Raw genomic sequence first — 132,947 nt, 5'->3', positions numbered from 1 at the left:
AACATCCAATCACCGAGCTTAAACCATAGCTGAGGATCTTTGTTAATCAGTTCAGTGGGTGTGTATTGCAATGGTGCTCGAAATGTCCCATATAGGCCTACGTCTGTTTCCTGTTATTATTATTTTTGAAATTCACTTCCTGACGGATGGCAAAAAAGCCTGAGATTATAGAATTAAACAAATAAAGAAAAACAAGGATAATTGTGTGTTATTGTTGAGTACTCTAAATAACAGTGTGTTATTTAGAAAAGAATAAAAAATTAGAATGAAAAAAATCTTAAAAAATTACAGATTTCAGTATTGGTTCTGAGCCCCATTTATTTCCCTCACGGACGGCAAAAAAAGTCAGACATTATACGATTTAAAATAAAAACAATAATCGTGGCTTGATATTGAGTAAGAACATGTTTTTATGAACCCCACAACTTCCGGTCTTCCAAGACCCAAACGGACAAAAAGAAGTGTTGCAGGGACGAAACACACTACCAATAGAAATACATTGCTTGTTCTGTGTGACACGAAAAAAAGGGGAAAATCGTGTTGGTGAACACGAGTAAATAGATTAAATGTCGTGACTATAACACGAAATACCGTGAGACTGAGTTGAACATGTTGGGGCATATCTGATTTGCAAATAAAATACCCTCAGCCAAAATGCTCTCTTTCAGTTCTTCACAAGCGGAGTATATTAAAGAACCATTTTACTTTAATGGTAATGACTTTTAACACTTACGCTAAGTATACAGGCTTTTTTCTTGTGCAGCTGCAGATAAACTGACAGACTGAGTTAAACATATCTAGTCCATCTGCGGGCGTCTTTAGACCAGGGTGATGAAAGCTTGAGAAAATAGAATATTGCTGCTTTAAACACGCTGCCTTTTCAATGCTCTGATTTTTTGTAGATAAATGTAACATTCACGTGACCAAACTGACAATTTCACAACTTGAATTCTTAAAATTCACTTATTTTCAGATACTGGTTACTAATATTGGTAAAATAGTCATATGTGGCAAATAGTCGTGCAGTAATGAGCATAATCAACAACAATTAGCATTTCAGTAAATTAGCATATTCGTAAACATAATAGGTCAGTGAATGTAATTATCTGAAGTTTCTATGTGACGGCAGTTGCTAAAAAGTGACAAAATTAGGCTACAAAATGTCATGTCAAACATTAACAGCCTTTAGCTTAGCCACGGTTACGTCAATTCATGTTGGTCTATTTAGCTTTTTACTTTGGCAAATTGCATTTATGCTAAGAAAATCATAAGGGGTGTCGATATGTGGGGATTGTCCTGTTGAACAAAGCTTGTAAATATCATAAATCGTTTTGTATCATTTACCAGAGTTCTTATATTCCAAAATCCAATGGAAACATCCTGTTGCTTTTTATCGAGGGACGCTAACTTCCGTGTCGGTCTACAAAAATACATCATTACTGCACCACTCCATACAAACCAAGCTACGAGATTATGTTCATTTAATCCAATTTAGTTCTGGAAATGGTGCAAGCTGATCACACACAAATCACAGTATGCTGACCATATTGCCCCTCAGTACAGACACTGCTCACAGTAAATGTAAGACACAGATGCAGACATGCATAATTCATGAGTGCTGAGCAACTGTTCACATTGCGATGCAAGTGTGCTATGTTGATGGTATTTATGGCATATTGTACCATGAATAATGACAAAAAAACACACATATGTATACACACACACACACACTCATTTGCATGTTTGCTGATGCTTGCACGGCTACAGGCACACGCTGAACAAACTGGAGTCTGCTGGCAGTACAAACGGATGTCTTCTTGGCAGCTTATAACCCGTATCAAACTGCCTGCTTGGCTTGCACCGAGCAAGTAATTACATATACACTGGATTATTGTATGCATTAATATAAATGTACGCTGCAGTTCTCTCTTGGCTGTCGGTTTTATTCAGTGTTAATGAGAAGTTATTACTATGCTGTTCTTTACATCTAGAAGTGATTTAGTGTACTGCATGTATTGATCAGTGCACGGAGGAGGATACTGTATCCATCGGTATTCTCTGTTGGGCAGAGCTCGTTTACAGAGACCTTGGCTCCTGTACTTGGTAAACGTATTGACCAGTAACTAGTATATGTTCCAATAAACCATGCTCATGAATATTGATCGACATCCCATAAAATGTTGAGTGGGCTGCCGGGATCCTTGGGTGGATGCACGGATGGATCAAATTATTTTTCTGTATTTTCATTAATGTTTCAGTCTGTTGTGTTTCTAAATGAAGAAAACTGTAGCAAATCATTATCATTATGGTTAATCATATTTTTTCTATATTTTGAGGACCTTGAAGCTGACTCCAAAGCAATTGTGTTAAACTATTAAAGCTCATAATCTCACACAAAATAATAAGAGAAACAAAGGGATAAGTAAGTAAAGACATATCAGACTATTGCATGATTCCACCTCTTGCGATGACTAATAAAGGGATAATTATTAAAGAAAATACAGTTTAGTATTCATATTGATGAATGGTTTGCATGCATTTATTCACTAAATAGTATACACTTTGTTAAATGAGCACCTGAGCTAGTTTGATTTTAGAAATATGAGGGCTTTGAACTCTTAAAGAAACATGTCAAAGCACTTCTCATCAGACTGTAATGGATTTGAATCAACTTGTATCACATACTTGTGAGTTGACCTGAGGTGTCACACTGGAGCTCAAACTTTGACATTAATGAGCAAGAAATTGAATTGAGACTCGGTCCTCACGAGGTAAGTGACTCAATCAAGGCTCGTTGGATCTCATATCTGTTGCTTTTGTGATATAGCGCTTTGGGGACATCCATCAATCATCGAGCTACTTTCATTTACACAATTTTGCTAGTGTTGCATTTCTTTTCAGCATGATCAACTAATGTAATGAGCTCAATGCAGGAAGGGGGCGGGGGGGCTGATGTGTTGCTGATGGGGCAATGTAGTACATGACGATGGCTAGGGGCCCACTGTGTGGTAAACAGGCCTCTATATCAATCAGCTGAGGAGGACTCTGGAGCCCCCTCCAACCCACACACAGCCTCCAATTAAACAATTAGAGGACAGGCTGTAGTAATTGGAAACATGGCTGTTCCTGTTGCACAAGGGCCTCCACTCCATCAACAGCCCCTTGGCCACACTACTCCATGGCACTCAGCACGCCCTTGAGTTGAACTCTAACATCCCCATTGCACTCTGTCTCACTGCCCCCCCCCCCCCCCCTTCTCTCTCTTTGTGAGTCTGCTTGTCTCTCTGTCTGCGTCTCTGCTTCTGTTTCTGATCTAATTGCAGCAGTCCATATGGATGCTGGGAAAACTGCAGTGTCTGCAAACCTGGCTGTATTTCCTGTGGCGGCGGTGTCCTTTATTATGGCACGAGCTGCTGTAATGCAAGAGTAAGGATTCAGGATTGTATGTGTGTATTCTGCATACAACTGGGTGTCATTTATTGCATAAATGTTACTATTTACAATCTATCATGACAAATGCCACCATGAGGTCGAATCGAAACGGCACAATTAATGTATAAAGTAAAAACTGAGACATTTCTTACAGAATGTATTGTATTACGTTGAAAATGACCCGAAGAAACAAGACATAAGGAAAATGACTCCCCGTAAGCAGTTGCTGTAAATCTGGATAGTTACCCCACCTTGAAGCTCAGTTTGAAAGCTGCTCCCCTCAAATGCGGCCCTTTCTCTCAGTGTCACTGGGAAGAAAATTACAAAGCACTGTGTCTTGGAGGAATGCCGGGCATGTTGTAGCCAGTCACCCAGGTCAGCCTCCTGACAGCAGGCCCATTTTTATGGTTTAGCTGACTGCTGCTTTTGATGGTGTAATGGTGACAATGATCTCATTCTCTGCCTGCTCTCAAGGAGCCCTGTGCTCAGCCTTCCTCTCAGCGGCTGGCAGTCAGGAGGGAGAGGTGGGGGTGCACATTTCATTAGCCTTCAATTCATATTGAATTTATTAATCCCACGCTGGTTCTGCAGGGTGGGAGGCTGCTTAAGAAGGGGGAAAATGTCTCCGATATAGACACCTTTTCCTCCATCTGCTTGCAATGTGTGTGCAAAAGTATATGAAAGAAAGGAGGCAGGGGGGTGGAAGGGAGGATTGGAACCAAGAAAGCGGGAAGGCAGAGGGGGAATAACAACGACAGTCTAACAACAAGGGCTTGTGAAAAGACTGCAGCGGGAAAAAGTGTGTCAGATCATTTACCAGCGGGGATGCACGACTTCGCCTCTTTAAAGGCAGCAGCCCATGCAGAAAGGCTCTTGTCTAGTCAGCACTGCAACAAAGGCACAGCGATGGCTTTATTTACGCGCCTGGAATGTTCCTGTGTGCAGGGGGGCAGCACCAGAACAACTCAACCTCAGCTCCATCAAGGGAGGGAACATGGCGCTAACCTCAGCCAGACCTCACCCCAGATAGAGAAGCAAAGAACTGTAGCAAGAACTGAGCTGACAAGCACGTCACACCATTTAACTACAGAGGTGTCTCAACAAAGAGCAGCTCCCTGCCTAACTGCCTCTGAATAACACTGTTTGACGCTGTTCTGAAGAGACTCATGTTGTACCACAGTGGTCCTGTTACAAAACAGGCACTGACGTTCCTTGTGAAGACAGTTTACAAGCATTCGTTTAGTGATATAATGCCTTGTTGGCAACCAGGAGAACAGACTTTTTTTTTTGGGTTGGAGTGCTTTTGGTTCACAATCTGCTTTGGCTGACCCTTCACTCAGCAAGCCTTTATACACTCCACCCGGCTGCTCAGATGGAGGCTGAGGGCACGGAGCCAGCAACACCCCCACCCCCCCTGCATCCTCAGCACTCTGCAGCCCTCTCAGGCTAATGACCAGCGCTGCTCCCACTCTGTCATACGGACAACTCGCAACCTGCCATCGCAGCGCCTGGCCTTAATGTGGCAGGTTCCCATTCAAGTTGAAGTGGTTTGACAGATTAAGATCAGAACCTGCTGATATGGGTGTTCGTTTAGAAACTTTTTAATGACTTTCATAAGACCTTTTCTTTCTGCACACATAGCACCTGTCAGTCAGACATCAGTCACTTACTTGATCTGACAGGGATCAGATGGAACTATAGGCCTCCAGCTCACACCTGCACACATGTTAGGGTCAGGAATAAGGGGAGAAATCACATGCAGATTCTTCTTTGTTTTGCATGTCTAGAGTTTAAAATTGAAATGTTGAGAATAGAGAGGGACTTTTTAATTAATGTTTGTAGCTAAAATTGATCTTGAAATGCCAGGTTTTTTCTCAACATTTCAACTTTATTCTGAAAATGTTTACTTTGTGCTCAGCATTTTGACTTTATGCAGGAAAAAGAACATCTTCATATTCTTCTGTAGTTTTCTAGACAGTCTTCTTTGATATTATGTTTTGCCTCAAGGGGTTCGAGCAATAAAAAAGCCATTGTATTCTGAAGGTATCATCAACATGTTTAATTATGTTGTAAATCTTTAAAGAAAAAACAGCAACATTTTGCTATTGTGGCTTTTATGGAAAATTATCTATCTGTACAAAAATAATAACTGTTTGCTGTGACATAAAGCCAAAAGATATTGCAGCAATAGCGCAGCACTGATAATTTCTCTAATATCTATTCCTCACTTGTGAAAGGAAATGTTTTCACTAAAACTTCAATAAAACAATATTTAATATGTTGAACTTGAGCCAACTGAGAGCAAATGAAATGCTGTGTATGATATTCCCTGTAGTCCTTGGTTCACAGGTCAAGTTTTATGTTTACTACCTGTCTTATTAGCCAAATGCATAATTATTTCTTATGTTGCAGTACAAGTTAAAGTACTCTACCCATTCCCAGATGCAACTTCTTCAGCAGACTAAAAGATTCTGCTTTTATTTTCAAGTTTTATTTATTCAGTTTCCTTCTTTAAATACGACACTGCCAATTGCACATTAAAAGTTTTTATTTATTAATTAAATGTTATCCTTTTATAAAAGGGCTAATTGCAAGTGAATATGAACTATAAAGAGTAAGTACTTGAATCTAATGCTTTTTTATACTTAATATCAGCCTTATTGCTCTTAAAACATATCAAGCACAACCTTGGCTCTCAAGATATTTTTATTTCACATTTTAATAACTTCAGTCAGGGCCAAGTGTCATTATGTGAGTAAATGAATGCAACAAGGGCTTGTTCTCATTATTTTTCTAAAGCTCTCCTCAATCCATCTTGGCAAACTCGTTCTGTGTGTGCTCAATAAGAAGAGTGAATAAATATGTGTGTGTGAGGGCAGGAGAGAGGTGAAAGCAAAGAGCTGTAATGTGTGTGTGTTAACACAGGGGCTGGGAGGAGGGATACTTTATTTAAACATGGCACGCGACGCTTGTTGACCCTCTTCATAATTATTCCTTCTTTGCAGAGGGCAGGAATGGGATATTACCACTTAGCCTCAGTAAACACAAGTTGCGCTGTTGAACTGTGGACCTCGGAGTCACGCTCCTAGTTGCTGGATGCCTCAGCTGTGTCTGCCGGAGAGGAGAAAAGCCTTTCCTGTCTGGGTGGTCAATTTTATTGATTCTTTTGCAGAAAAGCTTTCAAAAAGCCACGTGATTCTTGTGATCTTTCAGTAGCAGCACTGTACTTCCTGTGTTTAAGGTCATAGGACACACATGCATTCATACACACACACACACACACACACACACACACACACACACACACACACACACACACACGCAAAAACCTTCACATTACTTGAAAGTGTATTCTAACTGGATGAGATGTATTTCATGGTCTGCTATTTGAGTATGTTAATTGAATGCTAAGTTAATCATGGAAGCACCTTCTATGATTATCATTTATTTATTATAGACATTATAAGCATGCAAATATTCAATGTTCATTTATTGTGAGTCTGCAACAAAGTGTTGCACACTATTGCATTTGCAGTTCAGTAACGCTAAACTAAACTCACTCTAAACACTAAATTGACTCAAACTAGTTAATTACATTTCTTTCACCTTATTTAAAGAAAACAACACATTATAGTGACATTATATAACAGGCCTGTAATGTAATATACCTTTCTATAAGTTTAATCACTTCCCTTAAATACCTAATGATCACTTATGGTAAACCATAATCACATTAAGATGCATTACAGTGATTATAATGCATTTTAAAGATGATTATGAGGCATTCTACAGTGATTGTATTATTCATTCATCCAGCCATCCATCCATCCATCCATCTTCTCCCGCTTATCCGTGGTCGGGTCGCGGAGGTAGCAGTTCCAGCAGAGAGCCCCAAACTTTCCTTTCCCTGGCCACATCAACCAGCTCTGACTGGGGGATCCCAAGGCGCTTCCAGGCCAGCGAAGAGATATAATCCCTCCACCTGGTCCTAGGTCTACACCTCGGTCTCCTCCCAGCTTTACGTGCCTGGAACACCTCGAGGCGCGCAGGTGGCATCCTTACCTTTTGACGCTATTATGTATTATAAAAAATATAATTTGTTTACAAAAGGGAATCATAAAACACTAAAATCATTGCAAAATAAAGTCAGTGAGTGACCAACAATAATGAATATCATGACACTTGACATTATGTCCTTACAAAATACTTTTAATTACGTGATCATTATTACTACAGTGTAAGGGTGTTTATAGTCATAATACACTGTAATAAGCAGATTATGATGCAATATTGGGGTCATAGAAAATGTTACCTTATGTTCTTTAGTCTTATCTGACTACAGGCACTCCTAAATGAGCCCATGTTCTGTTTCTGAATCTCAGATTTATTATTCCCTTCCCCATGCTGGATTTAGTCACACAACAGTGGGACGGGGCTTTCTGGCAAACGCTCCTCCAGCAGAATGGCAGGGACCACATAGCATGGCAAATCAAATGTCAAAAAAGCAGTTGGCTTACTCCAAACTATCTCACACTTTCATTCTCCCAATATTATTGAGTGCTGCTGGGAGAGAATATACATGACACAATGTCTCTGTGGGACTTAGATTAGAGGGAGCTGGAGATAAGTGAGAGAAAACCATCAGCAGATATGATAGCAATCTGGGATCCACGTTAGTTGCACTGCTGTGACAACTGTGCTCATCGGCTGAGCTATTAGATGTTTTCTCTGTTAAACAATCTTACTCAGATGGTATCATGCCACAACTGTTGTTGTTTTTTTTTTGTATCAAGGAGTGTAGAGCGTGGGATGTACTGAATGTGAGATTATTATTCATTCCTATGGGGAGATTTAAGATTGAGAAAGCTGCTTGATCCTTGGGGAAGAGATGGAAGACACAAAGCTTAAGTTGCAGTGCATGGAGACGACACAATACACGCACAAAACTCCTGTGATACATTGTGTTGGTAATTAGTTCAAAGTGCTTTATTATTAGCTTAGCTCTGCCTGATCATATCATTGCTAGCTCTATCTTTTCACCATTGGTGGAATATAATTAAGAATATTAACTCAAGTAAGTATCCTTTTGAGGTATCCAAACTATACTTGACTATTTTCATTCTCTGCCATTTTATACATCTCCTCTACGTCTGAGGGAAATATTGTACTTTTGACTTCACTATATTAATTTTGACACTTGTAGCTTGTTATTTTTACATAAATATGTTGTGTTAATATGAACGGGTATATGTATAAATGTATTTGCTGGTTATAAAAACAGAATGCTATTATTATAAGTGCCACTCTGCACATCAGAAAGGAGAAGTACATTTGTAGATAATGCTTCTGTATTTCTACTTGTAGGTAACATTTTAACTTCAAACTTTTACTTTAATGTAGTCTTTTTCGACCGTGGTATGACTACTCATCCTTAAGGAAAGGATCTGAGTACTTTCTCCACCACTGCTATTCACTGAACCGGCACTGTACGTTGACATTTGAAGAAATATTGAACTTTCCTTCAATTGTTCACATCATTTTTATCCTCTGCAAGTCAATTTGGTGAAGAATTCGTCCAATAAATACTTGGGACAAACCGATCTCCTTGCTGTATTATCACTCTTCATCCTGCCACATCTTCATGAATCCTACATTGTTTCTGAAGTAGTCAGCTGCTTGCTGCCCCAGGACACGCTGTCATCGCCACTTTTATTACTTTTTTATTTTTATCAGCTCTCAATTTCATTATTTCAAGCATGACATGTAACTTATGATTCTATATCTCTCAGGAAAATAGCTGTCACACATGTAGGTACAGATTAGATTTATTGACTCACAATCTCACTGTATATAAACCTTAATAAAATATCAAAAATAAAATATCAAAAAAGAGAAAGGGACATTTTGTAATCCTGGGATTACATGGCTAAATCAGTGGTCTTACTAGAAGAAACTACTACATACAAGTTTTATTTAAAGGGAGAATAATTATGCATTAGTGAATCCCAGGATAACAGAATTAATTATGGGCTAGCTGGTCAACCAGTTGCCCTTCATTTCTAAAAAGAAACTACCATGACTAAAGAGAGCTTACATTGTATTTTCATTAGGAGGCAATGCACAATGATTGGACAAGGACCTGCTAAAAACTCATTAAACCTACAGCGCTCACACTCTTTTATTAGAGGAAGTAATATTCTGGCTGAGAGTGTGCCCTGGGGTAAAAATGGAAAGTTATGGTGGCTGATTTTAGTTAAAATTCCTGGGTTGCCTGAATAATTGATTGTGCAAAGCAGAATATCTGAACCACAAAATGAAATAAATTAAAAAGATAAAGATGGAAAAAATGTACACTATAAATTGGAATAATAGTTTATCCACAGTTTAAGGATTTTATTCTTTGTTGAAACTAGCTATAAATATCAGCTCCAAAAGATCTAATAATCATAGCATGCACAGAATACTGAGGAAAACTACTGTCCTTGGTGGTAACGCAAATTCAACTGGAGAGTGCCTCCAGAGAGTTAGCCTTAAGCTTAATGCTTGAACAAACACTGATTTAAATGTTTTATTTCTCTTAGAATTTGCAGCTGTCATTATAGCATTTTTGGTTGTATTATATCAGATGGACAGCTCTCAATTGCCTCACGTTTTTCAATGTTTGGTCTTTTGGGGGATTTGTCCTTGTCCGCTGCAAGTCTAAGGATGTGTATTATGCTGTACAGATTTTAAAGCCCCCTAAAGCAAATGTTTAGTTTCTGATATTGTGCTATAAGTAAAATTCTGATTGGTTATCAAGTTAACTAAGCTCATTTCAGAGAATGTGTTTAATGAGATACAGCCGTCTAATTTCAGGTATAATTTATTTAGAAGTTAATGCTGGGTGCAGTCATAAGATGTTTTTCTGTAAATGTGTTGCCTCCCAAGGCAATAGCAAGAAAATAAATACATAAAAACAATTCAAATCGATTTCCATTTAAACCATGAAGAATATACTACTGAGAAATACTCTGTGCGTTACTCTGAAAATACAAGTCTCTAATCTAAAACTAAATATAAATAAAAAGGGGGATGAGCGTTTGTATTTGTTTTATCCTGGGTATTTGTATAATTCATACACTTGCCCTTTTATTTTTATTTACCTATGAATGCGTTCTAGTGCACACATTTATAGCATCAATACATATTTAATTAATTGATGTGTTGAACTTTATTGGCCTCTTGTTTCAATTGCTTCTTAAATTGTCTTCTTTAATATGTATTTATGTTGTTTCTGCACCAGATAAATGTTTCCCTCAACTGTCATAATTATATCACTCAAGCTACAATCTGCAAAATTGAGGTCAAATGTATGTATTTGATGAAAGAAAACAAAACAAAGAGGCAATCATTGCATCTCGGTTGCACATTTCAAAAGCAAGTGCAACATCACATGCGCTAGGTGGTGCACTGTGTAAGTGAGCAAGTTTATGGTTTGATCATTTGAAACAAAATCGGTTGCTCAGTAGCGCCACTTGCGCTGGCCTGGCGGCAATACCTATCAGTCTTGTGTTATTACAGCCCTCATGACCACGACAGTGTGAAGTTAACATACTGAAACAAGGAACCCCTGATCTGGACTGTCAAAATAAAACGCTTACATGTTGAAGCATCCTTTCATCACATAAGATGCATCAATACCTCAAATATAGTATTACGCATTGAAATACACCTTACAAATTCAACTTTCCTGAATATTATTTCATAGTATTAGGCATAAAATGGAGAACAAAGATGGTATATTTTTACTTTACCGGAAACGTTGTCTACTTTGTGATGTGTGTTGTTCTGTCTCTGGTTAACTTGACAAAGCTTTGACCACGAATGAGCCAATAGGCTGTGGAAGGCAGAGTTGTCCCTGTGGCCGCCATTAAAGAAAGGAATCCATGAATTCAAATGGAAACCAACAGGAACCGAGGCTGAAATAATGACCAAAATAATCGCTAAAATATAGGCCGATGGCAGATTTCGAGAGGCTTCCACAGGATGCATTTCGTTTTTAGACTCATTTTTGCGATGGAGGAATAAGACAGGACGTATTTTTTTTTTTTTTAAGCACAGACCGTTTTAGGGCTAAGGGGGAGGGGGAGAGTTGCTTCTTTGCTCTCCTTTTCTTTTTGTTTTATGAACATTTTTCGCTTCCCCTAATGAGTTTTTACAGTGTGCTTTTGGGATGTCGACATAAAGCCCTCACGGTCTCTTTTATTCGCTTTTAGCTCCGGCAGTGGAACTGCAATAGGAAGGTTGTTGAATTAACTATCCTCCAGCCAAATGTTACAACAAATATTTCTCGTTGATTAGACCTGCACATCTTCTGAAAACAAAAAATAGCAAATTGTTTTCTATTTCCCGGGAAGTGAAATGATGGAGAGTTGGACCTCGCAGTGAAGAAGGATGAGTTCTTGTTATGTACCAAACGGGGCCAGCTTGGAGGATTGCCATTCCAATCTATTCTGTCTGGTAAGAGATTTAAAACTAAAGGAAAGCAGCCATTTTTAACTAGCTGAACAGGGGCTAAGCTAACATTAGCCACACAGGCATCAGTTGATAGGAGCTTAGCTAGGCTTACGGCCCTGTCGAGCTGACATCATTTCAGGGCAACAAGGTATCCCGGTTCGCTAATGTGCTCTTGTTTGAACACTTTGTCACTTAACCCGCTTGTAACCTCCTGTCTATTGGTGTCTCCTCCTGTCACATTTCCATTTCTCCACTTGCAAAGCAAACATTCAAGGTTAACGCCACTGGCTTGTTAATCTTCATTTACTACATTTCTCAGGACAGACACAACAACATATCGCATGTGAGCACGGAAATACATGTTATGCATTTCACTGTCAAAAGCACGGGTGTGTGCCTCAACTTAGTCATTTGTTGTTGCACTTTCTACAACCCCTTGCTCATTATTAACTTGCTATCTCGTTGTCATTACATTTCCACTTTGTTTTTATCAAGTAGTGACCCGTAAAGTAAACACCTTTGGCTTTGCAGCGTTAAGTTGTATCGCTGAGGCTGGGGAACCGCTGAGCATTTACTGTGAAATACTATATGTTTATGCATAACACTGACAACTCCTGGAGTGTCAGTGCACAACTCGCACACCTTGTTTATAAAAGCATGCCCCTTATGTTATGCACAGAAAGCCTTTTTGCAACAAGCATGCAACCAGATTTATTGTGGTGACAGTTATTGTGTTTAAACGTTAATTATTTATGTAATATGTCATCAGCGTGTTTGTCAGAGGCTTAATCTCCTTGGACTTCATTTTCTAGTATTCACACCAACTAGGGCACGGGCCCCAGGGTGATTATATAATCTTTGGCATGCATTCCAGGGCATTACAAACATGAAGGTAACTACATGTCTACACTTTCCTCTACTATAACTACAGTTTAAATTAAGAAAATGTATAAAAGCAACTACCCTTTATCTATCTTATTCATCATACCATGTTGTCATTTGTGGCCAGATCAAGTTTCCCTAAATAATTGTGGTTTTGCTCCTGGAGTTTACACATATTCTTTAAATCCCATGTGGGAGGGTTATTTAGTGCAGTGAAAATCTACTGTGTAGTTCACTATCTTTACTTGCTTATGGAAAGGTGTTGCTGTTGTGTGTAGTTCCTCTTCCTGGCTGGAAAATAATAGTCTGAATGTGTTTGTTGTTGCAGTTAATAGGCTTGTCAGCAAGCTTAACTACTCTTTGACTTGTAGGTGAGCTCAAGAGTGTAATACTACCTCAATGAGCTCCTCTAAACAATCTGCTTGAACAGTTGAAGATGTGTTTTGTCATATGCATGAATGTAACCCTTAAAAAAAGTAGTGTTTTGTTAAAGATTAAATGACTCCTAACCACTTTGTGGTGCAGGGCCAGAAATTAGAGACTGCAAAGTGCATCGATCCTAGATTGATTTGTTAATTTATGCAAAAATAAGTTATTAAAAGAGGATTGCGGGTAGAAATGCATCTATATCAATGCAGCCTTCGAAAGTAGAATAATAACAACGTAGTGAAATACTGCACTGCTTTTTACACAAATTGACACCGTTTGAAAGCTGTCCGCCCACTAAAGGTAACATTTCATTGCAGATAATCCCCACTCTCTCAATACTACTTAGTTGGGTCGATTGTGTGTGCTGAACTCGTAATTACAATGTTTACAACAGCACTTGAAGGCAGCGTTGGATACAGTGGACAGGCGAGGCAGAGGCTGGTGCTGTGCCTGTCTGGCTGACATTTTCCTGCACACTGAGACTAAGCATAACACCACTGCTGCTATGAGTCACTCGCTGAACAGACTCCACTTTGTGGTTTTATGGTGAAAGAATGCCAATACATTGTGGTACTTTTTTCCCTCTTCATTTTTCATTGGATAGTCTCCTCTTTTATTTTAAAGAGGCTGTTTGAAATGAACTTTTCTGCATTTCTATGCATGCTCATATGTAAGCTCTTCATGACACTTGTATTTTGAGCTTCCATGCATTTCAGCACCATTCAACCCTTTTTAAATTAACTCTTGGAAACATTTCGTTTTGTGGAAGCATCCAATACAGTAAATCGCCAAAAGCCTTGTATAAAGTTACTGAAATGAAACTGATCTAATTTGCATTCATTTCAACCAGAAATGCAAACACACATGTGTTGGTTTCACTTTTGCTCCCCGACAGGGTTAACTGAGGGAGAGAGGTGACGGACAGGAAAAGAGACTTGGTGGAGGAGCATCTGTAACATGATTTGAGCAGCTTCACCTGTTGCTTGTCTCATGTCTTGAAAGGCAGTAAGGCAGCTGTTTGAACACAGTGTTTCCCACTGAGTCCCTGAGTGGCCGCAGGGAAGGTGAGCAGCTGGCTATATCAGGGGTCGTAACCATCGAAGTGCATGTCACCTCAGGAAAACTTTCTTCCTTTATCCCGTGCATTTGGCCTTTAGATTCTCTGCTGATGCAGCTGTGTGGTTTTTGTTTTTTGCAAGGAATCAAAAGCTTCTTGAACACTAAGACACAGGCAGGGGGGAAAATGTGTAGATTCATGGTAACGTATCAAGTGTTTGAGGCACCACCTTGTACCGTGCACCAATGTATTTTAAAATGATAGAGCAATTGCAGAAGGCACATTTATCCTTGATAGAGAAGCAGTGTGCCTCTTGGATATTGTTGATGAGGACTTACATGTCCAGTCTTTGACATGGGGCAAATGTAATGTTTATACAGTGTAACAATGTACAACATTTTCTTTATGCTATTTAAATGCAGTGGTCAGTTTTATTTCTGAATGTTATAGATTAGCAGTACATCTTTTCAACTAGAGTGGTTACTTGAAGTAGGCTTTATGAAGTCCTAAAAGGGTTTACAGCATTCAAGTAAAAATCAATGAATGTTATTTGTTGTTAGGATGAAGTGGTAAAATAGGTATTGTGTTGCTACAGTTAATTCAAGATGGATGTTTCTTTCAATGCTTGCAATCAGTCAGTCTCAGTTTCCTGTTTCAAACTCAGTGTTGCTACTTGGCAGTAAAACACAGACTGTCCAGGTGATAATGTGTAAATAGTTACAAAAATAAACGTAGATTGTTTCCACAATGACATTTGGTTTTGTTCTGTTTGTAGAATCCTGCATTACATACACACATTTACAGTTTGTATCACCAGTTATTTCCAATATGAATCTGAAGTGCATATATTTGGCTTGTTTCCTGTGTAAACATAACAGATTTAGCTAGAAGTCTCGAATGAAGAGACGCGCTTCTACAAACATTTCTAAACTTTTTCTCTCAATTAAACTAGACACTTGTTATTAAAATGAAGTCATTCAGCTTTAAAGCGGCTTCAGATCTTCACTTTCTCGCTTTTCTCAAGCATGTGGTTATACTCTATACTTAGTAAGACTATCAACGGACCTACACCCCACAAAAGCTTGTGTAGTCACTTTATAGAGTTTCAGTTTCTCACCACATCCACACTGCATTATGCTCAGCGTCTCACTGTTGAAAAGACTGGAGGTAAAACTGGTTAGCCTTTTTGCTCTCTAGCAACAAAGCAGTGCAGAAGGGAAAAGAGAACTCTAACATATCCACGTTGCACACATTGTCATTTGAAGCACCTTCTTTCTTTCAGATAAAAATGAAAATTGCATAAAAAAAAGCTTGGAAATGGCCAAGTATTGCTCTAATTGAGTGTTTAACACATGATATCAATTTCAACACTGAAGCCCTTGAAAATAAAACTGTTCACATTTCTGTGGTGTGTGAGATGCCACTGCAGTGATCTTTTTTTGCAGTGTAATGATTACAGACGGTAATAAATGAAGCGCCTGTTAATGATAAGATATTGAAAGCAGGGATTTCATTTATAGACTCAAGATAATAAACTCAATACATTCAATAAGGCATTTATCACAGAGTATAATGCTTGTTGAAATCCTTTTATAACAGAGTTGCTGTAGTGAAGGTTTTTTTTGTGCAATTTATTCTAAAGGAGGATTAATAATGTATCGCTCATTAACAGCACAGTAGCCGTATTAATCAGTGTGATAGCGGTGACTGCTGCTACAGTGGTTACGTCTCATAAACCAGATCAAAGTCTGTGTGCCCACAGGATGTGGTCAGCTGGTTCAAGTTGCCCCATGTGTACAGTTGTAGGACAGTACCTGTAGTCAATAACAAGAAGCATGTCAGTGTTTCAAAAACCACCAGTCTGACTGTTAATGAAACTGTTTAGCCTTCTTTTGATCACATGCACACACAATTGCAAGGTTTCCTTATGACTCTGTGTTCCGTTTTGTAAATGATCTGTGCACCAATTACACCTATTTGTCAGCTGAGAGACAATAACTTACAGTAATCCTCACATTTTCATTAGATCGACTAATCAATTAACGGACTAATTGTTTCAGAACAGATTGTAACTGCTTGATTGCTGTACTCACATTTTATTTGCCAGGAGATTGGATAGAGAGCAGTTTACGTTACCCTATAAATCTTTGCTCTTGTAAATGTAACGCTCACATGGAAGATGATACTGTAGGAAATGTTAAGCTTGAGGCCTTTTAACCCTTTCTATCTGAAAGGGTATATAATATGACTGAATGATGCAGATACAACTCAATGCACTCTACCTCCACAGTAAAAGAAATGTCAAGCAATTATGTTGCAACTGTGTCCACTTTACCACTGCATTAAATCTTCCCTCTAAGAGCCATCGCAATGCTCATCTCTTTTGTATTACATGGTCCTTGGTTACAGCTTAAACATAAAAAAAATAAAAGATAAATAAAATTATTTGAGGCACAGCAATGAAGTAATGAAATGGGTAGAAAAGAATAAAAAGTTTTACCGTAACACCAATTTTCATAAGAGTGATGTAATTCAAAGCAACGTAAAAGTACCTTGTCACCCGTTTGATGCCTTTCTGTCTGTCTGTGTGCAGAACATAGTCAAAACATGCTGTGTGCCATCTATGTGGAGGAGAGAGCCAATCTGTAGGATCTTGGCTTCGGAACTGAAGGGTCGCCGGTTCAAGTCCCAATTAGACCAAGTATAGGGTGTGGACTGGGAGTTCACCTCCTGGTCACTGTCGAGGTGTCTAGTGCAACGCACTAAACCCCCAAATGCTGCTGAACTAAGGCAGCCCCTTCTTTCTTGACACCTCTCTCACTGATAGATGTTTATAGATCCTGTTTGTGCATGTGTGTATTTCGGGCCTATGATGTACTGTAAATAACATCAGAGTGAGAATGGAGTTTCCCCTCAGGGATTAATGCCTTCATCTTAATAATATAGGTAGGACACTAAGGAACTTTTTACACCGCGACACACACCATAACATTGGGGCCTACCCATGATCAGTAACATGACTGGGTGGGGGGGGGGGGGGGGTTTACTTGTTAATTCCCTTTACTGTACTGCTTAGGATCTGGTTTCCCAGTTAACCCTCCCACTGCATTGTGTGCACAGATGTTTCCTAGCAAGCTGCAGGTGTAACATAGTGCTTCTCATACTCCAGCAGGAAGAAGCAGCCTAACTGCTGTAGCTCTGTCGCTACACACACACACACACTCTCTCTCTCTCTCTCTCTCTCTCTCTCTCTCTCTCTCTCTCTCTCTCTCTCCCCCCCCCCCCCCCCCACTGTCGGGGCTTATACTCAGCAGCTTCTGAGTTCTTTAGAATTGTTTTTATTGGAGGTCATCATGTTTTGATCATGCATCCCGACAACTGCCGCATTAAATTATGATGACAACCTGGGCTGTTGTATGCGTGCCAGCCATTTTCCCCTTGAGTTAGCGGTGGAGAACAAATCAAACACATGCTTTCTGTTTTATTTATGAGGCACAAAGTGTATACTTAATATATAATTGTGGAATAACCTGCCAGTATGCTGCTGTAGTGTATTACTTACAGGAGTAAAAAATGTAGTCAAACATATTTTTTACCCTCAGGTTTTTTAATTATTTGTTGTCCTGTGTGCTTCTTACTTTTTATTGTATGTTGGAGCAGAGCTATATCACAACAATTAGATTATATTTTCTTTGATCCAGAGAAGGAAATGATTTAGTTAAGTCAGCAGCAGGTTAACAAGGCATTGCACTTGAGTCACAAATACACTTTAACCTGCTTCTTTTAACAAAATATCTTTCCAATTTGTGATCAATAAAGTTCATTTAATTCAATATTCCTAATGCTCACTAACCTGTTGTTTTGATCCAGCTCTGCTCCAGCTGGCGCCATACAATGTTCTGTTTTGACAGACCCCCAACAGCCCACCCCCAGCATCACAACTAACACCACAAATCTCCCAGCTTATCCCTAGCCAGGAGAAAGACCACCGCTTCGCTTTGCCATAACCACGGGTAATCACTTGTTCAGGCTCAGCGCCTCTGCACTCGAGTTAAGATATCCTCTGAATTGTAATGGATTAATTGGTTGAATATACAGAGGGACAGCTTGCCAACTCAGCCTGAACGGAATAGGACTAAAAGGCATGAAAATGAGCAGTCCCATGTTCGCACTGATTACTTAAAATGTCTACAAGGATAGATAGAGGACCAAGATTGCTGGGGGAAATAGGATTGTATGCTTAAGGGCTGCGTGTGTGTTTTGTGTTAGCTAGTGTGTGTATGTGTGCAATGTGCATGTGTTATAAGGTAGACACTGGTAGTCTGTCGGCGCTTGGATGATTAGCAGCAGCAGCAGTGCTAGCTAGCAGTGGAGCGTACTGTTCCTAACACTTAATAACCCCGCCAGTGATTTACTGCCTATGAGGCTTTTTCCTGTGTGTTTTGTTCCCTCTATAAAAGCCAGACAGCGTTTATAGAAAGGCAAAGCACCCCCACAAGCACTCGCCAATAATGAGGATTAAGGTGGTGAGACCACAATTACCAGCATTAGTTTTTCCTGTGTTTCGGACATGTTGTCCGAGGGGATATTGAAAGTACCTGAAGCACAAGTTCACAGTTCTTTGCGGAAAGAATCAAAGGTCCCAATTTGTTAATAGCAATTTCACTTTTATTAAAACAGAATGCTGACCTGCTTTCTGCTCAATTTTCTTGTAATTCACTCTGGATATTTTCATGTTTAAGTTTATATCCCCATATATTGAAAGCAAGTGGAGGAAAAATACATTCAACATTTCTCTTATACTTTTCCAAAGAAAATGCTGCTCTGTTTTCTGTAAATGTACTGTAGATCTCTCCATCTTTCATTCCTCACCTATATCAGTTTCCCCCCTGGTTTTGACAGCCCGGGTGTTTATTATCAGAAGTAGTTGGTGGGTGAACTGCCATGTAAAAGAGGACTTATACCCACTCTTTACGCTGCACTCGGCACACGTTTACTCAGAGATGCTGACTGGATCCTGAAGCATCGAGTCCGCACACTGACAATCTCTTTCTCTCCCTTTTTGTTGCAGGCTGACTTGACAGGGATCAAATGGAAGAGGTTTGTGTGGCAGGGTCCCACCTCAGCTCCCATCCTCTCTCCAGTCACGGAGGAGGACCCCATCCTGTGCAGCTTCAGCCGCTGCCTGAAGGCAGACATACTGAGCGTATGGCGGCGCAGTCAGCGACCGGGGCGGAGGGAGCTCTGGCTCTTCTGGTGGGGGGACGACCCAAACTTCGCCGATCTCATCCACCATGAGCTTGCAGGTGAGGGCCTCTTGGAATACACATGAGGGCATACCATTAAGAAATAACAATGTATGTTTTATTAAACTGTGCAGGTACATGCTCATTATGCTGCTCGTTCACTACATGGAGGTCAGAGGTCAGGGTCAGATGCTGAGCAACACCCATGGTGCTTGTAGGGATTCATTGATTGAGTTCAGGGAGGTGGTTGTTGTTGTGAAGGAGAAAGTCATTTGCCCTGCTGTTGCATGACAGTTTGACAAATAGTCAGTTAATTTGTTTTTGTAGTTTTGGCAAATTGTATGATTTAAAGAGAGCGAGAAAGGGCTGACATTCTATGTCCAAGTCTCTGCTCTGGGAAGTAGATTAATCTATGAATTTCCCTTCCCCTACCAATATATATTTTGTTGGATTCATTCAAGGTTATAAAGCTAAAAGAGTGATGGCTGTAAAAGATGACGGGAAATGTAGAAGGCTTGCAGCTTTTGTAAAAGAAGCACTTGAACATCGATCACCCTGTCAAGATATGTTATTGGTTGTAAAATGAAAAATGATACAGATGCCACTGCTTGATTGTCAGGTATATAAAGGGGAGGTACGTTGTGAGTGAAAGGGAAGTGTTCAAATACAGTGGGGCAAAAAAGTATTTAGTCAGCCACCAATTGTGCAAGTTCTCCCATGCACTTAAAAAGATGAGAGGCCTGTAATTTTCATCCTAGGTATACCTCAACTATGAGAGACAAAATGAGAACAAAAATCGAGAAAATCACATTGTCTGATTTTTAAAGAATTTATTTGCAAATTATTGTGGAAAATAAGTATTTGGTCAATAACAAAAGTTCATCTCAATACTTTGTTATATACCCTTTGTTGGCAATGACAGAGGTCAAACGTTTTCTGTAAGTCTTCACAAGGTTTTCACACACTGTTGCTGGTATTTTGGCCCATTCCTCCATGCAGATCTCCTCTAGAGCAGTGATGTTTTGGGGCTGTCGCTGGGCAACACAGACTTTCAACTCCCTCCAAAGATTTTCTATGGGGTTGAGATCTGGAGACTGGCTAGGCCACTCCAGGACCTTGAAATGCTTCTTACGAAGTCACTCCTTCGTTGCCCGGGCGGTGTGTTTGGGATCATTGTCATGCTGAAAGACCCAGCCACGTTTCATCTTCAATGCCCTTGCTGATGGAAGGAGGTTGCCGCTCAAAATCTCACGATACATGGCCCCATTCATTCTTTCCTTTACACGGATCAGTCGTCCTGGTCCCTTTGCAGAAAAACAGCCCCAAAGCATGATGTTTCCACCCTCATGTTTCACAGTAGGTATGGTGTTCTTTGGATGCAACTCAGCATTCTTTCTCCTCCAAACACGTCTAGTTGAGTTTTTACCAAAAAGTTATATTTTGGTTTCATCTGACCATATGACATTCTCCCAATCCTCTTCTGGATCATCTAAATGCTCTCTAGCAGACTTCAGACGGGCCTGGACATGTACTGGCTTAAGCAGGGGGACACGTCTGGTACTGCAGGATTTGAGTCCCTGGCGGCGTAGTGTGTTACTGATGGTAACCTTTGTTACTTTGGTCCCAGCTCTCTGCAGGTCATTGACTAGGTCCCCCCATGTGGTTCTGGGATTTTTGCTCACCGTTCTTGTGATCATTTTGAGATCTTGCGTGGAGCCCCAGATCGAGGGAGATTATCAGTGGTCTTGTATGTCTTCCATTTTCTAATAATTGCTCCCACAGTTGATTTCTTCACACCAAGCTGCTTACCTATTGCAGATTCAGTCTTCCCAGCCTGGTGGTGGTCTACAATTTTGTTTCTGGTGTCCTTTGACAGCTCTTTGGTCTTGGCCATAGTGGAGTTTGGAGTGTGACTGTTTGAGGTTGTTGACAGGTGTCTTTTATACTGATAACGACTTCAAACAGGTGCCATTAATACAGTTAACAAGTGGAGGACAGTGGAGGCTCTTAAAGAAGAAGTTACAGGTCTGTGAGAGCCAGAAATCTTGTTTGTTTGTAGGTGACCAAATACTTATTTTACCGAGGAATTTACCAGTTAATTCATTAAAAATCCTACAATGTGATTTCCTGGATTCTTTCTCTCATAGTTGAAGTGTACCTAGGATGAACATTACAGGCCTCTCTCATCTTTTGAAGTGGGAGAACTTGCACAATTGGTGGCTGACTAAATACTTTTTTGCCCCACTGTATGTGTAATCTGATGGCTCCCTAATGCCCCCCTTAACACAATTCTAGGACAAGCCAGCAAGGCTGGTGGTGCGAACACCTGTAGGGCAACTCCTTCTCACTGTAGACGCTGGGCATCACGCTGTCTAATTATATCATGTGTGTTTGAGAGATGGTTATCATCATTAAGGGCCTGTGTCCACATGGCGACTACTTTTGGCAGAATGACAAAGATATCTCAACAACCTATTACCGCTTTTCACGAAAAACTAGCATTGGATATTATGTGTTTGTGCTACTATATATTAGCTTTTTCACCATAAGCACCAACCGGAAGATGCTTGCTCTCACACTGAATGAACTTCACCACTCAGGTTAACAGCCGTAGAGCGTGGAAGATGATTTGAATACAGAAATACAAATTACAACACTCACCAACAGTAACATCCAGTGTCTGCCTGGTCAATTTGCTCACACCGATGAGCTGTTGTTGTGGTAGTTTTTTTATGATATACACAATCAAAAAAGAGGTTCTCCAATTTCTACGGCAACGTCACTGCTGCTTATTTGTTTTTTTGTTTGGGGCATCTGCCCGAAACGGCAGTGTGCCCAGAAAAGAGATGCTGGGTGCAGCACCTTTTCTTGAGGCGGCCACATGCACTCTTTTCTCATTGAAATCAATAAAAAAATGATACAGCCTCTCGGAAAAAGGTGCTATGTGGACACAGGCCTTGTAACCATTGCCCTAATCACATTGCGCGATTACACAAAGGATGAAGAAAAAGTTATAGGAAGCTGAGCTCAATCCCAAACACAGCATGCAGGAGCAGGCACGCAGAAACAAGGAAAATGCATTCACCCCCTACTTTCTTATTTTCCATCTTCATTAACGAGGAAGTTGGGAGAAGGCCATCTTTATTCATCATCTCTACCATGTAGATTGAACTCTGGATTCTGAGCCAAACACAGCCGGTGTGGGACCCTCCTTCATTATGGAACATTAGGCGCTTTCAAGTACTTTCCCCAGGAATAGTTCCCGGAACTTTTATTTCCTGGAACTATCTAGTAAATCGCATTCACACCGGAATAAGTCCCTGAGGGAGCCGCTGACGTCACTTCTTCTTCTGCTTTGGGTTTACTGGCAGGCCGCAAACAACTTCACGGTGTATACTGCCACCCGAAGTCCCCGGAGTTGGGGACTGGCTTCAAGAGTAAATCGCCAGAAGCGCAGACACCGCCTCATCACTCCACCGCTCCCATGTTTTCTTTTGTGTTGCCATAAGTTAGTCTCTCTCCGTTGGTGCGCTGAGCTAATGCTAATAATGCTAATGCGAGCAAATAAAATGGCGGCTTCACAAAAATCTTTCAGAGATTTACCGGGCGTGGTTTGCAATTCGTCCAGCCAATAGAAATTGGAACCTTTTTTCCCCAAGAAAGTCCCTGCTCTCTAGCAGGGACTAAAAAGGGGTGAAAACAGTGTGCGAAATACGGGGGGGTCCGGGGGAGCTCGACCCCCCCGTTTAACACCTGAGCCCCCCTGAAAGCCTCAACAGCAACATTTAGGGGGGGTCTGAAATTATAATATGTATTTGTCACTTGCAATGGTCACTAAAATGTTTTTAAGCCTACTATGTCCAGTATTCATAATTCAAAACATTTATTCACAAATAACTTCTATTTTGGCTGTCAAAAGCAGAGCCAGCCGCGTGACACGGGTAAGCTGCGTGACGCGGACACAAATTATGCAAATTAGCCATGCGCGGCAAAGAGGAGAGAAAGACGTTACATTAGAGGACTCAAATGTCTAAGAGAAAGCTAAACCAAAGTGTTTCACTCGCGCACTTTGGGTTCACATCCAAAAAAGTGACACCACGAGATGACCAAGAGACACCCAGAGATGATGCTGATGATGCAGCAGCTAGCACAGCACTCGCTACCAGAACCGTTAGCGAGTCGGGGGCTCCTGTCCCGCCCAGTCACTCCCCAGAAGGAGGTGAAGTTGAGGCAGAGCGCTCAGAAGACGCAGCAGTTGCGGAGGTAGCTGCTACTGCTGCTAGTGACTTTCCGCCGGGTGGTTGGACAACGAAGCAGGTGGGCGAATGGAAAGACCGCAACCCTTGGCTTGACATTAAGGCTGGAAAGTTAGGATGCTTAGTGTGTAGGAAAGCAAAAACGTTGCTACTCTCAGAAAAGGGACCGGGTTTACACCTCTCGGAAGAATGGATCAATGGTGATGTTACTAGCCCTGATGCAAAACAGCTACGAAAGAAGATATACAAACACAGGGACAGCCAGGCCCACACAAGGTCAGTGGAAATAGTACAGATGAAAGACAAAGAAACCCTCCCAAACTGTTTCATTGATGTACAGTCCGATTTACTCAAGAAAACAACAGTCTCGTTTAGAACAGCTTACACCGTTGCAAAGGAAAGGCTATCTTATAAAAAGCTCAACCCCCTCATGACAATGCAGGAGCTGAATGGAGCCGAAGTTGGGAATATCCACAAATCTGACCATGCATGCGCAGAAATAATAAGTCACATTGCAAAGGAAATGCGCCGCAAGTTCGTCTCTAATGTGAAAGAAATGGATTCAAAGGTATCAATCACAATTGATGAAAGTACCGTTCACGGTCGTCCCTATCTAATCATTTACGTAAGATGTGATGTCAGTGGTAAGGGGGATGTAGATAATGTTTTCCTGGATATAGTGGAACTCACAGATGGGTCGATGCTGAATCAATTTATAACTCGATAATGGCGAGTCTATATAAAGCTGGAATGGATGATGACTTTTTGAAGACGCACCTAATAAGCATAGCCACCGATGGGGCTGCAGTGCTCACGGGAAAAGCCAGTGGGCTTGTCGTCAGACTCAAAAACAATTTTCCGAACGTGCAGTCTGTACACTGCCTGGCGCACAGACTAGAACTGTCAGTCAAAGATGCTCTTAAAGATGTGGGTGGCACTAATCACTTTGAGATATTTATTTCACATTTATACTCACTCTACAATCAGTCAACCAGGAATTCCAGATTGCTGAAAGAAGCAGCGGCCGAGCTCAACATGGAAATACTGAAAATAGGTCAAATTTTCACCATCAGATGGGTTGCCAGCAGCTTTAAAACAGTAAAAGCTGTATGGAAAGATTTCCCCGCACTAGCACTCCATTTTAAAACATCCAGTGAGAACGCATCACGTAATGATCTTGAGAGGCAAAAATACAAGGGACTTCTCAAGCACCTAACCAACTCAGGATTCGTGGAAGATTTGGCTGTCATGAAAGACATCCTGCGTGAACTCCACAGCATGTCTCTCAAGCTGCAGAGAAGAGAAATGACACTTGTGGACTCAAGTGTCCACATCAAACAAACCATCAATGTTTTGACCGCCATGAAGACGACCGGGGGGAGATCAACGAAGAAGGCTGAACAGGGCGTCTCATCGGGCTTTTTTAAGGACGTAGAGCTGACAGAAGGCAGGGGGAAAATAAACAAGCCTCGTTTTTATGAATCGGTGGTTGCTACTCTAACCAAGCGCTTACCGGAGTCAAGCTTGGTCCAGACGCTCAAAGCTCTTGATAAGCGCTTTTGGCCAGGAGAGCGGGAAGACTTGACTTTGTATGGCGAACAAGAAGTACACCGTCTGGCTAAATCGCTCGGAGAACCAGCCGGGGACGCCGTGGGGCAGTTTAGAGACTGGAAATTGCAGGGCACTCCACCGGGCAAAACACTGGAACGGCTATGCATAGCAAGTCGCACTTACCTCCCCACGTCTGCTGAGTGCGAGAGAGGCTTTTCCGCTGTGAATAACACCGACAACCAGAGCCGCAACAGGTTGCGTGAGGAGAGCCTGTCTTCGCTTCTGTTTGTGGACCTAAACGGACCCCCTTTGGACAAATTCGACCCAGTGCCGTTCGTGAAAAGCTGGATTAAAGCAGGACATCGTCTCTCTTCTTCTTGGAAACCAGGACGGCAACGAGAAGAAGTCGAGCCAAGGCATCTTTGGTCTATTCTCACTTAAGGTAAAATACTATTTTTTCGATCTTTGCTGTGCATAAGATGAGCGTGTGCCTATGTCCTGTGTGGATTCCGGGGTTAAGAAGAAAAGCATAATTAGCCTTGGCGTTCAAGTTGGTGTGTGTCTGTGTGTGTGTGTGTGGGTGTGTGCAGGCCTGCCCCTCCCTACACGCAGATCACGCAGACTGTGTGTGTGGGTGTGGGTGGGTGTGTGCAGGCCTGCCCCTCCCTACACGCAGATCACGCAGACTGTGTGTGTGTGTGTGTGTGTGTGTGTGTGTGTGTGTGTGTGTGTGTGTGTGTGTGTGTGTGTGTGTGTGTGTGTGTGTGTGTGTGTGTGTGTGTGTGTGTGTGTGTGTGTGTGTGTGTGTGTGTGTGTGTGTGTGTGTGTGTGTGTGTGTGTGTGTGTGTGTGTGTGTGTGTGTGTGTGTGTGTGTGTGTGTGTGTGTGTGTGTGTGTGTGTGTGTGTGTGTGTGTGTGTGTGTGTGTGTGTGTGTGTGTGTGTGTGACCAGCTCTGCTCCCATTTCTTCGCATAGAATCGAAAACAGATGGTTCTTTAACGGTCGCGTATTCATTCATATGAACGTTAGAATATATAATTATTTGACAGCGCCCCGGTTGAGAAACGCTGCTACTACTGATTGTCTTGGATTGCATCCATGAAATATTGTATAGGCCTACTGCATATTGAGAAATCTTCGACCGGTATATTGCGCAATAAACGGGAGATGGGGACCCCCCGATTATTGACGGGTATTTCGCACACTGGGTGAAAAGGTTAGGAAAAAAAAGTTCTAGTTCCAGATGTTTTTGGTGTGAACGCGAAATCCTAGGAACTATCGGAACTATTCCTGGGAAAAGTACTCCGGTGTGAAAGCGCCTATTTTGCCTGAATTGGACCCAGAATGGGAGCTTAAGACTACGATAAGCAGCTCTTTTCGGCCTGGCAGGTTCTGGTAAGCATGTGATGCTCAGGATTGTGTTTCAGGAGATAGAAATTATATAATTGAATATTGACCAGAAAATGTGCACTGTTTTCCCTCCAGGTATTTTAAAATGAATTAATGAATCATGTTATGGCAGGAGTCTTGGCAAGTTTGTTTTCGGATTTGATGTTCTTTGAGTTTTTTACATCTAGAGCACATCTACATTAGAGTATGATGTTGACAATCTCCCAGGCATAAAGAGCCGATGAGATTTTTCACATTCCCATCTTGCCATTTCTATAGTGTTTGGCACCCTGACTTAACAGCGTCTCGGTGTGAATGGTTCCCAGATGGGCGGTGTAATCCATGTTTCCTGTTATGGAAGCTGCTGCTCCATATCTTTTGAGGAAGACGTTTTCCTCCTGCTTCTTTAGCCTTAAGCTGCTGTGGGGCTCTGTGGGTGAAATAAAGCAGAGCAGCCACTCAAGATGGATCTCAAGTCAGCCGGAGGGTTTCTCTTCCTCCTTCAACCTCCTATCTGCAAGTGCTGATCAGTGTTCAGGAGGCCATGTCTTTCGCCTGATAACACAGCTCAGACGGAGATGGAGGAAGATCAAGACCTTTTTGTCTTGATAGCTTTACTCCTATATTTGCAACTGTACCACTGGATGCAATTTGCCTCTTCTAGAGGCTTTTAAGAAGCACATAAACTCTGTCAAACTGCTCAATCAACCTTGTGTCTAGCAATTTCTAAAACCTTATCAATTCGTCAATCCAGCAATCAAATCTGATTATGCAGAGGTGAACAGGAGCCAAGGTTGGAACATCTCTTACTACCCCCCTCTTTTTTTCACAGAAGTAGGATTGACAGTGTTTTGCGTTTGTGGACTCTCCTGGCTGCCTGTTGCTTGAAGAGGTGCAAATCAACAAATACCAGCTGGCGCTTGCACAGCTGGACCAGCCCAACTCAAATACTATTGCCTTTCAAAATGTTTCTACTAGTTCATTGGATTGTGTGCCTTTTAGTCCCAGCCTAACTTGGGAATTTGCATTGCTATTTCTTTTTTGACTCTTTTTAGCAAGTCAATGTTGGCGGTAAACATGAAAATCCGGTCTTTTCCTTTCATTTTGGCCAGCTGAACTGGCGCTTACTCATCCCCCTCCTTCCACCCTCATTAGATTAGCGGCCTGTGAAAGTCTTTTAATTTTGAGCAAGTGCCATTTCTGTATACCAGTGTGCCAGTAATCCCTTCTCTCCAGGGACATGAGGGGAGAAGGAGCGAGCTACAGAGATGAGAGTGGTGAAGGGCGGAAAACTTGAGGGATCTTTTAATGTCTGACACTTAATCACCATTGAAGGAAGGGTAAGGGTATCCACCAAGCCCCTTCTCTTCACTGTTGGACAACTCGCCTCGCTCATACGAACACAACGAGAAAAACTAATTCTAATCTTCCCCTGGCTATGCACTGAATTTATTCCCAACAAGTGAGCGCCATTGCTGAATCAAACGGCTTGACAACCCCTCCCACTGGTTGAGTAAAGGCATGTATTCTTATGCAAATGCTCTATTCATCGCCATCTCCACTCAAAAGCTGGTGGAATCTCCTGACCAGGGGCATCAAAAGCAACAGATAAATGGCTGACTTTTCCTCCCCTTAGAGACCCACTGATCTATTTTGCATAGAAATGAGGAATGGATGTCTGTCTGGGAGGGTAATTGCTCCGTGGTACATTTCTTACTAGTCTGTCCCGCTCCCTTTCCCACCCTTCATCCCCCTCTTGTACGAATCCCACTGGGGTTTCTCTGCTGGCAGTCTGGCACCACTTGGGTCTCCCTCTTGAGTCTTTCCTACTCAACTGTTCCCTCAGCTGCATGTGACTGTAGAGTGTTGGCCTTCACGTTGCAGTCGTTCCTTACCTTTCTGATTTAAGTTGAAAGGGAGAAAAACAGATGTAGGAAAGTTGTCTGCATTGACCAATGCTTTAAATTTGAGTTTTGCGCTTGCTTGTGAAAACGAAAATCATCTACTCATGGCCATTTCTCTCCTTGAATAGCAAGGCTTGAATTATTTACCTGCTGTCTAGCACAGGTTATCAGCAAGCCACTTTGGTCTTAGTTCTGGGTGTTGGGTCGGATCTCAGTCAGAAAAAGAGGAAGTAAAATGGTGTGAGAGAGAAGGAAAGGACTGAATTTAAGATCTCATCCCCTCTACCAGTTAATGAACATAGTTGTTGGGATCCATTCGTGGATAGAGGGCAGAAAAGCTGAGTATAGCAGCTCTCTGTGAGCTTGTTTTCCACAATAATAATGTGACAACTGTTTTACTGGTATGCAGTAACTCTTGGAATTGTTCTAGCTTGGTCAAGTTCTTGTCCTTGTCTTAGCCCCCTCCTTTGTGCCTGTTTGAATCAAAGGTGCAACAAAAACAACACTGCTTTGCACCTCGGGGCAGTATATCCAGTTCCAAAGGGCATATTTCAGTAGCCTGCGAGGCCCGTGTTGACTCCTTTTGCTCTCTATGAAAAGCTTAAAACTTCAAAATGATTGAGCTGCCCTCACATCTGTGGGAGAAACTCAGTTTGAAGCACTAGCGGCACATTATAGATGTTTGTTGACAACCCATTTCCACTGCATTCAAATACCTAAACATCAGTTTAAATGATTTCCGATTTTTGTCGGAGTGTGCTGTAGTGTTGTTGTCTATCCAATGGTACGTGATGGGACATTATATCGATTACCCTTTCAATATTTGATGGGTAATGGGGCACGTTTTCTTTGTTAAATAGTTCGGATTTCAAAAACGACAGTTGTGTTGTTTCAATAAATTAGGTTTATTTAATTTGTCACGAAGCCTCTCTTTCTTTCGTTTCCTGGTGCTCGTTTCCATCGGCCTATAAGTATCTGTTAGTATTCTGTCTGTTAGTAATACAAGCATCTGTTCATCTTTTGGAATGTATAAATATTGACAATATGAAGATGCTGGGTAATATTTGTCTAATAAAGAGCCTCATACTTACAACACAATGTCAAGCCATCAGTTATGTGTTTGCGTGACTCTGCACTTGCAATCCTATTTTAAAGGAGACCTAGCATGCTATATTTAAATGATATAGTGTATGACCATACCTATATAAGGTATATTTATACATTTTATTTTTCAAAATACCAAACAGATCATTTTTTAGCCTTGCCTCGTTTCGCTCATTTTCGCTTTATTCCAAGCCTGTCTTTGAAAATTCTGAGCAGCAGCTGACCACGCCCCCCTGCAGAAGAGGGGGGCATGAGCCGGCGAGAGTCACGTTACCATGTTTGCTGTGATTACGAGTGTGGAATAAACATGTCATCTCAGAGCAATGCATGTGTTCAAGCAAATTATCAATTTGATCCAGAAACTGACCCTGAAGCAGCGGAGGTTTTGGTGGAGGTGCAAACATCTCGGTTGCAGCAGGACGTTGAATGGTTAGTTGACAACATACTTGTCAACCCTCCCGATTTCATTGCCCTCTCCCGGTTTCCTCCCGGGGTCATATTTCTCCCGCATTTCTCCCGATCTCTGACAAAATCTGATTTACACACGACTGTTTCCACTCGGACTTTAATACAGCTACACCATTGTTTGGTTTCCATGGTAACACGTCTCCTTAGTAGCGCGCGCAACTCAAAGTCTGAGAGGGTGAGGCAGATATTCACAGAAAACAGAACAAGAATCGACAACTACTCTACTCTCTGCTCACTCCTTTCCTGTAAAATACAGGTCCAGCCCACACATATGCTCCATCAAGGACGGTGCTACAGGCCGCAAGGCATCTAACAGCTCCGGCGATCCACTAGCACCCCCCCCCCCCCAATTTTGCATTTTGAAATGCTCCCGATTTCTGAGGTCTAAAGGTTGGCAAGTATGGTTGACCAGCTGTTGTCCCTATTTATTTTACTCTGTTTTTTACGATGCTTGCTACTTATTCCGTTCATATTTTGGCTAATTAGTAATAATGCAATGTGTACAGTTTGTAACTTAGAGTTTGACCCAGCAATAAGTCTCTGAAATGCGGGGAAAAGTTGTGTGGATAGAGGCAGAGCGCAATGACAGGCAGGCAGAAAGAAGCAGGCTGCGATACCACCCCCCCCCCCCACAGAGCGCACCCAGAGGACAGGCTGCGTCACCTCACTTTGTAACCCAGGAAAGGAGCAGGAATCCTGGGTACGTGAGTGTTAAAAGTGCATTAAACTGTTTTAATCCGACAGCCGCTGATGTGCACGGAAGTCTGTCCGTTTCGTTAACATTTGAATAGCCAAATGGACGGAAATCCGTCCTACAGTATATGCGAATCAGAGGTTTGGCAATGCACGTGGCCGTGGCTCATTCCCCAGATAGGTGGAGAGTTGACCAATAAGCGGAGCACCTCTTTGTGACGTAGAAAAGTGTTGAAATCTGGATCCGTTTTTTTCAGATCCGTTGCAGCCCCTTTTTTAGAGATTTGGCTAAGGATGAAAATAGAGAGGGTTGTGTTTTCTGACACTTGGTGAGTTCCCTGGAACACCAGGGACACATATTCATGTATAAAAGACGTACAAAGGTGCATTTTGCATGATAGGTCCCCTTTAAAGATTGTACTAGCGTATTTGCTCTCATGGAAAGTGACTGGAGCGATGACACACACAAAATGAATGCGATACAGATTCAGTCCCACAGTGAAGTCAGGCCTATTGTATACACAGCAGTCCAGTGAATGCCTGTGGCAAGGATTCAGAAAGGAGAAATGCCACTCACTTTTTAGTATTTCCAACTGTTATTGACTTGGACAGCAGTGGAGAGTCAAACTGAATTTTGAAATCTCCACGCTTGAGCTGTAAACATGGACAAAGCGAGTTCCAAAGCTTTAAAGTGAACAGTGAAGTGTCTGGACCATGAACTCCTGGCTGTGGCTAAACTAATTATAAAACTGACTTAGAGTACTTAATTTGGAAAGGAAGCATTGCTTTCTGGAATGCTATTAAAACATCCTCTTATTACTGTAAAAATACAATTTGTAACCTCAATATGCAAATTGGCAGATTCTTAATTCCCATACCATTTGATCACTTCCACAACGTTGGAAGTACTTTGTTATTTGAGTGTGGATGTGGTCACAGAGAGGCCATGGATGTGTATCAAAGATAATTAGTCAGTGGTTAACCTTGGCTCGGGATGTGTGTTTTTTTCTCTTTTTTGTATCCCTCAAAGATGGTTCTGAACTTCAGTGTACAACACACAAAATGATGAATAGATAAACCCAGACCAGCGATTAAAAGAAAAAGTAAGGGAGGCTGATGGCTTTTGTGCTTGGGGATCAATTTTCCAGGGCTAATCTCCTGCCTGTGAACTACCCTCCGCTTTCCTCTCTTCCTCCTGCTCCATCTCCCTCTGATAGATCTACATTGACTGGCATAGCGCAGGGACTCGACCATCCGTGCAGCTCTGGCCCATGGGTGCAGCAGTCTCCCTCTCCCTGCTCTCTATCCATCTCTGTTTTCCCCTCTCTGCTCAAGAAATATTCATTAATTAGTAATGGAGCTTTTACAGTGAACCGCTGGTTCCTTCTCTCGTTCCTTCCAGATAAGGAGGAGGAAGAGGAGGAGGAGGAAGTGGAGGAGAAAACCTTCTGGCCAGGCTTGGTAGAATCCCCCTGAGCACAGTCGATCACAAGGCATTAATCTTGCTGTTTAATGACCGGCTGCTGCTCTAATTGCTTATACACAGATGAGCAACTGGGATTGGGGCTTTAAAATGTACCCTAAATTAAACTCCTTAACTTTATGGACCCCAGAAACACCCATGTGCTATTTTGTGATATTAAGTTTTGTTTTGGGATAAGCAGATGCTGCATCGTAACCATAGACTGTATATATAAATGGAAGTAGTGTCCGTGACTTCACCCATAGGTTTCTGCAGAGTAGCTGAGAAGCCCTTAGTAGGCGGAGTCGGCCGCTGCCGTCTGACAGTGAAGTCAGATTTTAACTCCCGCCTCCTCCAGCCTGATCCAAATAAGGGCAAAGAGGCGGAGCCGAGGCGGCATAAGATAAGACCGATATTTAAATGAAGAATACTCCACCAGGCACCAACACAACAAACACGTCCGAGTTCAAGTTGTGTTCCCCGGATCAGCCTCGCAGCTGAGCCCCTGTAGCATCCTGGAGCTAACAGAGCTAACGGAGCTAGCAGAGGGACAGAAAGCTAGAAGCAGCAGTCACCGCAGAGACCTGTCCATTAAAGTGACCACGCCCTAATTTATGCAAAAACGTTACGACCTAATATAACTAAAAGGGGTGCGTTATAAAAATAATTCACTCCCCAATCCATTGTCATGAAGGTGGAATCTAACTATATGCAGAATGATTTTTATTGCATCCAGGGGTAGAAACATGTTTATTTCTGCTGTAAAGTTGGGCATTTTAACATGGGGGTCTGCTTCTATCGGCCAATAGATGAAGTGCAGTTTGTTGCACTTCTTTATGGGCTTCCCAGCTCTGCCCCAGAGTTTGCCGCTTGATCGTAACCCAATGTTCTACGATGTGCGCTTTTGTGTCACAAGGTGTTTCCCTGCTAAAGGTAAATGTGAGGATCTTAATGGGGCCCCTGTGCACCCGCTTAAAAGCCCCTCTAAAGGTCAGCTCATGTGGGTCTGCTACACAGGAGGCAGAGACGTGTCCCAGCCATCAGCCCAGCTCATAAATCTCCGTCTAAATGATGCCACTCATCTTTCGCCCTGTGCACTGACCAGCACTCACCATGTCCCAAGACCCATCACATGTGCAACCACAGGTCTGTCCACAAGCTTGAATTTTGGGTCACAGACTTAAAAAGTAATTTGTTTGAACTGTTCATTATAACAAGCATTAACCATATTCAACACAGAATGAGTTAAGTGCACAAGGTCAACTTTAAAAGCCCTCCAAAAGCACACTGACTAAAAACAGTTTAATGTCAATGTTAATGCACTCTTTCACTAAAGCTGAAACTATTAGCAGATTGATGAACTGCTTCTATAGTTGATCGTTACTATACAGCTGAAAACACTTAAAGAGATCATGTCTGTCAGGGTCAAATTGATGACTCTATGCAGATGATTCTTAATTCTCTCTTAATTTCTCATAGCATCTAATTGACTTTCTTACATTTATTACCTGAATTTAAAGAAGTAAAACGGACTGCTTGGAAATGCGTAGAAGACATTTGTTTTGCCTCTGTGTCCGTCTGAAGAGGGGAGTGATGCATCAGGCGTTTCATGATATACGTGAGGTCGTTAGGAACACTTGATGTAAAACAGACGCCTGTTTCAGAGCCGCTCGGCACTTAAGAGAGAGACTGAGGAGGAGGAACGAGTGACAGGGAGGAGGAGGAGGAGGAGGCCGGGGCAGATGTGGTCTTGGCCGAACAAAGCAGATGGAATCACCATGGCAGTTAATGTAAAAGTAGTGTAGTGAGATTTCTACAGAAGAGCCATGATCCACGGAGCACTGAAGTAGGTCTGAGGGTTTAAAAGCCAGCTGGGGTGCCTCTTGCCGTAGATTTGAGTGCTGCTGCTCTCCTAATTTCCCCTGTCTTGTAAACGTTATCACTCAAACTGATCGGTCTCTCCAGCCAGCAGTTTGGCCTAAATCCTATTTTTCTTTATTTTTTTCACGTCCTTTCTCTTAATCTTCCGTCAATACCTCAGTTGTCCCGCTTTCTTTTCTTGTGGACGTTTCGCCCTCTTGCCTCTCAGGATGGCCACAACAGCTGCCAAATCACTCAAAGCAGACTTGGGGAAAAGTGTTCTTGATCCCGGGCATGCAAAGTCTCCTGCATCCACATTTACTAGAAAGTGAAATGCTTTTAGAATGTTGTTGATTGATTTCTATTTTGCTGTTGCTGTTCATTTTCAATGGGGAAATGACTGTTTTCCTTCCTCTTGCCTGCCTTTACCCTGCTCTTTACTGTGTTCCTGATCATATCTCTCAATGTGTGTGCACCTGATGAATTAGTTTGTTGCTTTCCAAATCATAGGGCACGTAGCCCTCTTGATTTGGCAGCTAGCCTGAGGTTGTTTTCCCTTGGTTGGCTTTAATGATTGTCTAGTAAAGCTGTGGCATTTGAAAGTGGATGTGAGCCTCCTTTGGAAATTAGAATTGACACTAGGGCTTGGCAAAATTGAGAAAAATGACGATGATGAAATACCTCAACATCGATATTGCTAAGATGTTATAGAGTTGACAATTGGTGCTTTAACAACATATTAAGACAATAAAATCTTTAATAAGTTATTATCTATTATACTAAATGCGTAAAGGCAAATAATGGAACAGCTAGAACAGTCTGGTAAATTCATGATATGATAATCTAATGTCCATTCTCATATCACAATATTTATATAATATCCATTTATTGATTTATTGACACTACATTTTTCCAGCAGATGTTTACAATTCAATACATAGCTGTCTGAACTTGGTACAATCATAAAAAAGCTATCTGCATTCATGGTGTTTCTTGTTTTAAGGAGGGAAATCAATGTCATTTCCTATTTTGATAGCCTCTGAATCATCTATCTGTTATCTTACTTATTACAACAGCAGGCGAAGGATTCACTTAATAATTAAATACATCTTGATTAACTTGCTTCTGGGCTGCCCTGGTGCCAGCTGACATGAAGGGTGGGTCACACCCGGTATTTATTCCGTCTGTGCTCAGGCGGAGACGGCACACTCGGGGAGATGTTTGCCGGAGACTTGACTGAAAGGAGCTTAAGTGCTGTATGATGTGAGCAGTGGCTGTTAATAAGATTAGAGCAGCATTCAGGCCAGCGCAGAATGGGATTCAGAAAGCATCTCTGATATGGGTGTAACGGTACATTTATTCACCCTGAACAGCTTGGTACAGGACACTCAGTACGGCGTGTGACTCGTTTCGCTTCGATGCGCCATATGAACAAAATAATGACAGTCCTGCGAGCCCAACAGTTTAATTACAGGCCTTCTCTTTGCAGGTGTGGAAACAGAAACTCAAGCGTGCAAGTTCTACCAGTGTTTGCAGTGTGTGTCACTTTCTGGGCTTTTCTTAAGCATTGATATACAGGCTGGGATAACCTGAGAAGCATTCCAAGTCACACCCTGGTTGAAAGCATCATGGTGTTCCAGTAGATTAAAGCATTACTGGACAAAGGATTCCAGTAACCTTTTGGTTTTCTTGAAGTAGTTACAACGAGCATGTTGTCTAACAGCAACACAGAGTGTAACTATTATCTGAAAGAGGTTAATTAGCTTCAGATACAGGTTCTTTCTCCATTGTGTTTAAGCAGCAAATCGCTAAAACATCAGCAATGGTAGTGGAAGACTCGCATTCAATTTGTTATTAATTCAGTTTAGAATATTAAATATATCGGTGTAGTGTAACTAAAAGTGAACAGATACAGAGACACACACACAAAAAACTATTGCTTTCTGGCCATCATTTTTACAGTAAATGAAAATAAATTAAATCTTGGTTTTCCCCACTGTACCGAAATCAAAACCAGGTCGCTATTGAACTGTGACACTGCGTACCCTAACACTCCTTAACTCTGGTGTCAAAACTCAATGAGCGGAGCAGCAGAACGCACCTGAAAGTGAAACTACTGAAAGCAGGCAGCAGCAGGTTTCTACTTAATCTCTCTCTCAGTGGAAACACTCCTGTTTGCTTTTTCATTGCCTTTTACAGCCTTTTTATGATACGATTCCCAGATGTCACTTTAGATATGACGTACTGCTTTGCATTGCAGGAAATGTGCAATTTTCTGTATCAAGGTGTTCACCTAGCAGGCCCTTGAATGTGGCTTGTCATGCTTAGAATGACCTTGTAAGAAATAAGAATATTCTTACTGCACAAGATGTTATTCACACCCGTTTGTCAGATCGGAAACAGAAGTGCTCACAGCCACACTTAGTAGAACGTTTTTTCAGAGAAGAATTGCAAAGTGTTACATAATGTGATACACATGAATGAATTAATTGAGTTTGTATTTCTGAGATTGTCGCTGTGAAACTTTACTTAGAGTTGATGTCATCCACATAAACAGCGTATCAAATACTCTTGAACTACATATGTGGAGGAAAATGTATGACTCATTTTTCAGCTCAATGTAAAACTGGGGGTTTAAATATTAATCAATATTAATTCAAGGCTTGATATTGGTAATACAGTGTAATGGAATAATATCTTTGCTAAAACAGTTCATGCTTAATCTAGTAACATTGATGAATATCCCCATTAGTGATTTTGTAAGGCTCCTTTGCCAGTAGCAACATTCTTACTGTGATTGTCCACTTGAGTTTTTCTCTCTGGAGTGACATTGTTTGCCCTGGAGAGATCTTACCATTTTTTTTTTTTTTTTTAAAGGACCTCAAAACTCTTAAAGCTTTCTGCTCCTCTAACTTTTTTCCATCTGCTTTTTGTCCCCAGGCGAGGATGTTGGGTTGTGGGAGAACGGGCTTTCCTACGAGTGTCGCACGCTGCTGTTCAAAGCCATCCACAACCTGCTGGAGCGCTGCCTCATGAATCGCAGCTTCGTTCGGATCGGGAAGTGGTTTGTCAAACCCTACGAGAAGGACGAGAAGCCCATCAATAAAAGGTACGTTAGCACCACTTGTTCTGCTGAGTTGTTGTCCAGGCTGTCTCTTCTCTATGGCTCTGCACCTGCACTGTGGACATGGGTATTTCTTCTTTTTGCCATTTGTAGGCCTGTTATCTCTCTTGTTTTTATCTGGAGGTCAGTCAGTGTTTAGGTTATTGAACCCACTCATCCAGGGTCAGGAGTTTTGTTCCCACTTAATACAAATATGTGTTAATATGGATCCTGTGGATGGAGTCAGATATAAATAGCACTTATATTGTACCAGGGATTTCCTGCTCATGTTTTATTTCGCTCTGATCTCAACTGAAGTATCTGATGGTACTGAGCAATCTTTATTCTATCACATTTGTCTTCTTTCTTTCACAGCACATTCAGCCTAGACTAAGGGTGCACAATTATTAATGACAGCTGAATAGCCTGCATGGTTTTCAGCTGCTAGGTTGGATCTCTACAGAGATTCTTTATATAAACCAGAACTAAATAAAAAGTTCAACATGAGATGTAGCTCAATGTTGCTAAAAATATATTTGCAGCATGTTTTTACACCTTCAGCCCTACAGCATACATCACCTTTTTATCAGTTCAGTTGAAACCGCTGGCTGCTGTTTATTGATTTAGTGAGCTCCACAGGTAACCTGCGGGTCACTTGCTTGCAGGTTGCTTTGCATTTAGATTTTTAAAGGACAACGATTGGGCACTTTTAAGCCTCAATAGATAATATTGATGTATCAAAAAACTGTCTGGATTGGCCACAGTCTTGACTTTGCGGATCAGCTCACAACTGTCCTGCATTGTACTCTACACTACAGTTGTGATATGAGTTTTAAAGTAATAAAAAGGTGCTATTGTGCTGGCTCTGTCTGTCTCCTATCCCTCTGTTTACTCAAAGAGTGTTTGTGTACAACTGAGACATCCTCCCCTCCTCTGTGTATCTGCTGAGCTGGATTTTCTTGCCATGGTTGTCTGGGTTTATTGATAAGTGACGGAAAGGCCGTTAGTGAGGCATTATTTACCTTGGGTCCCAACTCTTCCTACCTCACCCTGTCTCCACATTTAACACATGTGTAACCCCCTGAGGAGGCAGACAGCAGCACATACCTTGGGAAGCAACAACTAAAGGCGGTTTTAAATGCATTTGATAGCTTTCATAATCTGGACTGTATTACGTGTGTACATGTGTCAGTGTTATTGTTTTGGAGTTGTTTTGGTGTTGTTGCCAGATTTCCCGATCAGGTGACCATGGGGTGAATGCGGTGACATAATCTGGTGTGAGCCACGTGTCTGTTTGCAGGCCAGTTGCTCAGAACTTGGCTACCTGCTGTCAGCTTGTTTTTGCCATCGACCCATGTGGGGGCTCAGATCAATTCCATTATTTGTAGACACAAAACGGACTTAAAACAGAAGACTTACAATGGTTATTACTAATATATCTTGAATTGCAGAGAGTTTATGTATTATAAAGAAAAATTACAAGCTAATACAATCTGAGTTGTCAGCTTTATTGCAGCCTTTTTCACGGCCTTGTGTCTGCAGACAGACTCTCATCTGTCAGGACGAGTGTGATAGATTTCCACTTAACTTGCAGAATAATAGACCAAAAGGTTAGACAAACTAATACTGAAGAACAAGCGGCTTGTTTTGAGCTCTTTACCCAGTACGCTGATCACACAGGGCCCCAGTCAACGAGGAGAAAAACAACACAATGGTCTTTTCCTCTGCTCCGGAATTCACAGGCCACCCTCTGTCTGTGTGTCTGGTTCTCTTTCTACTCTCTCTCCTCACCCTCCCCTTCCCTCCATCCCCTTCTGCTGTCACGGAGCAGACTGGGCAGGTTATAAATAGTGGTGCAGCCACCCTGAATCTTAGTTGTCGTCAAGGATGTTTTCCCTCTCCCTTTGGTGTGCTCTGGCCACGCTGGGATTTCGGCAAACAAAGCACGACAAAACTGTGGCGGAAATTTACAAGAACCCTTTTGTGTTTTATTTAGTTATATGTCGCTGCCGCGCTGGTCTGACACTGAAACATTTCCTGAACTGTTATTGATGTAGGGTTGTGGTATTGGTAATTATTAGATTGCGAAAGTAATGTTGACTTCCGTTTCTTACGGCAAAGTGTTCTCGTTCTTACATGTAATCCAGAGCTCATATACCGTTTCATTAATATTTTATTTAAACCTTAAAATGCTCATGTTATCCTACCAGTACTGCTATAAAAACAGTGCGTTCAGTCGAGAGACATCATCCACAATAATATTATACGGTATCATTCCTCAGATTAAGAAATGTTTAAACACATACTGTATTTTTTCACATTTTCTTCTCTTTATTTGGGACTCCCATACAAACAAACAACTGCTAATTAGACAACACTTAAATAAATACAGAAGCCTTCCAGGGAGTTCCCACTGTTATTGTCTTGTGAAAACCCTGCTACATTCTGGTCTGCCCTTCTTGGTAGTTTACTTCCTCCCTTAGCAAACACACTTAAACAGTGTTTGCTATCACCTTATCTTTCTCCTCTAAGCACCTTGTTTACCCTCAAGGAGAAGTAGGTCAGGCCCTAGTTAGTATTGCCTCTTCTTCTGCAATCACACATGGATTTGCAGCAAATACACTTTAAATGTGACATACATTTCTCAGAAAATAGTTTTCTATAATGACATTGTTATTATAGACCACAATCTGTAGGGTCATATGAGGACGAGTTTACTCAGAGTAAATGTTAATCCTGTCACCAGGACGAGTGACGTTCATAAATATGTCTCATTAAGTGAAAGATATTGTATATCCTAAAGTTCACTAATATGGCCGGGGGCATTGTTTACATGCTGGAGGAAGACTTCAACTTCAGAAAGGTTACTTAGGGACATAGTCTTTATCCATTCAATTACTGTCTTCTTGAATCATGAACTTGATTAATATTTCAGGATTTCGGACAAAACAAGACATAATGACATCACCTTCTGCTCAGATAATTGTAATATATATTGGTGACTATCAATTAGTCCTAATAATGAACCCACAATAACTGGAATTCATTACAAAAATAAACATAAGCTGCAGTCCTAATGGATTACATAAATAGTTGCTGAAACATTTTTGGTTAGCAGTTCAACAATAATTCACAATCAAGCACTGCTCGTCATTGTCAGTCAGACTTTTCGACAGCTAGAAATAATACATTCCAAAATATCTTTGTGTGTGGGCCGATAAGATCAAATGTGCTTGTGGGAAACCCTTGCTGCCCCTCGGACGATCAGACGACTGCTGTGCAGCATCCAGTCTCCAGCTGGTGGAGGATGTGGCCAGCTGACAGTGTTCATAACCTCAGCCTGTGTTAAAATGCTTACATCATCTCTCTCTCCCTCCTCCTTCCTCAATTCGCCCTGATGTGTGTGGTTAGCAGAATGAAGCACACTGAATCCTCCAGATCTTTGATAATAATAACCTCTAATAGTGCGGCCTCAAATTGCTCCTATTTAGACATCAATGAGTTAATTCAGGTGTTAGCCATATGTCTTCCCATTTTTGAGTCTAAAAGGCAACAAAATGTCAAGAAAAGAATAATAATTCAGAGCATTTGAACTCTTTAATATATGTTAATTATTAAATCAGTGTGATTGTGCATTGATTAGTGTAAGCCTTTGTTTTCAATGCGAAGGCAGCAGTGTGTGTTGATACAGCTGATAGCAGTTCTCTTTGTTTGGAGTACAGGCGGCTCCAAGTTGTTTCGGTGAACCTTGTGCTGCTAGGTAGACTGGCTTCAGAGAGAAAAGGGAGAGCACACAAGGGAAGGAGAGAGAGAGGGAGGGGGCGAGGGAACAAGCAAGGGAGAGCTCCTCTTGGTTGTCATGGCAGCAGGGAAATGTGGCAGCAGGGAAATGCACCATGGGATCGTGTGTTTCCAAGGTGAAGCGGGATGCTCGTGCTCTATTGGTCAGTATAAGGCAGACCAACATGTTATCTTGCTCCTAATTGGCTGCATTACTACATTCAGAGCAATATTAAATCACGCCTGCTTTTGATGTTTTTTCAATTTGATCAAGGTGTAATTTATTTGTATCCCCTTGATTTGTGCTGCGCATAAAAGACCCTACAATGTAGTCCAACTGCGCTGTAATCAAGAGTGTTGGATTACTACTCCACTTAAATATGTGCCGCCGGTTGTGCATTTTAGTTGTCTGACTGAAAGCATCATTAACTAATCAAGCTGTTGTGAAATGAGGCCAGTGTGCAGCATATAATGTAACAAGAGCAAAAGAATGTGAATAAATGCAAACCACAGTTACACAATAAGAAGTATGCCTGCATAAACACATGCAACTGTCTGCATTTTTCTGCGTGACTGCGTTCTTCTATTGTTCTAGCCCAACGTTGGGATGTGAATGTGTGAGTCCTGCTGCTCTGTTGCAGGCAGCAGCACAGAGCAGCACTCTGTTAAGTAGGACAGTGCAGGATAAAGGGCCACTGCCTCCAGTCTGGGGCTAAAGCGCTAAATGTATCCCCTCCCTGCTCCCAGCACAACACGACGCAGACAGGGAGACGGCCACACAAACATGCTTGTCAACAATGTACATGTGAGCCGGTGCACACAGAGGGCAGGCGGTGACTTGGCACACAATGGAGATATCAGCTGAAGAAATGCAGCCAGAGAAATGTGCATGGATAACATGTAGTGTGCATGCAGACTAATACTGCTGATGGATGTGCAGAAAGACTCAGCACCTGTCTTAAGTACCCCCCCCCACCCCTTGGTCTTCCCCATACTTCATCAGTGTCTCTAGCTGCAGAAACCCCAGGGAGAGCGGGGTGAGGAACCATGTGACCCGGCGCTCCGGATATATCATGTTGCTGGAGAGATCCTGTCCCGAAGATAAATATGGCTCTTAAAGGAAAATACCAGTGTTTTTCATTGGTATGGGTCATTTCCTTAATTACTGCGCAATTATACATTATTAATGGTCCATTTCCCATTACATCACTTCACAATTTAAAGCAAAGCCTTTTCGCTTCAGTTTCCTTAAAGAGAGATCAGCCAATATACTTCATCTAACCAAATATTTTTCGTCATTGACTGAATTATTGGAAAAATCTTTAGACCAGACCACTGAAGGCGATCTACTCTAGAATTAATAACTTAACAGTGTTGTAGAGCTACTGGAAGCTCCTCCCCTCGCCCCCCCCCCCCCCCCCCCCTCTCTGAGGTGCAGCTGTGCCATTGCTGCAGAAGGAGTGCATGCTGTGGGATTTCCTCCCGGTGAAGGGAGTGCTTGCAGGATAAAAAACTCACACGTTCTTCTCAACACTTTCCCGGGAGAAATGTTCCAGACTTTAAAAACGTTGGCTTTAGTGGTCTCCACTGTCTCTACGGTCAAAAATAATAACCTGCCTGGTGTGTGGAGGGAAAGGGCAGGTTGAGTTTTCTTTGTTTCTCTCTATACCTTTTTATCAGTGATAATTCAAGCTTATTATGTATTAAAATCATTCAAAGTGTCACCTGACCTGGCAGAACTCCTACAACCTTATAGATCCTCATGGACACTGAGGTCTGCTGACAGATTCCTCCTTGTGGTCCCGAGGACAGGTTGAAACAGCTGGGAGACGGGGCCTCTGCAGTAGCAGCTCCCAGGCTGTGGAACGATTTGCCCCCCCGATCAGACTTGCTCCAACTTTGCCTGTATTTAAATCTAGTTTAAAGACCCACTTATTCTCCCGTGCTTTTGCAGACCACGTATAACACTTGTCAGTCTGCGCTTTTAAATTGTTTTTTTTTTCTCTCCTGTTTTAGATTCTTTAGATTTACATTGTGTCACACTGTTGACAAGGGTGACACCCATTTTTATCATGGCTAACAAAGTATTGCATTTCAAAGTGGATGAGACCTATGATCTACTGTAGCCAATGTGACATTACACTCTTCAAAATACTGTGTAAAAACCAAATTATCTGAAAACTCATAGCAACTTATTAGAATGTTTTCCCACCAATTTTCTGCTCCTTGATTCCAGCCTTTTTGTCTTCTTTTAATGCCGGCCAGAAGCCCTTAAAGAACAAAGCGTTTAGCTCTCATTTCTAAAGTGAGCTGTCTTTTTGTGTATGACACTGAGGAAACCCAAACTGTGTCAGCAGCAATTCAAGGGTGGCAGCAGGGACACATCTCAGTGTTCACAGAGAGAATCCTGTGTCCTTACGTTTCCCCTGCTCGCCCCCTTCTCCCCACACCCACTGTAGCCTGCATTCCTCCCATTCCTCCCCTCTCTCTGTGTGACCGGAGGCTACGGCAGCGTTGGGGCCAAGGGAAGGTCTGAAGAAGTCGTCATAGTTAATCTGTCAGCCCTCCCTCTCAGTCCTTTTCTAAGTAACTGTGATTGCTATGCTTCTGTCTTTAATCCAGAGGTTCAGGCAGATGGCCACGTTTACAGCTAATCCCTAATATGGTGTTGGACCTTTCACCTCAGCGCTGTAGACTACACGGAGGCTGCATTGTATTTACAGGAAGCTCACCACAGGCTATAGCACACTCCAGAGAAACCTTGAAATAAGTAACGCTTACGATGGGGGAGTGAGGATATGCTGGCAAGTTTGATTTGATTCAGTTGAAACTCACTGTAATGCAATTATCAGACACAGGACTATTAATACCTGAATGTTGATTGATTCATTTTCAGTGTTATAAAAGTGGATGAGATTAGCTGCCAATTTCAACATCTAAGACATTTGTTTTAAGTGGAGTGGGGTAGAAAGCATTTCAACATCTAGCCTGAGTCATATTTAGTTTTTTTTAAACTTATCAGCTGAGTTGAGGTCAGTTTTATTATTAAAACTAGTTTTTGGTATGATGTAAACACCACTTGCCTGTAAATCTGCTGTCACATCATTTGTATAACCCAGTATTATTTGAAATTGAAAAAATTCAACTGATTTTGTATCAATAAGCAAACTTCTACTGCTACGCTTCGAGCATAAGAACAACTTATTTCTCCACCAAGAGCAGAACACACTTTGATTAGTCGCCTTTTCTCGGATTATACTGAAGTCAACACACATTACTGTTTATCTTGGGAAAAAATGACACGTTTTATCCACATAATACTGTTGGAAAGGGAACATAGTATCTCTTAATGTGGCGTACTCTTTACTTTTGAGTGTCACAGTAAAGCAAATAAATTATTGGTAATTTTTAGTCATTCTAAATATAAAGTAAATGTTCACATCCACCTTGAGCTTGATTGAAGTGTAAGAGTCACCAGCATTTATTCTGATGCTCTTCAAGTTGGTTAATTTGTTCAAAAGAAGCGTTTAACCTTTCTTTGTGTCTCTGGGATTCGTTCACACGTTTGGTTTCGGCCTTCAGTTCCATTTCTGTGTCGCAGCTGGTGGTCAAACCACAGCAACTACAGTTTAACATGATTCCCAGAAAGCATTTCAGCTCAATTGAATGAAACCGGGCAGAAGCACGTCTGTCCTTTGTGGTTTTACTGCAGAAGCCGCACTTTAATCCAGGATGAGGCTGCCTAATTGGCCATGGCTCCGGGTAATGAACCTTTTATTATCACAACTGCACAACTCATTACTAAGGGCATGGTGACCTAATGACTCAATGTGAGCATTGCTTCAAATTCAATCTCTTTTACATATTCCCATTGTGTACTTTTTCTCAGACAGGGTACAGAAAGCTTTATTCCACATAGGTTGTTCGCAATTATGTCATATAGTGCTGCAACAGACTACAATTATTCTTATTGATTAATCTGCTGAATATTTTCATAGTTAATCATAATGTCATAACATAACAAAATATTCATCCAAGTTTAGTAAAGTCAGTCCAAATATACAGTCACTTAATAATACTTAAATGAATGTCAGGTGAAACAGAGAAAAGCAGAACTATCTGTATTTGAAAGGCTGAATAATGGCATTTTTGTATTTGTGGATTACAGACTGCTCACGTGTTGTGTGATTTGAATACAGTGCACCTTGCCGTTAAATACATATGACACTGCAGTAATATATACAGTGAACCAATAGATGTGGCATTGCAATCACAAACTAATTACGTGAATACGGTAATGAGCACAATTGCTTTTTCTCAGAAAAGCAGAGGTATCTGGCTTATTGAAACAGTTGCCTTTAAAGCAAGGTGTATTAAAGGAACCCTTTGGTGTTTGTGGGTTTCTCTGGTACTATATCACACACGGCAAGGGAGCTGGAAACAGAGTTGTTGTCAGGGTTACATCAGGGTTATGTCAGTATTATCTGTAGCTGGCACCAGCTGTATCTGTGTGTGTGTGATAGACCTGCAGTGGATCGGATTTCTCCTCTTTTTATGCTCCTGTCGTTCTATCTCTTTCCATTTCGCTCTCCCTTCCAAGTTTAATCCGACATATATATAAAGAGGCTCACCCCCACTCCATTTGTGGCAGAGGCAAATCAATTCTGTGTGTGTGTGTGTGTGTGTGTGTGTGTGTGTGTGTGTGTGTGTGTGTGTGTGTGTGTGTGTGTGTGTGTGTGTGTGTGTGTGTGTGTGTGTGTGTGTGTGTGTGTGTGTGTGTGTGTGTGTGTGTGTGTGTGTGTGTGTGTGTGTGTGTGTGTGTGTGTGTGTGTGTGTGTGTGTGTGTGTGTGTGTGTGTGTGTGTGTGTGTGTGTGTGTGTGTGTGTGTGTGTGTGTGTGTGTGTGTGTGTGTGTGTGTGTGGTGTTTCCTCCAGCACCTAGTCTCCTGTGTGATAAAGCCACAGCCGGTGTGTCTCGCAGGGCTCTGTGTGTTTATGCGTTAGTGTTTGTTTGTGTGTGCTTGTGTTCTCTGGCAGCAGACAGTGCTGTTGTTTCCCAGTGGTAAGGTGGCGAGACAGTAGGGGAGATTATATCACCCTGGAAATGCGTCCTCTAATTCACTGCTGTTTACCGCCTTATTCTTTTTTCATCTCCATGCTTATTTGCCCTTTCTCTCACTCTGCAACACTCACATTTCCAGCTCATTACTTAAGTAACTCATTATTTGTATTACTTAAAAATTGCCATTTTTCTTTTCAGCAATAATAAGATACGATGAGATAAACATGTATTGATTCTCGGAGGAAGATTCAGCCGCAATGACAATGAAACAGAGGATAGATCAGACTAGAGTTCAAACAAGGAGAAATAAACAAAAGGAAAGAATGTGAGTAACAGTTTATAATAAAATAACAACATTAGAATTAGGCGAAACTGTCTAAATAAATCAAGATGAATACTTAAATGTCTGGAGAGGATTTTTGCCAGAACTCCAAAGATTTTTCCAACAACAGAAAAATAATAATAATACAAATATTCAATTCATTATCTCATTTATTTAAAAAATACCAGATAATACGCTTTTCAGCCTCACATTTTTTTTAATCTATAATTTTTATGATTTAAACAATTATGCAAACTCTCTAGTACCACTGCTACAGAAAAGGGTTTGATAACTAACCCTGGTTTCTTCTCTTTAGTCAGAACATTCATCCCTGTTTCATGGTGTCTGATTGTCGTTTAAAGCTTTATTTCCAATAACATTGTTTGGTAATATGGTGCCATAAACTGTGACCATGCCAGCATGTCCTGTCAGTGCAGCAGCACGAGCTGTGAACACATGTTGACCTGCTCCGGATGGTAAGAACAAGCTGCTGCAGATGGCAGATATCCACGGCTCCACAGAGCAGAGGTGACTGTGTGCACTGATGCAGACTGGTCAGAGATAGAGGGCTGACTCCCCAGCTGTAGGGACACTTGCTGCTGCTGCTGCTGCTGTTGTTGTTGTTGTTGTTGTTGTGCTGAGGAAGTGTACTGCAGCTAAACGGAAGCTTGGTTCTTAGAGCGCTGCCAGCCGAGCCCAACAAACATCCGAGGAATGTTTCAGCCTCCTTCCCTTTTCTATCCTCTCTATCTCCATATCTTATTCCACGCAACCGCCCTTTTCACCTCAGGCGCCGTGGTTTCCGTTTCACTTTTGATTCACCTTAAATCAAGTTTCAAATTTCCTTTGCATGTTTGTGAGTAATGAGTATGCATTTATCCGATGCATTTAAAGAAAATCATGACTCGTCTCCTGCAGCTCATGGTCAGTTAGGTCATATTTCACAGTCAAGACACAATCAGATTTTTCTTTTGCCACAAGATGAATTAAAAACGGCAGTAAAAAAATACTGTGATTGTCAGGAATGACTGGTTGACAATCCCCGAGAGGCTTGTAAAAAACATTCACCTTGAAGCACACAAACAACACAGCAAACCCTTGACAAAGTCATGTGAATAAAACAGAACATATTGTAAAGCAAGGAAACAAAGTTGACAGGAGAAATAAAAACTCAGTAAAATGCCACTAATGCATACACATTTGGCAGGAATATCACACTGATATATCGCAGCTCGGAGAGTAGCTGAATGAGTTGGGATGTTGTTGCTCAACTGCTTTTGCTGTAACAACAAGCTCCAAATGTATCTGCTGGCAGGCCTCAGTGCAGGTAACTCGCATCAGATAATGAGATGTTCCCTGACTCATTGTTGTATTCAGAAAGGACACTCCTGTTTATGTATATCATTACAGCTGTCTACTGTTTGGCAAATATGTGTTGTGTATCAGAAAAGACATGCTGGAATTATGATACTCATAATGTGATATTGGGACACCCCTATTTTGGATAGCTACACATTAAACTCAGCCACAAGTTCACAACGTTTACTTCTGAAATGTATATCTTGTATACGATATTTAATTACCAACTGATATCTCTCCGTCTCTCTCATTCTGCATATAGCCTTTCATATTCAACCATTATTTAGATTTTAAAGTGACCAAAAGTCCCTAGTTGAAATTCCTAAAAAAACTCCTAACTGGGATATTTTCTCTGACAGTCGGGCTAACAGGTGTGCAGCATATGAGAGGCCCCGCCTTAAATGGAGCGCGATTTCTGCCAACGATTTGGAAATTGGTCCGTGCGCAAAGCATTGTGGGGATTTTAAGACCGCGGAGTCCACACATGTGCAGCCTCGACATTTCTAGCCACGAAGTACGCCGGCCTCGGTAGAATTCCAAGTATGCTGGACATTGGAACAGTCCTTCGGCGGCACTCGATGACGTAGTATGCTTGAAATAGTGGCTCTGGAGCAGCCTTCCTCGACATTGAGAAACACTCTCTAATTCTCAAAATCAAAATCTTAAATCGCAGCATTCATACAAATATTACAGAAATGCATAAATCAATCTCCAAATAATTGATAAATTGTTCCTCATTTATCAAAAGTAAAACGTTCTTTAGTTCCTGCTCTTCTATTGGGATTATTCACGGCTTTTCTCTGTTTTACATCACTTCAGACGTTTAGAAAATGTAGAAATTGGGATGGGAATTTCTTTGACACTTTGCTATACTCTCTATTATCAGCACATCATAATCATAATTAAAAATAGTGTTAGAGTTTGAGGATAAATAGTGGAAAAATGTGAGGAAACTAAAAAGCTGTCTCCATCTTGGGGGTGCTGTTCAGATGGTGCTCTACGTTTAGTATAAGCTCTCAGATAAAGTTAAATATTAAAAGTCGTGTTTTGTATGAAGGCAATAAACAAGCTGTAATGCACATCCTTTTCTGTAAACAAGTGTTATCTCCAAACGTTGGGATGATTTTAAAGGCTGAGGATCTGTTAGTGTGCTACACAGCAGAGCCTCCATGTGACACTGATGGAGGCTGTCAGTCCCACGCCGCTCGCTCCGCCAGTCCCCGCCGCCACACCGGCCCCTGCTGGCCTTTGGCACCTCATTTCCATGGCATGCCAGCTGAAGGCAAATATGCCAACCTACTCTGCTTTGTATGTGGGCCCCAAATCCTCCACCGGATTATCTGACTGTCTCCTCGCAGAGCCAAAGGCCACCGGCCATTTGCACAGGAGAGGCGGAGCAGGGAGTGCTCTCTGTGGACGATCACGGTGGTGTGCGTGCGGGCGGGCGAGCGTACGCTGAGTGTGTGTCGCCGAGGGGAGGGAAAAAGGAGAGCAGATCACAGAGCAGTTTGCCAGTTAATAGATGAAGAGCAGACGAGAGGGGAGTGGGAGGAAAGGTGGAGACGGCGAGAGAGAAGATGATTAAAAGATCTTGTGGCTTTTTGTCAGGCTACAGCCGTAACCCTCCCTCCTTCATTTTCTCTTGACTGAGAGGAAGAACAACATGTGATCCCACACACCTCCTTATGATAACTGGTTCTTTTGAAGGCTATTGGATGCAACTTAGACGAGATGAGGAATATGTATTCTATTTAAAGAGGAATGTCTGCGTCCCATGCATTGAGCTGCTGACAGTTGGTGTTTTATTGGCACAGTTTTCTGTGGCGCTCCACACTGGCCTTGGGTTTTTCGCCTAAGAGCAAGCACTTTCTCACTGCAGGGGAGATGACATTCTAAATTCCCAGAGAATCTGAGTCTTGAGGCAGGTTTGACATACTTTACCAGACACAATGTGTCCTGGAGAAGGGCCCCCGTGGGCTCCCTCACAGGGTTCCTGGAGACCCTTAGGCAAAGTAGAAAATAGTTTTCAAGTGAAATCTTAATTTCATCATGATTTAATTTGGGGTTAAGGCAGACAGGGAAAGTTAAAGGGATGCTCCTGACCATTTTAAATAAATAATGTCACTGCATTTGGCCAAGACTGAGTGCTGACTGAAGCTTCATTTAAATATTAACTTGCAGAAGCATTGAAAGTTTATTGGACAGAAAGATACTGGGACTCTACTATTGATCATTTATATTCTAACTTTGCTTTAATGTTTGGTGTTTGCTGCTACCTTTATCTAACGGCTTTAATTACTAGTTATTTTGCAGATTCAGTCAACAATACATGTAATAAATATTCCAGATATTATTCTATAACTAAGGGCGTGTGGCTACCGAGGGGGAAATTCTCACGCTACCCAGTGTTTAAAGTAATATATAAAATAATTTTAAAAAGCTACTTGTTTTCCAGCATAAACATTGAAGCAGCAAAAACCCATTAATGCATCATCATTTGTTGGTCGAAACAAGATGTTCTCTCATTTGATCCTTATCTCATAAGCTCCAAAAGGCTTGATTGTATGAGTGCTCTTTAATACTTGTGATTTGTTCCTACCCGAGAGATAAGAGAAAATAAAAAAACATTAGTGAATCCTTGACATCAATAAGTGCTACAAATCTGTGGATGCCTTTTTTTAAAAAAAAGAGGAAATTTGTCCTTATATCGCATACTGCAAGAGGCTGAGGAAAAAATGCTTAATCAGTGTTTTGTTTCCCCGTGCCTACACATTGCGTGCTCACCTAATCTGCTACCTCACACACGCTTTCCCACCTCACTTAGCAGCTGTTGTTTGCCTGTTTGTGTGTGGCTGTGGTGGGGGTGTGTGTGTCCTTGTGTTTGCCTCACCAGCAGGCCGTGGATGTTTGCAGAAGAATTGAGTTTGGCACAATGCTGCGTGTTTGTCCCATGTGGACGGGCCGGAGAACAGGGCGGTGTGCAGACCGATCAACAGGCTCGTGCTGCAGTTAGTCACAGCGCAGGCTTCTCTTAATCCTCCTCCCTTTGTGTGTCAGTGAGAGGTGCAGTGGTGTGGAAACGTGTCATGTGCTGTTGTTGTTTGGTTGATGTTTCATCGCTTACTGTTGACATTTGAACCACCACTCTGTTGGCAACCACTCTGCAACATAGTGTATAGATGCTCAGTTGCTACATCGTTTATAAAAAGCACAGCATTTAATGACTGGCATAAAGGATCATCTCTATGTGGAAATATGAAATACTTCATTTACAACTTTCTTTCTATGCCTCAACTGAACATTTTGACGTTAATACAAGTCATCTGTGATTTTGAAACCATTGTAGTGCATTGAGATACTTTAAGAGAGATTTCATTAGGGCTGTCGGAGTCATATCATGCTTCAGGATTGTTTTCAATTCATTGCAATGTATTGCGATTCTGTAAGCAAGGCGTTATTAGATCTAACTTTAGGGAAACTGTCATAAGTATAAATAAATAAAATAAATATATAAAGTACAAGAACACTTCACCAAATGCATACATTTTCTTTGTTATGCAATCAGAGCAGTGGGCTATGTTACATCCAACATTGTAGCAAACTTTGTTCTCCAATCCAAATACACATTTGCCCATAACAGCAAAGAATGAAACAATAATTACATTAAAAAGGGCTTATAGAAGTTTTAAGATAAAAAGCATATACAAGTAAAGTAAATACAAATTGGAAACAGATTTGAATTGATAAAGTGTCACCCAACTTGATATTGTGATAATCAAGGTCAGGGCTGCACACTTTAGGACAAATGTCTAATTGTAATCATTTGAACTCGCATCACAATTGAGATATGCTTCCCGATATCAGAAGGAATGATCATTCTTGAGACAATATTCACATTATCTTTGAAAGAATATATTGAAATGAGGATCTGTGCAAAACAAAGTGTAATAACCCTGTAGAATACTCTTGTAAGCAGCACCACAATACTTAATTCATAATGATATTTTCACATAATTTGTCTCCACAAATGTTGTTTACTGTAAACTGAACATGCACTAGTCTATAAACTATATTGTGATTTCCAAACCGTTTTGAATAATGGTGCAGCCCTACTCAAGTGTAGTGATATTTCCCTACACTGCTAATTTATCAAATGGAACATGTTGTCCTCTATCATTTAGCATGTGACAGTTTTAATGTCAACAGCTGGCATGTCTGCTAATCTGTTAAGCAATCAGCTGACACACACACACACACACACACACACACACAGTATCATACCAGATTTGAATCAATTCTTAACAAATGTAATTGTAGTGTGTGTGTGTGTGTGTGTGTGTGTGTGTGTGTGTGTGTTCTGCGTGCACTTCTGCGTGCTGAGCCACAGATGGCAGCGCTCCACCTCACGGTTCCAAGTGCCCTGTGTGAATGTGTGGTGTCAGGTTTTCTTTGCGTGTGAGAGGAGAACGGTAGACTGCAGTTCTGTTGATGTCTGCACAATGCAACAACATAGTTTGTCTCCCTCTGTTGTCCTCTGTGCCTCACTTGCTTTTTCCTTCCCTTCCCTTGACGTTCTTTCAACCATTCCGCCCCTTTTCCCTCCATTAATACAACGTCTTTATAGCTTGATCATCTTATACGTTCTTTGAATGCTAAGACATAGCTTGACATCTCATCATTCTCACCCCCAAAAAAGGGTTCATCCTTTTGAATTGAGCCTTAAATAACAACACGTCTTTCTAACAGAAAATACCAAATTCACACTGCTTTCCTTAAGGTTGAGCAACATTTTCTTTTAAACGTGTGACAGAATTGTACTTAACCTTGTTTTCATCAAATTTCTATCGCTTTTTTTTATTGCATTAGGGAAGCCTAAAGACTGAATATATTCTCAGACTGCTCGACTATGTATTTCTCTTAAAATTCCTGTGTTCTGAAACTTAAAGGTCCCATGTCATGCTTTTCCGGTTATTACCCGTCCCCTTGTGTGTTATCAAGGTTTTTATGCATGTAAACGGTCTGCAGTGTCAAAACCCTTAAAGTACACCCTGTAGCGAGTAAAACTCTAACACAGAAAATACCTCCCCAAAACGCCTCGTTGGAGATACGTCACTGTCCATTGAATCTTCCGGGTACCGCATGATGTCATGCGTTACCCGGAACCAAATGGACCAATCCGTGGAGCCGTTACGTTACATCCGCGGAGCGTTACGTTAAGCCCCCGCTGATTGGTCCAAATTGACCAATCCACGGACTTCCTCACACACACACTTTGTGCATGCAGCTCTGCTGATCTCTCCTCCCTGGCTGCAGGCTGATAACAGACAGTTGGGATCGCGGCAAAATTCTCTCTGCAGACCCATTCTCACAGCCTTTATCAACCTTTTTCTTACTCAATATCAAGCCACACTTATTGTTTTTACTTCGGCTGTGACTTTGTGTGTGCTCAGGGTGAGTTTGGCTGTGTTTCGCTGTCGCTAAACAAGGAAACCACACCTCCACGGAGCTCAGCGCGATTCACAACGTCCCGACCAATCAGAGCACACTGTGCTCACAAGGAGGGTGGGGGCTGGAGCTATTGGAGCTACAACGAGCCGTTGAGGGCAGAGAGTGAAATTCAATACACATAGTTTACAGAGATGCTGTATGAGAAACCAAAGTGATTTTGGAAAATTGCACAATATAAATCTATTCTAGTAGACCTCAACAATGGAATTATGATCAGTGGAAATGGCCATGACATGGGACCTTTAAATGACTATTTGTTGACTGGAAAGTAAACTTAATAAGGTAAGATTTTAAACGAAATCCTCAATCAGTACTACATTGGTTCACAGCTGATATTTCTCAGGTGCCCATAATGTTTTTCATTCCAGTCTAAATGTCCTTCAAACTATGAAAGCTTGATATAATATTTGCGGCACTAATGTAATACATTTAGAGGATTCGATTATTCTGCGAATTGGCTCATCTGAGAACTCAACTACAGGTTTAAAGAAGGCAGACATCTGATAAACGGTAGTTGCTCCACCACTTAATCCAACCCGTAACCTTCTGGTGTTAAATATGGGGCCAGATTTCTTTGCAGGATTACGTTAAGTTATTGGGTGCAATCCTTTCCTAATTCATATCTAATGTTGACTTGGTAGGGATGGGGTGAACCAGAGTTCCTTTTCTGTGGGATACAGTACATCAGGCTGGGCGTTCAGACCAATAAAAGAGACAGCTTGGTGGGGGTTTGTACCTGAGTTGGAAAGCCTATCGGATGCCAAAAATACTGCAGATCAGTTTGAAGGGTTTTGCAACTCTGGAAAGTTATCAGGGCCGGTTAAAAATCTACCAGGAATGGGATCTTGCAGAGCCTTGCATGATGTTGTCTTGCTAAAGTCGAGTCGGGTCCAACTTGTAATCGCCTCATACACGACTGCATTAGAAACACAGAGTACCAGTGTAAAACGTGACTATTACAAAAAAAAAAATAGGGATGTCCCGATCACCTTTTTTTGCTCCCGATCATTTGATTTTGACAATCTGCCGATACCGATTTTTCCCGATCCGATCTTTATGCAATGCATTAAAGGTCCCATGTAATGGCCATTTCCACTGATCATAATTCCATTGTTGAGGTATACTAAAATAGAAAAATACTGTGCAATTTTCCAAACTCACATTGGTTTCGCATACAGCATCTCTGTAAAGTATGTGTATTCAGCAGTATTCACTTTCTCCACTAAACGGCTCGCTGCAGCTCCCCCCCCTCCCTGTGAGCCCAGTGTGCTCTGATTGGTCGGTACGAATCGCGCTGAGCTCCGTGGAGGTGTGATATCCTTGTTTAGCGATACACAGCCAAACTCAACCTGAACACACACAAAGTCACAGCCGAAATCAAAACAATAAGTGTGGCTTAATATTGAGTAAGAAAAAGGTTTATAGGTTGATAAACGCTGTGAGAATGGGTCTGCAGAGAGAATTTCGCCGCGATCCCAACTGTCTTATCAGCCTGCAGCCAGGGAGGAGAGATCAGCAGAGCTGCATGCACTAAGTGTGTGTGTTTGGATTGGTCAATTTGGACCAATCAGCGGGGGCTTAACGTAACGGCTCCGTGGACGTAACGGCTCCACGGATTGGCCCATTTAGTTCCGGGTACGTGCTTACGAAAGCACGTACCCGGAAGAATCAAATGGATGATGACGTTTCACCAACGAGGCGTTTTGGGCAGGTATTTTCTGTGTTAGTTTTACTCACGACAGGGTGTACTTTAAGGGTTTTGACTCTGCATACCGTTTACATGCAGAAAAACCTTCATAACACACAAGGGGACGGGTAATAATCGGAAAAGCATGACATGGGACCTTTAAGAGAAAAAAAGGTAACAGATAATGGCTGGTCATCCAACGCGATGAATTCAGCTATCTTGGCTGTTATTTTTTTGGCCTTTTCACTGTTCTGGGGCAGTTTCTCTTTCCTTTTAAAAGTCTTTGAAAGTGTCGGTTATTTCAGTGCCGTTACCTGAGTGGCCGCTGTGTACTCGTCGTGTTGTTTGTGTTTGTTTCTCAGGTGGCGTATTAGATTGGTCGTGTTGAACGTAGCTCTGTTCTTTCCACTACGCGGAACCTCCACCTTGCAAACTTTGCATCTGGCTGTTACACTGCCTTCGCTTTCAATTTTATAATACTTCCAAACTCCTGACATTTTCTCTGTCCCGAGTCACCAGCTGAACGTAGCCTCTTGTTAGCTTACTGCTACTATTAGACACTGCGCCCTGCCCACTCTGTTGCCAGATTTGAGAGAAATAAGCAACCAGGTCTATGAAAACAAGCCCAAAAGAAGCAACACATACATGATGTTGTGTAATTTTAAACCAAAACTAAGGCCTCAGGATGACTTTAAGACGTGAACATGGTCATTTTTGTTTTGTAACATTAAATAAAAAAATAAAAACATATTTTTATAAAATAAATTCCCGATTCCCCAATGTTTTCCTTCCGATCTTTTTAAAATCACGTGCTCGGGTCCGATCCCCGATCACCTGATCGGATCGGGACATCTCTAATAAAAAAGCTATCAGGCTAATTGTTTGCTAGTTAAACTACTTAATGAATCTTTTAATATGAATTCATCAATGATTTGACATTTACTCAGCTCTGCATAACTGTGATCTTAAGTCACATTTAAAAAGTGCTATTTTCATCAATCTGTAGTGAAAATAATGCTCTATGAAGTGACTGTTATCAAATTCTCATTTTTTGAAGTTGGCATAGTCTAATCTAAGTCGGGTTAGAAAAATGATAGGCGCACCCAGGAGAAAGGATTACAGCGATCAATAGTGCTTTCAATGTACGTATTGCATCATGCCAGACTTGACACATGTTTAACCTATCCTTACTTTTCACCGAGTACCTAAGCCTCCCTCTCGCTCTGCATCACCCTCATTAGCCTACTTGCTTCCAGCTGTGGAATGTGAAGATTGAACATTCATATTAACTAGCAACACCTCATATTTGACTGGAAAAAGTCAAGTGTAAGATGAATGTCAAGCTCTGGGGGGCTTAGGGCATCTCTTCACTACGTAGGTGGAATTATGTTATTGAAGTGCACTCTCTCCATCTCTCCCTGCCTCGCTCTCTTTCTCTTTAATCCTCTGCAGAGTAGGTGTGCCAGAGAGAGTCAGCAAGAGAAGACTGATATTTGCTTAACCAAATCCTCGGAGGACGCAACCCTCTTTAATCCACTTCCAAATTCACAGCGTCCACTTTCATTTGGTCATCCGTCACTTGCACTGCTCTCTAGCGCTCTCTGCATTTGTGTGTGTGTCTGCGGGTGTGTTTGATGGACAATGGTGTGCATTTTGCTTTCTCCTTCCGTCTGCTGTGTCCTTGCTTTCCGTTTCTTCTTCCACTTGTCACTTTTGTTGTGTGCTGTTGAGGTCAGACTGGCACAGGCAGGCGTTGTTGTGAGCAAGAGAGAAAAGTACTGTTGTAGCTGCGACTATTGGCTGGAAATCCAGGGTTAGTCCGGGCTTGCCCCTTTGTTTGACACACAGCACCAGAGGGACAGAGGCACACTCGCACACTAAACACCTGCGAGCCCCGCTGTGTGGAATTACTTTCATCCTGACCTTTACCCAGGCTGTTTAAGTCTCTGAACTCAATTTCTACACCCATAAATGCTGTTTATTGAAGTATTTGCTCTTTCTCATTACACGAAAAATGTAGAGGTTACATTATTGTCTGTAGCAATATTAAAATACACACTTATCCCGCCATCAGAACAATTTGAAACAGGCTTAAAATACATCTTTCATCTTCTTCATCTAAGTATATACATATTAATAATAATATTTAATATTAATATTGTTCTTTTTTGATGTTCACATATATGATTGCAAGAAGTAAAAAAATGGAACGGAACCAATACAATAAAATAATTAAAGTTAACAAAAGATAAGCAGCTCAGTAAACATAAGACAGAAATAAGAGAAAATACTTAAATGCAAAAAAAGGAAATATATATATATTTAAACAATTAAAAATAAGGATGAACGGACGCCGGATAAAGGTGAATTTTTTAATTTTCTAATATTTCTTGGAAGGTGTTCAACAACTTGGGGACTTTAGTAATATTTAAAAGGCCTGCTGTTGAGGACCTTAGGACTCACACGGGGACATAAAACCGTAGAGAATTGATGATTTAAGAAGGGGCCAGACCATTAAAAGCTTATAGGTGGTGTCTCCTTTTGCACCCCGCCTTTATACTCTGGCTTAATCTTTCCTATCAAGAGTCTTTCACATTGACAATGAGTGATAGGAGAGATCCTACTGAGATCCTACTGTAAAAAAACCTTTTATATCATATTTTCTGTCTGTAGGTTTCTCCCCCCCACCACTACACTCTCTGATCTGTTCTCTTTTCGCTGCAGCAGTCACTTCTCATCCTCACTCTGGATTGGAGTTAATCATTGAGCATAGCAGCACTTTTCAAAAGTGCATATTAAAACAGCCTGATCTCAAATGACTAATCTCTCTCCTCTTCTTCCTCCTCACAGTGAGCACCTATCCTGCGCCTTCACCTTCTTTTTGCACGGGGAGAGCAACGTGTGCACCAGTGTGGAGATCAACCAGCACCAGCCCGTCTACCACCTGACGGAGGAGCACCTCACCCTGGCTCAGCAGGCATCCAGCCCCTTCCAAGGTGGGTCTCCAGTCCAATACTCTGCTGTTAGTGTGTGAGCAGCAAGAGGAAGGTTAGAGCTAAAACAATAACATCAAACGTGTGACATGGCGACGGCAAACACAGCTTTATTTGGCCCAGTTAGCAACGAATACAGAATGTCTCCTCCTGATAAGAGGTCCTTATGTGGCAGGTTTGCCTTTGTCTCTTTCCTAAAACCCTCATAGGAAACTGGATAAACAAACAAACTGTTGTGCTCTAATGTATCTGTACACAGTTATGGTGAGACAAATCATTACCCTCAAGTGACAGGAATAAACAGAGGAGGATTTCTTTTAAAGAGGGAATAAACACTGCGGCTAGGGGTGCGTTTGTTTATCCAATCTGATGCTCTACACTAAATTAGAAGGTTGTTGTTGTTGTTCTATTATACATTTAGATAACGGACGGGTTAATAAAACGTTCAAACCAATACGTATATAACAATGATTGGAAGGCCTCTTGCCTATCAGTGAGGAAAATAATGTGATGGATGATGATAATGAGACATGATGGCCTGTTGACTTCAACAATAAGCCTATAAAGGTACATTAGAAAGTGTAGGCTATAGCTAATGTTAGGATTTAGACTAAATGTTTAGTTTTACTATATGGTATGGCGAAAAACTATATTTCATATGTCCACTGAGCTTCTACTTTGTGGGGAAGTGCCTTCTGGCGCTCAGAGACTATCTTACGAGTGCACCATAAAGCTTGCTCTTTTTAATGCTTTCTAAGACTGCCTTGGTTCCTCATTCCAAAACAAATGGCTGCGATCAGCTGACAGAATCCAGAAGAAGCCGCCTGACGTTGGCATGATTTTTCTGCTTTGCAATTTCATTTAAAACGTAAGGTCAGCTGAGGATGATCTTTCACATACTGCAGCTTAGCAGAAATACATGTGGTGATGAATGACCTCAAGTTTATTTATTTATTTTGAACAATAATAACTAGCATTCTAATCAATTCATCGAACAGTGTAGAATGGCTCAACTGAAATGATAAATTGGGAAGAATTTTCACAGCTATCTGAGTTTATAATGTTAAACTTTTAATAGAATAATGACTAAAGAATAATGCTGTATGTCTCAGGGGTTTTTCTTCAAGTCATGAAGTTGTCATTTTAATATTCTAAAATGAAGAGTTGAGGTGGACACATCCCTGCTTTAAAGAGTACCGTAATTTTCGGACTATAAGCCGCGCCTTTTTCCCTATTTTTCGACGCTGCGGTTTATATAACGGTGCGGCTAATCTATGGATTTTTACAGCTAACGGCCAACACCTTTAACTCTATGGGCTCTATGGCCGGTCCGCGGACCCCCACCTTTAAGCGGCGGGTTCCAGCAGGAAAAGCTGGAGGCCGGAAAAAAGTGAGACAGGTAGCCCGCAAAAGTAAAAGTGGAACCGAGAGTGGTATGCCGCTGCTGCGGCTTATATTCAGGTGCGGTTTATAGTCCGAAAATTACGGTATACACAAAATGTGCCAAAGTAAGAAGTCAGGGTCTTCTGAGGACCCCCACCATGCAAGAAAAGACAATGAAACAGAATATCTATCGCTAATCAAATATTGGAAGGTAATGTTCTTACTGTCGTGGCAGTTCTGCAACTACTTAATGTTTTGGAAACCAAATGAACAAAAAAAAAGCAAAGAATCTAAGAAATAGCACCTGCTTGAACACGTTAATCTTCAAGAATTAAACTCAAAATAACAACAGACTGTTGAGCACTGCACCCAGTGTATTTTCCAAAGAGATAATGTTGAGTACACTCAAGCAGATAAGGGAATTATGCTTTCAGAAGCATTTCTTTGAGAATATTATCTGGAAAACGTTGAATGCTTAGTGCAAGTGTAGTGTTTTTTTATTTTATGAAGTATATTAGCAAGCTGTGTGTGCTGCTGCTGCCAACATAATGTATACAGTATCTTCTGTCAGGCTGTCTTTCATTACAGATTGGCTCGCAGCCAGTTAAAAAAAAGAATAGCCCCTGTAGTCACGTTAAATTATAGTGTAGTGTAGAGTAGCTATAAACCGTGTGGCTCTAATGATATTCCATCATTGGCTCTAAATTCATTACCCCACCCTAAGCCAAACGCTTTGTAATCCCAAAACCATTGTTTGCTTGCATTTCCAATCACACAGAGACATTTTAATGTAATGACTATGATATACGTTTACTTTGTGAAAGGAGAAAATCCTTTCTGAGTTTTCTGAATAATACTATAAGAATAAAATGAGAGTATTACACACTCATCCTGCTTGCAATTGAAACTAAACAGTTATGAATATCTGCATCAAGCATTATTCTGCTTAACTTTGCTGATATAAACATAACTTTCACATCACTGACCCCCTGATTTAAAACAACATGCCATAGAGCTCCAGCGAACACTTAATTATTAGTGATTAATTTGCTGATGATTTTTTAGATTAATTGTTTGGTATTACATTTTAGGAAATTCTGTCGAAGGTCCATCCCAGTTTTTCAAAGTTCATTGTGATCTCTTTAAATATCTTTATTCGTCATTCCAAAACCCAAAGATATCCATTTTAAAATATATTTATTTGACAAATAAACAAATTGTTGAGTCCACTAATGTTTGCAGCGTTAATGCATTTTTAACCCAAGTAGTTCGAAATAGAAAAGCGGTGCCCTCAAAACTGGGAAAGAAAGCACTTTGGATTGGAGTTTGAAGTCAGACAATGATTACCTAATTCACCCATTCAAAAAAGAAATCCAATGACCCATGAGGAAATGTTCTTTGTCTTCTCACCTGCAGTTGGATAGAAAGTTATTGAGCCCTCCCCTCTCTGTATGCCCCCTCCAGAGTAATAACAGGGATCTCTTCCTCCACTCAACGCAGTCATTTGTGCACCCTCCTTTACTGTGTGGAGAGCTCTCCTGACGGGAGGTGATAATGTCCCGTCTAGTTAAAGACTAGTGCCTTGGATAAAAATGAAAAGGTTATTTGGACTTACGGGTTGCTATAGGGATGTTGATGGGGTTTCATAGTCATTAAGGATGATCATATTGCTCCCTAGCCACCAGCTACTACATAGTTGCCTATGACTCATTTTATTGGTCAATAAATGCTGGTCATTGTGGCTTTTAGAAATGTCTTGTCAAGGAACTCCACAGATACACACCTCCTCTTGGTCCATTAAGAAATAACCTGGCTTCAGTTGAATTGCTCGAATAATATTTGTTCTTCATTATCTTATAATTCAACCATAGCATTATATGAATTTAGCCGCCTTTAAAGGTGGGGTAGGTCATTTTGGAGAAAGCAGCTCGAGTGCGCTAGAATTTGAAAAAATCTGCCACTTCCTTACAGAGCCCCTCCTCCAACGAACGCGCACATGACCAATGAGGGCACGAGATAAGTTTGTGCACTAGGGATGTGCATCTCTATCACTAAGGCTGATGTGATGCGCATCTCGATACGTTGCCACCTGAGGTGGGACAAAGTCATTGTTTTGCAAGTCCGAGTCAAGTCTCAAGTCTTTGCGCTCAAGTCCGAGTTAAGTCTCAAGTCAGGATGGGCAAGTTCAAGTCAAGTCCAAGTCCTAAACTTTGACAAAACAAGTCTTAAACAAGTTATTATGTGCTTTTCAACAAATGTAATGACATACATCAACAGAATAATACTTAATAATCAAACTGCTCTTTATTAGTCACATTAATAATTTAATAATCTACTTTCTCTCTGCTGGTAAAGTAACGTGTTTTTCTTCTATTTTAAGAAGGATCAGTAAGGTAAGGCTACCGTGACGGTTTGATTCAGAAGGAGTTTAATGTATAAGATCCCTGATGTTGTGGTAACCAGAATGTTTATTTCCACTGTGTACAACATGCAGGCCCGGTTCCAGAACAAAATCACTCGGGGTGCATCTGAGATTAGAGAGGGTGCAGTGGTAAAGTGCTATTTTTATAAGTGGGAAGTGGACCTAACACCCTCTAGTGGGGTCCTCACCTCCTCTAGGGGGGTCCGGGGGCATGCTCCCCCGGGAAGATTTTTTTTTAAATATTGAAGTTAAAAGCATCAATCTGGTGCACTTTGAGAGCAACATTAAGAGATCTATGGATCTATGTGCTCTTTGCTTGATTCATGCCTTCCCAGTCCCTTATCACGTAGCCTATAAGAGCATGGCGCCAGTTGTTGTAGCCAGTTGTGGTGAAGGCATCTGACTTACTTGAACCGAAATGTCTACATGCATAGCAGAAGATGGCATCTTTTGTACATGAATATTCCAGCCAATCTCTGTTTTTGAAACGAGCGCTATACCCCACTGTACAGGCGAGTTGGGTACTTTTTTAAATATACCTGGCTCTGTTTTGCCGATGTCCTCGGGCACTTGCGGGCCGCTGAGGGGTGGCGGTGTTTGGGGCAACGAAGACGGCTGCGGCTGCTCCGCCTCCGTGGGAGAGGCGGGCAAAGCCGGCGAGTCGGGCGTTAGTGTCCACGACAGTGGCCGCGGGTAACGTAATGTCCCCTTGATCTGAACTGTTATTACCTGCAGTAGATGCAGTGTTACTGCTGGCGATATGGCGATTTCAACTATATTCTTCTTCTTCTTATTATTATTATTATTACCACTATTATTATTATTATATATTTAATATCTTTGACTTTTCTTCTTTTCACCCTTATGCACCCCCGTAGAACCGGGCCTGACAACATGTTATAATGGACCCACAATCTATCTTTATGCAAGGGATAATGTGTCTCTATGGGGAAAAGAACACCCGAATCTAGATTCCTCTGCAGGTGGTAGTTATTAAGTATATTTTGATGCTAATACTTTTGTACTTTTACTTGTAACATTTTGAATGCAGGACTTTTTATTGTAACCAAGTATTCCTACACTCTGGTACTTTTACTCAAACAAGATCTGAACTCCTCCCACCTCTGACAATAAACCCTGAGTGGTTACCAAAGAGAAAACCTGCTCTGAAGGTTATTTTCATTTTTACAAATGCTGCACTCAGCTTTGCTTTCTCTGATATCATTGAAATGCAGCCAGATGCTGTTTATTTTTTCGGTTTTCGCAAATTTCTTAACTTTTTCCGACGCGCTTGCATGTAAATCCGTCTCCCCGTCGCTCTGTGCAACTGGCCTGTACCACTACACCTGCTGTGCCCCCCACCCTTCTTTCACATAATGGTATGATCCTAGTGTGTCCTTGCATATGATTGGCCGCATGGTGGCCCAGCTAAATAAAGACCCGCCCCTGCCTGCAAGGATTCTCAGCAAGAGTAGGAGCGGCTGGAGATTCTGCTCTCCCCGACGGGAGTCTGCTCTTCTAGCGGCATCTCGCGATCGGCGTGTTTGAGACCTCTGAATTAAATTATCAAGTCACCTCAAGTCAGAAGGCTCAAGGTCAAGTCCCGAGTCATTGGTGTCCAAGTCGAGTCGCAAGTGTTTTGTGATTTTGTCAAGTCGAGTCTCAAGTCACCAAATTGGTGGTCATGTGACTCGAGTCCACACCTCTGGTTACCACGATACGATACATTTGAAACACCAGGATACGATATGATACGATTCACCCCTGTTGCGATACAGTTCGATACCATTTGTTTCAACATTATGCGATACGGGGCAATATGATGCGATTCAATACAAAATGCACGAATGCACATGCAAAATAATGATACTTCAATATGGTACGACAGAGGATTTTTGTTTTATTCCTTATATGCAGCAAATCATACATTAACAAAAAAGTTCATATATTTGGTTCTCTCTACTAGTACTGCACATCCCGCTAAAATCGATGCATCGCATCGAAAGTTTATGCCGGTGCACCAATGTGAATCAGTGAATCTTAACATTCCTATTGTGCACAGATAGAAGGCTGACAGGCAGGTAGGCTATCCAGTTACTTTAGCCGGGCCTGCTTTTTACAGTACTACGGCTTCCACAGATGACATTTTTTTATATATTTTTTTGATATTCATTGCTATCGGGATGTTAAGAGCATTCCATGGAATATAACAAAAAGTGTATCTCGAGCCGGTTTCTCAAACGTACCTACCCCACCTTTAAGCTTACTTGTACTGGGGTTAGGTCAAATATATGCATGTCATCCCCTCCATCTCCCTTTTCAACGGGCCAAAGAATAACCAAACAAATATATTCATATAGTAATTCTCATTTTAATAAGGGACACACTTGAAACACTCCATAAGATAACTTCTGTGTGTGTGTGTGTGTGTGTGTGTGTGTGTGTGTGTGTGTGTGTGTGTGTGTGTGTGTGTGTGTGTGTGTGTGTGTGTGTGTGTGTGTGTGTGTGTGTGTGTGTGTGTGTGTGTGTGTGTGTGTGTGTGTGTGTGTGTGTGTGTGTGTGTGTGTGTGTGTGTGTGTGTGTGTGTGTGTGTGTGTGTGTGTGTGTTCACACCGCCGCAGTGAATCTCCTCCTGGCTAACCAAGCATAGCGTCTAGGGAGGGCTGATCCCACCCCCCACCTCTCTTCATCCATCCATCTCCTCCTCCCCCTCACCTCTGCCAAGCTTGGTTTACTGCGCGGCAGAGCGCTCTGGCAGGCAGACCTCTCCAGGATGTGACCTCATAAAAGGGCGCAGAGTGAATGTAATGAACTCTCAGCCCATTACACTGATCTGAGCACATTTGACATGTCTTCAGGGAGCAGAAGATAGGCCCGCAGTCAGAGAGAGAGAGGGCGGCAGAGGGGATGGAGAGGAGGGCGTGGAGGGGTGGTGATGGGGAAAACGGTAAACCATTTCCATAATTGTGCTGAATTTGATCCCTCTTCCACAACTGGCCTCAGGTCTTAGCGGTGTGTGTGTGCAGGAAGAAATGCAGCAATGAAAGGGAATAGGAGTTGGATTTAATTAAGGTTAATAGGATGGACCATAACTGGATGTTGTTGTGTACCGCTACACAACCTTTTGTTCTTCCCTCTGCAGGGTAGCTTTAGCTGACGTAGTGTGTTCTATAGGTGAAGTTTTTCTGAGAGGCATCCAGGAGACATTGTGATTAGACAACATGTTTAATGCTTTAGCTTATTCTAATCTTTAAATGTTCCTGGGTTTTCTCTGTAGTACTAAACTTTGCCAAACAATGTTTCACAGTGCTCTTTCTCCACTACTTCATTTCACCTGACAGTCACTCTCGGAAAATACCAAGAAGTGTTCGATGTTTAGATCTTTCTATCAAGTTGGGTTTTATACAAAAGCAAAGTGTCTAAGAGCGTACAAGTCCACCAGGAGAGCAGCTGGTGTGTCTGTTTACAGTGTAGAAGTCATTCAATAATATGTGTATTATAATTTAATTTCATGCTGCACATAGTGCGAGTCATTTCATCACAACAGCAGGACATAGTTAAGAGTAGTTGGAGGTTTGCTGCCTCCAACAGCTCCTCCTGTTTCCATTACCCCCTTGCAAAAATTGCTTGGAAATGATGATTTATTGTAGATGCACAAAATAGAACTCTCACATGGTAAACAGAAAACATTGAGGCTGTATTGTTAGCTTCTGCTTATTGTGTTGGACACTGATAGAGGGGTGTTTACAACATTTACATACCTTGAATGTATCAGTTATAATGCTGGCCGTAAATAGCATCAAAAATGTGGTTTGATTTCCTGAAAGTCTTAAGGAATATAGATCCGTCTCTTGCGACTCTTTTCTTGCTGTTGTCTCCGCCATTTGCCCATCCTGGAAGCTGTTCCTTGGTCCAGCTGCAGGACCAATACCTGGGGACAGAGGCCATCCAGTGTAGTAATGACCAATGGAAAGGCAGCGCAGAGAGGGACGTTAACTAATGCTCTCTCACTCACCCAGCCACACAGCCCGTCTGTTGGTAGAACCATTCATACACCTTTACTCATTGAAATGTATGATGCAGAGAAAGAGAATGTCTGCATAACAAGCGGAGCCGCTGTGTGTGTGTCTTCATATGATCTCTCAAGTTGATATGACATGGTTTCTGTGCTCATATGTATGCATTATGCATGCTTGTATCTGCATTCTGTGATGGGTGTAGGTCTGTTCTATAAGCAGACTGATGAGCTCGCTGTGTGGCTCTCGTATGTCAGTGCAGTCAAGTGTGTTTGCCGAGGAGGGACCCTGTTTATAAGCCCCTGTTTATGGGCTCTGAGAGGCCACCGCTTGCCAATAATTGGTGTCTGGATTGCTCTGTAAGCATTTGGCGAGTCAGCCGGGACTGGCTGGGTCCAGCGCTGCTCTGGAAAGGTCAGCGCTGAATCTGCCCGAGATGGCAGAGTGACGGGGAAAGAAACGCACACAGGAGGAAAAGAAGAAGGGAAGGATGATCAAGAAAATAATTAGATAGTTGCAAGTGTAAAAATGGGATGAAAAAATGTATAAATTAGAAAGGCAATGAGGGATGGTATGATTTCACGACCAGAACGTATGGAAAGGGCAAAAATAATGATTAATGATAGAAAGGAATTAGGGACAAGATAAAAGGAGGATAGAAGATAAAAAGGAACAGAGGGAGATGAAGAAGGAAATGTTAGTAAAAGAGGAGACAAAAGCTAAACATAACCTCCTTTGCTGGGGTAATGGGAAAATAGACTTACAGGAGTTAAAGGATACAAGGTGAAGGAAAGCAGATGGTTGGTAGATGTGTCGGGTACATTGTATTTATACAGCCTGAGAGCCAATCCATTAGCAAACCCTTATATCCATATAGCTAATTTGCCTCAAGAGGCTTTATATCTGTACAGCATTCAACACTCTGACCCTCAATCGGGTAAGGAAAATGTCTCGTCTTGTGAGGCATTCTCGAAGATGTCCTCACGCTGACTAACATTGTCTTTCTTCTCCTTCCCACCCCTTTCTTTCTGACTAGTTATCCTGAGTCCTTTCGGCCTGAACGGGACCCTGACGGGCCAGTCGTTCAAGATGTCAGACCCGCCCACCCAGAAGCTGATCGAGGAGTGGAACCAGTTCTATCCCATCAGCCCCAGCGCCAAGGGGGGGTCGTCATCGGATAAGGCGGAGGACATGGACTGGGAGGATGACTCTCTGGCCTCCGTAGAGGTCCTCGTAGGTCAGTTGTGAGGATACTGTGACGTGTTTTTAAATGTCGGTGTCACTGCTCTGGTTGCTGAACACCCTGCCTTTCTGTGTGCAGGTGGTGTGCGAATGGTTTACCCAGCATGCTTAGTGCTGGTTCCCCAGTCAGACATCCCTGTTGTGGCCCCTGTGGGGTCCTCCCACTGCACTGCCGTCTACCCGGGTGGCCACCAGGTGCCTGCTTCCCAGCGAGAGCCCGCCATGTCTTTGGTTACCCTCACCCCTCCCACATCGCCTGAGGAGGCTCAGACAGGTTGGGCGATAAACGCAGTGTACATTTTTAAGACCTCAGTTAGGTCTTAGGATGACGATTGCTTTTACATTATTTTTTCGTCACATCTGTTTAACCTTGCTCCTTCCCTCCCCAGTGGACTCTCACTCAGCCCAGAAGTGGGTTAAGATGCCTTCAGCATCTGATGCGTTCAGCGTGGACAAAACAAGTCACCACGGAGGAAAGATTCCACGCCGGTTATCCACCCAGGTGGTGGAGCGCGTCTGGCAAGAGTGCAATATCAACCGAGCCCAGAACAAGTACGTCTCATTTTGTCTCTTAGAAGTAGCAAGGATTGATAAGCAATTCTAGAAAGAGAAATCTAACCCAAAAACTCAGACTGCTTTAACAGTTTTTTTGTACCTCATGTTTGTTTACAGACCATAAACACATTTAGCTATTGTTAACAATCCATTTTTGTGCAGAGATGAAGGCATTGTCCAATGGTCCAATCATTTTTGCCAAAAGGTTTAATATTGAACTGCTCATTTAGTAAGAAATAGTCCGTGACAGTACTTTTTTTTCTCACAAGTGCTTAGTGTAACAAGCTGAGCAAAGAAGAGTGAGGTCATGCAGACTGTTTAAGCACACTTGGAAAGTGTGAAACAATCAAATTAAAGCAATGCCTGGTTAATTTTTCTAAATGCACTTTAAATTAGAGGTTTTCTGCCTTGGTGTGGAGCAGGTCAAACTTCTTTCACTGACCCTTGTGCCTGATGAAAAGGTTAATATGCATTTCCATGACCTTCTGACTGCACATCTGTAGTTTACACACTACACTGACACAGTTTTCCATATCGTTTTATGAATCATACTTACACTATACAAAAATACCAGAAAAATAGAGTAAAAACAATAAAAACGTATAATTAATCTAAGGGCTAGTTTGCAGTTTAGTCACATGGCCTGCTGTGTTATTCACCATCAGTGAATCTGACACATTGGGAGCAGCCCGGGCTCTGCTGCCCCTTGACCACGCACAGAGTGTCAGCCAGAGTTAGCTGTTGGGCTTGTCAGCCAAAATATTTTCGCTCCAAGCAGAGCGATGACATCAGCCTCAGCACAAAGCTCTCACCATGCCACACTGTGTACCGCAGGCTGTGCACATTTTTAAGATTTTAAGTCACAATTTAAAGATTTTTGTTTAAAAAGAAAAGGATGGTTCACAATAAAATCACTGCACGAGAAAGAGCTGAGTTTCCCACAAAAAATGTACCATTAGCAGAATTGTGTTATAGACATGTATTTTTTCTTCCTCCCAAGGCGGAAGTTCTCAGCCGCAACCAACGGTACCTGTGACGAAGAGCTGAGTGAGAAAGCTGCAGCCTGGGATTTTGTGGAGCATTCACAAAGGTCCTACTGCAGCTGTTCCAGGTTAGTGCTCAGCCTTCAGCTTAACATCTCTCTCAACCGATCACAGTTGAAAGCAGCTGCTTTACTCACATGTGTACATCAGGGTTTCCGTTAGCCGGTAATTAACGGTTTTTAGCTGGTAACATTTATTAAAAACCGGTAAATTCAAAACCTGCAGGTCAAAATGTCCGATGCTCCATTCGATTGGCCGCCGGTCATTATCGGTTGATATTCACTCTTAATAGTTTGATCTGTGCTCTCTATAAAGGGCGATCAGGAGAGCTGGATCTGATCGATATGGACATAAACGCGAGTGAAGTATAACCGGACTCGAGAGAGAGATCAGATCAGCTGCTGAGTCTGACGGAGACACGCAGCTCTGCATGATCACCTGAAGCCCCGCCCACTGTTTAGCGCGCTGCATGAGAAACTGACGGGCTATCAGGAGAGAGAGGGAGGGAGAGAGGAAAAGAGAGGATCCGTTTCTCCCGTGTTATTATTCAAAGTTAATGTCAACTTTTGAATAATGTACTTTATCTACTACAAGTAGTTTGTTTGAATGTAATAATTATGTTGTTTGTTGTTTGTGGAATCATTTATTGAAAAATGAATCTGAATTTTTCGATCTGTTACAATTTATAAACTGAAGCAATATAAAAACGAGCCCCAGTAACTGAGTTTTAAACATCAGTATATCCGGTCCTAGTCCGGTAATTACCTGCTAAAGGAAACTCTGCTACACAATTCTTATTCTTATTATTATTGAAACATGACCAGTACGTTTCAAATGTGTCCGGTAAAATAAATTCTGTCCGGACATTTGACCGGCGAGAAGAAATCCTAGCGGAAACCCTGGTGTACATGCGCGTGCCATCCTCTGAAGACCGCAGGTCCCATCAGTAGACGATGGCCAATGAGCAAGTAGCATGAGTAGTAGTATCTAAGCTGACCTTTGTGTGTTTTGATTGGTTGATACCTTGCTTGCCAGCATGGGCACACTTCCATCGGGGAATCCGTTACACTCGGCTTTTCTCCCACCTAGAGAGAGGAGAGTCGGCTTGGGCGGCAGACGAGCAGAGAGGATTGGCCCAGTCAGCCGGGGCATGTTCATTTGTTGGAAGCCAACCAGCACTTTGGCAACACAGATATGGGAAGCTCTGTGCGTTGCCAGGTTTAATGGTCATTAGCCTTGATCTGTAGATGGAAGCCTTCCGTGTATCTGCTTATCTCCACATCTTAATTGTCAGCACACACCAGTGCTCTGGCCATCAGCGAGACCCAGCTTCTCCTTTAACACTCAGATGTTTGACCGCAGCAGTAGGATGAGTGGTGACCCAGCGGCAGAGACAGTGGTATTAGAAGGTTGTCTGTTGGCAGGTTAGTGTGTCTTGGAGCAGGTTGTCCACATCCATGGGCCTACAGTCAGATTCCAGCCCTATTTCCTCTCATCATCCAAAGGCAGTAGCTGATGTAGTTTTTTTTTTAATGGACTATTTATCACATCTGATACGTCTGTCGTTTTAAACACTGACTGAGGTGATTTATTGTAACTTTAAAGTGAGTCACAGTAACTCTCCTCCTTTTTCTCCTCTATGTGAGTGACTCAGCGCTGCTGTAGAAGACTGTCCTACCTGTTTGCCCATTTTTGTTGGATCAATAAACAAATCTATGATTAGAGAGTCTTGTAAACATTTGATAACTAATCTCCTGCTGAAGTGGCGCTGCAGCACTACTGCGTGTTTAAGCCACATCCATCAGAATTCAGTCTGAGGCAAAGACACAAAAACTACTTTTATTCAATTTCTCATTATATTTGGCTTTTAACGCACTTCATACTATATTCCTTTGTCATGCATTATCTGATGAGCTTTATTTGATAGCAGAATAGGCAATAGAACTAAGATTCAGTTATTATTCCTTTTTCTACTGTCAGCATGATTTTCTTTTCCTTCCTTCTTTATGTTTTCTAAAATAAAAATGTCTTCTCCCCTGCAGATACAAATCAATGAAGCAGCGAACAGGCAGTACCCCAGGCCAAACACCTACATCGGGCCAGCCCTCCCAGACTCCCACCAAGCACAAAGCTGGGGGGGAGAAACCAGAGAAAGGTGACAAGCAGCAGAAAAGACCCCAGACGCCCTTCCATCATCGTAGCATGACCAGCGACGACGCTTCCATGGAGGCTGAGGCCACCGCCGGTCAGAGGATAGCCATGAGAGGCCAGGACGGAGGGAGATTCAATAGTATGCGCTCTACGGATGTGTCTGGCATCCAAAAAAACACCCAGCTCCATTGTGGGGGGGTCAATGTAGGGCAGTCAGAACAGTCCAACTCCCCGCAACCCCCGCCTCTTAGCCCCCACCCCTGTGAGCATGGCGAGGAATCAGGGGAGGGCATGAAGAACCCTTCAACCCCCAACAGCCAACACTTTTACCAGCCTCCGTCGGAACCCTGCCTCGGCGGGGGGAAGGGCGGCGGCGAAGATCCCGGAGGGCCCGAGGGTCTAAATCAGCACTTCCACTCCCATCACCCCCACCACGGAGCCTCGAACTACTCCGACCCCCCTGAGCCCGCCATGTATTTGGGCGCAGGGGTCGACCCGGAGGAGGACAGCTCCCTCGCACCATGGAGGCTATTCAACCTCCCCCGCACGAAAGAAGCCGAGCTGCCCACGCCACTACTGCCCTGGGACAAGCTGAGGGAGGAGGCCGCGGCACAGGAAAACCTGGTGTCAGTCACAGAGTGAGTGACACCTGCCAATCATTAAATGATGTTCATCGCCCTCTGTCACACGCAGGGCAGTTAGGTAGTGTTCATGTTAGCAGCAATTATCCTGCACTTAGGTATTATCTTAGTAAAAGGAAGCCCTAAGGATGTTATAGTTTAATAAATGGAAAACTTTATTCTTGTCAAGATTTGTTTTTTCTTAGATTAACAACACAGGATGAATAATTAAAAATATTGTTTTTTACTAGTCCTCACAACTTCTCATTAGTGATGAGCACCGAGTGTCAGTTCTAAAACAATAGGCCTTTTATAAGAGTCAATCCACTGCAGCCAACATGGACAAATAGTCAACCAACCAAACCCACCTGAACCAGTTTCAATGGCGCTAGCAGAGAAAGAAAAAGTTGAATGTGGTTAAGTTAAAAGTTTAAACAATATGTAAGACAAATCAGATCAGTATTCCATGCTAACATCATCACAGTTGGCTCTTATCGACTTATGTGTTGTCTCGTCAAAGTCAGTAATTATAACGGTTGAGGATGAGCATATTTCCTCATCGTTATTGTCAACAAAATGTGTGCTTCTCTTGGGCATCCAAACCCTACATTTCTAACATTTTCCACTGTTGCATAGTGCTGCTTTAGAGCAGTTTAAACAGTCCAGAAAATTGTGGCCCTCCCTCATCCCTCAGCTTCAGAACGTGCAGTATAGCGCTTAGCCGCGTACCGCATTTTAATCTCCTGCTATGTGCCCTTTTGACATCATACATCACCAATGTGCAGGGCCAGCACTACTCATCCATTCCTATGCACACACACACACACACACACACACACACACACACACACACACACACACACACACACACACACACACACACACACACACACACACACACACACACACACTGGAGCTCGGAGAGGGGAAGAGTTATGGCAGGGTTGGATTAAGATATTCCTCTACTTTTGTAATAAAGTTGAAAATGTAAGAAATACTGCCTCAGCTGGCTATTGGTTTGGAAGCCTAGAGAGAGACTTGCACCAAGAAGAAGCTGCTAGCCAGGCGGAGGATCACAGATGGACAGAGCGAGGGGGCTTCTACAGTGTGAAGCAGGCCGTAGGATGGACCTTGTGGGAATTATTGGCGGGGTTATGCAATCCCAAGGGGCCAGCGCTCAGAATGGCTATTCTAGTGAGCCGTAATCCCCCCGGCCACAGCTCTGAATGGCGGCTAATCTCTGGCCCTGGCCACTGCACACCATCACCTCACATCAGAGCCGGACAGGCATGACGAAAGTACGGAGGTGCAGAGAAACATAGCCGGCAATGAAGGGGAGGGATAACACTTGGGTCAGTCCCACCTCTCCTGCCCAGCAGCCAGTAGTTTTCTTCTGCTCCCTCCTGTTACATGCAAGGAACAAGTAGGCCACCGTCAGAGCCACATTTTGATAGAGTCACAGTAACAAGTGATAAATGTGTGTGAACTGTCAGTGTCACCACGTCTCCATAAATCTGCTAGAAATGTAATTGTCTGACAACAAACACGATGCATTCAGTTTTTTTTTGCCTGACAGCTGTCAGAGCTGTTTGCAATCGCTGCCATTTCTGTTTCTGCAGATCAACACGGTGACAGCTTCCACATATGATATCCGGCAGCATGAGGCGAACACAGAGCAGTTGAGGAAATGTTCCTGCTGTCCAATTTTAAAATATAGATTCATTTTGAAGTAGTTTGTTTGACCCTACATTCTTTCCTTCTTTCCAATAAATATTCTATCACATATCACAGAAGAATAAGTGGAGGAATTATTTAAAATTGTGCATGTTGGCCTCTTACACTTTGTATTTATTTATACAAAACTAGTTATGAATCAGTATGTATTTAGGAGGATGAACATGTGTGCATTGTATTATCTTCAACTCTAATATGGTTGAAGATATTTCTCCCTTTTCCTCTTAGTATGCTGAATAAGTAACTAAGAGGGTCACTAAGGTTGCTGAATCTAGCGATAAAGTTGGCGGAACTGTGTGATGCTGGGACAATAGACCTGACCATGGATACATTTGAAAATTTGAATGGCAAAACATTGGAGACATGAGACTGATCTGACCACCATGGCTGATCTGCTGACAACTGGATAGTTTCAAATGGGGCTTATTAATCGAGAATCTCTTAATGAAAATCAAATATAGCTCTAACGTTTACATTATGTGGTATCTGTTTCCTGTGAGTTGTTAAACTCTCTGATAGTCATCCTTAAAATCTGCGTTTCCATCTTCCCAGGGTGATGTCTACGACCAAATGGCCGCTGAAGGTGTCTGAAGAACGCCTTCAGATGTACCGAGCAAGGAGGAACCAGTACCTATCGGCTGCCATCACAGACGGAGACCACGAGCCAGATGTTGACCCCTACGCCTTCGAGGAAGAAGATGTCAAGTTCACGTTCTCTCACAAGAAGGATAAGGCAGGCGGGGAGCCAGGAAAGAAACATAAGGTACGTCAAACCAAGAGGAGGAGAGTTTCTGGGCTGGCAGTATTTAATGGATGAATTGTTCCTGGCTGTTAAAATGTTGCCTTTTGCTTATTGTTGCTCTGGGCCAGGGCATCAGATAGGGCCAGGGTCAAATGTAATGCCAAGCTACAACTACTATAATTTCCCCTGCATGAGTACTATCAACTAACAATGTAGATTAAACATAGTTTTTGCATTATTTCCCTCACAACAATCTGCTGTTCCTTTCTATATTGGCAAATATTTACTTCTCAAATATTGAGCTGAATCTCCAACAGCATATGCTTTACACCAATATTTACACATTTGTTTAACAGAGCCTTTATTTCACTCAGTTTTGGATGCATAGTTGATAAGAATGTATTTATTATTTTTCATGCTATTCTCTGAAAGTGTTTTTTTGGTGACCAACTTTCACTGAGCTCTGCAACTTAATTACAATTTAGGATAAACATGTCATACTCACAAGAGACTTATGCATCATGCTTTATTTATTACCTCGTAGTGTAGCTTGTGTTGGTTGTATGTCTACAGCACAGCTAACACGTTGAATGCTCGGCTATTTCTGTCATAAACGTCGACTTTTCAATTTAACATCCTGCCATTTCTTTATTGTTACTAGTTGACCTGAAAAACTGACATAAAGAACTGACAACTCCACTCTGCCTAGAAATAAGCCACGCACATTTCCACGTTCACTTCTTTCAATTCAGTTTGCAGTAACTTCCTATTGGATGTTATGCAAAAAAAGGCTGTGGTGGGAAGCGTTCCTAAAAGGCAGCATGGAGCCACTTCATTCATACCTGCATCTCTTTCCTGGGGTAAAGAAAAAGGACAAGAGGGCTGATTTTTAGATCAGGGAGCATTCAAGGTAGAAAATAAGCCATCAGCATCCTCTGTGATACTCCACTAAAAATAACAATACGAGCGCTTTCTGTATACATCCGCTTTCACTGCACAAGTCTAACTGAACAGGAAGCTATCCCTGGATGTCTATTGTTAGTCGAGCCCAGAGGAACACCACATAGTTAGCCTGTCCAATTTCCTTTAAGTTGTTATGCTTTTCCTATTTGATCTGCCTGCTTCCTCCTGTATTCCTGTGCTCTGCCTCTGGGGCTGTTGGCTCGGGCTCCAGACGGGGGCCACCTGTTGGCTGTGATCGCCCCCAGCTTTGAAAGGGAGATTCAGGGTGTGTGTTGGTTCTTTGGCTGCAGCAAGCCTCACAAAGCCTGGAGTCTAACCACGGCAACAAACCTGGCTCACTGAACCATTAAGTTTAAAAAGCGCTCTCAAATATGTAGCTTCTCTTCTGTGCAGGAATGTCAGGGTGAAGGCAGCTCTCAGTGGAGCGGGGAGTCCCTGAAGAGCAGTCTGTGCAGTGGAGCCCTCACACTGTCAGCTTTTAAGTGGTGTGTGGGTATACGCCAAATGTGTGTGTGCGCGTGTTCCTCTCCAATTTCTTTACTTTAGGTTGATAAAACTATATTTCTAGGGCCCTTCAACTTTCTTTCTTTCTTGCTGAAATATACATAACCTCCTACCTTGCTGATAAAGGAATATAAACTTGCTGCATAAAGGGAACTTCCTCAATTTAGTCAGTCAAGGTAAAAGTTTGAGATTCCATCAGAGGTTTAATTTCCGATAACGGTAACAATAACATATTTGCTCATATCAGAAATTCTGCCACGATATGATTTTCAATCATATCGTGCTCCTGGATTGATATGAGATGATTAACACACATGTGTTTGATTAATCATCTCAGTGTGCATTTCTATCGACTCACAAAAAGGAGCTAAATATGATGTAAATATACACTTTATTACCAACCCTTTCCAAACACTTAAAAGAAAAAAAGGTCTTATTTTTTCAATTATTGAATGAAACTAAATCTCCTGTGATTCACTGAAAAAAGGCCACTTGGACTGCATGATGGTATGTATCCGTGTTTCCACTTTGCATCAATGATATTGGATCGAACATTAAATGAATACATGGATGCATCTTTGCGCTCCTGGATTTTGTATCATTCTTATCCAATTCACCGCTTTTTGGTGGGTGATTTTGAGCTGTACTAGTTGTTTCCAGTTTCTCAGCAGAACCTCAAACCACTTACTTATCGCTCACTATTGAGTGTCTTGTGTAAACCATAATCGAGCATCTCCAGGGATCAGACTATGAAATCCTTTAACCGGAGAGTTTTTGACTCTGCTGCAGGCCATGTGACACACGTGCTGCAATGGACCATGATCTGATCATCATACCACTACACAGAGGTGGATGTCAGATCCTGCTGAAGAATGTAGTATAAGATACATGCAGATAAATGAGAGCTGAGAGGAAGGAACATGGTGATGGAAGGCTTGCATGCACGCAGCCTTGGAGGGGGAACAGGCTTCTATAATATGTCAAGACTCCACGCATATATCCTTTCCCATCCAAGGCCAGATCATTGATAACAAGGGGTTAAAGCATCATTAGCACCTATAGATTGTGGCCTTGGTGTGGATGTTATGCTCTGCTGTGGATTGGTCCTTTCAGGGAGGACAGATTAAAGCCTGCATTACTCGGAGAAAAGCCCTGGAGCGTAATGAAATCGATGGCTAGGACATACCATTCCTGTTGCACAGCGAGAACTGCTCAGTGCACATTGTACACACAACCCGTCATAAGAGAGCACACACACACGTACAGAAGTCCAGCCCCCCCCCCCCCCCCCTGATATCGATGTCTGGATGGGAGCCTAAGAGGCCATTCCTTGGATCATGATTTCACTCCGATCCACACTGGAAATCTCATTTGCCACAGCAGAGGCCAGCAGTCTATTTTCTCTTTGCCTCTGTTACTGTCCAATTCTCTCTCTGGCTCGTGTTGCTTTTCTTTTTCTTTTTTTTGTCCTTGATTGGATAAAGGAGCCCCCCATGTTTAGTTATTTTTAGATAAAATGTACAAAGTATCGGCCAAACCATTTTGATGAATAATGAAGAAGAATGAAAATGTTATTTTTATCACACGACAATACGTGAAATATATGATAAATCAATATATTTACAACAAATACAAAATAATAATAACGTTAAAATAAATCTGATTAAAGGATATTTCATTGACTTATTCAGGTGAAAGTCAGGAGTAAACTACACCTATTTTTATTTGTTTATAATAAAATAAACTCAAATAAACTGACATTTTAAAAGATGTTGTTTAATTAAGATATGTAGCTTTTATGAATATATCATTGTATGCATAAGTTAACTTTTGTCTTAAAGGTGGGGTAGGTAATTTTGGAGAAACCAGCTCGAGTGCGCTAGAATTTGAAAATGCACAGCCGGAACAAATCTGCCACTTCCTTAAAGAGCCCCTCCTCCAACACACACGAACACGCACATGACCAATGAGGGCACGAGATAAGTTTGTGCACAGATGGAAGGCTGACAGGCAGGTAGGCCATCCAGTTATTTTAGCCCGGCCGGTTAAAATGATTGGTCGTGCTTTTTACAGTACTACGGCTTCCACAGATGAAATGTTTTTATGGATTTGTTGTCAAAGCACTTCAGATATTCATTGCTATCGGAATGTTAAGAGTATTCCATGGAATATAACAAAAAGTGTATCTCGAGCCGGTTTCTCAAACTTACCTACCCCACCTTTAAGTGAAAATATTTTTTCCTAAATGCATGTATTGTTTTGCACAATATATCGTTTTCAAAGTTAAAGCTTTCGCAATATAAAACAACCGATAAAACAAATTATATTTTTTCTTGCAGAAAGTATATATCTTTTTCACATCTGAATATGTATATTTATTTTTTGTAATATTTCGAGATGTATTTCTTTAATTTTGTTTGGGATACATAATCTAAAGTAAATAGGCAATCCTTTTCATCCATTTATGTCTTAAAAATGTGACTTCTACAAATATTTTCCAAGTAATGTATTGACATTTCCTAAATGTCTTAATGCGCACCTGCTCATAAAATCAACACCTTTTGATAGAGTGTATTGAATTCTTGGCACATGATGTTGCTTTCCATCGCTCAGGAAGCCCCTGTGGAAGTTTAATGTGGCTGCTTGATGACACGTTATTTGTTGTTGTTCTGTTTTGTGATTTATTCCAGCTCAGCTCCAGTCAGATGTATTTGTTTAGTTTTAATCACAGTTATGGGCTCAGAGGATTCACACACCCACAGGGTAATGAAGCAGACTCAGCCACGGGCCCTCATTAAGCACAAGAAAAAGCTTCATCGCACTGGCGTTGGTGTCATATTATTATAAACAATGTCTGGACTGTGCACTCTGGGCATTGTTTAATCAAGTATGATGGATCTCTCTGGCTGCATGACTACGTTTGTGTCATTCCTCCATCTAAACTTCTCATATTTTCTTTTCTCACAGGGTGAAGATGGAGGATCTAGTTCGTCAGATGGTAAGGAGACACTTTATTTACCAACATTTACCTTGGCATGTTCTTCAAAAATACAGTACAGTCTTCCCATTTGTCAATAGAGACTCAACCACTAAATAAGGAACATTTCTTTCTTTTTAAGTCATTTTAACACGGATCCATCATGCGACAAGTATTTAAATAATTGAATTAAAAGACTTTCTGAGTTGATTGAACTGAGATTAAATTGAGACTGACCTCAGTAGTCAGTCAGCATAAACGATCATAGCACAATTTCTGCCTTTCATTTAGTTCTCAAGCCCCCTAATATCTACTTGCTGACATTAATATTTTAACAGAGAGTCTGTTTGTTTATGCAGAAGCTCAGCGGGCGGCGGCACACAACCGCATGGCTTCCACCAGCCTGATCCACGAGACCGACCTGGCGGTGTCCATCAACGACCTGGAGCACCTCTTCAATTCAGACGAGGATGAACTGGCGGTTAGTAGAAACTCACACAGTAATGAATATCTCATTACACAGTGTGGTTTGGCACAGCTTTTGTGTATGTGTGTGAGTGTCTGGTGTTTCCACTTGCATGCATGCACCACAGCACACTGCCCATCACCAGCTGACAGTTCTCCCTCACCTGTTACTCTATTCATGTGTGATGATAGTGACTTACAGTAGCCCCAGGTGACCACATTAATACAGTGATGAAACAAGAGAAGTGGTTATAACTGACACTTTGAGTTACCACAATGATCAAGTGCTAAAATACGTATTTTGTCTTTGTCCTCAGCCTGGCTCCAGGCGAACGGTGAATGGAACGGATGATAAATTTGGCAGCAAGGAATCTAAGTCCTCCACTCTGGACCCTGTGTCCTGCATTAGTATGTATCTCTTCATCTGCCTCTACCCTCTCTCTTTTTCTTTTCCCTGAACACTGATGTGCTGGGGATTTACCCCAAATGTTAATCTAGAATCAGATTTGTCATACCCCTGAGCCCCTGGAAAATTAGGAATGGTTCACTGAGATTGTGCCTGAAGCCACTTCAGTTTATAATGCAGTATTCCCCCATGTCATAATTTCAGTGGAGTGAAACAGCATCATATCCTTTAATCCACTAAATAAAATGAAAGCTTTTACCTCTGAAGCCTCAATGATGCTCACAAATGGCTTTGCCACCTAGTGGTGGAGAATATGGCTGTGATTAACTTGACAACGTGCATCAGTGTTTCTATCCACCTGCTGTCTCCTGTGTCAGCTAACTGACAATTTAAGGACATTATATTTTACTGTGAAGCATATTGGACTCAGTTCTGCCATTAAGATACTTCAGATACTGTCCAGTTAAATTCTCTGCACATTTACTATGCATTTAGTTTGTTCTCTCTCACAGAACATCTCACAGTAACGCAAATGGTTTAAGGCCTTAGATATGCCCTATCCAAAGCCTTAAACCATTTAATGTCTATGGCCACCTATACATATAGATATTAATCAATCATTACGTATTCTTCTAGTGTAGAACAGATTTATGTTATGAAAATGAAAAAAGCGTAAAAAGAAGGCGCTCCGCTCTGCTGGATCCTGTGAATATGCCCGCTACTATATATTTTAAAATGTGAACAAACATGCCAAGGTAACGATGACAAACTATGTAAACATTTCGTAGGCAAGCTGCCTGTCAGACCTAAAGCATGTCTAATAAGTATTCATCTGTCTTTGTATATACATTGTAGCTGCCTATAACAACAGCTGCTTGTCATGTTTGGTTGCAGAACAAGAAAACCTCCATCAGCAATCATCTTGACAGAAGCCGTAGTAGCAAACAGCAGAGTCCTAACAGCTTAAGATTACACATCATCTACATGAGTCACATAATTATCTTAAGAAACGGTTTGTGTTTGCTGTTTGTAGGGCAATTAAGATATTGCTAACAGAGTATAATTGATGTTATTTTGCTATTGTTAGCAGTGTTAGCTGTGTAATTCAGGCAACAGTGTTGGGATAAACATATTTTGATGGTTCCTTGTTCTTCTCTCCCTCCAGGTTCAGCAGACATGCACCAGATGTTTCCCACACCCCCCTCCCTCGAGCAGCACATCATGGGCTACTCACCCATGAACATGTGCAGCAAGGAGTACGGCAGCATGGAGGCCAACATGGGCATGACCTCGCTGGACGGCACCTCGTCTCTGGGACACTTCAAGATCGAGGTGGAAGAGAGCTACTGCAGTCCCAAGCCATCTGAGATCACGGTGGGTCTTAGGCTCGGGCAATATATCCAACAATCTTAGTGTATTGCAACTTGTAATTATTTAAAGGCTCTGACATGAGAATTACTTTGATGTTAAGCTACTCACGCTACTTCCCGCAACATACAAGCCATGTGATTTGTTTCTGAGTTAGGAAAAGTTAATGGATGTTGTCCACTTTTAAAAAGTTGTTAAAACAAACTTGGAGTTGTTTTGCAGAACGTGTAAATATATATAATATGGTTTAAGCATGTACTGTAAGAAGAATTCAAAATAAAAGTTACCTTCAGGTGAACTGCATTTTCCCCTTTATTCCCTTTTAGTCAATCAGTCTGTTGATAATTAAATAAACGTATAAAACATTATATCGAATGAATGATGATTTACAGAAAAATGTAAATATTTAAAAGTGTGTAAATAATTATTTAAACTTAATAATTAAAGAATGGAATTGCCTAATAACAGTCTCACTTCAAAATAAAAGAACAGGTTAGGTTTGAGAAACTTCCTGTTTTCACAGAACAATTTTACTTTAGTAATATATATCAGACCCCCTCAGAGATCAATCCTTTTGAGAATGAAACTCTCTAAAGTGTCCTTTTACGAGCGGTGTTCCCTCTAAATGTAGAGTAGTAAACAAGAATGATCAGAGGGTGTGGTGTGCTCATAAGCATCAAAGGGTTAAATCAAACAGTTGCTAGCTACATAGATCGTAACTAAAGTAGATATTATTCATAAGCCATATCACCCAGTCCCAGTGAGTCCCTGTAAATCTGTCAGGTATTATCGCAGCCTCAATTACAACTGACTGAACACATAGGCCAAATGTACTGCCTGAACCAGTAGATGTCATATGTCAAAGTGAATGATTGTTGATGGATGAGTTTTCTTTCCCTTGCTCATTTTGAGGCAGCTGGGTGACTACACTATCATATGTTGCCTTTTCATATTAGGAATCTGTGAAACCATCATATCTTTCTGACTTACTATGTCTTGTCTTTCTTCTATATTGCAGGACTATTCATTCGTTTACAAGCCCGAGCTGTGCCAGTCATTCGTAGGCTGCTCCATGTTCGCTCCTCTGAAGATGTTACCTAGCCAGTGTCTCCCACCTATCAAAATCCCAGAGGACTGCATCTACAGACTGAGCTGGAGGGAGATGCTCAACCCCGTCATGCCTGTCATGAGCTTCCTCAACAAGGACAGGTGAGTTGCTGTAATGCTTTCAGTGAGGTTTGCAGAGTGGGTGTTTGTCATCTTTAGTGAAGTCTGCAGGTGTTTCTGTTGTCACACAGCTGAGATATTGAATATTAGCACATTTCAATGATTACAGCACAACTGTGGGTAGGCAGAACCCTGTTACTTGTGTAATTATGCACTTGCTTTAAGTATGATATATGATTTTGCCACATCAAAATGACTAAGAACAAATAGACCTAATTTGTGAAGAATTAGTTGTGAACTAACCATGCGTCAGTGTTTGTCTGCAAGATTATGTCATAAATAGAATTCCATATTCAGTTTCATGCCACATTTTATGTTTACATTTCTTAGATCTTGGTGGGTTTTCCAAATATTTGAATTGATTGAAGAATTTGATCAGAAATGATCAGAGTTAACTTTAGATCCAGACGTCAGGCAGGGGCTCAGTCTGTAGGGACCTAAATATGCAGTGATGACTGGTACTTGGAGAGGTTCCAGTTCACCTCCTGGGCCCTGCCGTGGTGCCCTTGAGCAAGGCATTGGATGCATGAAACTGCCTAATTTGGTGTTTTTATGGGTTCTAAACACTGGGTTAGTTTGTTTTAAAGAGGAGGAGGCCTTTTTGGATATTTCTGCTTTCAATAAAAGAATCCTGAATAATCAACCCTGAAGTGAAATTTTGCCAAACTTCGTCTTTTGCTATTGTTTTGATTGAGACCCTAGTGGGGATTACATTTGGTCAGTGATATTGTGCCGGGTCTTGCTGACAGGCTTCTACATGCCTTTCTTCTGTATAATTCCATGTAGCTTATCTTTATCATGTAATCATGATTATCTGGACAGAAGCCTTTCTAATTGAGATGTTCAGAATAAATGGCGAGGCTGTGCCGGCTGGTTTGTGTGCACAGAAGCATACACTCACACTCCGCTCCCTTTTCCGTCCACACCCACCCTCTGCTCTCTCCCCGGACCCCCCCTTAGCCGGCTGCTCAATTTCTCATGCATGACTGCCTCAGGCAAAGCAGGGAAAAGAGTGTAAAATGCCAACTTGGTTGAAGATGAGGATTATCACTGGAGTGGTGAGATGGGCCCCTTCAGCGGCTCCATGCCACCTCACTGCTCACAGTCTCCATGATATGTCACTGTTGCTCTTGACTGCACACAGCTACACTCTGATCATTTACACACACACGGGAGCTTCTTATCAGCATGCTAAATAGAACAATCAAAAAACCAAGCTTGTTTAGTTCTATTGATTTGTTCTTTTTGTTCTCTCTCCATAATCAGGGCAGTAGAATAGACCATTCATTACATCAGTAAGGATTAAAGAGCATTATATCTGCGTTTCATTGACCGGAGAACGTAACATCTTCCAGGCTTAATATGCTTCTCTGGTTCAAGTTATGCATGCAGGCTGAAACTCAGCTGTGTTCTGTCAGGAGACCCAGTGGCTGATGATATGATGAGATAAGATAAACCTTCATTGATCCCCGTAGGGAAATTCAGATGTCAGAGCGGCAACAGAATAGGAGTCAAACACAGGACAGCACAGACAAGAGTTCACACAAGGTTTATAAGAATACAAATAAGAGTAAACATGTAAGTGACAGTATCAATAAGAACAATAACACAATGTCTTTTCACCCTCTGTCTGAAACCACAAGTCCACTCTGCTCTGATTGGTTTGCTGGCCGGCTCTGTTGAGATTGGTCAATCGTTATTGGGATTTCCTGCCTTTAGCATATCACATATGATCGGTTGGATAACTAGATAGTAGAAGCGCGAGTGTTACATAGTGATGTCACTATGTGCGTTTCAGACGAACTCCCTCTGGAAGGAACTTTGGGGTTTTAGATTTTGCAGCTCATTTACATACACCTATGTTACAAACTACAGGAAAGCGGAACCCCCCCAAAAGCATAACAGGCCTTAATATATAAACATGTCATGTGCAAAGAGCACCAATAATGAAGCAGCGAGCAAGGAAAGATTCTGCTAACTGCTGGGCTATTTTATGCAGTAAAAAAGGCTATAGGCTTAAGATAATGATGGTGATTACTGTAATTTTGGTATTATACTTTTGATGATTGTGATGGTGATGATTGAGAAATGTATCTTTGTCTTAGTACACTGGAGCATGACAGAACATGAAACAAAGAGTCCCATTTTAAAAAGTGCTCTTAATTATTGAAACATTAAAGTGTTAAGACTGTTTACGCTGGATTGCGCAGGCAGGAAGGTGTGTCTATGCTTCACTAAACTTGGCAAATGTTCCAAGAGTGCTTGGTAAAGATATTTAAATGTGCTGGTGCTGCCTTGCCTCCGTGCAGAACGTGCCCTGGCTGCAGCAGAGAGAGTTGTGCCTAATGGGTCTGTGCCAGGAGTTTCCCCCCCACATACACCTAGGGACATGATGTGCTCTACCTCTCTCTCTCTCTCTCTCTGCTTTACTTACACACTATCTCCCCCCCCCCCCCCCCCCCCCCCTCTACTTCCTCACTGTTGCTTGCCAGCCCAAAAATAACCCTTAACTCAGAGGGACACTCGTTGAAATGTTTATTGAATGTCTTTCTCTCTCCCTCTGCTCCCTTTTGCTACCCGTTTCTCATTCTCCCTCGTTCCCCCGCATTCTTGTTCTCTCATGTGTAAACATTTGTTAGTATAAGCTCACTCTGCATTCCTCTTGTAGTGCATGTTGTCGTGCCGTACTGCCTTATTGCTCAAACTAAATTCAAAAATACAGAGAGACAGTCAGATAACAGCATTTTGTGTGCTGAGCATTGGAGAAACAAGTATTTTCTGAGTACAAGTTCTTCCCCTTTCATGCCAAAATTAGAAGGTTAGGACCACAGTTGCAAGCTGTGAATAGAAGAGTTGTATTATTTGTTGTGAAATAGGGATCCTTTTTAATTGACAACAAAGGATTTTTTTAAAAAATAGTTTTTTTGTATATGAATTGCTACAAAAATTAATAATCTTGATACCTTTATGGTGAATAAATAGCACCAAAGTCTGTATTTAGGTAAATGATGGCTGCATTTAACAGCTAAATGAACTCTAAACATCACTTAACAATCACTCATACACTGTTTATGTGTTAAGTGTTTTAAATAGTATGATTTAAGTGAGAATGGATGTGTTTTGCACGTGTTAGGCATACAACTGGATTAATGTTATAAAAATAATAATAATACATGGGATTTGTATAGCGCTTTTCCTTATGCAAGAGTTTATAAATGGATGTTATTATATAGTTGTGCTGTTGTTGAATGAAACCCCCATTAACTTTACTTCAAGACTTTTTTTTCTTTTTTTTGTTTACCTTGGGAGCCATGTGAGGAAAGTCTTTGCACATCGTGACATTTGGAGTGAACCTTCCTTTAAAAAAGCTGTGGCCTTATTCAGTGTGAGAAAAAGTTTTTAGAGAGTACTTGTCCATGGACAAGTGAGTTTGGCAATTTACTTGTCCGAATACATTTTTCACTTGTCCAGAATGGACAAAAATTGGGGCCACTGGAATCTTCTTCTTCGCCATCGTATTTTACATTTTCCCACGGTTTTTACGACACCGCTAACGTAAGTGAGTGGTAAGATTTTACTGCATCACACATAGGGTTGGGTATCGTTTGGATTTTAACGATTTCGGTTCTGCTTTTCGATTCCGGTTATTTTCGGTTCTCGATTCCGGTTCTTTGAGAGGGTAAAAATAAGTCCCATGACAAACTGGGCGAAAAATATATTTATGAAAACATTAAGTCAAATCTGTATTCCAATTTACAAATCACTTCATACTGTTTAATTTCTTACGGTTACTGAATACAATTATATAAAAATAATCTCTGCATTGTTTAGTTAGTTCTAAGTGGTGCAGTTTGAGAATGTACAATTGGTCCAGTCTCCTCTGATGTTACACTGCAACCTGCCTGTGAGACACAGTCCAACCACACATCTCCAACACATAGGCCTAATAATAATAATAATACATTATATTTATAGCCTAAGGCCTAGCGCTTTTCTACAACCCAAAGACGCTTGCACTCTTACACATGTCCTGCAATACACATGCTTCAGCTGCCCAGCTGCTCACTGTTTGTAAAAGTAAATAAATAGTATTTTAATTTCAATAATGTAGCTACTTTCTATACCCTGCTTCATAAACAATACTGACATCCTTGTGCTCCTCCAAGTCTGGGGGTCCGGGGATGTGAGAACAGCGCGAGGACACAGACAGGGAGGCTGCTTCACTTCATAAAAGGAAATGGCGGTCAATATTAAAAACACATGAGCTAAAACGCCTAATAACCTTCATTACGTGTTGGAGAAAGAACATAAGAAAGTTTGACAAAGATGAGGCTGTGAAACGGGCAGCGAATCCGCTGTGTGTAGAAAGAGAGAGACGCTGAGCTGCACCATGCAGCAAACAGCCGATACGGAGCATAGAGAGAGAGCTGCGGTCCGCGGGGCTCCGCCTCCTGTCCTCACAACTCTTATTAATCCTGGGTCCGGACAATTGTTATTTGTTCCTACTCGGAACCGAGTTTTGCTTCCCAACCCTGCCACTGTGCTACACTCCCCGCCCCGCTCCGCCCCGCCCCGTCTAACTGTACAGAAAACGGCGAGATGCATTTCCTTAGGAATCGACCAGCAGAACCGAAACTAACATTTCTAAACAAACAATGGCGGACACGTACAATTTGCGAATGAGTTCTGCCGTTTGTAAACAGAATTTATCAATAATTTGTCAATAAATCAGGGCGAAAAACGTCACTTGCTTGCCGGACAAGTCAATTGAAAGATCTACTTGTCCGATATTGTAAATAACACGTCCCGGACGGTGGGACGTGTACTTTTTCGCACACTGCCTTATTTAACAAAACCTAAATTGTGCCGCTGTGTTTCCCCGACTACTACTACTTTCTAATTCTTGTCCTTCTGTCTCCCCCCCTCAGTAACATCCCCAGTGTGGGCAGCACTATGGACCAGGACTACAGCCAGACCTACACCCCTCAGACGCACACGCCTTTCATGTCTAACAGTGCTCCACCAAGTAACAGTGGCACTGGCATCCTGCCTTCACCCACCACCCCTCGTTTCTCTGCCCCCACCCCACGAACGCCACGCACCCCACGAACACCTCGAGGCCCTGCCAGCGTCCAGGGCTCACTCAAGTACGAGAACTCAGACCTTTACTCCCCAGCGTCCACCCCCTCCACCTGCCGACCGCTGAACTCAGTAGAGCCAGCCACGGTGCCCTCCATCCCCGAGGCCCACAGCCTCTATGTCACCCTCATCCTCTCCGAGTCTGTCATGAGCCTCTTCAAGGACTGCAACTTCGACAGCTGCTGCATCTGTGTGTGTAACATGAACATAAAAGGAGCCGACGTGGGCGTGTACCTCAGCGACCCCATCGGCGAGGCTCAGGAAGCGTGCAGCTGCGGCTTCAGCGCCGTGGTCAACCGGCGCTACGGCAACGGCTCGGGCCTCTTCCTGGAGGACGAACTGGACATCATCGGCCGAGGCTCAGACGTCAGCAGGGAGGCAGAGAAGCGTTTCGAGCAGCTGCGGCTCTCCTCGCTGGAAAGAACTGGAGTAGGGAGGGGTGACCGTGTCCCAGACGAGCTCATCCTCCTCCTGCAGGATCAATGCACCAACCCTTTTTCACCCATATCAGTCCTGGACGATGACATAGTGACCCGGGGGCCAAGTGGGGCCCCTGTGCCGCCCTGTGTGAGGGTGGAGGAGAGGGACTACCACAGCGACTGCTACATGGCCCTGGAGCACGGCAGGCAGTTCATGGACAACATGTCGGGAGGCAAGGTGGACGAGGCGCTGGTGAAGAGCACCTGCCTGCACCACTGGGCCAAACAAAACGGTGAGAAGCGCCAAGCGGGATCTAGAAACACATGCACAGCAACATTTTCCCTTTTTTTTTTTTTTGACACCAATTTATGTTTTCTTCAGCCACTGTAGCTCTTAAGGTTTTTATCATAGATTAATAAAAAGTAAAAAAATGTAGTCTGCAAATAACCATTAGTACAAATGATGACAGCACAAATATAAAAAAGATATACATATCAGGGTTCAATATATTCCCAACAATTATTGGAAAGATTGAGTTTAAATCATCCAGAGTCTAAATGACTACACGTGTTGAAAAGGAGAATATTAAACAGTAGTTAATGATTTCAGACATACAGTAGTGTTGATATTTAAACCTTAAGACCCACCTCCGGGTCACACCTTAGATATTTGGAGATATTTTCACTTTATTAAAATATTCTTCAAACTGCATTCAATTACTAAACTACACTAAATGCACATTTGTAATCTAAAACATACATTTACTAAACTGAAGTTGTTGTGCTTTTTATGATGTCATTTTCAAGTATGTAATGCTTGTAAAAACCCCAAAAATTGGATTATATGAATAGTTAAGTGTTTTCACTAATGATTGGTTGAGAAACATAAATGCCCATTGTTCAATCAAGTTATACTCGAGTACATGTTAATTACATAGACAGAATTTAGAGACATTTTATTTGCCAGCGTGAAGGAATCGGCAGCATCTAGCATCGTGCATACAGACTGAATGCCCCTCTGCTCACCCCCCCCTTTACAAGATTTTGGTAATAAGCCGCCAAGTTCAAAACACTATACTTATAACTTTGCTCAAAGGAGACACAAAGTTTTACAAGTGTGTCGGAGAGCTATGGTGGCCTTTGGGTGACTTAAAAATGTGAAATGGTCCGTATTAGAGCCAGAGTTAACTATAACCTTAACTATAACCAAGTTAAGGAAGAAAAGATTTGTTAGAAGCACAGTTATACATTTTTTGAATGTTTTGTTTAAGTGTGGTGTTGCTTATGTTGTGATTAATCTTAAGCTTCCCCTTTACTTTCGTTCTCCAGCAGTGGACGTCAGTGCGCTGTGCTCTCAGGATGTGCTGCGGGTGCTCATGTCCCTGCAGCCCGTACTCCAGGACGCAATCCAGAAGAAGAGGACGATAAGGTCGTGGGGCGTTCAGGGTCCCCTCACCTGGCAGCAGTTCCACAAGATGGCTGGACGGGGCTCTTACGGTAAGGCTGTAGCCAAACTGGGGATGTTTGTCTTAAGTCCAGCTGTCAGTGAATCAATATTGTCCACCTCATGTTCAATTGAGGTTTCAGATTTTCTGGCAGGCATAAGACTCATAGAGAAACTGTGTTTGAGTGTGTGACATTTGAGTGTGTGTCTTGGGGAAGAAAAGCTGTGGATGTTGTCAGGTCAGTAGGCAGAGTGGTCCCTCTGCTGTGGTCCAGATGTCTGCTCTGCTGGGACAAGCTGTCAGATTTTTTTTGCAACATCACATTCTGGTGCACAGAGGAGGGGGGGGGGGGCTGACACTTCGCCTGTAAAGAGCACTTCCTCACTGATCTTTCTCTCTGATCTTTCTCTCTGCCCCTTTCCACACTTGGTTTCCCTTTCTTCCTCCACCTCACAGGCACAGACGAGTCCCCGGAGCCCCTGCCCATCCCCACTTTCCTGGTGGGGTATGAGTACGACTTTGTGGTGCTGTCTCCCTTCGGTCTGCCCTACTGGGAGAAGCTGTTGTTGGATCCCTTTGGCTCGCAGCGGGACGTTGGGTACCTGGTGGTCTGTCCTGACAACGAGGCCTTGCTCAGCGGCGCCAAGAGCTTCTTCAGGGACCTCACTGCTGTCTATGAGGTATGATCTCTTGAGGAAGGGTGGAAATATTTTACTGTTAAGGCTTTCCAAGTGTTATGTTGCTTCAATTTTTACAAACCGCCGATTTGGCAGTTAATTGTACACATAGAATTATTATCTAATGTAATCCGTGATCACTTTCTATTGAAAACATATGCAACATTTCACTGCTAGACCTTAAATCAAGCTAATGGTTTGTGATAAAAAGAAGAACATATCTTGTTTATATACATTCAAGTGTTCGCCTCTCTGTGTTTAGTATTTATTACAATGTTTTTTTTTTTTTTATTTGTGCTGCTTTTCCATTTGCCATGTAAATGTATCCCTATAGGTTTATCTACAAGTGCAACCAGTATTTTTGTATGTATCTTACAGAATATGCAGTTTAGCATTTGGGGATTACATTTTTATAAAATTATAGAACCTAATGTTAGCGTTTTGGGGTAATTTTTTATTCTTTGAATTGGTTTTTATTTTCTATATCTTTATATAAATGTGTAATTGTCAATGAGTAAATTGATGTTGGATATTTCCTGCTTCTCTGTTGCACGTGGTGAATGTGAATTGGCAGTCTTGCAGCCAGTCCCTATTTAAGACGGCTTTTTATTACCACACACCATTAGCCTGTTGAAGGTTTAGCAGTAAAAAAATTACACATAGCATATTTTTGCAGGTTGAAGAGCATGCAGGAGTTTATTTGCAACTTCCATCCACTTGCTACTCTCCCTGGACCTGTTTCATCCAATATCTGTTGTCTTTTGGAATTGCAAACATGCACTTAAACAAATGAAAAACTACTGTTATCTATTTACAGCCTCTTTTCATCAATTATTGTCAAATACATGTATGTTTATGTACCAGTTCAAACACTCATGGTCCATCCTGTCTATTTTCTACAGTCATGTCGGCTGGGCCAGCACCGGCCCATTTCCAAAGGCTACCCCGATGGCATCGTCCTTGTTGGCGGCAGCGGAGCCAAGAACCTTGTGGATCAGCCGGTCAGCGATTGGTTCCTCAAGGCTGCCAGCAGCAACAGCGACGCCTTCACTAAGCTCAAACTCTATGCACAAGTGTGCCGACACAACCTCGGTACGTGTCTTTTCCAGCCTGCTGGGTTCCTGCTGCATCTTCTGTTGCGGAGTGCTCATTTCACACAGTTCTTTGTGCTGAATTTCCACCTCCGACACCACTTAGTTTAGTTATAAAAAGTCTAGCTACAGAGCCTTGACTGTTTAAAAGAGAGCTTGATATCTGTGTAGGAGGAGTTCAAATGGAGTCTTTTCATTTTTCAGAGTGTGATTGATGTTATTAATGCCGTGCTTTCTCCCTTTAGCTCCATACCTCGCCTCACAGCCATTGGACAGTTCCCTCCTCACACAGTCCAGCCCCCCGCCCTCGTCCAACCAGTCGTCATCCACACAACAGTCCAGCTCCACATCAGGCTCAGTGGGCCAGCAGTGCTCCGTGAACTCTGCAGGCTCCTCAGTTCCCAATAACAACAACAGCACTAACAACAGTGGGTCTGGAAACGGCCCCGCGTCCTCCAACAGTCTGGTCACATCCTCAGGCCAGCCGCCTGCCAAGCCCAGCTCTTTCCCCCCCTTTGGGAACATGGGCCCCCAGGGCCAGGGGGGGGAACAGCTGGGACAGCAGGCTGGTACCCAGAATACTGGCACCTCAGGGGACAACTCCAGCAGCCAGGCCCCGGGGCCGACGGAGCCTCTTGAAAGGTACCGCAGCGCACACAAACCTTCACGCCACTGAAACATTTAAATAAAATGAAATGAAAGTGTCGTAGGTCACAACAAGTATTGATCATTTATTACTATATCTTAGTATTTCAATTTTGTGAAATCATTGTAAAGCACTTAGCTGATAATGATTTATGAAATGATAGCATACAATTATAATCCAAAAGAAATATGTTTACTGCAAAGTTGCAGAAGAGTCTGGTTAGGCAAAGAGTTCGTTTAGCAACACTCAAAGGGATTTTCTTAAGTGTGGTTGTATGAAGTGTGCATTATAGCCACCTTACATAAATCAATATCATTTAAGTGTGTGTTGCATTAAAAATACTTTCACAGCCCTTTCCGACATTCTATTTAAGTACCAGTTTAAGAGCACATGTTTGATCATTGCCATTTGAATACATTTTGAATTACTGATTAATGAGTTATATTTATAAATATGAGATATATTTTTTAGTAGTCATGATGACTGTGACTCAGCCATTCAGAAGCTGAAGGCATTAATAAGTGAATCAAGAGAAGGATTGGTTTATTAATATTGCGTGTGTGTGATCCTCCTGTGCTCTCAACAGCACTTTGGAACGAGAGAAAATAGGCGTTCCCACGGACGGGGAGTCCCATGCCATCACGTATCCACCTGCCATCGTTGTTTACATTGTGGACCCCTTCAGCTACGAGGAGACGGACGGGGGCCCAGGGCCGGTGCCGTCCACCTCCAGTGTGTGGACGCTGGGTTTACTACGCTGCTACCTTGAGATGCTTCAGTTCCTGCCCCCACACATCCGCAATTCTATTTCAGTACAGGTAAAGCTCCCTGGAGAGCCACAGTGTTATTGCTGACCACATTGTATTTGATTATCCTGAAGAGGGAAGTACATTAATTATCAGTGTGTCAAGTACTCCTTAATTATTAATAGCTGATTTTCAATGGCACAATTACTGACATTATCATATGTGTACTTACGGTGTAAGTTGAGTGACCAGAAAATACAAACGCCTTAACAATATCATGCAATACAATAGTAATAAATACTTACTAAAAAGGCTTATAATTTGAAGTCTACTTTGATTTTAAATTTTCGAGGGGAGCACATATTGGTTCCTGCTTTTTTCTTTAAATGAATACTTAAAAAAGAAAAACTCAGAATTTATGTTTTTTTCATCATTACACCTAACCTGAAATCTCTGACTGTTTTCTGCTTCTTTAAGAAGTATAGTTTGCATTTGTATTAGCAGAGAGATTATATAGAGTAAGTGTTGTTTCTAACAGCCTCTTTTCTCCCCTCAGATTGTCCCCTGCCAGTACCTGCTTCAGCCAGTTCGAGGAGAGGATCGTCACATCTACGCCCAGCACCTCAAGTCTCTCGCCTTCTCCGTCTTCGCTCAGTGCAGACGGCCACTGCCCATCTCCACCAACGTCAAGTCACTGACGGGCTTTGGCCCAGGCCTGGCTATCGACACTGCACTGAAGAGCCCAGAGGTAAATGCTGCAGTCAAGTTTTAACAGTGGCACTCAAATATGTTGAACAGAGAAAGATTTTAGCTCTTTTGCTAATCAGAATCCGCTGTGCATTGATATGCTAGCATTCTCCTCTGATCGATACGGAGGCAAACAGAGGGTGACACTTTGCCCCAACTGCAGTAATTCAGTTGCTTCCAGCTCTCCCTCAAAAAATAAACTTCACCTCATGTGACCCAGCCTTTTGACCCCACTGTTTCAGTTTGCCACAGAAAAAAAAAAGAGTCTACGAGATATAGAGTTTTTAGTGCTAACCATCCTGCTAGTTTTTTCCTCTGGAGCAAGACCAAGGGAACTTGTAACCCTCTGCTACTTCTGAGTTTTCTTTACATTTTCTGCTTGGCTATCTCCGGAGAACTCCGTAATTGGATCTCGACTCCCGGTTTAGACAAAGGGGAACCTTAGATCAGGAACTGCTTCGATGGACATCCTCTCTTATAGCCAGCACCACCTCTTACCTGTTACGCTCTATCAGTCCTTGAGCCGGCTCTCTGGGAGAACTGGGTTATGGATTGGACAACTTGAGTGACATGTGGGGCATTTTTGCTTACAGTAACAAAGCCGACTAGGATATGAATTCAATAGAAATTGTAATTAAAAGACAGTATATGCTGCTGTGAAAGCCAAGCATGCACGCACAAAATGTACAACCAGTTTTTCCTGTATGGGCTGAATTTCTCCTAACTCCTTTATCCTGACATCTTCACTTCCCAATCTGCAGAGGCCGGAGTTTCTGCGACTCTATACACCTCCGTTCATTCTAGCACCAACAAAGGACAAGCAGACGGAGCTCGGGGAGACATTTGGGGAAGCATCGCAGAAATACAACGTGCTGTTTGTGGGATACTGTCTGTCCCACGACCAACGCTGGCTCCTGGCTACATGCACTGACCTGTATGGGGAACTCCTAGAAACCTGCATCATCAACATCGATGTTCCCAACAGGTAGGACAACCAGCATCTGCAGGGTACTAAAATAATTGGATTAACATCAACAGAAATCAATTAAAGCCACTAAATTCACTCATTGAACTTACTTAACTCAATACAATACAAAAACACAACAATAAAGATACGTAGCATGGTCAAAAAGGGTGGATAAACGATTAATCTATTTGTTGTGGAATGCCATTAGGAGAATGCTATGGTAAAAAGATAGGTGTCTAAATGTTGTTTAAAGGTATTTACAAATTGTATAGCTCTTCAGGCTTAACTGAATATCTGTTCTGTTGCTGTTTTTTGTTTTTTTCACTGTTTTCAGCAGTTAGGTTTGGCTATGTGCAGTGCTTAACAAGCACAAGAATATGGTATTAAATCTGCTAATATTTAAGAAAAATAAAGAAGAGTGCTAACATTATTGAACACAACTCCAGCAGTTGTAAAAATGAATGGTGATACTCAACCAAACAGTTAAATATCGCTGCCAAACTACATTGCGTAGCGGCATAATCATTGCTTCTTGTCAGTAAATTATTAAATGGTTTGTTGTTGTGTTTAATTTATGAAACACTACCAGCTACAGTTTATTTAGAACCCACTCCTGTCTAACAATGTCCTTAAGCTTTTTTTAAATCTCTGTAAACCACGGGCCCTCGACTTAACGCATTAATTACTTTCGTGTAACAAACATGTCAGCTGACAGAAAGCGGTGTTTTTATTTGTAGTGCAGTAATTTATTTAACAAATTTAGTCCATCACACTTGTCTGAACACTGTAGCACTCACACCAGTGTTGCACATGTACACCTGACTGGTGCACTTGTCTCTGTGAATATCTCACATCCAGTCACAGCTGCATAACAGATGTATGTGACCTTACAAAAGGTGCACGACAGCTGTTAACCACATTTGAAATGTGTCTGCTTGAAATCAAAACCGTGTTTTTTTTTTTTTTTGCATCAATTTATACAGTAGCATGCTAGCTGTCAAATTACACTTTTCACTTGAGTGTAAATCAGCCTTGAGAGAAATGGCACACAGCTGTCAGCACAATGTTAAAGCAGCTCTATAGATTCACAGCCAAACTCTACATATTACATTTCATTAGCTGACATTAGCTGACGGCCCTCAGATTAATTTATAAACAACGTAATTAATAAAAAATATATATATATTTATATATTTTTTTTTTTACTTGTAGTACTGATACCGTCCACTAGACTCCTAGTTACATCGCGAGCTGCGTACATGATTTCAAATACCGCAAAATAATCCGACGCATTTGTGTGTATTGTGTTTGTTCCCCGGGGAAACCCTCACAAGAAACACCTGCTGTTGTTATGCCTGCTGTGACGTTAAGTTGCCTCTTGTAATTATGCCTACAAGCTTAAAAGTTGTATTTATCATCTGAATTTGGCGAAACAAGTTTAATTTTCTTAAAACCAGGACTTTGTTTAATTGAAATCAGATGAAAACAAACTGTCACGGACCCTGCCGTGTTATCTATTGTTACTATGCTTTTCATTCATAATTTCAGCGGGAGGGAGGGGGAGTGGTGCTGAGGAACAGCAGAGTGCGGCCGTGTTGACATTCCCCTTATTGTGGAATAAGGGGAATGCAGAGACTGGCTACAAGTGTTTTAGGTTCAAGTTAGACAACTAATGTCGGGGTTAGTGTTCATGACTTCATGTGTATGTCATCTTAATGGTGAATCTCAATACACACACATTTTCCGTGCTTCCCACTGGTTTAAAATAGTTTTATTCCACTAGTAAAAATGAAATAACATTTCTGTGAACTGATATTTGTTTAGTGAGCTTATTAGAGGATGTTCCCATTTTTTGGGGATGTTCCCTTTGATTGTAAAATGTCAATGAAGATGTAAGACTTAGTATATTTGTTAATAATTACATACAAGTTGATACAACACATGGAATGTTTGTGTGTGTTTGTTCCAAGTGAATCTGCGGCCCCCTGTTGGCCAGTACATCAATGATGTGGCCCCCACCACCATCAAAGTTGCCCATCCCTGTTGTAAAGTGTGTATCTGCAGCAGCGGGTTGTAGCAGCGATGTTTGCAGTGAAGGACAGTTTGTTATCTAGGATCACACCCAGATTCCTTGCAGTCTGAGTCGGGGAAAACAACAGAGGTGCCAATGTTGATTGTTAGGTCAACAGTGGGACAATCTTTTCCCAGAAGGAAAAGCAGTTCAGTCTTGTCAAGGTTGAGCTTGAAGTGGTGAGCAGACATCCACTGAGAGATGCATATAAATGTATTTATCTCAAAAAGAGAAGAGATGATTCCAATTGTAGCTATTTCATCTGCAACCATTGGCAGGTACACACATAGCATTCAAATAACAGCTTAACTTTACAAAATGACTATTACACTAGTTAATGTTGAAAAGACTATTTGCTCAATAACCATTTCTTTGCACCATGTTTTAAGCTTAGCTGGAAGCATATTCCAATGCTTGAGGGCCCTATATGAAAAATCTGATTATGCAAAGGCAGTGCACCTCAGTGCGATGTTTGATTTCAATACATCGTAAGGTTCTACCTATTTGCTCGATTATCTTGAAAATCAATCAAACTTCCGAAAATAGTTTTTTTGGACAATGATTTAGATTGAATGATTTCCTATCAACAAACCAAGCATAATGTTTTTTGTGATTACTGAAAAGTGGTTGTGACATGTGAATCAATGTGTGTTTTGCAGGGCGCGGAGGAAAAAAGGGTCTGTTCGGAGGCTGGGCCTGCAGAAGCTGTGGGATTGGTGCTTGGGACTGGTGCAGATGACATCAGTCCCCTGGAGGGTGGTGATTGGTCGACTGGGCAGGATAGGACACGGAGAGCTAAAAGGTAAGGAGGACTAGGTTAATATAAAATGCTTCAGAAGCAAAATATAATCCTGCTGAAATACTTTTATCATTCAAGTGTTTTCAAAACAAGATGTTCATTCCTCTCCTCTCTTCATTCTCCAGACTGGAGTATTCTGCTGAGCAGAAGGAACCTCCAGTCCCTGAGTCGCCGTCTGAAGGAAATGTGTCGAATGTGTGGCATCTCGGCCTCAGATACTCCCAGCATCCTTAGCGTTTGCTTAGTTGCCATGGAGCCCCAGGGATCATTTATCATCATGCCAGGTAAATTGTGTGCACATTGACAAAGATCATAAATACTCTTACTGTGTGTTTTAACGCACACTTCTCATCTGAGTCGCATTACTCCTCCAAGAGAGGCAGTGAGAGGTGTGTTCATGTCTGACTGTGTGACTGCGGGGCTTGATGGATGGCCGCAGCATATCACAATGCGTGTCCCCTCCTTGTCCGGAGCCGATTGATGGCAGGGGAGATCATGTACCTTTTGTTCATAAAGCACTGTCTCTCAGAGGCCCATTGATCTCAATGCGGTGTGATGGAGAGACAGATCGATGGGTTTATTTTGGGAAAGGAGTGGGGGGTTGTCAGTGCATCATACCAAGACTGTGTTGAGCGATGCTGAGCCGAGGACATCTTCTTTTATTTGTAAAAAGCTGAAATAGATTACTAAGACAGTGTTATCCTCAAATTGCAATTGTTTATCACAGTTAAATAGCTTAACATACATTTAAGAGAGTTTTTGGAACAAGGCTTAAAGGGTCCCTATTGTGCTTTTGGGGGTTTTGCCTTTCCTATATGTTATTTGGTTTTTGTTGATGTAAATGGCCTGCAAACACTAAATCCCGAAGAGAGTTTTTCTCTCCCAAACACTTTGATTTTAATATGAGTATGTTTCTTTAAAATCAACTCGATTAAAATCAGTGAAAGGTCCATGGTTTCTGTTAGAAACAAGCTGTCAATATCCTTGACAAATGGGAGACATTCTAGTCATATATTATACTGTATATATATATTTTTTAAGCCTTCCTATTAATTAAAAAAGAACATAATTTAGAAGACTAAAGATCCTTCTGAGCTGCACTGTTAATTGATCAATTTCTCTCTCCTTCATCTGTGCCTCCCATCAGACTCGGTGTCGACGGGCTCAGTGTTTGGCCGCAGCACCACCTTAAACATGCAGACGTCCCAGCTGAGCACCCCCCAGGACACATCTTGCACCCACATCCTCGTCTTCCCCACATCCGCCTTCGTCCAAGTGGCCAGCTCCAATTACACCAACATCGACCCCAACATTGACATCCTAAACGCCAACCCTGGTCAGTCAGCTCCTTCATCTATCCTGTGCTACTTCCCTAGGATTCTCTTGTGTTTTAACACAGTGTGGCTCATCTATTTGCTGGAAATTAAACACTTTTTAATTCCTGTGTTTTCCCTTTTAAAATGCACTGTTTGCTTACTAATCCTTACTGTTTACTTTTCCAGTCTCTTAAGAGTCTATTCTATAGTAGTGTGTGGCTTCATAATTAATGCATATGAAATACCCTCAAGCATCTTCAGCTTGTTTCCTTTATGCAAATATATGTATTGAAAGAAGTCTGAAGAGCGGTCCCCTACATTCCTTAATCGGTCACATCGGTCAAATCAAATAATATGGATGTTGGCTGTGTATTGCATAATGATTATATAATTATATTGTTTATTGCCACAGAAAGAAATACATGTTATTTTAGCTGAAAACATTATGATAAGAACTGAGGACTATTTGGATGCTTTTCCAAGACTAAGAGGGTATAAGTAAAAAAAATAATAAAAGGTTATCACCCGCAGACCTGTTGAATAATTATCCCGATTTCCGCAGATGGGCCTGATGCTATCGGGATCTTTGACCTGCTGGATCAGGAGAATGAGTTTGTGGACCCGGACATCATCAACATCTCGCCCAACACATCACCAGTTCACTCCCCCGGCTCTCATTACCATCACGGGGGGGACGGCAGTAAGGTAAATCAATTTGTACATGCACACAGACCATAGTGTGTGCCATATACTTATACCTTGCACTATTGAAAGAAGCTTCGGTTTTATGTCCCATGTCATGACACATTGAAACAAAGCTAACTTTGAGTTTGTATCTTGCTGCAGGGCCAGAGTACAGACCGTATGGAGTCTCATGAAGAAGTTCCTAATCTTCTGCAGCAGCCCCTGGCACTTGGCTACTTTGTCTCCACGGCTAAAGTCGGTCCCCTACCTGACTGGTTCTGGTCAGCCTGTCCGCAAGCCCAGAACCAGTGTCCACTCTTCCTCAAGGTACCCGCTGCTTCTCCTCTCACTGATGTTTTTAATGATAGGTTGTTCTTAGCTCTACCTTTTAACACAAGTGATTTGTGAGAAACTAGTGAAACTAATCACTGTTTAGGGCACTTTGACAAGCATTTAGTATGTTTTTTTATAAAGCTCCAATGTAGTTAAAGCCCCGGTGCATTTTGTTAGGGCAGTGGAAAACATAGTAATTGTACTCTGGGCGGAATAAGATAACTTGCAAGAGGTGGTCTCGATCCATAGTGTGGTTTTATTGCAGTGAGTCAATTATCAGACTTGAACCAAAATACAAAGATTAGGAGCTTTTGAAGAGGACTGAGTTCTGGTCCGGTGTTTGCTTGATCTTGGGGCCGAAGACCACAGAATATGTCCACAACAAATGTGACACTTGAAAAGTCATTACAGTAGCAAGTTCAACTCTAGCCCTGACCTTTTTGTACGCACCATTCAGCAAAATAATTGAATCAGTTATTTAATCAGATTAAGATGTATTTGGTCTGCTCACATATGTGCTGTGGGAAAACAAACCAGTCTAAATAGAATACATACCAATATGATACATTTTACTGTGATTGAGACTAACTAATGTACTATGACTGGTTAAAGTGTCCTTAGTGGAACATTTAAAGAAGCTTACGGGTCCTTAGTGGACCAATAAATACTGCAGAGATATCAATTACTTTTCCTAGGTATAGCGCAAAATGTGCTTTTCTGATTAAAGTAAGATCAGAAGATTGATACCTCTCATATCTCTCAATTGAATATAAAGCTATCGCTGCCATATGATTAGCTTAGCATAAAGACTGTGGAAAACAGTTAGCCTGGTTATATCTAAATTAAATACAATCCGCCTATCAGCACTTCTAAAAGCGAACTTATCAATGAGTTACATCGTGTTTGTTTAATCAGTGTGAATACAGAAAAATAATGCTATGAGGTCCTTTATAAACCCAGTGGTAACCCAACACCTCTGCATAAACTCATTTTGATTTGCACTGATCACCCTTGGCTCTGAAATGAGCTCCAGCCTCATTGCTCTGTGAAAAGGGGTCTAATTATTTAGATGAGATGTAATAAAAAAGGTTAATAACTTCATTATAACGCCATTGACACCACCTCTCTCTCTGTGCTCCCTCTCTCAGGCCTCTTTGCACCTCCATGTGTCTTCAGTGCAATCAGATGAACTACTGCACAGCAAACACTCCCACCCCCTCGACTCCAATCAGACCTCAGATGTACTCAGGTAAACAACACACTCCGCTAATGTCAAGTTAGCACCTGCTGACTGTGCTTTCAAGGGGATTCTAGACAGACTAAAATAGTATTTTTTGATACAAATCATGACGATGTACAAGAGCTAAACATGTTTGAAACAGCTTTAAATGCTGGATGTGCACTTTCTTTATTATAGCCTAGGATGGATGATTTAGAACAATAAACAATTTTGTTCTATATATATGAATTTTTTTTAAACCCTGTGTGTCATCCCATTACATCTCCAAATGAAATACTAACTTCCATCTGTGTGTCTGAACAGATTTGTGCTGGAGCAGTACAACGCCCTCTCCTGGCTGACGTGTGACCCGGCCACGCAGGACCGACGATCATGTCTACCTATTAACTTTGTGGTGCTCAACCAGATGTACAACTTCATCATGAACATGTTGTAGCCAACAGCCTGTTACAGGGAGGGAAATAGATAATAGAAACATTTCAAAGAAGAAGACTTCAAGACTGAAGAAAGAACCAGAGCAGCGTACGGAGCTGGATCCCGCACCAAGATGTCAGCTGTTCCTGCTGAAAAAGTCCTGTCCCTGTGAATCAAAGACATGCACACACAGACAAGGGAATAAAGAAGCAAGAGTCGCAATTATTGAACGTGAAAGAATGACAGATGGTTGTCACGGTATGTAGCATGGCAGCACAGTCACTGGCCAGTCTGTATTTGAAGAGACAAGTCTATCTGTAAAGTTATTGGGAGAAAAGGGACATATTTGATCAAGGAAAAAAACTCATGAATGGATCTTTTTTTTTTAAGATCTGAAATTCCTTTGTATTCCTTTTGGGTGAAATAGTATCCAAATGAAATGCTTGCATCTATCTTATTTATTGTACGTTTTTAAATGTATAATTTGTCTTATTTCCTAACCTCTTTTATATATAAAAAATGGAGAAGGTTTATATCACCTTCCTGCTTTAAAGCGATTGGTCTAAGATATATGTAATCGTCTTAATTAAAAAAAACAACCAGGACAAAAATCTCATGAAAATGAAATAAAGTCCCAGTAGGTCGCTTTTAGAGTATTATTTTTTGTAATGAAGACAGAATATTTGTATTGCCACAATGTACAGATGAATTAAGAGTGGAGAATTATGTTTCATGCCTTTAAGCATGAAGGACTTACAGCAAAGCTGTAGCTACAGAGGACTTGTACAGCAATGAACTTCACTGTGTTCAAATAAAGAGGTACATTGTTGTATATAGTATTTTATACCACACATTTAGACACAAAACCAAACGGCAATATATATATATAAATAATTATATATGAATGCCATGCCAGCAGTTGGTGGTGTGGCTTCTGTTTTAGGAATAAAGTGCGTCAACTTATTTACCTGTGCTTGTGATTATTGCTTTGGGGAGGGGGACTCTGGACACCAATTGTGGAGCGGAAGGAGAAGTATTGGTACCAATTGGTACCTCTTGGATGTAGCTGACCTCAGGTTTGACTTTTTATAGGAAGGAAAATGAGAGCACATGGCAGAAGGGCAGTGTCCTCTCCAGTGTTATAGATACATTTAGACCAGTCCCATTTTACTTAATTGTGAAAGTAAATGTGTGGTGTAAATGAGCTGTAACCGGATATGGATGGCTGCCCAGTGGATATGCACTGTTTGTGCACAGAGGAACGTCTGTTCAGAGGAAAACTACTTTGCTTTTGCCGTTAACTATGCAAATGTACCAATGTGTGCTTGCTTAATTATATGGCCTTCAATATGTGGTCTTTCGTTGCGTGTGTAAATACATTCATTATTTCCTAAAACCCTAAGAAAAATATTTTCTAGTACAGTGCCATGTTTTGATGTTGGGAAATCGTGGTTAGATGCAGAGTCGCCTGGCCATATGCTTCTACTAAACTATCTGTAGGCTACTAAAAAGTAGATCTTACACGTTACAGCACTAGTGGAAAAGGCACTGGGATTACCCTGCATAATAAATTGAGTCAAAACTCCTACTTGTAAATTGCTGAATTTCCCTGAGGTGTTGCAGTAGCAGCTGGCAATTCATTTTTTTTCTGCATTTTTCCTGTCTGTCAGCAGCCTTTGGATACACAGAGGTCCTGCTCCGTTTTCCTGTAGCCTATCCCTCAGCAACTGCTGTCAATGTGCCTTTGGAAATGTAGTGGAATTTACACTGAATGTCAGTGACTGGGTAGGTAATAGTCTACAGAATTCTAAAATGTTACATATCGTTACTTGGTATGTTTGTTTTGCCTCTAAAACCAAGTATTCCATGTTATAATCAATCTTAATATGGTGTAATTTATAACTTCTTTTTAGAAAGCAACACATTCATAATGAGGTGTGTTTATTGTATATTTTAACATATCAATGTCTGCAACTTTATCATATGGATATCAAGCAATTCTGCCACCAGAACTTGGGGGAATAGATTGATAAATGTTGTTATATTGATACTATTGTGTGAGGTCTACACACAAAGTATGACTATAAGGAGATTGTTGCCTTATCCAAGAAGCCGAACAACTCAACAACTGCTTTGTTCTGCAAATTAAATATTGGAAATAAGATAAACTCCATAATCATTCATGGTGTCAATATTGCCCAGCACATGTTGATCTGCAGTAAGGACCGGAGTGTGGTCCTGCCTCCGCTCTCTGTCAGTGATACGGGCAGTTAGCTCTGCTCTACGGGGCTGAAAACACCGGCTATCTCACTGACATAGAGATCGCTGTAGATAGAGATAATTTCCAAGTGGATATGTGGAAACAATAACAGACAGAGCGTTAAAAATACAAATACTAAGACGTTTCAACCAACCTACCGGAACAGCTAAGACGAGCTTCTTTCTCTGACACTGGCTGTGGACTCCCCCCATAGCTTTTAAGGCTGACGGTACACAACAGAGTCCGAGGTCTGAAGGCCTACATGGTGACATTTCTTGTTTAAAGACTAATTTTCATCTTAATAGAAGAGGTAAGATGGTTGTGTCTGTCTGTTGTATTTTAATTGAATGTTTAAAATGTAGAGAGGGACCAGTCGGCACACGCGAGCCTGACATGTTAGCCTAGCTGTTAGCAGACTAGTAGCATGCTAAGAGTCGCTCAATGGGATAGTGAATGAGTCTTAGCTACTGCCAGTTAGCTACTGCTAGTTAGCATAATAATTGAAGTTGGCTTTATTTTACTATATTACTTGTGCTGTAAATATTTATATTAAACATGTACAAGTGCTACACATGAATCAGAATAATGTCTTGTATTGGCGCAAGCAAATTCCACTTCAGTTAAAGTTAACGATATGTAACCTTCCAAGTATAAGCTAGCATGAGCACCATCAACATTGCGGTAAGTCATCTGTGATAGCCAGTATACTTTGTTAGCAAAGTTATACTGATATTACAATTGGCAGCAACATTCAGTAGGGAGCTTCTTTGGTGTGCGTATCAATATATTCTTACTCTGTTATCAAGTACTGGAACGACTTTTTAATCATTTTTGATCGACTACACATGAATTATAATTGTAATATTTACTAACGTTAGCTTATCGAGAAATTAATGCATTGGTACTTTTGACAATGTAACTTTACCCAGCCTCTTCTGCCAGCTGTAAGCTACCCTGAATGTCTGGTTTTATCTAGTTTTAGTTGTTAAAAGTCAAAATGCCCAGACTAGAAGACTGTCCACTGTATTTGCATTCAGATGACATCTTAATTTGCTCTAAATTGTCTGTCTGTAATTTCCTTCAAGGCTACATTGCAAAGAGATGGCAGACAGTGCAGGGCTGCAGTTTGTCAGCTCCTATGCTTTTGAAGCCATGCAGAAGGTGGATGTGTCTCGGCTGGCTGCCCTCAGTGACCCTGAGCTGAGGCTGCTGCTGCCCTGCCTGGTGAGGATGGCTCTGTGTGCTCCAGCTGATCAGAGCCAGTCCTGGGCACAGGACAAGAAGCTTATCCTCCGCCTGCTCTCTGGAGTGGAAGCTGTCAACTCCATAGTAGCACTTCTGTCTGTTGACTTTCATGCCTTGGAGCAGGATGCACGAAAGGAGCAGCAACTTAGGTATATCTAACTTACATGTGGTGATTATTGATAAAGTCTGGTTATTTTTTAGATTAACTGCATCTGTGTCTTCATACAACTCAATACAACTGATCACTGTTATCCATATACATTTTTTAGCAGTTTACATAATGTGCTGTCTTTTCTTCCAGGCATAAAGCAGGTGGCTCTAATGGAGAGAGCATCCTGGTGTCACAGCTACAGCATGGCCTGACCCTGGAGTTTGAACACAGTGATCCCCTCAGGAGACTCCGTCTGACCCTCAGTGAGCTGTTGGCTATCATGAATAAGGTAATAAGGTCCGCACATGACTCAGTGACAACATGAACAACATAAAGTTAGCTTGAATGATAAATAAGATGATAAAAACAGTTTATTTGCTGATAAAATCATTACATAAATAATAAAAAAGTATGAATTGCAATCAAATCAAAAGATTAGATAATTAATACTTGCATCTTCATCGAATAAGATTACACAAATTATTCATCCACACTGACTGTTTTCTGTCCCCTTGTTTTTTTTCAGGTGGTAGACTCGAATGGAGAGTTTTTCTTAAAGTCGTCTGAACTCTTTGAAAGCCCTGTTTACTTGGACGAAGTAGCTGATGTCCTCTGCATTTTACAAGCAGGTAACAAACTTATTTTCATCTTCTTACTAGTTTTACCTTCATTTTTTGTGGAACTTTTATGTTGCTTAATACAATGATGTTTGTAAATATATAATGTACAGACATATTTGGAAAAACAACCTAATATTTAGTTAAACCAGTCTGAAAAGACCTCGTCTGATTGATTGTGTGTGTATGTGACACATCTTTGTCTGTTTGAATATTTTTTTTCCTAGAACTGCCTTCCTTGCTCCCCATTGTGGATGTGGCAGAGGCCTTGCTTCATGTCCGCAATGGAGACTGGTTTCTGTGTCTGTTGGTTGCCAATGTCCCCGACAGCTTCAATGAAGGTAATGCATCTGTCTCTCATTATTGTGTCAGTTGAAAAGTGTGAAATAGAGTGGCTGTTTAATTGACAGCACCATTTTCATATGGTTAGGTAGTGTGCCTGCTGTGGCAGAATTATGGCGTTACTTACAATTACATTAGAAGCTTCATTATAAATATATGCAGATTGCTATTTAGTTGACATCACATTGTTTCTTTCTGGGTTTAGCCTTTTATCCTGTATTTCTAGCCAGGCCCCAGGCTGTGTGTGTGTTTGTGTTCAAATGATGATAAACATTATTGTGTGCTTTGGCTCACAGTGTGCTTTGAGAGACACATTATAATAAAACACCCGCCAACTCCAGTGCCTTATCACACAGAGAGTCAGGCTTAAGTCGATAGCTTTTTGTGTGTGTTACAAAGCGTTCACACAAATCTTTTTGGGTTTGTTTCATCAAGGCCTGTCAGGTAGACAGCTGGTAACCACACCTTACTACGCTAGCTCCTTTTATAGCATATGAAATAATCCACAAGTGGAAGAAATGGAAACTAATATAATTGTATTTCATTCCATAGTCTCTGCCAACCATAAGCCGTTTGTCTTAAACTGTCATCTGTGGACAAGTGCAAATAACTAGTGAGAGGTCTTATGATGGCTGTTAAATCTTATTTACAGGCAGATAAACAAGTCATGATTTTAAAGTTTAGGGTAATTATGGAGGAACGTGACTTGGCGATGACATTAAAACATTTTCTATTTCAAGGATGTTCTGAACTGCTTGTTAATTGAAATGTGCTTGTCTGCCTTTGCAGTTTGTCGAGGTTTGATCAAGAATGGAGAGCGTCAGGATGAGGAGAGTGTGGGTGGTCGGCGCAGGACTGAAGCCCTAAGGCAGCTCTGTCAGATGAACCCCTCGCAGGCCCTCAACATCAGAGCCATGGTGGTCAGTAACGCTATTAATATAATCACTGGGCTATCTACCTCCTGAATCCTAATCCATTGCCTCCTAGAGTTTATCTTTTTCAAAAAGTAATACTTCTCAGAACATTTATTTTTTGTTGTGTTTGTGTGCTTTCATGTCAAACCGTAATTCTTACCAGATGTTTGTTTTTATAATTTTTCAATTAATTGCAGAAACCTGGATACATACAAAAAATAGCAGGCAGTTAAAATAAGACATATACACATAAGATCCAATTTGTTAATCAAATAACAAAAACAAAAAAATATATTTAATTGCTGATTATAATAGAAGACATAAACAATTATCATTGAGTTGTACTGCAAAATATATTAACATCACTCATTTAAAGTAGTAAAGTGTTTATTTTTCCCCTCCTTTTTTAAACAAAACGTAGTCCTTGAGAATCATTTACTAGTATAATAATGTAATTGACTGTATTTCCAGGTGGAGGAGTGCCACCTGCCTGGCCTGGGAGTGGCTCTGACTCTGGACTACAGACCAGATACTCCAGATGAGGCGGTCAGTCCCCTCGTCTCTTACGTCAGCGGTCTCCTGCTGGGTACCAACAGCAAAGTCCGTACCTGGTTCAGCATGTTCATTCGAAATGGACAACAGGTGAGGCTTTATTCTTAATTCCATCTAATGCAGTTTTAATTGGGCGCACACAAACACTAGTATATACAACACTGGGTTCAGATATAGGTCAGTAGTTTAACATGTAGGAGATTGTAATGCAGCAAGATCCAATCTGTTATGCTTAAATGTGTAATCATTGTGTCTCATCATGTTGAGCAGAGGAACTGTGTGTAAGCTGACAAGACAAGATGTTGTGCTGTACTTATGGAGCATGTTACAACAATCTCACCATGTCGGAGCCAGCAGCTTATCTGAGTCTACTGGATGAAATGGGGTTAAAACTAGTTCATGTTTACATGATTTATCAACTTTGATTAGATATTCAGAACAAGGTATTAATGTATTAGGAGCAGTGTTGGGCAAGTTACTTCCAAAATTTAATATATTACATATTACTTATTACTCTCTTTTGAAAGTAATAAGTTACATTACAATATTACTGTCTCTGAAATGTAATGAGTTACACTACTTTAGTTACTTTTTAGTTACTTTCACCAAAATAACCGCAAAAGAATAGCTAGGTATTTTAAATGCTAAAATGTAGTTTAGTGCAGCTCATTATGCATCCAGTGAAGGGCAATGTGGTATAGCATATCAACTGTGTAGGCCCTTAAGGCTACTAACAACTTGTATTACAGGGCTTAGTTGAATACTCCATTCTGATTGTAAATACTTAACATGTGACACGTTGTTAATACAGCAGTACAGACCGCTGTCAAGGACTATAATGAAGGTTAACATATTGTAAATCAAGGCAAATATTATTTAAACCATGCTCATGGTTTGAAATGGCAAACATTGAAAAGGCAAAAGTATTATTAAAACCATGTAGCCTACTACATCATTACCTTGGTCCCATCATATACGCTGGGAAGAGAATATTTACTGTGCTTGAAAACTGGTATCACATCATCATGTGAGGTTGACTTTGTGACCTGGAGAACATTTCAGCTGCAACATCAGCTCGTTGATAATAAGCTTGGGATATGAGATATTTTTGTAGCCATTCGTGGTGAAGGCATCTGTGCTATTGTATGCATTATTTTTGACCCAACATTTCTACAGGCATGTCAGAATATGGTACTATTTTCACATTAATATTCTAGCCATTGTCTATTTTTATACCACAAGCTGCAAAATGACCACCTTACCCCACTGTACAGGCGGGTAGTTGTTTAGATATACCTGGCACCTGCGGGCCACAGAGGGGCGGCGTAGTTTCGGGCGACGAAGACTGATGCTCCGGGGCTGGCGAGTCAGGCGGGAGTAAGCTAGTGTCCACAACGGAGGGTAACGTGATGTCCGCATCTGACCTGTTGCTACTGTCTGCAGTAGATGCAGTGTTGCTGGCGTTTAGTGATGGTTGCTTTAACCATTTTCGTATAAATGATTATCCACAGATCAGATGTGTGTCACTGCTGTGGAAGCACTTTGGAAATGATGCACGCGCAGCGGAGCAGGTCACGCGCACCTGACACAATTTGTTGTTTGTATTTTTCGCTACGTTCTCTTTTTTGAATGGTTGCATAACGTTCAACTTCCCCGAAGATCTCGACGCGAAGCCTGAAGGGTAAACACCAGGTTTACTGATCTACCCGCACAATTTGTCCGGTGTCGGAATGTCTCGCTATGTTAGTACATTCTTAAAAAACAAAACACCATTTAATTTCGGGTTAAAATGTGTTGTAACTGCGTTACTGAGCATTGTAACGGGTAATATATTACCCACATTTCATTAGTAATGCGTTACATTACTTCGTTACAGCAAAAAGTAATATATTACTGTAACTCCGTTACTTTTGTAACGCGTTACACCCAACACTGATTAGGAGTAGCATCACGTCAGTCCAGAATATGCCCCGCTTTCATATGTGCGTGTCATCATCCTAACTACTCTGATTGTAAATTCTATGGACACATTCTTACACACAAATGTGTCTTTCTATTCTTGTTATGACCCTCATTGAGTGCATTGCCCATTCTAGCAAGGGACAATTGTATTAAGTCATACCCCATACTGTCTCATCCTCTCCTAATTCTCATGTTTTAAGTTCAATGTTCCTATATTTAGGCCAACTCTGAAAAATGTTACATAATATTTAAATGGTTTTATATATCTTTCAATCCGCTGACAATCCTGGCAGCTTATTTAAACAGATGTATAATTTTTAACACACACTTTCTCTGTCAAATAATATTTTTTTGTTTCACTTTAATGTTTTTTCTATTATTATTATTTAACCACATTATCTCTGTATGTGTGTGCATATTAAGCTTTTCCTGATTTGTTCACTAGAACATGTAAAAGACAAATCTTTGATTTATAGAAAATTGCCTTTCCACAATATTGTTAATCTATTGTTTGTCAATTATCGTAAAATAATATATATATATATATATATATATATATATATATAATATATTATATATTTTTATATATAAAAATAATAAAGAACTGTAGGAGCCTTAGTGTAGGCATTTGGTATAAATCCTGACCATGTCATCCTCCCTGTTCTGCCAGAGGAAGAGAGAGAGCAGCTCGGTGCTGTGGCAGATGCGCAGACAGCTGCTGCTGGAGTTGGTCGCCATCCTGCCGCGCTCACGGAGCACCCACGTGCCCAACAACAGTGGCATGGAGGAGGAGCCCGGCTCAGGGTACTCCGGCCTCAGAGAGGAGCATGTGGTGAAGGCCAGCGCTCTGCTGCGACTGTACTGCGCCCTCATGGGCATCGCGGGCCTCAGGTAGGTCATGAAGATGTAGTTCCCCTCACCATTCGTTCCACAATCTTTTTAAAGTATTGGTGTTGTTCTGAGAAGTTAACATCTTCAAGATAATAAACTCACTGCTCTGCCTCTACAGACCCACAGATGAAGAGGCAGAGCAGCTCTTGCAGTTGATGACCAGCCGTCCCCCAGCCACTCCTGCCGGAGTCCGCTTTGTCTCTCTGTCCTTCTGCAAGCTGCTGGCCTTCCCTACTCTGGTCAGGTACATAAAGCCTCATTGGCTCACACTTTCAGAAGTAGTTGTTTTATTAGTCAACCACATGTACAGTTGGTTGGGATCACACACCCTATCCAGCTAACAGCAGTCTTGAGTCCACTCTGCATCTTTGAGGTTTGAATATTGTCACTTTGTTGTATGCAGTGTGAGCATTATCATCTCTTTGTTTGTGTCCAGCACTCCGGAGCAGGAGCAGCTGATGGTCATGTGGCTCAGCTGGATGATCAAAGAGGAGGAGTACTTTGAGAGGTAAGGAGGATCTCTACAGTTTCTGTAATAAAGAGGTATTATCAGACAGGCATTTGGTTTTGGCCCATTTTACATTTACTTGAATTATGCATGGTTGACTTTTTACTTTGTGTGTTTTTAAATGCTTAACTTATATTAGAAAATATGTATGATAGATACATTTTTTACATATATTTTAACTCCACTTTAATGTAGCGCTCAGTATTGTTAGAATGAATATTTAACATCTTAACATTTCTGGAAGGTGTATATGGGATGTGCATGCAGTTTGAAGAACAGCGAAAGTGTTTTAAGTAATAAGTGTCTTTTATATTCTGCTAATTTAAGGAGTTGTGAAATCATAAAACCACCCTAGATTATACTGTTCATTGTTTTAATATAACGCAAAAAACATTTGTGCTGAAATGTCAGAATTTATTGTGAGATTTCCAGGGTTTTACTTTGTCTGATATTCCAAATAATATTGTCTTTTTAGCCTTGCAAAAGCACTGTGTTGTTGTCTTTGGTAAATATCTGATTATAAAAGTATTTGGAAACTTTTCTTGCACACAGTTAAAACTTGTATGGTCTGCTTTAGAGTTTATGTACAATTAATTGAGAACCTTCAAACCAATATTCATAAAATAAAGGAGCAATAGAAGTTCAATTGACTGGTTAAATGTGGGGCATTTATGTCTGAATTCATACTTAAATAGGATTGTTCTTTGTTTATTTGGAACACGTCAATGCTCCCTCTGTACTTGTGTTTTTAATGGTAGAGATAAACCCCGCAAAGCTTTTCTTTTTTTGGAATGTTAAAATTAAGTTTATATAACCTGTCGAAACAGCAAATGAAAACTGCAGCAGTGTATATCAGTGTTCGACTCTATTCCATAATGCATAAATCATCACAGACTAAAGTGACTTCAGGGGATGCGGGCTGATAGAAGGTGTGTGCGTGTGCCACTAGCATAATCAGTTTATTAAAATGCAGTCTTGTAAAAGGCAGGATTAACGACAACTCTAAGTATCTTCTCTCACTTGCCTTGCATGCATATCTGTGTCCTCCTTACAGCGCTGCGGGCGTATCTGCTTCTTTTGGAGAGATGCTATTACTGGTTGCCATGTATTTCCATAGCAACCAGCTCAGCTCCATTATTGAGTTGGTGTGCTCTACTTTGGGGATGAAGGTAAGGTGCTAGGTGGGAGGGAGGGAGGCAGGGAAGCAGTGATCAATACATCTGTCTGGCTGACCAGCGACCGGCTCCTCTGCAGCAGGGGTGCATATAAAGAGTAAAAATGATGAAACAGTATATAAATATCTACCAAGGCACTCCATACCCTCTGGCCAATTTGCTGTTTTATTACTTATTAAGTGCACTATTGTTTCCTGCCTGTGTGCTAAGTAGTTTCCCTGTCTCTGTGTATTTTCCGCTAAGATGTGTAATGTCATTGGATTTAGAGCCTGTTTGTTTCCACCCCTAGGGCAAGCCTCTCGATTCAATGTCGTGCCTGCCATGTAGAATTTTCTTATGAAATATGAAAGGAGGGAATTAGAAAATAGCAGTACTGTAGCCTGCAGGTTGCTTTCTCCCATGTTCCCACCATTGTTGATTTTCTATGTCATTGTTCAACTTTTGACAGATTGCCATCAAGCCGAGCTCTCTAAGCAAGATGAAGACTATCTTCACACAGGAGATCTTCACAGAACAGGTACATACAATGGCTGGTTTTGATGCTTTTATTGAATAAAGTTTTGTTAGTCCGCTTGTATATTTAAATACCTCAATGTCCAAAAAAGGGTAATAAATAATATTAATAATTGTCAATGAAATCCTTAATCCTAACAAAGTTATTAAATTAGTTAGCCTTTTTTTGTTTAATAAACACTTTTTTTTTTAAAACGTATTTAAGTATTTCCAACACTCAAAAGAGCCATCGCCAAAAAAAGATCCAAAAATATATATATATATTTGGAAGCAAATATTTGGTTAGATAAGAAAATGTTGAATTTTACAAATGACTCTTAATCTTTTCAAAGCTCAGGAGTTAGACATGTCTGAGACTTGGCAGTGGAGTAAAAGAGGTGGTTTATGTTCTTCAAGAAATTTCATCCCTCTCCTATGTAAATATTTTATCACAGAAGTCTGAAAAATATCCTACGCGACCACTACTGAATATTATTGTACAAATAGTATAATACTAAGAATATTTATTCTGCCTTATGTTTACCTGCAACTGTGCAGAAGTATAGGGTCTTAATAGAAAGAAAAGACACAAAGAAAAAAGGAGAAGCAGTGGAATATTTAATTGTTAGAATGCTACAATTTGAATGTTAACATTGTGAATGAAGCTTGAAACTATTCGGTACAGCCAAATACATACATTATTATCCTTATGCACATTTTCTCACAGTTATTTCTAATGTTCACATTTTAATTTGTTTAATTGTGGAGGCTTATTATCTCATCAAAACATAATAATGGAGGGTCACGGAGAGCTACTGTAAGCTCTGAAATGTAGAAGCTTTAATTAAACAACTTGCCAAAATGATATGAAATGTCCCTATAAAACACTGTAATTATATCATGGTGTTGTACTAACCATACTTTTTTTGTGCATTGTCTGTTTACCATTTTTGCAGTTTAGATAACTTTTTTCTGTTGTGTAGGTGGTTACAGCCCACGCGGTGAGGGTCGCAGTGACCAACAACCTGAGTGCCACCATCACAGGATTCCTCCCCATCCACTGCATCTACCAGCTGCTGCGGAGCCGAGCCTTCACCAAGCACAAAGTGTCCATCAAGGTAGGCATTGTGCACTCATTGACTACTAGCTGATAAGTGTTTGTTAGTCTGTTTTTAATTGTGCTCATCTTTACTGTCCTTGTGTGCATCTCCCAGGATTGGATCTATCGTCAACTCTGTGAGACAACCACCCCGATCCACACCCAACTGATTCCACTAATAGACGCCTACATTAACTCCATCCTCACTCCAGCATCCAAGGCCAACCCAGAGGCCACCAACCAGCCAATCACTGAGCAGGAGATCCTCAATGTCTTCCGGAGCGCCGCTGGGGTGAGTTAACCCCTGGGCTCCTCTGGAGAGTAGTATTTGTGTTTTATTGGTTGAAAGGCAACATTTTTCTCTTAGTAGTTAGTATTAGATTGTTAACTCTTTGCAAAAGAGTTTGCTGTTGGTCGTTTCACCTCCGTAAATATAAAGGCCTTTAAAATCTTGTTGTGCTAAATGGACATATTATAAACATAAACTATATTTTAAATGTGTATTATAGAACAACACAAAGACCCATATCTAATATGTGTCCATTGTCAATCTGGAAACTCTTATATTGTGAATCTTTTGAAAGTATCCATCCCCACATTTGCTAATGATTGAGACCTTGTTTTGCTTCTCTTTTTCCATTGGTTAGCAGGGGGAGGGCAGTCGAGGAGGACGGCAGCGCTACTCCATCACCACCCAACTCCTCATCCTCTACTACATCCTGTCCTATGAGGAGAACCTGTTGGCGAGCACCAAACAACTGGGTGTGTACCACACACTGTGCTGTTGGCTCACTCCCTTTCTATTTCGTATTATCTCTTCTTCTGTCTTTCCAAAGTGCATTCTTTGTCATCTCCTCTGCTGAAGGATGCATTGTGTGTGAGATGGAGGGAATTTGTCAGGCAGTGAGAGGAGAAAGGCAGCTTTTGTCCTCTGTTAAGTTTTAGGGGATGCTCTCTCTCTGGATGTGTGCAGTCATTCACCCTTTTCTCTCTTGGCACCGAATGTTGGCTGCTTCATAGAGAATAAATGGAGGGCTGACAAAGAGCCAAGTACAATGGCTGCGGGAATGGAGCTAACTAGGACAGCTGTAGGTTAGATGGAGCATTAGCAGTTAGCCTAGTCGGAGTGTATTCTCTCCCATGATGAGCCCTCCTCTTGCCTTTCATTAGGCCAGATTTATGAGAGTTTTTGCCCATCTCTTTAATTGCTGTTGTTTACCTAAGTGCTCCGGCTGCCTTCAAAAAAGGAGTAATGAAGCCCATCAGCAGCGGTAATGAACCCACGTCAATGAAAAATCACCTCCACTCCTCTAACGCAGCAGCTCTGGGGTCCTCACACTGCATAATAACACTTATGCTCCGTCTTGTCCTTTTCTTGCTGCATGTTATCATCTTCTCTATTTCCTCTCTTATAATGATGTGCTGCACTCACCCCTTTTCACTCTTGTTTTCAGCCATGATGCAGAGGAAGCCAAAGTCCTACTCGGCAGCCTTAATGGACCAGATCCCCATTAAGTACTTGGTTACCCAGGCACAGGGACTGCAGCAGGAGCTGGGAGGTGAGACCAGGACTTTGTGTTTTGTTACATTTCTATGTCTTTGTTTTGCTTTACGAATATGGTATGCTCATAGTAGATATCACTACTCCACCTAAAAGAACATCCAATCCGGGCACATTATCTCTTCTTGTAAACAAATTAGAAAAACACCAAATGATTGTTAGTTATAAACTCACAAACAACTTTCTTCCTCCTCTCTGTTCCCAGGTCTGCACTCGGCCCTGCTGAGGCTGCTGGCCACAAACTACCCCCACCTGTGTCTGGTGGAGGACTGGGTGTGTGAAGAGGAGGTGACTGGCACTCTGCCCCTGCTGAGGAAGATGATGCTCCCCAGCAATACCTGCAGATACACTCGGAACCAGCTCCACCAAGGTGAGGATGAGGGAAATGGGGGGGGTTAGAAGCTTAAAGGTGTTATATGAGGTAGAAAGTGTAAAAGCCTACAGTAGATGTCAGGTGTCATCCTCCCAGTTTGGAGAAACAGACAGAGGTACCAGCCCGAAAGCTATGCAATACACGGCTGTAGATACGCAGTCCCCGTAGGTTTCTACTTCAATGACCTAGCAATGTGATGACATCTGTGCTACATATTTGAACAAGGTAAATAGAAACAAAACAACCTTACAAGAGTTAATTGGAAACATTTGAAAAGTATTTAACATGAGAAACCAAGGAGCCAGTATCATACAGTTCCAGGTATTATCTGCCTAAAATCTTATCTCAAAGGCTATTACTTTAAAGGTTAAGAGGATTGGGCTGTAACTGTTCTTCTTTCTTTAAAAGAAATGATTTGACCAAAAATGCAAAAGTGTAACAGATAATCAGTTTCACACACATTATGCAGGTTAATGTATACACCTTACCCACCTTCACAAATTCATATTTCATTCTTTTTTTATACAACCATGCACAACTGTGTAATTATATATAATTATAATTATATCTGCTTTACAACCTTAACGAACCTTGAGAATAATGGTGACAACACAGACAGTTCATGGATTAATTATGAAAAGGAACGTCTGGTAAGAATAGAAGAATAGCTCCTGGGGCTTTGTGATAGGAAATGAACAGAGGTTTCAAATTAGAGTTTGGGAAAAAGGTGTGATTGCATTCGTGTGGAACTGAACCTCTAGTTAATGACCTACCTTTTGTCATTCTGTAGATTTGACATGTGTCATCACAGATTCACAGTTTTTGTAAATGAATGTTAAAGGATGATAACTCTGTGATTATATATTTACTTACGCCACCATTAAGTATAAACCCTAATCCCATTTAAACAAAAGGGTTAGCCAGATGTTGCTACTGTCTAATTGATGCTCTTGAAGTTTTTGGTTTCTATCCCTATGGTTTCATGGAGTGCACATTGGCTTCATATTTGAAGATTCATTTAGCGGTCTGTCCCTCCCCCCATAGCCTTCCAGAAGTTACCATCCAGCAGCCCGAGGCTGATGCGGATCCTGGAGCATCTAACGCTGCTTTCTCCCGGAGACCTCATCCCTTATGCAGAGGCCCTCACAGCCAGCATGGCTCTGCTGCTGGAGCCCGCGGTGCCTCGCAGAATACTGCAGACCCTCAACAAGCTCTGGATGGGCCTCAACACTGTGATGCCTCGCAGGTACGTGCTCTGGACAGGAGAAGATGTTGTGACGAAGGATAGAAAACCTAACTGTGACAGCCTCTTGTGAAAATATCACTGAATGTCACATGGGAAATATCCGTCACAGTTATTTGGAAAGTGGAGCCAATTAGGTTGAGCAAGTTTTAAAGGTTGTTTAAGACCCAAATCATTTAGTTTGCCAAGTTGATAGTGTATTCTTTTTGCCTTAGGGCTTTATTGGTATGCCTTTTTAATTAATGTCATCATTTGGGTTTTCAGTCCAAATAAGTGTCTTGCATTTCTAATCTTTGAATCAGTATTTGGGATCTTTGCTGAACTTGATGAGAGAAATAGTATACAAAAATCTCAACTGCACACCCATTAAATGTTGTGACCTCATCCTGCTTCAAAGGCTGTTGGAGGAGCCTGGGACCTAAGATTTTCATCGTCATAACTACACTGTAGCTATGTTCGTATGACCAATAAAAGCCTTGAGCCTTGAACTTGAAGGCAACATGTTGCCATGATGAGAGACACACACACACACACACACACACACACACACACACACACACACACACACACACACACACACAGACTCACAAGATAATAACAATACCAGCGTTGTAGCATCAGTACATTTGAACCTATTGAAGAAGTGATATTATTTCCTCCTGGTGAGATTTATAACTGTAGGTATTTTCAGTCGATGGTTCTTGGCTTAGGGTTATCTCTCCCAAGGCTTCGTAAAGCTGCTGTGAGACTCTGTAAATGGAATAAATGGACACCAGTGGAACAAGAGTTGTTGGCCTTAACCCCAGGCTGCCTGCTCAATGATTATTGTGTGAATAGATCAGAGGTATCGAGCCTAACAACTCTGTCAACCTGCGCCAACCCTCCGGACAGAAGAAGGGGTGACCCTCACTCTGCCCCGGGCCCACAGGAGCACAGATACCAAAGCTCTGAGCAGACATCCTATCGATCCAACAGGGTTCTCTAACAAGAAGGGCTCAGGGCAGGAGGGAGATGTATGGTGTTGGTGCCCCCTCCTCTTCCTCACTCCCTGTCACAGCGTTGAATGCTGCAGAGGTCTGGGCTCTGGTGAACCCTGCAGGAGGGCAGCAGTGTCACATTTCACACAGATCCACTGATGGATGCCAGGGTACAAGCTGCAGGAAGGCTTTGAGTTTCAAGAGTCGCCTGCTGTTTATAGTTTATCATCAGTCTGATAAGAGATGAGGGGGACATGCCGCTGCAGGCTAATGTGTGGGTAACTGAATTAAAGCCTCACTGAAGTGTTTTTCCCAAAAATACCCTGAAAATCTGTGTTAATGCTAATACAACATTGCATACACACATTTTTACATATTCATTTTAGTTTTTACAATGTGCACATTTGTCCCTTAACTTCTTAAATTTATATAAATATTATTATTCTATTTTATTGATCTTTTATTGCATATTTTAACTTCTTGTGTTTTCTATAATTTAGTTGTATGTGTATTTTATTCTAAAATGGAGCAACTCTATAAAGTACTCAGATTCTGAAGTGCTATAATGTCTCATTATGTGATATATTCTTTGTATATGTTAGACCTAATTAATGTTAGATACTGTATCTTAATTTGAAATTGAGTGATTCTTTTTTTTGGTTTACTATATTACTCAACCAGAAAGCTAAAAGTGATGTGTTGCAGGTTGTGGGTGATGACAGTGAACGCCCTCCAACCGTCAGCAAAGCTGCTCCATCAGCAGAAGTACACTCAGAACGACCTGATGGTGGACCCTCTCATCGTGCTGCGCTGCGATCAAAGGGTGTACAGGTGACTAAAGAATATATTTGGATATCTATAAAGCACCCATACGCACTTCTGTTTTTGGAACATGAAATGTCTATTTGTACATGCCAGGTGTCCTCCTCTGATGGACATTGTCCTTCACATGCTGAATGGCTACCTGCTGGCCTCTAAGGCCTACCTGCACTGCCACCTGAAGGAGACGGCTGACTTTGATCGGCAGACCCAGACGGTCTCTAACCTGGGGGTGCCCGGACAGCCAGAAACACCCGAGGTCACCAGGGAGGAGCTGAAGAACGCCCTTCTCTCTGCGCAGGTAATTCAACATCTGAATTGAGATGATCTACACATCAGAAACAGAATTTACCCTGCTTACTCAAGTATTCATGACTATCAAGTGGGCAAGTTTATGGCATCACTTTTGTCGTTGGGGTAAATTGGAAGAAAAGAATCGTTCCAGCGAGAAAAAGAAAGGATCATTTAAGTGAAGAATAAAAAAAAGTGAAGAATGCGTTTAATGCATCCTGTAGCTCTCACCAACTGTCAATCTTCTAAAACCAATCAGACCTTTTCCAGTTACAAAGAACATGGACTATCTCCAGTTGTGCGCTACATGTGTGAAAGAGAAACTCTGGATAATGTCTTGAATTTATTCTCCGGATATTGTTGAGTTAATATAGGAGTCATATAAGAAAAATGTATTTTGGTTTGAGTGTTTGGTAAAGCATGAGTATGAAAGATGACCATTCACACTTGCCATGATAACCACCTGTTTCTCTAAAACCCCAGGACAGCGCAGCAGTCCAGCTCCTCCTGGAGGTGTGCCTGCCAACCTCAGAAGAGCAGCAGCTGGGGGCCAACACAGAGAGCCTGCTGAGTAGCATTAGGGGCTCCGTGCCAGGGAAATCGAAACAGGGAAGCCTGGGGCCCCGAGCCAGGGGGGGCGTGGAGGACGAAGAGCCAGAGGGAGGCCTGCTCAGTGACTTGAGGGAGGTGCAGTGTCTCATCTGCTGTCTGCTGCATCAGATGTTCATCGCTGACCCCAACATTGCCAAGTTGGTCCACTTTCAGGTAATACATGGGAGGAAGATGAAGTTGTATTATTTGTTGTGTTACTGTGGCAGTTGGAAGGCTGGCAGATAGAAATATAGAGTCACATAAAAGAGAGTGTGTTGCTCAGGCCCTTTATGACAGTCCTTAATAATGACATGACTGCGTGATTACGTTCTCTTGCTTTCGCCATAAGAAAGGAATGTTCTCATGCAAATACCTGTTGTTTAAATAGTCGACCTGCCTTAGTTCTGAAAATACCTTTGAGTCATTTAGTTATTCACAGTCATGTTGACCCCATTAGTTATCATCACATTGTGCCATGGCATTAGCTGTAAGCCATATGGTGGACTTCATCAAACCAATCCTCTCCCCCTGCTATGCTAATCCCCCCCCCCCCCCCCCCCCCCCTCCACACTGCCAAGCAGAAGCTGCTGTTTAAACATGTTTCATATTCAAGTACTTGAATGAACTGACTTTTTTAAACCTTCTTTATCATTCTTGTTTTGTTATGCGAAGATTTATGTCTGCTGTCTGTGCGCCTCTCTCTGTCAGGGTTACCCTCAAGCTCTGCTGCCTCTGACTGTGGCAGGCATCCCCTCCATCCATATCTGTCTGGACTTCATCCCGGAGCTGCTGGCCCAGCCCCAGCTGGAGAAGCAGGTGAGGGCCCCCCAACCTCTCCTCCAATTTCTTCTCTCTTTCCTGGCTGTAAATCCCAGACTTGCCCTGGGCTCGTGCCAGAGCCTCTCTTAAACTCACATGTTTTTTAACTATATTAGGTACTTTCTGCTGAGTGTATATTCGCTACATGAAAATGTGCAGATGTTCTGAATGGGTTTGTCCTCACAGATCTTTGCGATCCAGTTGCTGTCGTACTTGTGTACGCAGTACGCGCTGCCCAAGTCTCTCAGCGTGGCCCGGCTGGCCATCAGTGTCATGGGCACCCTGCTTACAGGTCAGTCAGAGAAACTTCTCTCTACATCTAATGAATTCATGCTTTTGGTTGTAGCTCCCTCTTTTGATCCACTTTCCTGTGACTCACAATGCAGCCTGTACACATTATATCAGCTTCTCATGAAACGGCATGTCTTGGTGTTTGTATCCCTACATTTGGCTGCCACCATCTGGTCTCTGGGTGTCAGTGCAGCTTTCTCCCTCTGTTACACAAGAGCACAGAGTGTGTACCAGACTATTAGCCGCTGTGTTTACTGTGTTTTGTTCCTTTAGTGCTGACTCGGGCCAAGCGCTTCTCCTTCTTCATGCCCATCCTGCCGTGCCTGGTGTCCTTCTGCCAGGCCTTCCCTCCGCTCTACGATGATGTCGCAGGTCTGCTGGTGCAGGTGGGGCAGGTGTGTGCCTCCGACGTCGCCACCAAAGCCAGGGACATCGACCCTCTCATCACACGTAAGTACAGTCTTTATAACTAAACAAGTCGCTGTGTCAAATGCCTCTCTTTACATTTCAATTGAGGCTTTCAAAGTGATTGATTTGTCATTATCTTGAACATCTTCTACAATAAAGTGACGGTATATATTGACTGGCATGGTTATCAAGGAATCCTCTAAATACATTTTACACAATTGCGTTTATAGTAACGGTTTACATGATAAAGGCTTTGATAGTGTGGACATGTTTTGTTTGTTCTCCTTCACACTCGTTGGCAGGAAAGCGTAAAGTTACATTGTGAATGTTTACACTTTTATTTCACGTGGGAATGGTACATGAAGAATATTTCTAGATATAGGTACTCACCAGATTCTACATCTCTGTAGTCTAATCAGGTGGATGCTTAATAATGAATAGCAGACAGATGACCAGTGACCATTAGAGAGATAACAGAGTTTTAATAATGACATTTATAAGGAGTTTGTCCTGTCCCTGCCTCAGGCCTGCAGTATCTGAAGGAGAAGCCTCGGGGCGCTGTGGCTCCAGGAGGAGGCTCCTCCAAACTGACTTTACCCCAGAGGATGGCAGAGGAGCTGGGGGGAGCTGACCCTGATGTCCAGCTCTGCTACTGTGTGGAGGCCACCTTCATGGACATCATCACCTCCACCCTGCATGGACTATAAGCACAGGTAGGCTAGAGGAAGAGCAGGGGACTGGACTTTAATTAACAACCCTCATAGCTGCCTCTGAAAGACATGAATTCTCCTGAGAGGGCTACTGTCACACACATCCATTCTTCTTCAACTAGCGGACTCAGACCGACTGTGGGTCTCATTCTGTGCACATGACGGGACATGTATTGTTTGTCCATTCAATTTCTTTGTAGTCTGAACTGAAAAATCAATTTTCTACTATTCCACACACTGTAAATAAATCCTGATTTGCAATTTATTTTGAAAATGTATGTTTATGTGCGCTGTGAATTTGTAGAAAGTAAAATACTGAAAATGTTAAATGAGTCAATTTCATTCGCCTTTAGGCATATTTTTCTAAGCTTTAAGTGAGTCAGCAAAGGGGAATAAAGGAACATGTTACCATGAAATAATATGTAGAGCTTTTGTACTGTGTTTGTTTGTAATAAAACAAAAACAACTTTGATGAGTTGAATTTGGTTTATTAGTCCATTTGACCCTTAGTCTGAAATCTAAATCTTGGGTGGTATCAGGACGTTTTATATGTGTGTTTCTCCACCAGGACTCGTCACATCATGGCCACTCGTTGTGCAAACAATTTTTTTTGTTCTGTATGAGTTTGTCTGGCAGCTTTAATTATATTTTATTATGTAAGGTGTATGCAAGGCCTTAATTTTGAAGGAATGAATGAAAAGCCACGCAAAATGTATCCAAACCAGCGGTTGAAGCTATGCTTACACACATGGTGTTGAACACGCTTGTTGACTGTTACATACAAGATATGTACCTTTTTTAAATGACTACTGTAAAAAGAGCTTATGGACCTTCTTTTTTTTTTTTTTCTTTGCAGATGTTTTGACTTGGAAAAGTACAATTGATAACATTACAAGGCTCAGTTCCAATAAATGTTCAAAGAGTGGCAAAGCAAATCAGTCACTGCATGCAGCACTTAAATAAAAGCCTGATTTGAAAGACTAATCGGTAAAATAATGACCTGACTGCCACACTGTGTAGGAAACACTGGACTGTTAAATAATAGCAGTATTGAACTTCGACAGGAATGAACTGGTACTTCCTACAGCCCTGCTGGTAACAGACGTTCACTGGATTGGGTCACAGCTATATTCAAGGTAGATAAGTCTTAGTTGTCCTGGGTGGAGATTGTATTCAATGTCTGTCATTCCACAGAAAAACAAACGGACTATTATTGCAGCAGATCATGCTCCCAGATTAACATCTCTAAACACAAAGCCTCTATTCCTCTTATCTTTGTCGCTTGCAAGGTAAAAGCGTCTTTATTACAAGGCTGATCATGTATTTTGTTAGATTGTCAAAGGAGCTACAATCTTTTGTAATGCCTTTTTGTCTTTTTGATTGAAACATTCAAAACCCATTGTCAATGATATCAAGGATCTCTTTATCCGTTATAAATCCGGATTAAAGCCACTTCCTTCTTTTCTGTTATATCACATACGTCCTGCACGTATGACCACACATGGATCCATGTTCTTGCAGCTGTGCCATCATATCCCGACAGACTTATCCTGGTGATTCACCAGAGGGCAGTCTTGCCACGCACAGATCCTCAGATCCATCCTGCATTAACCAAATAAATCCTCAGTCAGTAGTGATGAACCTGGGAAAAGATTTGAAGGTTTGCGCAAATTATACTGAAATATGAAACTTGAAGTGGTATACAAAATACAGCGCAAGTGGCCTATAAACTGTGTTTATGAAGGAGATGTAGTGAAAGGAAATGCTACTTTCATGTTTAAGTTACTTCTCTGCCTCTATATGCAGTTATTCACAAAGGTGTTATGACACTTTTTCATTACCATTCTAAAAATGTAATATTATTTTTAACAAACTTGTTAGACGCTTTTATCCAAAGCGACTTCCATACTCAATACTGTGGACAATCCCCACAGGAGCATTTTGGGGTGAAGTGTCTTGCCCAGGGACACAACGACATGCTGACTGCAGTGGGGTTTGAACCTGTGCTCCCCTGATCCCAACACCGCGCCACACGCCTCCATGCAATACAAATAGGTAGATGGTGTACAGTAAAGTGTGTTTTGATACCTTTTTGTGACTTGTATCAAGTTTCTCTGTGTGTGTGGAGGCAGTCTGGGGCTCCCTGCAGCAGCTTGTTGAGTTGCTGCAGTTTCCCAACGCTGTGAGAGATGCCTGAAGCGAGTGAGGGGGAAATCACACGTCAGTTTTGTTTCCACTGGCGTTGCCGCTGTGCTTCCAACACCAAGCACAACACAACTCCTTTCAAACAGCAGACAAATGGTGTTGCATGAGGAGGAGACAGAGGAGATGTATTATCTGTTCAGTCTGAAGACAGGACACATTAAACAACATGTTCGGCTCGTTGTGTGATGGCAGTTGTCTGCTACCCTGGGATCACCTGCTGATGACATTCAGTTTGTAATTAGACACAGGCTCCCATGCTGCAAGTCTATTAACAAGTCGATGGCATTCAGAGCTGATTAAGTTGTTTGCGTGAGACAGAACATTACTGCTCCTTCAGCCACACAATGTAACATTCATCTATAGCGATTCATGAACAAATGTACCTGGAGAATCCTGCAGGTTTTACACAAAACAAACTGTTGTTGTGATAGGACTTAATGAGTTTATAAAACAATAGTTAGGAACATTTTCATCTTATGGTCATTCTCAGGTTTATATTTGTGTTGTGTGCCCCTTCTGTGACATGTCTCCAGGCTTTAATGTTCAAAAAGGTCTTTATTTTTCTCATACTGCCTGTTTTCCGCAGCACCTCTTTTCCCCCTCTTGTCTATTTTGGAAAGTATAAAAAAATATTTTACAGTGTCATAAAGCATGCTTAATATGATCTGAAGTTGACTTAACATTTCCCTTCAGATTCAGAACGTTGTTGTTGAATGGCCATAGAGTTATTCATTTCTTGTTAAGAATTCTGTTCAGACACTTGATGATATTATGGGTTCAGTGCGTTGGGGTGCACAGCTTCTGTGGACTTTGAGCTTAATCTCTTATTTTAATGTATTTTTTTTTTTACTGCCCAGCTTAGTTCTTTAGCCAATGATGCGTAAACAACAACCTTATTAAAAACAGTTTCACAAAGGCACCTCCAGCTTTTAGAAATCTCCCCGAGAACACGAGGGAAGCTCCTAAATTGTGTTCTTAATGCACTTAGCGGGGTATACACTACCTGCAGCTTTTTCAATTCACATCACAGGTCTATTTGCTTCTGTTTACTTGCTGGTAATAAAAGATGGGCCCTTGAGAGGCAACAGAAAATCCCACTCCAGCTTCTTACAAGGGTCATCGAGGTTAGCAGAGCATTCTCTCCCTAATGGCCTCAGTGGCTCTTTGAGAGAAAGGCACTTCAAGTATAATGCAGTTAAACACCCACACAGTGCTGTGACTACTGTGGAGCCATACAGGAGGACAATGTGGGTCTCTAGTGCTCTTTTGGTATTGGACTTCTCCAGCCTGCTCTTTGATTTGGAAGGAAGGTACATACAGTACTCTTTATTTTTTCTTTGCAGTACAGAGACCAGAGCACCAGATGACTCATCGCTGTCTCTTCCAAACTGAAACTCTGAACATTCTGAGACCACTGTCAATTTAATTTCACGTAACATCAGTTATTTCACCTATCCGTGTCCATGTTGGTTCGGTGAACAGATTTCCAAACGGATGCATAGCTGCATGTTCGCTCCCTGTTCTCCAGCCGTGTAAACGCTGTAGATCTGGATGCCAGATGGTTTGGTTGGTCCAGGTCCAAAACTGAAAGATCTCCACAACTTATGGATGTACTGCCATGACATTTAAAACACACATTCATGTGTTTTATCAGGATGGAAATATTTTCTCTACCAGGTTACACATGGCTGCCATCCTTTACATTTAGCACGAAGTGAGAAAGTACATTTACTTCAGATTTAACATGGTCATTGAGCTTCGTGGACACAGGATGGACACATAGGTGGAACAGGATGACACTGAACATTTCAGCAAACCTTTGGAAAAATCTTATTTTATGACATTTAAAACATTTTGATATGCTCTGCAATGTCCTTTGAGGAATTACAAATAATCTGACTACAACTCTCTTGGAATTTGACATGGTCAGGGTCAGAATAATTATTCACATGATTACACTGATAATGTTAACAAACCTCTAAAGCATAACATTTATTTAATTTATGGTAGTTTAAAGTGTGGATAATGGCAGTGTATTAGAATATCACTGAGCGTACCTTCAATGTACAGTAGGTAGTGTACAGGGAATCTACATTTCTGTGCTGTTTTTCTTTTAATAAAATGTGAGAATTGTTATACAATGCTGCTGTGTCTCTCTGTCTTGCGTGTTCGTCAGTCTGCTCTTTACACACCAACGTTATAATTTATACATCGGTTTTTCCCTCCTTGAGGAAATGGACATTGGAGCGTGTGAAAAGTGACACTTGCGTGAGTCTAATGGTTATGTCAATGCATGAGAATGATGTGCACTGGTGCATCAGAAATATTTTTGTGTTAATTTAAGCCCTGTTACTTATTTTTGGCTTCCTTCAGAGACTTTTCGGTTCTCATTGACGATAAGTAATGTTCCTGTTATTTTGGAGACTATATAGATATTAAACAGGTCGTAAGGCTGTAGGTTTTCTGCAGGGCTTATAAGACTGTCAGTGTGTGCCAATGTGAATATGTACGCTGGATACAAAAATATAAAGGAAGAACCATCATTATCTTCACTACAAATCTTTGCTTTAAGGTTGTGTGTTTAGTTTGTTTGATGATTTGACAGTGACCACAGACTTGAGGTCAATGATGACCAATTGCTAATTAGGCCTATACAACCAGGTCAATTCATATTTTTCCTTTATAGATATGGAGGTTCTCTCTTTATCTACATTTCCATGTGAAAAGCACCTTGTTTTGCCAGATCAAAGAACAAGGGGGAGACAAGTGTGATGATGGTTTCTCTCAGATCTTCTCTCCACCTCGTCTTCCTCGGCTGCTAGAATCTGACAGAATTGATTACACGGAGCAGGAGCACTTTGTCAGGCCTGAATGCATTTCTCCCAATGTGTTGCAATGAACAAAGGGAAACTATTAAAGCTCTCGTAACACCCTCTAAAACTTTTGATTTCCCTCTCGGTGGAGCAGAAAATGGCAGGAAGACGGCGATTTAAAATTAATTGGCAGCGTGTCAGCGGCGTATTTACATTCTGTTCTTTTAAAGATGCAATTAATTACAAGAGATGAAGAAGTCTGCAGAGAGATGAGATGCGCTGCGTTGGCTCCCCTTCTCCCTGCAGACTGTCTTCTTCTCTGAGGGAGTGTAGGCAGGCTTGCCAATTAACCACAGACTAAAAAAGATTCAATGCTCCCATGTTCCAGCAGGTAAAAAAGGCTCCAAACTTAAAATGCCTGGCAGGAGATGTAACAGACAGACAGTAGCATGTGGTTTGCATACTTGTGTGCTTCAAGCCACACTGGGAAGATGTAAGAAATATGTTTTTCTTTCAAGAGTTTTGTAACTCCAGGAAACTATTGCAAATTGGGTGCAGGGTATTCGTAAACTGTAAGAGCTATGCAATAAGTGAAGGCCCCTACTGCTTCTGCTTTTATCGTCAAATGAGCTTTTCTTCAATGTGCACCTAACAGGAGTGAAGCCTGAAAATGTGTTTGAAGTCAACCTCACATAAAGCCTGTCTGGCATTCATCATCACCATCAAGGGAGCACTGCAGTTACATCGACATCCCATAGTCTTCCCCGTCTGGACTATTTACATCACGGGAATGAAAAAACACATTTAGTAAAAATAATTAAGGCAATGAAATGTGTGTCTGGCAAAATGCTGCTATGTTCTTTGAAAGCATGCTAATTTGTTTTGTTTTGTTTAAACTGCAGAGTCCTTATTTAAATTGCAAATTATTTTCTCTCCAGCATCTCCACTTGTGACATGTCACATGTGGCTCCACTTTTTCTCCCCCCCCAGCCGCTGGCCTCCCCAGACTTTCTCAGCGAGAACCATGTCACAACAAAGCCAGCGTTCGGCTCTCATTCCTTTAATGCCTAAACACTAAGAGAAGCTGTCAGAAACACCCAGAGGCAAAATAAGGAGTATTTCTGTTCCTGCCTCTTTCCCCCCCTCCAGCGACCACAAACATGGCGACAGCACCCAGGAGTTGCTTCCGAGCTTCTTTAAAAGCAACATATGCTTTTGTACTAGAAATACATTAGTCATAAGGGGAAGGGGGGGGGGGCAATTGATGTTTTGCAATAACATCTCAAATGCCCCATATTTCCACTCTAGTACGGAAAAGTTTTAGTAGAAAGAGAAAGTTTGATGTAAGAACATAAAAAAGAATAATGCTAGATACCTCGAGAGCATGCTCGCTTTGCGCATTCCTGTGAACACCAAAGAGGGCCTTTTAAAAAGCTTGTATAATTGATTCCACCCAGAGGTAACCCAAGGCAATCACCTACCCCACCAAAAGAGAAAACTAAAGCCCTGTGTAAAGAACGCCTGTTTTTGTGCCATGTTATTGCTCTCCAGTCTCTGCCATCTTTCTGTGAGAGCTTCCATCTGTGAGTGAATAACTGCGAAGTGAGGCAAAGCTGAATAAACATTGTCTGAATAAGTGATTGATGGATCAATTTGGGTCCCTGGTTTCCTAGCGCTGGTGGCGGCATTCACATTGATTATGTTGCCTGTGATCGCTGGCCAAAAAGCAGTCCTTGAAATAAGCACGCCTGCTGGAAGAGCTCCAGAGCTGCCTCAGCCAAACAGATGGCTCCCAACGCTGAAGTCATATCCATATTAATGGCGTGATTACAATGCATTATAATCGAGAGATCTTGTCATTAACGTTGTGATTTAAAAAGCTATTATGGGTTTTGATTATCCTCCGCTTCAGCTATAAGGGGTGTGTGTGTGTGTGTGTGTGTGTGTGTGTGTGTGTGTGTGTGTGTGTGTGTGTGTGTGTGTGTGTGTGTGTGTGTGTGTGTGTGTGTGTGTGTGTGTGTGTGTGTGTGTGTGTGTGTGTGTGTGTGTGTGTGTGTGTGTGTGTGTGTGTGCGCGCTCGCCGGTGGGCCCGTAGAGATGGCAGATTGTTTCCTCAGCTGAGACAGTATAGCCTCCTGACTGACACCTGATGAGCTGAAGGTTTCTGCATAACGATGAAAGGGGGCCAGCATCCAAGGAAAACAATGGAGAATATGAAGTGCATTATTGTTGGTGAGAATGGAAATTCAGGGTTGTGTGTTTTTGTGTATTGATGTTTGCCTTTTGTCCTCCATTGTGATCAAATAAGTGACCTTTATTGAGCAAAATCAAGTCAGTCTATTTGCATTTGCGCAGTATTTTTATACCAAATACCTACCAAATGAGGCCATTCCCATCAAAATAAGAGGACATTTGTTTCAAATGTGGTTAGATTAAACTAAGATGGTTAACATAGTAAACATTATGCCTGGCTGTAGACTCTGCTCTGTGATATTCAATAATTATAGGGAGAAACCCATTGTCGAAGACCCAGAGTCTCAGTAAAGCATTAAATGCAGACACAAATATGTGTATTACAACCCCAACTTGGAGTACTGTCAAGATTGTTTACATGTTTTGGAATATGTTAATGTCCCAGTAGAAAAAAGCACATTTAAAGTCAAATGAATACTCACAACTCTTCATGATCAGATGATGAAATCCCCTCTTGCACCAGCTAACCTAAGCAGAAACATAATGTATAAAAAAGGAAGAAAAATGAGCATCAGTGGATTTAAGTGAATATAAGACACTGTGTTGCTCTTTTACAGCATGTGATATTGTAAGACCTTGAAAAGGTTAACATCATCTTCCATGATGAAGAGGAACAGACGCCAAGCAGTGTAAAAATGTGATAGCATCATCTACCTCGCTCAGTTATTAACTCAGATGTGAAATCCTTCCTTGCTCACGGCGGAGAACCAAGCGGGTGAGCTCAGCTGTGAAATTGTATCTTTTCTGCTCCTCCGCCCGTCCCACCAGCTCCAGGATGGCACGATGCTTTTACCCCCCCTTGCTTTAAAAACAAGTGGCACTCCCTGTTGTGAGGTGCAGCTAAATAATCCTTTCTATTCTGCAACTAATAATGAAAGGATCAAAGCTACAGAAACACCTTGACACGGCAGTAGGCTACGGCGGCTGTCACGAGTCGAGACGGCTGACTTCCCACATTACCAGAGACTGTGCTAATGTCGCTTGTAAGAGCACTCAGAGGAAATGAATCACACACAGCTGAAAAGCTCCATCTGGGGACATTTCAATTGAGATGTAATAAAAGCCTAGCAAAAAGGTGCCATCTGTTAACATTATAAGGTAGTTTGAGTTCATTTTTAATAGCAGTTTGCCAGTTTGAGGTGCTGCGGTTCTGAGATTGAGGCCTTATGCTACTCAGGCTGCTTCTGCCATGTGTTGTCAGTGATGCCCTACTTTCTCTGTGTCTTGCCCTCTGAGAGCAGATAGCTCTTCCACACCTCAACACTGCCAGGGCTCAGGGGAGCAGCTCTGCCTGGAGGTTAATGGCTCATACAGCGCTGCCCTGAACGATGACATGTCCCAGAGCTGGAACACACAGACCAGAGGGCCCCCCCCTCACATGCTGGAGACTTCATTTGCTTTTACTCATTTAGATTTAAATTTGAGCTAGTTTTATTAGATTTTCTTAATGAGAATATGTCAAGAGGTCATGTTAAAGTTATAATCCTTAAAGGGGCCCTATTGTGCTCATTTACAGGGTTCATATTGTTTTGTTTAGCCTCAACTGTGAAATGTTTGCTTTAATGTTCAAAACGCTCTTTATTTTTCTCATACTGCCTGTGCTGCAGCACCTCTTTTCACCCTCTGTCTGAAACCAGAGCCAATCTGCTCTAATCGGTAGCTTGCCGGCGATTGGTCAAACGCCTACAGATGTCCGATCCATTAACCACACTCCAACATGTGTTGGAGCACTAGCCAACTTATTGTCAGGCTGATATCAATGACTCTGTAGCTGGATTCCATGCTGCGTTTTATCCTATAAATACATAGATATTCATTCAAATCTGTTGCTATTATTCATTGGACCCGCTATTAAATATATAATCTAGAGGAATTTACAGTGTAAATGCATTGATTATAAAAACATTGTGAACTCCCTGTTGAATTAATTCCCAGGATTGTTACTTCCCAAGATGACATCATAGATCATCTAAAACACAGTGCTGATGGTTGACCAGCGCTAAAACTGAGTCACAAGCTCGGATCAAGATAGCGGCTTGTTGGATTTACCACCTAGAAGGGTTCTTTAAGTGTGAGCTTATCCCATAGTGTGTGCTTCTCATGTGTGATTTACTTCCTCTACAGCACAAAATGTTGTGGAGACGTACTGGGTGCAATAAATCCTTTCCCCATGAAAATGCTTCTGAGGAAACATAATATTCTCGCTTTTAAAAAATGTGATAATAACACCAGCGTGGGCATTTTTATGTGATTTTATATGAGCCATAGTAACTCATTGAGTACAGGTTGAGAGTACTGCAGGCTGCAAACAACTGCTCATATTACCAGTACAAAGAAAAGGGTTACATCGATTAGGGAATGTTAATAGAAAGAGAGCAGATAATGACATAAACGAGCAAATTGGATGGCATCTCTGACACTGAAAAAACTCGTACTAACACACCTGTGCCAAAATATTTTGAATCTATTCAACAGGCTCCACACTCTGTATAACAGAACGGTGTTTCCCCTCCTGCCCTCTCAGTGGAGTGTTTGTAGCCTTTATTTAACCAGGTGAAAGCCCCTTGAGATCAAAAGACCTCTTTTTCAAGGGTGACCTGCAGGACATTAGTTACACATGTAACATAAAAACAACAGAACGACAATAAGGATGACATACAACATAATGTACAGGGTACAGTTTACAAACTCTATTTACAGTGACAGGTACCATGAGCATCAAACAGCATGTCACCCAGCCGAGTTTTAAAATGATGCAGGGGAACCAAAGTGCTCAGTTTTAAACATGTTTGCAGACTGTTCCAATTTAGTGGAGCTGCACAACTAAAAGCTTTCTTCCCTAAGACAGTCCTAGCACTTGTTGTTTAATAAAACAACATCATGAGATCTCAGGCAATAAGTACTTTCAATTCGTAGAGAGATCAGAGAGCAGATATAAAAAGGTAGTTTACCCAACATGGCTTTATAGATGAACATGTACCAATGACTGAGCCTCCGTACAGTAAGTGAAGGCAGACCTGCCCTGGCATACAGGGTACAGTGATGAGTAAGTGCTTTACAGTTAGTAACAAATCTCAGGGCACTGTGATAGGCGGCATCTAACTTTTCCAGGCAATGGGCAGGTGATTCATATAGATCAAATCACCATAGTCCAGCACAGGTAAAAAGGTCACAGTGACTAGCCTTTTCCTGGCTTCAAATGAGAAACAGGACTTGTTTCTGAAAAAGAAACCTAGTCTAACCCTCAGCTTTTTAAGCAGATTAATGACCTGAAGTTTAAAAGTAAGACAATCATCAAGCCAGATACCTAGGTATTTATAACAGGTAACCACTTTGAGTACTTGTCCTTGCATAGTAACAATATCTAAAACAGGCTCTGGTGAGTGAGGCTGACAGTGGGAATGCCTGCAAAATAATTTAACAGGACTGTGGGGAGATCTAGAGAAAAGACAAAGCCCTCCAATATGATCCCCGAGGACCCCGCAGCAATCCACTGTTCTCCTCCCGCCACCGCCATTACTGACACTATTGATTATGGCCCTGGGAGTGATGATAGCATTCGGCTCTCCCCCTCCAGCGGAAGCCACAATCATGCCGCCGTGTTTCCCAAATGATAGACTGTCTCGGAAATGAAAGAGGAGGTGAGTGCTGGAGAGAGAGAGAGAGAGAGATAAGGGTGATTGAGAGAGATAAGGGAGGGAGGCTGGTGGGGTATTAATATGGGTGGGTTGGTTTTTCATAGCTGCTGAGAAATGTAATGTTCCTGTCGGCCGTATTAAAACACGGGGCACGGTGTCAGAGTTGTGTCAGAGGCAGCGGGGCCTCGTGGATACAGGGAAGTGGCGTAATTGCTTCGTTGGCTGTTTGAATTGCTAACAAGGGAGCTTGACATTTTCAAATGTTCCTGATTGCAGAGAGCTCAGGACACACAGGCAGCCGAGGCTCTCATGTTAGCGTTGCTTTTAAATGACTCAAGCGCCAGTCTGCTTGTGCATGCAGGTCATAATAAAACACATTAACTTTAATCTCCTCTGGAATGTTTATACAAATGAGTGGGAAGTTTGCTATAGGACACACACACACCACATTTCACAGCCCGGTTGGCTACTTGATTTAATTAGAGCAGTGGGGCTTTAATAAGCTACAATAGTAGATCTGAAAAAGCACTGAGATGATCTGACCCTCCCCCCGGGAAGACAGTGGACACAGTCATTTAGTGAAGAATTATAAGAAAAGCACACTTTACACACTTAATGTAAATAATATCCTGCTTTATATTGTGTTAACTTAAAATTGAGCCTTCAATATTGTTGTATTTGTCAGTAAATATATTTTTTCTACTTTTTAATGCTGTTTTATTTCTGTATTGAGATGTTTACATTTTATAATAGTTTATTTCTACTCTTTTAATTTCTACTTATGCGCAATGCCTTGCTTTTTATGCTGCTGCAAAGCAAACATTTCTCAATTTGGGATCGATAAAGTACATCTTATCTTATCTCAAATCTATCAGAAACAGAGAGTGGGATCTGAATTACCTTTTAGTTTCTTAGTTTTGCAGCTCTGACTTGGATGCTTGAAACCGTAAAGGATAAAGCATAAAGGATCTGTTTTGTAATATCCATATTCTGGTTCAGTGCTACCTTGTATTATATTCACAAAGTAACATGTTCACGCTTTGGAGTCGATGAAGACTGCCACTGCTTTCCATTTTTCCGGTAGTATAATACTAGTACGCTTCTTATCTTTAATCTGTATTATCTCTGATGCTTCCCCATCTGACACTCTCAGA

General features: G+C 41.6%; 2 protein-coding genes across 5 annotated transcripts; both read left to right on the top strand.

The window, feature by feature from the left end:
* The first annotated feature begins 11,317 nt into the window (after positions 1-11,317).
* On the top strand, positions 11,318-101,556 carry med13a (mediator complex subunit 13a). 2 transcript variants are annotated; one of them, XM_079649093.1, is made up of 30 exons: positions 11,318-11,931; positions 19,368-19,602; positions 37,169-37,337; positions 57,899-58,044; positions 66,899-67,099; positions 67,184-67,378; positions 67,494-67,656; positions 68,660-68,770; positions 70,745-71,491; positions 73,760-73,970; positions 78,384-78,414; positions 78,753-78,874; positions 79,176-79,266; positions 80,430-80,638; positions 81,651-81,841; positions 86,788-87,710; positions 88,747-88,914; positions 89,319-89,542; positions 90,442-90,631; positions 90,876-91,272; positions 91,863-92,094; positions 92,579-92,770; positions 93,531-93,754; positions 96,467-96,609; positions 96,732-96,890; positions 97,754-97,942; positions 98,485-98,627; positions 98,769-98,933; positions 100,088-100,188; positions 100,483-101,556. In XM_079649093.1, exons 1-30 carry the CDS (start codon positions 11,866-11,868, stop codon positions 100,613-100,615), a joined length of 6,471 nt encoding a protein of 2,156 aa, XP_079505219.1. In that variant the 5' UTR covers positions 11,318-11,865; the 3' UTR covers positions 100,616-101,556. The 2 variants fall into 2 exon arrangements, with proteins under 2 accessions (XP_079505219.1, XP_079505220.1); XM_079649094.1 differs by lacking the exon at positions 11,318-11,931 and adding an exon at positions 18,151-18,309.
* Positions 101,557-102,193: 637 nt separating this feature from the next.
* Positions 102,194-121,356, top strand: ints2 (integrator complex subunit 2). Of its 3 annotated transcripts, none has more exons than XM_079648235.1 (25): positions 102,194-102,378; positions 103,939-104,247; positions 104,400-104,538; positions 104,776-104,878; positions 105,094-105,207; positions 105,998-106,128; positions 106,594-106,764; positions 109,307-109,527; positions 109,646-109,771; positions 109,964-110,035; positions 111,090-111,204; positions 111,659-111,727; positions 112,686-112,820; positions 112,917-113,093; positions 113,452-113,563; positions 114,256-114,360; positions 114,568-114,732; positions 115,780-115,981; positions 117,661-117,786; positions 117,874-118,075; positions 118,549-118,830; positions 119,365-119,472; positions 119,662-119,767; positions 120,040-120,216; positions 120,700-121,356. In XM_079648235.1, exons 1-25 carry the CDS (start codon positions 102,365-102,367, stop codon positions 120,879-120,881), a joined length of 3,663 nt encoding a protein of 1,220 aa, XP_079504361.1. In that variant the 5' UTR covers positions 102,194-102,364; the 3' UTR covers positions 120,882-121,356. The 3 variants fall into 3 exon arrangements, with proteins under 3 accessions (XP_079504361.1, XP_079504360.1, XP_079504362.1); XM_079648234.1 differs by having other exon boundaries at positions 102,239-102,378; positions 113,449-113,563; XM_079648236.1 differs by lacking the exon at positions 102,194-102,378 and adding an exon at positions 102,795-103,163 and having other exon boundaries at positions 113,449-113,563.
* Positions 121,357-132,947: the final 11,591 nt, after the last annotated feature.

This window comes from Notothenia rossii, assembly GCF_949606895.1.
Source record: "Notothenia rossii genome assembly, chromosome: 9".
NCBI classification, from domain to species: domain Eukaryota; kingdom Metazoa; phylum Chordata; class Actinopteri; order Perciformes; family Nototheniidae; genus Notothenia; species Notothenia rossii.
The sequence above is the reverse complement of the archived record's forward strand: the minus strand, read 5'-3'. Positions and strand labels throughout refer to the sequence as shown.

Excerpts from the sequence above, each read along its gene's own strand:
- med13a (XM_079649093.1), top strand. The coding sequence starts at position 11,866 with ATGAGTTCTTGTTATGTACCAAACGGGGCCAGCTTGGAGGATTGCCAT. Across the intron at positions 19,603-37,168 it reads CATCCACCATGAGCTTGCAG|GCGAGGATGTTGGGTTGTGG; the intron begins GTGAGGGCCTCT and ends TTTTGTCCCCAG. Across the intron at positions 96,891-97,753 it reads ATCATTTATCATCATGCCAG|ACTCGGTGTCGACGGGCTCA; the intron begins GTAAATTGTGTG and ends GCCTCCCATCAG.
- ints2 (XM_079648234.1), top strand. Across the intron at positions 110,036-111,089 it reads GAGGAGGAGTACTTTGAGAG|CGCTGCGGGCGTATCTGCTT; the intron begins GTAAGGAGGATC and ends TCCTCCTTACAG. Across the intron at positions 112,821-112,916 it reads AGCACAAAGTGTCCATCAAG|GATTGGATCTATCGTCAACT; the intron begins GTAGGCATTGTG and ends TGCATCTCCCAG.